The sequence below is a fragment of the Heptranchias perlo genome, chromosome 2, assembly GCF_035084215.1.
Source record: "Heptranchias perlo isolate sHepPer1 chromosome 2, sHepPer1.hap1, whole genome shotgun sequence".
NCBI classification, from domain to species: domain Eukaryota; kingdom Metazoa; phylum Chordata; class Chondrichthyes; order Hexanchiformes; family Hexanchidae; genus Heptranchias; species Heptranchias perlo.
In genome coordinates, this window is record NC_090326.1 from 70,183,014 (window position 1) to 70,327,192 (window position 144,179).

At 43.4% G+C, this 144,179-nt stretch overlaps 1 protein-coding gene across 2 annotated transcripts; it reads right to left on the reverse strand.

Moving 5' to 3' along the window:
* Nucleotides 1–8,296: 8,296 nt before the first annotated feature.
* Nucleotides 8,297–103,664, reverse strand: colq (collagen-like tail subunit (single strand of homotrimer) of asymmetric acetylcholinesterase). Of its 2 annotated transcripts, XM_068002687.1 has the most exons (18): nt 103,421–103,664; nt 100,559–100,700; nt 87,806–87,915; nt 79,688–79,792; nt 66,289–66,333; nt 66,107–66,133; nt 65,179–65,250; nt 63,143–63,205; nt 57,769–57,795; nt 57,178–57,222; nt 56,956–56,991; nt 46,245–46,325; nt 23,950–24,046; nt 18,189–18,328; nt 17,555–17,674; nt 12,026–12,152; nt 10,392–10,494; nt 8,297–9,837 (listed from the first exon to the last, which is right to left on the reverse strand). In XM_068002687.1, exons 2-18 carry the CDS (start codon nt 100,653–100,655, stop codon nt 9,768–9,770), a joined length of 1,365 nt encoding a protein of 454 aa, XP_067858788.1. In that variant the 5' UTR covers nt 100,656–100,700; nt 103,421–103,664; the 3' UTR covers nt 8,297–9,767. The 2 variants fall into 2 exon arrangements, with proteins under 2 accessions (XP_067858788.1, XP_067858780.1); XM_068002679.1 differs by lacking the exon at nt 103,421–103,664 and having other exon boundaries at nt 100,559–100,900.
* Between the last annotated feature and the right edge of the window lie 40,515 nt (nt 103,665–144,179).

A 144,179-nucleotide genomic window follows, 5' to 3' on the forward strand; every position in this document is an offset into this window, starting at 1 on the left:
TTTTCATTCAGGTTTGTTACTTGTCCTGCTTTGTTATCCAAAATTAAATCTAGCATTACATCTTCCTCATTGGACAAGTCACATACTGTTTAATGTGATGGATGCATTCTTCCCCATTCTTCCCCATTTTTACCAACCTTGCTGTCTGGATGCATTTATGAAAAATGGCCACTTGGGCAAGGGACCAAAGACCTGCTAGTGTCTGTAGATCTGTACCTGAGCTTGAGTCACTACCGGGAGGGCTGGGAAGAAAAGTGGAGAAAGTTAGGGGGAGAGAGGGAAATGGAACTGCAGCTTTGTTCTAGCCCCTTAATTCATGTATCACTTACACAGCAGGCTCTCACTAATTTATTTGTGTTGACCATGTACTTTTAATCCATATTTTAAGGGCAGTTACCAGCAATATTGAGCACAAAAGATAAGGGGCTATGAACATAAGATCACATTGTAATAAAGATGTTTGTAGTTTGCTCACAAAATGTAATCAGGTTTAAGACACTGTGCTGTTCATTTTATGGTATGGCTGCTTATTCAAGAAATTATTTAGAAATAAGTTTCCCTAACCTAACTTACTATTTAGATGCATTTACTGAGACTATGGACCTTGTGGTATGTTGGAACGCTTCCCTTTCATTGCTTAGGTCAACCTTATCATCCCATTAGTCCAAATTCAAAACCAGCCCAGACTGGTGAGATGAAACTCTCCTCTCTCTGCTGGTTGGAAGGTATCCTAAGTGAAATGAGCTCAGATATCATTTATCCAATCCACAAAATAAAACTGCCCATTATTTGGAATTAAATTGGCAACCTCCTTCAGCAAAAAGCCAAAAGCTTTCTATTGAAATGCAAGATGCAATGCCAAATGGTCTATACCGTTGTTGCATTTTAGCACATGGAAATCGTGACTGGTATTGCATCAGACGTCTTGAACAGTTGATTGTAAATATTTCATCTTGCATAGATGCAAACCTAAAAAACTCAGTAAAGCTGATGAACAGCTTCAAAATAACTGACACAATGCCCTCAAAAAACAATGTGCAACTGAAAAACAGCCCTGAATAAAGGCCTATGGCCAAGGCCACTGCCTCAAGGCATCTATAATTGTAAACAATTTTACAACACCAAGTTATAGTCCAGCAATTTTATTTTAAATTCACAAGCTTTCGGAGACTTCCTCCTTCCTCAGGTAAATGTTCAGGAGCTCCTCGAAGCCTACGCATTTATACATATAGAACAATACATGGTGTTTACAGAATGCCCCTGCAACTGCCCGTTGCCAAGGCAATCACCGTGTTCAGACAGAGAGGTGTCACCTGCAGAAGGTGACACCTCTCTGTCTGAACACGGTGATTGCCTTGGCAACGGGCAGTTGCAGGGGCATTCTGTAAACACCATGTATTGTTCTATATGTATAAATGCGTAGGCTTCGAGGAGCTCCTGAACATTTACCTGAGGAAGGAGGAAGTCTCCGAAAGCTTGTGAATTTAAAATAAAATTGCTGGACTATAACTTGGTGTTGTAAAATTGTTTACAATTGTCAACCCCAGTCCATCACCGGCATCTCCACATCAAGGCATCTAAATGTTAAAACCCTTTTTCATTTAATTGGATCTCAGGATTTTTATTTGTTTTTTTGGGATTGTTTTCCGCAATTCATTTGTTTGTTCTGTGAAAACTGAAACCAAGTAACTTCACCTGTGACATATGAAAAGAAATAATGATAATGGGAATACATTGAGACATTTGTCATGATTTCAGATGCAACTTTCAGATGCAATACTCCATCAGTTGTATTGTGGGTGGCAACTGGAGGGGGGGGGGAGTGGGGGGAACTGAGGTATATGAAAGTGCAATTTATGCAGTGGTAGATTTAGAAAGATTGAAAGGGGGAAATGAGCTTTGGTGGTGCAAAACTATTTTCTGGGGGTCTGGGGGCATGCCCCACAGGAAAGTTTGACTTTAAACACCTGTCCTTGGTGCATAATTCCAGCTTCTTAAAGTGTACTGTGATTCAGCATTAAAAAGAGAGAGAAACCCAGAGAACGCTCAAGGACACTGAGGAAAGGGAGATCCAAAGAGAGCTCAGCTACACTGTGGAGTGATACTGGGACCTATTTGGTGTGGCCTCATGTCTATGGAGTTTGTACCTGTGGGCTCTCATGTCCCTGGAGTCTAAGTCGTATGTAGATCTGAACTCAAAATAGCAAATCTACAGTAACTGGGAGCTCAAGGGGAAATGAAAAATAAGTGTTGTGCCATGACTGCACTTCACAAAAGTGGCTTTTTTAACACAGCCCCTGACTGCTATCAGTGATTCTGCGAGTTCTTCTTTGTGAACTTTTTCAAAGAGTTCAGCGAGATTGGTTTACCCAGGATTGAAAAGAAGGGAAGCAAGGCTTTGCAAAATTTAGTAGAGTAAAAATTGGATAAGGGCTGTTTTTGGGCGCGGGTAGTGTGATGCGCTTTTACCCTGATGCACAGGCAGGACGCGAGTTTCGGCTGGCCTGAGTACTAACCTGCAATCAGCGTTCTATTCCGAGCCTTGCACATGGAACCAATGCAATTCGCACTTTCCACCAGCAGGGGGAGCCCAATCTCTTAAAGGGAGGATGTTTCTTCGAACTCTCTTAAAGGTAGCTGGTACCTGTTATTTGCTGAAAATAACAGTCCACTGTCTGCACGGAGTCTGAACGGACATCAGACATCGCACACGTAAAACACAGATTCAGGTCCCATCCCTATGTTTGCACACTGATGAGTTATGTTAAAACATTGAATAAAGATTGCGCACTGCTAAATCCCACATCCTCCAATCTGCACGCCAGACCTCACCAATCTGCCGATCTGAGTTGGTACCAGGCCTGCGAGAGTGCGTGCACCAAGGTTCTCTGCTGATGCACTAGAGGCCTTGGTGCAAGAGGTGGACAGAAGGAGGGACATCCTATATCCGCGGGGAGGGAGGGGGTGGAAGAGGGCCTCCAGACATATATCCAAAAGGCAGTGGGAGGCAGCGGGGAGCGAAGTCAATGCTAGGCGCACAGCATCATGAACATGGATGCAGTGCAGGAAGAAGTTCAATGCTTTGACATGAGTGGTCACGGTGAGTGAGGTCAACTGTCAAGTGGCGTCTCCTACCATCTGCACCACTAGCTGCGTTCACTGTTCCACACACCACACCCCCCCATCACCCACATACCAATAAACTCTTTCCATCAGTACTCAACTTTTCCAAACAGATCCTTCCTCTCACCCTTACACATTACCACTGTTTCAAGCTGCCTACCCACAACTCACAGGACACACACACTGGCAGCTATTCAACCATGATAGGCACATCATCCGGAAACACGACCTACTTTCTTGCAGGAGAAGGTGGCGCATAGCAGGAGGCAGCAAGTGGCAGTGGCATTTATCCCCTCGAGCCTGTTCCAACATTCAATGAGATCAAGGTGGACCTATGACCTAACTCCATATACCTGCTTTAGCCCCATATCCCTTGATACCCTTGGTTCACAGAAATCTATCAATCTATGATTTAACATTCGCAAGTGAGCAAGCATTAACTGCCGTCTGCAGAAGAGCGTTCCAAACGTCTCCCACCCTTTGCGTTTAGAAGCATTTCCTAACTTTACTCCTTCACATTTTGGCTCTAAATGTTAGGCTATGTTCCCAAGTCCTCGTATTCACGTCTTGGAGACCTCCAAAAACAGTTACAAATGTCTCAGCAGCCGGAAGCAATAATCCAGCCACTAACCTGTAAATCCTGCATGGTCCCTTTAAATAGCGCTGGTGGGGGTGGGGGTGGAGGGGGGGTCCTCCAGGCACTCTATGACACGTTCAGATGGTCGGGGTTAAGAATGTGCGTTGAGTTGAGCATTAAGTCCCAAAATGGTGTCTATCACTTTAAATCAGCGTTGCTCACTGATTGTATCCATTTTCTCCCTACTTTACATGATTCCAGCGTTTGTTACCTGCACCTGCGCTAACTCCTATATCAAGATGGCGTGCGGCGCACGTCACGGAAACGTGCGTGCGCATCCAAGAGGCTTTCTTGGATGTCAGAGAGGCTGTGTAGCGTCGAAAAAATGGTCACTACACGGCCCAATTTAGCACCCAGTGATTTCATATCCGAGCAGGATACAAAAGCATGAATAGAGCCAGCAGGAGTTCTTGATCGGTATATCCCCTCATCTGTCTCTGATTTGTCACATTGCTTGTCCGACTGGATGAGCAAAAATTTCCTTCAACTAAATATTGGGAAGACTGAAGCCATTGTCTTCAGTCCCCGCCACAAATTCCGTTCCCTAGCCACCAACTTCATCCCTCTCCCTGGCCACTGTCTGAGGCTGAATCAGACCGTTCGCAACCTTGGCGTCCTATTTCACCCTGAGATGAACTTCCAACCCCATATCCGCTTCATCACCAAGACCGCCTACTTCCACCTCCATATCATCGCCCGTCTCCGCTCCTGCCGCAGCTCATCTGCTGCTGAAACCCTCATCCATGCCTTTCTTACCTCTAAACTTGACTATTCCAATGCTCTCCTGGCCAGCCTCCCATCTTCCACCCTCCATAAACTTGAGCTCATCCAAAACTCTGCTGCCCGTAACCTAACTCTCATCAAGTCCCGTTCACCTATCACCCCCGTGCTCACTGACCTACATTGGCTCCCAATCAGGGAATGCCTCAATTTTAAAATTCTCATCCTTGTTTTCAAATCCTTCCATAGCCTCACCCCTCCCTATCTCTGTAACCTCCTCCAGCCCTACTTCCCTCCGAGAACTCTGCGCTCCTCCAACTCTTGCCATCTGCACATCCCAATTTTAATCACTTCATCATTGGTGGCCGTGCCTTCAACTGCCTAGGCCCTAAGCTCTGGCATTCCCTCCTTAAACCTCTCAGCCTCTCTAACCCTCTCTCCTCCTTTAAGATGCTCCTTTAAACCTACCTCTTTAACCAAGCTTTTGGTCACCTGCCCTAATAGCTCCTTATGTGGCTCGGTGTCAATTTTGATTGATAACGCTCCTATGAAGCGCCTTGGGACATTTTATTACGTTAAAGGCACTATATAAATGCAAGTTGTTGATGTTGAATAGTGCCAAATTCTATTATAAGGCATGAAACGGTACTCAGCCAGACAGCAATAAACAACAGGTATTTGAAAGATTGTGAGATATCATTTAAAGTGCAGCTATGCTCTCATCCCACAATCAATGCTAGCACTGTCCTTGAAAATTGTTGGACTATAACTTGGTGTTGTAAAATTGTTTACGTGAGTGGTAATACAAATCATGTTTCAAAATAAATGATAGGATACCTTTGCAGAGCATAATATGTTGAGGCATAGTAAACTGAGAGTGAAGCAAGAAAATTGGTGTTTTCCATTTCTCCTTGTGGAATTTTAAATGATTAATAGTTGATATCTTGTGGCATTGCACACGAGTAGTCAATACGAAATGCTATCTTCAGGTCAAGCAGGTTAAAGGGCAGGGAGATAATTGGAGCATGGCAGAGGAAGGGGGATGGAGGGGGATGAAGGGGATGGCCAGTTCACTGCTTGAGATGCTCAACTATATTTACAAGGAAAATTTGTTGGGTCTCTATCCACACCTTAGCTTTGTATTCCCTCTCCTATTAACTGTGCCTGTAATTGTGGCATCAGGAGAGAGAAGCTTTTTAACCTTTGAAGTTAATCAAGAACTATTTGCATTCAACAATGCCACAAGAATGTCTGAATAGTCTGGCTAAGATATCCATTATGATGTTTGGCGCAAGTTGGACTTCCCTAAAATAATTGAGGACTTTGGCTCCGCAAAAGCATGAAATATCAGGTCAGAAATCATGCAGAGCAGCGTGACAACGCTCACTGCAACTCCTGCGAATTTAATTAACAAAAATACTTACTGCGGGCTCCAATTGCTAGAATTTGAAGTTTAAACAAAATGTATGCCATCAACCCAGCCTCTGCGCAAGGAGGTGCCCTGCAGCTGGAAACGTCAATGAGGAGAAGACACGCCCACAAAATCTGTCAGGACGGGAAGTCACGACCACAAATTCAAGCTGCATTGCCTAAGCAGACTTCATTCATTTAAAATTAGTATTCTGGATGTCATTGTAAATAAAAATTTTAAGTTTTTTTATAAAGCACCAAAGAAATAATTGAATTAAATTAAAGAGACAGAAGAGAAAAATAATTTTTTTAAAAACATTTTTTTATTTTAATTTTTTTTTGATGACCAAAAGCTATTAAAATAAGGAGTAATATGAGACTCCACATGTTTAAAAGTTAATTTTTAGTTGTTTGGCAGTCATTAAGGCTAACTGCACTGTTAAAGCTTAGTTTAGAACTGGTATTTTTAAGCGTACCTATTTGGTGGCGGTTAGTTAATTTCCAGCTGGGCAGATAAGCAAGTTGGCGATTTTTCAATGATTTCTCTGATTGCAGCACACGATGGCCCTTTAATTCATATCGCCAGCAAACCACTAGGAGCAAGGTCCCGATTTCCGCATTTTACTGCACATCTGCAAATGCGGGAATTTGCTCCTTCAATTCACCACTAAAAACTGAGAGTGCTGTGAGCTCCTCCCTTATTTCGGGAGCGATTTCTGGCCCATCAATTTCGAACTGACTTGGATGTTTGTCACGTTTCAGTCGCTAAAGAATGTATTCTGAATTTTTTAGTGATTTGTTTATTTTTTACATGAAAATCCTTTTCCAAGCAAAGTAGTAGTGGAAGACAAAGTGCGGGCAGGAGGCGAGAGGGGAGGGATCCACACCTTAGCCTCTGCCTGGAGTGTCCACGAGTCTAATGCTGGTGCTGGACTTTAGTCAGCTTATTTGAGGGTGGAAGGACTGGGAGAGATGTTGGACATGACTGTTAATGCAGGCTGAGCAAAGATTGTTCAAGTGAAGCACTCTTCAATGAGCTGTTGCCAAAGAGTTCTGGCTGCAGGCAACTGTTGGACTGCTCCTGCTTCCTGGCCATTCTCTATGTCATCAGTACCCTTTCGCTCTTCATACTGAAAGCTCTCATCCAATGATGGCTCCATGCATTGTCTCTGTTGCAGAGCAAAATTATGCAGCATACAGCAAACCACTATTATGCAGGACATTCTTTATGTATTGCAGGAACCCACCTCATCTGTCCAGGCAGCAGAATCATTGCTTGACGACTCCAATGGTCTGCTTGATGAGGGCTTTGGTTCATCCAATAATGTGGCTGTAGAAACACAGGAACAAGAGTAGGCCATTTAGCCCCTCGTGCCTGTTCTGCCATTCAATTAGATCATGACTGATCTGTATCCTCCATTTACCTGCCTTGGTTCTGTAACCCTTAATACCCTTACCTAACAAAAATCTATCAATCTCAGTTTTGACATTTTCAATTGACTCCTAGCCTCAACAACTTTTTGGAGGGAAGAGAGTTCTAGACTTTCACTACCCTTTGTGTGAAGACGTGCTTCCTGACATTGCATTTTAAGGTTATGCCCCCTTGTTCTGGACTCTCCCTTTACTGGAAATAGTTTCTCTCTAGATACCCTATGAATTCTTTAATCATCTTAAACACAAACATTGTGGTGCAGTTCAGCCACTGTGCATGGGTTCCTGAGAGAAGTCATGAGCCAAATGTGCAGGTGATCTCCCTTGTTTCCAAGCAGCCAGCCTCTCACTTACCGTGCAGGGGTAAAGGGGGCCATTTTAATTTTTATCGCCGGGCGAAGAACGGGTGATAGCAAATTGGCAGCTCATTTTACACCTCACCCGATTTTTTCTCCCATTGACTGCAATCAGCTGTGTAAAACAGACAGAAGGCCTCTTGTTTACCTATGTAAGGAGGCGCGCGACTGTTTAAAGACCTCTCGCTGAAAATGGTTGCCAATCAGTGGAGCAGGTGCCAGGCCGGCTCTGCTTAGGATTCTTCAGCAGCCCCTCACAGCCACCAACGAAATGTAAATCAATCAGAAATCATTGCAGTGGAGTCAGGAGGAGCAGGAGTGGTCTCCCGACTCCACAGCACTCGTGATCGCACCTCCCCCACCACCCGTTGCTGCTCCACGCCTCCTCCAGCTAGACAGGCGGCCCAAAATTCATCTTCAAAGGGGCGCCCTGCCAATGGAGGCATGACAGGAGCTGGCAATTCACCCAAATAACGTCAATGAGGCCTGAGGCACAATTTCATGCTGGCCTCGGGCCTCCCGATTTGGGGCTCGGTAAATCCTATTTTGCACAGTAATCTTTATAAGAATTCTTTCATGGACTCCATGGACTTGTTGAAAGAACATACAAAGCAGCAACTTAATTGAGCTCTTTTTATTTACACTGATTATAAATTCCAGTATCATGGACATGCGAAGGTACATGTAATGCAACAACATTTTCTGTGAAGGCTAGAAAAAAAAAGTCATACTTCAACTACAATGTCCATCTTACTATATACATTTCCAGCGGCAGACTGCTATCTAACTATTGCCAGCTTATTGCTTGTGACATACGCAGCTCATGCATTTTATCTATTCATCTCATTTATGTACTGCCACAGTGGGGTCAGATCCAGCTCCGAGTGCAAGGCATTCACATTCTAACATGTAACATTCCAAATGTAATGCGGATTCATTAACAATCTTTACCCTAGGAAGAATGAAAATGCGAGCGAAGGGAGGAAGCGGATGTTTGTACATCATTTTTCCTGTACCTGCAGCCGACGCTCTAAATATCCCACTGCACATTCACCCTTCAAACAGTGTGAGAAGATATAAATACAAGGTGAAGGGGGATGGTAGTCAATGTTTGACTCCGGCATGGGACATTTTACGAAAGAAATTATACATTCAGGTATCACATTCATACACTTTATTTATATTCAGAATTAAAAGTTCTCAGGGAAGCAGAAAGAAGCCATGTGTCCTTTCCGATATCTGACACTACCTATATTCATCCAAACATCTGACCTCTTCTATGTATCATATGTCACAGTCCACACACAGCTGTGAGCTATCATCCGTTTGGTTTATTTGGTAAATTTCTAGCATTAATAGTCGTTAGTGAGAAGAGGCATTCAAATATTAGACAAAATTGGGATGTTATATATGTCTCTTAAGAACATGACACCCTGTAGGGTAGTAGCTGATCCTATTGAGCCTACAGCAATCAAGGCATGGAAGAGTGTTTTTGTAGTTGACGTCTTTGTGCATAATATTCATGCAAATGCTGTAAGTAGCGCTTCACATTTCGGTAACTGAATTCTTGGCATTTTCATCTTTTCACTGTATGAACACAGCAACAAGGATCCAGTCAGTTTTTCCCTTGAGTAAGCCTAGATATAAAACTACAGTAGTCTGTAACAGTGGACAGTCGAGGTATGGCAAGACTGACTCCGGTCTCTTGTGGAACAATATCACATCTTTTATTATTTCTGCCTGAGAATTGTCAATCAACAAGGATGAGCAGTCTTCAGACATGACCATCCAAAAATATATATATATATATATGTATATGTGTATACTTTAAACGTCTCAGTGGAAAGCAAACGTCATCCTTTTTGTAGCTTTGTTGTTGGTGTTGATTTTATTTTAAGACAAAATGCAATGGTCCTAATTCTCATCCAGATAATCACCTGAAATAAATCCCGGCTATCTAAGAGCCTTCCAGCCGCTGGTTATGGTTATATTGAACGGAGGTTGAGTATGTGCAGCCCAGTCCTGTTGGTTCTGTGATAGCACCAGATGAATGTGTTAGTGAGAAGTATCCCAGCAGCCATCTCTTAGATTCATGTGAAATACCGACAGCTCGTGGAGTCAATGTAACAATATGAAGTGCACTTCAGTTCTCCGTAAGACCTAAAACAGGACACAAAGAGGGAACCAGAATCCTTTAATACTCTTTCGGAAAGGGCTGCACACAAAAAGCTCAATTGGATAATACAGCTGCTATCCAGAAGCAAACGGGAAACAAAAATGGGAAGGATCAAAAGAAAACCCGCAAATGCAAGAAATGAGAATTAATAGAAGGTGCTGGAAATGCACAATTGATCAGTCAATACACAAAAGGTGAAGATATAGGCTAATGTTTTGGCTGTGACCCTTCATTAAAGGAGTGGTGAACTGATGGGCCATTCATTCACCTGGACCACACTATAAGATGTTTACAGAGTGCTATTGGCAGAAACCTGGTTGCAGGCCTCCTGATTGAAGATGGTCCATGTCACCGGTTCTCATAAAAGGGGAAGAGTAGAAAGATAGGGATTTATTAAAAATACTCTTTTGAAGTCTTTTTAAAAAATTGCTAAGCATTCACACTCCTTATCAGAGCTTGCAGGGGTGCTCTGTTCACACTCGTTTCAGGAAGTTGGTCCATGGAGGGGGGCTAACATGTGATCTTTAGGTGAACTTACCCGGGAAGATAGGTTTTACAGGTTTGGTAACCAAAATCTTTGTCATCACATTCTTCAAGTCCCTTCCATAGGTATCCATCCCCACAGAAGGCTTGCTTACAATCTGCAACAAAGCAACAACAGAGCAAGTGTATTATCAGAAGTTTATGACACAGATCAGCATCACTGAAGGATACTAAAAACATTTCTAATGGATTGTATTTAAAAGTCCACTTCTTTTTAATTCATAAAACCTACATAGCAATTTTATATTATTAAACAAAATATGCATATACATTTATAACTTTCCAAAGGAAAGCATGGTATGTAATGCACGAATCTTCACTGGGTGTACAATCTTCACTGGGTCTACAATCCTTACTGGATGTAAGCAGTGCTAGCAAATAATTATCGATGGATGTGGAATATTACTTTTTGCCCGCAATTATTACGAAACATGTTGTGCTTTGGCTTCAAGATTTTGGAGGTATCTGTTTAAGGCACTAATGACATGTTAGCTTATTTTTTTGCCAATCTGGGGTGACTTTTAACAGAATTACCTCTTTAAATCCATAAGAACAAGGGAATGATTTTACTGACTACTGCAGTCCTCTGGCATGACCATCACCATCACACGTGGATGAGATTTGGTTGCTCAACTCAATGCTCTTAGGGTTATGTTATTCCTCTGACTGCTAATGTCTTTCTGCCTGTGGAGCTGATTGTTATGGAGTCACTCGGCCAAGGGTAACCTTAAGTTAGCTTGATTTGGTTCAAATGTTTGGTTTGAATGTAGTAAGGCTTATTTTCTTAACACTTCCCCCGGAAAACATTCAGTTTTTTTTTTATTCGTTCACGGGATGTGGGCGTCGCTGGCGAGGCCAGCATTTATTGCCCATCCCTAATTGCCCTCGAGAAGTTCTCTGGGAGCAAAGGTCAGGAAAAAGGTGCAGAGTCCTGCATCACCCGTCCAATGTTGCCCCAGGATTTCCAGGGCTTTACTGACAAGGGGACGGAGCCTAGCCTGTGCCTGGAAAAGGTACAGGCCAGACAGGGCAATTATAATAACGTAGAAGGCTGTGTTCCCAGACCTTATTTCCCCAGTGTACTGCTTGCTAGATGCTGAAGTGCAGAGGTGTCCAAAGAAGGTGGCACTGTGGGTTGCCCCAAACCCCCGATGGCTCTGATTTGACAGAGGTCGTGAGGACAGACTGACAATTGCAGGTACGCCTCTTTTTTCATTTTTAGGACCCCCACCTCCACATCAGGATCAAATTAGGAACTTCTGGCTGCTGATGGTCCTGATCCTATGGCCACACTTGCAGCTGCAGCTGACTTTCCTGCCTCTACCTCCAGTGCTAAGCCTTGATAGGGGATGGGCCTACACCAAGGCTGTCCCTGGACCATTTAAATGGACTGGGACAGGAAATCCAGACAATCCCAGGACTGGACAGGATCAGCCCTCTTCAGATTCGTTGCTACTGTCCAGTGACCAGGCAGGGTAGTTTCAGGAAAATCAGCCTTATCGAGTTTGATTTTTCCTAAACTAATCTGAGCTGAGTTGTCCACAAATAAAAATAGTAATGTGCAGGTCTACATTTCTAATGAAAGATTTAAGAAATAACTTTCTTTAAATATGATATTTGCTAACTTACTTATACAGCTATCAGTGACAATCTTATTTCCGTCATCACATTCTTCTCCATTTTCCTCCTGAACTATTCCATCTCCACAGAACCCTGCTGGATGTGAAGGAGAAGCTGCCTGCTGGATAGGGGAGATCTATACGAAAGTAAAATACACAAAGCAGAATCATTATGTACTGTGACAGTCTCACTATTGGTAATTTTCCAAAATGGTTTGCCTGGCTCCAAGAATATGGAGTGGGGTCAATGTAGCCCATACTATCGCTAGCAGCAAGTCAGTAAACATGGACATAGCATCTCTTTTTAAACCTAAAACAAACCTAAACCTAAACAAAAATTGACACCGAGCCATAGGAGATATTGGGACAGGTGACCAAACGCTTGGTCAAAGTTGTAGGTTTTAAGCAGTTTCTTAAAAGGAGGAGAGGTGGAGAGGCGATGAGGTTTGGGGAGGTAATTTTAGAGCTTAAGACCTTGACGGCTGAAGGCATGGCAGCCAATGGTGGGGCGAAAGAAGTGAGGGATGCACAAGAGGCCAGAGTTGGAGGAACGCATTGCTCTTGGAGGGTTGTAGGGCTGGAGGAGGTTACAGAGATGGAGAGGGGCAAGGCCATAGAGGGATTTGAACATGAGGATAAGAATTTTAAAATTGATGCTTTGGTGGACCGGGAGCCAATGTAGGTCAGCGAGCAAAGGGGTGATGGGTGAATGGGACTTGGTGTGAATGAGGATATGGGCAGCAGAGTTTTGGATGAGCTCAAGTTTATGGAGGGTAGAAGATGGGAGGCCGGCTAGGACAGCATTGGAATAGTTGAGTCTGGAGCATTGACAAAATAAACTTTTTTGTTGAAAATTTTTAGTAATTTATTTATCTAGTTCAGGAATTTTGACAAATGGCAATAAATCCCTCTGATCTTGGTGAATAGATATCAGATAAACTGCCCTTTGTTGATGTATCCTTTAAGTGAAGTAAATGTTAGAATCAAACAGCTGGTCAGAAAACTGGTCAATTTTACATCGGTCAATTTTCAACAACTTTATGTAACCTTGCAATGGCTTACACAAACTCCACTATTATTCGTCTCTAGAGTTAGCTTGTTTGTTTTCAGATGGGCAGGCTCAGAGCTTACTGCAGCCTCTTTCCCGGTTATGCTGCCAAAAAAAGCTTGATACAGAATGAAGGATGAATGTAGTTATTTGTTTTCTGAAAACGCAAACCTTGATCCCTGCCCTATCACTTCATTTACTGGTCTTAATGTAGGTTGGAATGAATATCTTTTGGGGGGAAAATTTCTATTATCCCATTTCTTCATTCCCCTTGGCTTGATGCCTGAAGCCCAGAAGGTCAGGGCATGACATGCTTCTAGGCAGCCAGCAATTTCCTCTGTTACTTAGAGTCAGGAAACATCAGTGATTGCCCAGGCAATATCTCATTCCTTTTCTTTTCCCTCATGACCACAAAGATGCTACAACTTCCAATTAGCACTTCCCCATTTGCGATGGCTGTAGCTCAGATCAACAAATGGAAGGGAGAAGAATTTGAACCCCTATCTATCCCTAGATCCATGGCATCCCAAAAACCTCCTTTAAGATGGGAGACTTTTAATTGCAGCATTTAAAAGAAGCAGCACAAGGGGAGGATTTCAAGTCCTCACTGCAGAGTTTCATACAACAATAAAACATACTGGGAATTTGGACAGAAAATCAGCGGGATTTTCCATTTCTTATTTTCCATTTCCATTATGGATGGGAAATCCTGCAGGTCCCGCTGACTTCCTTGCCCAAATTCCTGATATACGTTCCCGATGGTTCAAGGCCCATACTGGGAGTGCAAATTTGTAATACTAACCCTACAAGCTGCTCCTTTTATTCACTCTACATTTTCTTTTAAGTGTACTTTCAAATTAAATACCAATCATTGTAAAAGTGCCGCTAATACTTATGGATGATAAAAGTCTACCTGCAATCTCAAATCTTCACTGTGCCATCTGGGAGTTTGTGCAGTTTCTTTGTACAACTGTTGACAGATCATTCGGAAGGAGTAAACTTAAAGGAACATTGCTCTAATGCTCTCCATTCTCCTTTTTATTACTAGGGGTTACTTCAACTTATACTGCAATCCAGTGTCCCAGTGGGAAAATGACAGTACTCCCCCAACTGAATTTGAAGGAAAGACAGCCCAGGGACATAAAGTTATGACTTTCTGGCTAACAGCCAAGCAACTGAACTGCTTATGCTCTCAGGTCTCACAAGTTCGGCTGACAGTTGAAGAAGATTAATTCTCCTCAATGATTGTTAAGACTTGCAAGAACTAAGTTCTGGTATTGTCAGAAGTAAAAATTCTCTTTGAGCAAAACTAAAAAAATAACAATAAATCTTAAATGCCCTAGACGTTTTGCCTCTCCATATAACACTACCCACCCACTAATTTTTAAAGCAGATATTGGATGGGCAGAGCTGAAAGTTGCTCAGGGACGCAGTCTGCTGCTTCCCTGCATGTCCCCGCCATCTCCTGAGGATTGGTCCTGTTGACATATGGGGGGCTTGGGGAGGGGCTTATATAACCAGCAATTCAATGCAGAAAAAATGGCCTCCACTGCATTTCCCGCCCTTAAAACTGCTTCAAAGCTGAATGCAGGGGATGTTTGGAAGGGGAACAAAAAAAATTGCCGGCCAGCACTCACAGACCTTACACAGACCAAAGAGGGTGGAGGAAGAAGTTTGTAAAGAAAGAGGCAGCCTGCATTCTGATCTGCTGCCGCACAATTACTCTGCCCTCTTTCTGCCAGGACTTCCCGCTGGAGGCTGGGAGCCCACCGCCGGTTTGCTAATGATCACGAGGCCAGAAAGGCCTCTGCAATTTGGGGTTCATTTGCATGGTGGCTGGAAATCCCATTTTCCCTCCCACCCAATCAACGAGAGGGACTGAATGTCTATCACAAATATATGCAAACATCATTGTCAGCGGTTGTAGGAAGTGCAATCTGTGAAAAGCGATTCCAACTCACTTATTAATAGTTGAGGTTAAAAATTAGACATTAGCATTTGCATTTCTCTGTGTTTTTGGTGTGATATTTTCAGAGTGTCAGATCGAACCTTTGCCTCTCCTTGCATTTACAAATCTGATTGGTTTGAAGCCAAGGACAGCTTGGCATTGTTCTGACTAATATTTCTCAGCCTGGCCAATAAGTCACGTGACCCGTGACAGCAGATGGTCTCACTGCATTATGAGGGAGGAGGGAAGAGATCTGAAAAATGAACACAGTGTATCTGCCTCCATCCCGTTCTCTCCACCCATAAGGAGAATGGTGGGAATTAAAAGGACATAGGCTCACATGGAGAAATGCAGGGACTGTTGCAAAAAGAAAAGTGTTATCTATAATTATCATAATGCCCTTTTACTTCTGGCATCTTAAACTCAACTTTTCATCTTAATATTTGCACAGTCCAGCAGATGGCATTCTGCTTACAACCAGAAAACCAGATGCATTTCCAGCAATGCTGAGGATAGGAGGAGCGAAGTGGAGACCTATCTTTAACTGTTGCTCTTCATATTACATCCAACTGACAAAGAAATGTGTGAATAAAAATCATAACAAGTCAGAGTGGGGAGGAGAAACACTTTCCAACATAAGAAGTTACATTGGGCCAGATTTTGCTGGAGTGGGGAATCTCGCATCATGCCCCATTAGTTAGACTTGTTTGTGCACATTTAGGATTTAAAAATTTTTGCCCACAAAGTTGCTGGAAGTTCGAGCTGAAAACGGAGCGGTGAGAGCAACAGGGCATCTGGGACCTTGGTGAACAACGGGACAAATAATGTATCTCCTTAACCAACTAAACTAAAGGATTGAGAAATAAACAGAGGAAGGACTGAGCAGGACGATGAATTGGACTGGGTGAATTCAAAGTTAAATCAGGTACGGAAAGAGAAATCAAGAAAGATTGGATTAAGAAATAGAGAAAAAAAGACAGAAGGTGAAAGTAAGAAAATAAATTAAATTTGACATAATTAAAATCTCCTAAAACAATTCACAACCTGAAGAAATGGGACTCCACATTTTAATTGCTCACTTTCTTGGCTGGAGAGGTTGATTGGCAGTCATTAACAATTATCATGTTGTTAAAAGGGTACTTATGCTATTAATTACCAGACTAGTTGTGGGATTGTGAGTTGCGAGAAGGATGCAAAGAGGCTTCAAGGTGATTTAGACAAGTTGAGTGAGTGGGCAAATACATGGCAGATGCAGTATAATGTGGATAAATGTGAAGTTATCCACTTCGGAAGGAAAAACAGAAAGGCAAAATATTATTTAAATGGTGATAGATTGGGGAATGTTGATGTACAAAGGGATCTGGGTGTCCTTGTACACCAGTCACTGAAAGCAAACATGCAGGTGCAGCAAGCAGTTAGGAAGGCAAATGGCATGTCGGCCTTCATTGCAAGAAGATTTGAGCACAGGAGCAAGGATGTCTTACTGCAGTTATACAGGGCCTTGTTGAGACCACACCTGGAGTACTGTGTGCAGTTTTGGTCTCCTTATCTAAGAAAGGATGTACTTGCCATAGAGGGAGTGCAGCGAAGGTTCACCAGACTGATTCCTGGGATGGCAGGTCTGTCATATGAGGAGAAATTGGGTCGACTCGGCCTGTATTCACTCGAGTTTAGAAGAATGAGAGGGGATTTCATTGAAACATATAAAATTCTGACAGGGCTAGACAGACTGGATGCAGGGAGGATGTTTCCCCTAGCTGGGGGGTCTAGAACGAGGGGTCACAGTCTTAGGATACGGGGTAGTACATTTAGGACTGAGATGTGGAGAAATTTCTTCACTCAGAGGCTGGTGAACCTGTGGAATTCTCTACCACAGAAGGCTGTGGAGGCCAAGTCACTGAATATATTTAAGAAGGAGCTAGATAGATTTCTAGACACAAAAGGCATCAAGGGGTATGGGGGGAGAGCGGGAATATGGATTGAGATAGAGGATCAGCCATGATCAAATTGAATGGCGGAGCAGGCTCGAAGGGCCGAATGGCCTACTCTGCTCCTATTTTCTCGGTTTCTATGTTTCTATGAGTTTAATGGGCAATTAATGTGCAAATTTTAGGGGTTACGGGGAGCAGGCAGGAAATTGGACATGAATTTAGATTTGAGGTTAGGATCAGATCAGCCATGATCTTATTGAATGGCGGAGCAGGCTCGAGGGGCCGATTGGCCAACTCCTGCTCCTATTTCTTATGTTTTTATGTTCTTAAATGCAGCAACTTCAGGAAAATCACGGGAAGGTTAAGATTGAGATGCTGTTTTGGCGAAGCTAACGGCAGTGCAGCTCAAATCGTCCAGCAACTTGTGGCAATTTACAATTCACGGGGTATCTCTTCCTTGCCACAATTTGCTGACTGATTTGCTCATTAATAACGGTGTGCGTCGTTCAGATGCCATTATCTTTTCAGCAAAATCTGGCCCATTGTTACTCTCACCCTTTAAATTCCAAAATAAAAGTTTAAGGGAGCTCGCAACAGTTACAATTTCACTACCTGAATCGGCAGCCATCCCACAGTGTCTTTGAAGTACAATGACCTCTGATCTTTTCTGAAGGCTAATGCATTTTCAGTGTTCAGCTGTTCCAGCTCTTCTTCGCTGTCTACAACAAATATCTAAAAAGAAAAAGGAAATCTTTCTCATTTTATTAAATATTATTTCGATGTTACAAAATTTTCAAGAAAGCCAGGATGGATGCAATATGATTAACTGAAGTAGTAAAAGAACTTAAGAACTATATTGACAATTTGGCCTCTCTGACTGCAGTGTTTTTATGAGCAGGCTCCAATCTAATATATTGGATATGTAGTGTTTGTGCACAGCATGGTTTGTTCCAATACACCAATCTATACAACCAGATGTAACATTCCTTTTTAAAGACTATTTATGGACCTACAATAAATAAAACTAGCTACTATTCCAGTTTTGTTTTCTGTTATGAATTCCACTAGGAAAAACTTCTTAACTTCCCCCTTCACCCACATCCAATCATGTGCACATACACATCCACACACACACAAAATTAGCTAAGTTAAATTCAGAATTGGAATTCAAGGCTTGGATCTGGGTGCAATAAGTCAAATATTTTTGCAATATAAAGTAGGGTCTCCCACTAAAATGTATACTTACTACTGGTACTTGTGGAAAGTTGATCAAAGATGGGAGTTCACTATCTGATGGGTTGCTTACGGTCTGAGGAAGATTACAGTAACATCTTCCCGCTGGCCCTGGGAGTCCTCTTTCACCCTTTGGTCCAACCATTAAGCGGCCTTTTAAATGAAAACAAGTAGGTTAATATTTAATAATGGCCAATCAGGAGTACAGCCTTTTAATCAAACCGTTTAACCTCAGTTTCACCCTTCTTGATACAAGTTAGTGCATTACTATTGTGAAATCAGACAGTACAGTACGTCTCTTTAAAGACTCTTTGCTAGCCATATGGAAAAGATATTGCGGGGCGAAGAGGATCTTAGCTTGGTATATCAGACAGCATTCAGAAAGGACATTAATACAGTTCTGAGTCATTTTGCATTTGAAAGTCATATTGCTGCTCATGCCTGGTGAACACTGGGGCAATGCCCAGTTGTACGGTACCAGATGTGAATAAATAGTTACCTCTACCTAGTGTATTATAACTCAAGCAATCTTTTTTCAAACCAGACACATGCCCACTGTAGATTTCCACACTATGTTGCAGGATTTGCTTCAGTTCAAAGAACAGAGTGTTCGCCTGGTGTCCTGGCCAACATGCCTTCCTCAACCAACACTACCAGAAAGAGATTAGCTGGCCATTCATCTCATTATTATTGTGGGATCATGCTGTGTGAAAAATGGCTGGTGCATTTACTTACATAGCAACAGTCACTGCAAAGTAATTCATTATATGTTTGTGAAGCACTTTGAGACATTTGTGAGAGTCGTGATGAGGGGCTTTATGCATGGAAGTCTTTATTTTTCTTTCTCAATTCCTTAGTCCTTCCTCCATGTTGAGCACCACTTGGAGGAAGCACTGAGGGTAGCGAGGACACAGAATGTACTCTGGGTGGGGGACTTCAATGTCCATCACCAAGAGTGGCTCGGTAGCACCACTACTGACCGAGCTTGCCGAGTCCTGAAGGACATAACTGCTAGACTGGGCCTGCGGCAGGTGGTGAGGGAACCAACACGAGGGAATAACCTACTTGACCTCGTCCTCATCAATCTACCTGTCGCAGAGGCATCTGTTCATGAGAGTATTGGTAGGAGTGACCACCGCACAGTCCTCGTGGAGATGAAGTCACGTCTTTGCACTGAGGACACCATCCAACGTGTTGTGTGGCTCTACCACCGTGCTAAATGGGATAGATTCAGAACAGATCTAGCAGCTCAAAACTGGGCATCCATGAGGTGCTGTGGGCCATCAGCAGCAGAATTGTATTCCAGCACAATTAGTAACCTCATGGCCCGGCACATTCCTCACTCTACCATTACCAACAAGCCAGGGGATCAACCCTAGTTCAATGAGGAGTGTAGAAGAGCATGCCAGGAGCAGCACCAGGCGTACCTAAAAATGAGGTGCCAACCTGGAGAAATTACAACTCAGGACTACACGTATGCTAAACAGCGGAAGCAACATGCTATAGACAGAGCTAAGCGATTCCACAGCCAACGAATCAGATCAAAGATCTGCAGTCCTGCCACATCCAGTCGTTAATGGTGGTGGACAATTAAACAACTAACGGGAGGAGGAGGCTCTGCAAACATCCCCATCTTCAAAGATGGCGGAGTCCAGCACGTGAGTGCAAAAGACAAAGCTGAAGAGTTTGCAACCATCTTCAGCCAGAAGTGCCGAGTGGATCATCCATCTCGGCCTCCTCCCGATATCCCCACCATCACAGAAGCCAGTCTTCAGCCAATTCGATTCACTCCACGTGATATCAAGAAACGGCTGAGTGCACTGGATACAGCAAAGGCTATGGGCCCCGACAACATCCCAGCTGTAGTGCTGAAGACTTGTGCTCCAGAACTAGCCGCGCCTCTAGCCAAACTGTTCCAGTTCAGCTACAACACTGGCATCTACCCGACAATGTGGAAAATTGCCCAGGTATGTCCTGTCCACAAAAAGCAGGACAAATCCAATCCGGCCAATGACCGCCCCATCAGTCTATTCTCAATCATCAGCAAAGTGATGGAAGATGTCGTCGACAGTGCTATCAAGCGGCACTTACTCACCAATAACCTGCTCACCGATGCTCAGTTTGGGATCCGCCAGGACCACTCTGCTCCAGTCCTCATTACAGCCTTGGTCCAAACATGGACAAAAGAGCTGAATTCCAGAGGTGAGATGAGAATGACTGCACTTGACATCAAGGCAGCATTTGACCGAGTGTGGCACCAAGGAGCCCTAGTAAAATTGAAGTCAATGGGAATCAGTGGATGGAGTCATACCTAGCACAAAGGAAGATGATAGTGGTAGTTGAAGGCCAATCATCTCAGCCCCAGGACATTGCTGCAGGAGTTCTTCAGGGCAGTGTCCTCGGCCCAACCATCTTCAGCTGCTTCATCAATGACCTTCCCTCCATCATAAGGTCAGAAATGGGGATGTTCGCTGATGATTGCACAGTGTTCAGTTCCATTCGCAACCCCTCAGATAATGAAACAGTCCGAGCCCGCATGCAGCAAGACCTGGACAACATCCAGGCTTGGGCTGATAAGTGGCAAGTAACATTCGTGCCAGACAACTGCCAGGCAATGACCATCTCCAACAAGAGAGAGTCTAACCACCTCCCCTTGACATTCAACGGCATTACCATCGCCAAATCCCCCAACGTCAACATCCTGGGGGTCACCATTGACTTAACTGGACCAGCCATATAAATACTGTGGCTATGAGAGCAGGTCAGAGGCTGGGTATTCTGCGGCGAGTGACTCACCTCCTGACCCTTCAAAGCCTTTCCACAAGGCACAAGTCAGGAGTGTGACAGAATACTCTCCACTTGCTTGGATGAGTGCAGCTCCAACAACACTCACTCAAGAAGCTCGACACCATCCAGGACAAAGCAGCCCGCTTGATTGGCACCCCATCCACCACCCTAAACGTTCACTCCCTTCACCACCGGCGCACTGTGGCTGCAGTGTGTACCATCCACAGGATACACTGCAGTAACTCGCCAAGCTTCTTCGACAGCACCTCCCAAACCCACGACCTCTATCACCTAGAAGGACAAGAGCAGCAGGCACATGGGAACAACACCACCTGCACGTTCACCTCCAAGTCACACACCATCCCGACTTGGAAATATATCGCCGTTCCTTCATTGTCGCTGGGTCAAAATCCTGGAACTCCCTTCCTAACAGCACTGTGGGAGAACCTTCACCACACGGACTGCAGCAGTTCAAGAAGGCGGCTCACCACCACCTTCTCAAGGGCAATTAGGGATGGGCAATAAATGCTGGCCTTGCCAGCGATGCCCACATCCCATGAACGAATAAAATAAAAACAACGGCTGTTGGAGGCCATTACCTGGAGGCTGGGCATAATCTTATATCCAGGGCTCAGTGCACTGTGAAAGAGGCAAGGAGCTCCGCTGAAGCTCGGCACCCCAAACTGGTGAAACACCCATTCAGTAGGGTCATGTGCGTCCTTGTGTGGATGATAGCAATGCCCTCACTCATTTTATGGTGAGTTTTGCTGCTCACCCTACCACTTGTAAAGATCTCCTGGTACACGATGTGTATCTAGCCAAGGCTACAATCTGCAATTGTTAGTTGTCTGAAGGCTGAGTAACTATTCTCCTTTCGGGGGGAAGGGGGGGGTGCGGAGGTGAAAGTTGTCTCTTTAGGGGCAAGGGGCTGTCAAGATGACACACCTGCCAATGAAAGTCAATCTTCTGTGGCAGACTGGGTAATCTGACACCTGTGTCAGGCAGGTCTGTCATACTCCAGGGCACTGTTGATTGACCAGCCAGCCTGACCCACTAATGCAACCTGGAGGAATGGACCTGTCACTCAGATTCTACCCACTTCGCTCCAGGTATAAGTTTGTGCCCTAAAAGGTAAGGGGGTCCTGGGAGGACAAGCAGCAGAAGTCCTGGCAGTGTCTTATGCTGGTAGGCCATGTAGTTTTAGCTGGTTAAACTCCAGCTATATACTGCATACACCTAGGCCTTGGCTGTGCCAACCTGAACCTCAGCTATGTGGACTAAGGTAAGTGGGATGTATCTCTAAAGGTAGTGTCCATTCCACGTCTGGCGAACAGAAATGCTACCTGTGTGAATTGATCAACAGCAACTGCTCTCGCACTGAATGTGTGAACAGATCATTTTAATAGTCAGTTTGATGGTAATTCCATTCAAATTCCTCATTTTGTGACAGGATGTTGCCATGCACATAGCCCGTCCATAAAGAATTGTACTCACAGGGCATGGAACTGGAGTCATGTTTAGGTTGGATCAGGTAGGAGAGGCCAGTTCCTTTCCATGAAGGACATTAGTGAACCAGTTGGGTTTTTATGATAATTCATGGTCATTTTTCTGATGCCAGTCCATTAATTACCAGATTTAATTCATTTCATTCACAACTGTTGGAATTTGAACTCATGACCTCTGGGTTGTTAATCCAGTACATTATTGTACCCTACACTACCATACTCATAAACTGCATCCTCTATCCCTACACATTGAGAAAATATTCATTAGGTAATTCAATTATTTTCCCCTCATCTTCAATTACTCCACCATTGCTATATTTTAAAGATCTACCTTCCCCCTCTAAAAACTCTGCGGCTGAAATCCTGTGGGGATTCCATTGGTTTCCCACTCGAAGACCTGTGGGAGACCAGCAGAACCCCATGGAAAATTCTTTATCTATTGTGGTGCCAGTGGCAAATTGGGCACGATTTTAAAAGAGAAAAATGGGTGGGTTGGGGGCGGGAGGGGCATTCAAAATCGCAACCATTTTGGACCCGCCCCCCAACCTGCCCACCCCGCCCACTTCCGGTTTTCACTAGGGCGGGAGACCATCCCGCTCCCAGGAGTCGGGTTAGTGATTAAAACCTTTCAAGGAGGCTGCGGGCCTTCATTTCTCCAGAGTTTCCAATTTCAATCCCTGGGGGCCGGGATCCCCGGGCCTTCTCTTTTATGCCACGCGAAAGGAGGCGAGAAGGTATGTGCCTTTCTGGCACAGGTTGTGGGTCTGAAGGAGCAGGAGTGCTTCCCCCAAGCCCAACAAGCTTACCTCCAACTCCCCCCAATGATCGCAGACCCTAGCGATGACCCCCGACCCCGACACCTCCCCCCGTGACTGACCCCCGTTCCTGCCCCCCATGATCCTCATGCCCACTGGTGCCTCATGTGCCAACCCATGCCCTGTGCCAACCAATGCCCCCACATCCGTACAAACAAAGACTTACCTGAAGACTTACTTGAACCAATCAGGCCTGTCAGTTGAACGACAAACCGACAAACAAAAAAGATGTCCTTACGTCAAAAAGGTAAGGATGTCTGGAAAACCCGTATTTCCGGGTTTCCCATCCGCAATTTGATCCCCCCGCCCTCTTCCCGGCTCGGGGTCAAAATCATGCCCATTTTGTTACTGTTGTGAAACACCACTGATATCAGATTACAAAGCATTCATGCTAACACTTGCCAACGTTGCTAAAATGAACACAATCACCTGGAAATTTATGTCACCAATATTAGAGGGTGAATATTCAACACATTTGACATTGTTTTGTCTGCTATTTTAAAGGAAACATTTATTTAAATAGGTTAATGCTTCCACTAAAATAGTGGAGGACGGTCATACAAACACATGTCCATTATTATTGGCAACAGTAATATCGTCTCATACCTTAAAACCATTGTACTTTTCCTCATACATTAACATTCAGTCCCTGGAATGTGTTTCTCACCTGATGTAGAGATCCCAGGTGGGCCAGGAAGACCAGATGGTCCCGGTGGACCTGAAGGTCCAATAATTCCAGCTGGACCAATTTCCCCTTTTAGTCCCTTACAAAGAAAAACAGGTTATCTTAATGCAGCTGCAACAGACTTTTTGGAAAAAACTGATAAAGTAAGTAGGTTTCAAATATATATAATATCCTGGGGATCACCAATGACCAGAAACATAACTGGACCAGCCACATAAATACTGTGGTTACAAGAGGTGGTCAGAGGCTGGGTATTCTGCAGCGAGTGACCCACCTCCTGACTCCCCAAAGCCTTTCCACCATCTGCAAGGCACAAGTCAGGAGTGTGATGGAATAATCTCTACTTGCCTGGATGAGTGCAGCTCCAACAAAACTCAAGAAGCTCGACACCATCCAAGACAAAGCAGCCCGCTTGATTGGCACCCCATCCACCATCTTGAACATTCACTCCCTCCACCACCGGCGCACTGTGGCTGCAGTATGTACTACTTACAAGATGCACTGCAGCAACTTGCCAAGGCTTCTTCGACAGCACCTCCCAAACCTGTGACCTCTACCACCTAGAAGGGCAAGGGCAGCAGGCACATGGGAACAACACCACCTGCACGTTCCCCTCCAAGTCACACACCATCCTGAGTTGGAAATATATCGCCGTTTCCTCATCGTCGCTGGGTCAAAATCCTGGAACTCCCTTCCTAACAGCACTGTGGGAGAACCTTCACCACACGGACTGCAACGGTTCAAGAAGGCGGCTCACCATCACCTTCTCAAGGGCAATTAGGGATGGGCAATAAATGCTGGCCTTGCCAGCGACGCCCACATCCCATGAATGAATAAAATAAAATCTTCTTGAAATAAAAGTCAACATTACATTTCTAGTCAATGAATAGAATCAATGGCTGTTGTTTTTTAACCTTGCTTCATTACCATCATGGTCACTGCAAATATTATAGGTAAGATTTTGCAAGACTCCACTGCATGCTGGTATGGGTTGGAAATAAACATGTAACCCTATAATCTCCAATTCCCCAAACCACACTTGGTGCTAGTGAGAATGATCCCACAACTGCTGTGCAGGCTTTGGGGTCCAAACGCAAAATTGTAGAATCATAGAAAATAGGAGCAAGAGTAGGCCATTCGGCCCTTCGGGCCTGCTCAGCCATTCAAAATGATCATGGCTGATCGTCTAACTCAGTACCCTGTTCCTGCTTTTTCCCCATATCCCTTGATCCCTTTAGCATTAAGAAATATATTTATCTCCTTCTTCAATACATCTAATGACTTGGCCTCCACTGCCTTCTGTGGTAGAGAATTCCACAGGTTCACCACCCTCTGAGTGAAGAAATTTCTCCTCATCTCGGTTCTAAATGGCATACCCTGTATCCTGAGACTGTGACCCCTGGTTATGGATTCCCCATCCATTGGGAACATCCTCCCTCCATCTCGTCTGTCTAGTCCTGTTAGAATTTTATATGTTTCGATGAGATCACCTCTCAGTCTTCTAAACTCTAGTGAATATAGGCCTAGTCGACCCAATCTCTCCTCATACGTCAGTCCTGCCATCCCAGAAATCAGTCTGGTGAACCTTCGTTGCTCTCCCTCCATGGCAGGGACATCCTTCCTCAGATAAGGAGACCAAAACTGCACACAATACTCCAGATATGGTCTAGGTATATAGCTATGGCTGGTTTCAACTAGTTTGGGGATTCGTCAAACATAATCATAAGGGAGATGATCATTTATGTTCACACAAATCATTAAGCACTGTGAGGATATTTCATCCGCCATTGACATAGAACATGAGTAGACCATTCAGCCCCTCAAGCCTGTTCCGCTATTCAATGAGATCATGGCTGATCTGTATCCTCACTCCATCCACCCGCCTTGGCTCCATATCCCATAATACTCGTAAACAATTTTACAACACCAAGTTATAGTCCAGCAATTTTATTTTAAATTCACAAGCTTTCGGAGGCTTCCCCCTTCGTCAGGGGGAAGCCTCCGAAAGCTTGTGAATTTAAAATAAAATTGCTGGACTATAACTTGGTGTTGTAAAATTGTTTACAATTGTCAACTCCAGTCCATCACCGGCATCTCCACATCATAATACTCTTGGCTAGCAAAAATCTATCGATCTCAGATTTAAAATGATTGATTGAGCCAGCAACTGCTGTTTTTTGTGCGATAGAGAGTTCCACACTTCTACCACCCTTTGCATGATGAAGTGTTTCCTAACTTCTCTCCTGAATGGCCTGGCTCTGATTTTAAGGTTATGTCTCCTTGTCCTAGACTCCCTCACCAGTGGAAAAAGTTTCTCTCTATCTACCCTATGAATAGCCTAAAAGCCTCAATCAAATCACCTCTTAACCTTCTGTATTCCATGGAATACAAGACTAGTTTATGTAATCTCGCCTCATAATCTAACCCTTAGAGCCCTGGTAACATTCTGGTGAATCTGCACTCCTTCCAAGGCCAATGTATCCCAGAACTATACACGGTACTCCTTATGTGGTCTAACGAAGGTTTTGTATAGCTGTAGCAAAACTTCCTTCCCTTTATATTCTAGCCCTTTAGTTATAAAGGTTAACATTCCATTATCCATTTTGATTATTTTTGTGCCTGACTATGACATTTTAGTGATCTGCGTACATGGACCCCTAACTCTCTTTGAATCTCCATAGTTCCTAGCTTTTCACTATTTACAAAATACTCGGATCTATCCTTTTTTGGTCCAAAATGGATGACCTCACACTTGCCTGCGTTGAAATCCATCTGGCACAGTTTTGCCCATTCATTTAATCTATCAATGTCTCTTTGTAATATTATGCTCCCGTCTACATTACTTACTATGCCATCAATCTTTGCGTCATGGTAAACTTGGATATATCGCTCTCTATTGTGTTATCTAAGTCATTAATAAATATATTGAATAGTTGGGGCCCGAGCACAGACTAAGGAAAGAGTAGGGCCTGTTAGAAACCAAAGAAGTAACCTATGTGTGGAGGTGGAAGATGTGGGTACAGTTCTAAATGAATACTTTGCGTCTGTCTTCACAAAAGAGGGGGACGATGCAGACATTGTAGTTAAAGAGGAGGAGTGTGAAACATAGGATGGGATAAACATAGTGAGAGAGGAAGTATTAAAGGGTTTAGCATCTTTGAAAGTGCATAAATCACCAGGCCCGGATGAAATGTATCCCAGGCTGTTAAGAGAAGCAAGAGTGGAAATAACAGAGGCTCTGGTCATCATTTTCCAATCCTCCCTGGCTACAGGCGTGGTGCCAAAGGATTGGAGGACTGCTAACATTGTACCGTTGTTTAAAAAGGGAAAAAGAAATAGACTGAGTAATTAGAGGCCAGTCAGTCTAACCTCGGTGATGGGCAAATTATTGGAATCAATTCTGAGGGACACGATAAATCGTCATTTAGAAAGGCACGGATTAATCAAGGACAGTCAGCATGGATTTGCTAAGGGAAGGTCGTACCTGACTAACTTGATTGAATTTTTTGAGGATGTAACAAGGACAGTTGATGAGGGTATCACATTTGATGTAGTCTACATGGATTTGACAAGGTCCCATATGACAGACTGGTCAAAAAAGTAAAAGCCCATGGGATCCAAAGGAAAGTAGCAAGTTGGATCCAAAATTGGCTCAGTGGCAGGAAGCAAAGGGTAATGGTTGATGAGTGCTTGTGTGACTGGAAGGCTGTTTCCAGTGGGGTTCTGCAAGGCTCAGTGCTAGTTCCCTTGCTTTTTGAGGTATATATTAATGATTTAGAATTGAATGTGGGGGACTTGATCAAGAAGTTTGCAGATGATACAAAAATTGGCCGTGTGCTTGATAGTGAGGAGGAAAGCTGTAGACTGCAGGAGGATATCAATGGACTGGTCAAGTGGGAAGAAAAGTGGTAAATGGAATTCAATCCAGAGCAGTGTGAGGTAATGCATTTGGGGAAGGCAAACAAGGCAAGGGAGTACACAATAAATGATAGGATACTGAGAGTTGTAGAGGAACAAAGGGACCTTGGAGTGCATGTCCACAGATCCCTGAAGGTAGCAGGACAGGTAGATAAGGTGGTTAAAAAGGTATACGGGATATTTTCCTTTATTAGCCGAGGCATAGAATATAAGAGCGGGGAGGTTATGTTAGAACTGTATAAAACATTAGTTAGGCCACAGCTTGAGTCCTGCATATCGTTCTGGTCACCACATTACAGGAAAGATGTGATTGCACTAGAGAGGGTACAAAGGAGATTTATGAGGTAGTTGCCAGGGCTGGAGAATTTTAGCTATGAGGAAAGATTGGATAGGCTGGGGTTGTTTTCTTTGGAAGAAAAGGAGGATATGAGGAGATTTAATTGAGGTATTTAAAATTATGTCTGGACTAGACAGTGTGGATAGGGAGGACCTATTTCCCTTAGCAGAATGGTCAGTGACCAGGGGCATATATTTAAAGTAATTGGTAGAAGGATTAGAGGGGAGCTGAGGAGAAATCTTTTCACCAGAGGGTGGTGGGGGTCTGGGACTCACTGCCTGAAAGGGTGGTAGAGGTAGAAACCCTCAACTCATTTAAAAAGTACTTGGATGTGCACCTAAAGTGCCATAACCTACAGGGCTACGGACCAAGTGCTGGAAAGTGGGATTAAGCTGGATAGCTCTTTTTCGGCCGGCATGGACACAATGGGCTGAATGGCCTCCTTCTGTGCCATAACTTTCTATGATTCTTGTGGGACACCCACTAGTCACTGCCTTCCAAATCAAGTACATACCCATTATCCCTACTCTCTGTCTTCCAACGCCTAACCAATCTCCTAACCAGGTCAATAATTTGCCTTCAATTCCAAAAGCTTTAATTTTAGCTAAGTCTTTTATGTGGAACCTTATCGAATGCCTTCTGGAAGTCCATATAAACTAGATCCATAGACATTCTCCTGTCTATTACTTTAGTTACTTCCTCAAAAAGTTCAATTAGGACCTACCCTTTACAAATCCATGTTGGCTCTCTCTAATCAGCTCAAATTTCTCTAAGTGCTCAATCACTCATTCCTTAATTATAGACATATGTGGAACAGCACAGAAACAATTGGTTGGCTCTCATATCTATTGCCTTTCTATGCCATTGCATAGCACTATACAATGGATAATAGATCTTGGTTCTGCAAGCAATTCCAGCAAAGACATCTTGGCCTAATGCGGGTATATCAGGGTTAGCCCCACATATAGGTAGCAACAACTCGCAAGGGGCAATCCACCAGTAAAACACATTAAACACCTACACATAAAACACATGCACCATGAGGACTGAAATACTTAAAATTAATTCACTTCTACTTTACACTGTCCCCTGAAATTCTTTCATTGGCCAGAAAAGAAAACATCACCTCTCCAAAAGGCAAACAAAGTAGCTGATTCTTGAAGTATCACCAGTCGGTGCCTGGAAGGTCCCTGTGGCATAAATGTTAATGGCAACGGTTACCTTTACTGCCACTGGTAGTCCATTACAGACTATCCCGACAGGTTTTCATGAATCAGGGGTACATCTCAGTCACAACCTCCAGTTGACCCTGAGACTCTTCACACACTGCTCCATCACCATGCCAAGCCAGCTGTTGTGAGAGATCTATTGCCTTGTACACTCCCTGCTGTGAGCTGTGTGCTTCCTTTGTCCTCTGATCCATCCTCCCCACCTCCTGTTCTGCTGTTGTGCACCCACTACTAGCTGCCACACCATTGTTCTGTGACAGTAAGCCCATCTGTACTATTCACTTTTTGAACTGCTGTGGTGATACTTTTGAACTTTATTAAATTCACTAATACCGGGTCTGACCTGAAATTAAATATTCCCCTTTCAATTTGACGCAGAATGAGCCACAACTTCCTTACTGTCGACCTCAATGATCAAGGAATAGACTTTTAATTCAGTCTTCAGGTGATGTTTGTTAATCCATTTCTGGATGGTGTAAGAATCCGCAATCAACACTAAGTAATAATCCTTTAGTATTTTCTACTGATGTTACACTATTTGTTACTTTTTTGCTAAAAATAGTAAAGAAAGAAAAAGGATCTCTATTTATAATTCAATTTAACTTTTCAAAACATTCAAAAATGACTGTCTTCAAAAGCCACTCTCATTTTCACTGCTACCCACTTGGCCTGTTGGTGTGCCACAATTTTTGATTTAAATTAAGGACATTGAAAAAAATCTCACTTAACGCCCCTTTAAAATATATATAGTACAATCCTTAAAATATCCTTTACTGTCTCCCTGTCTTAATTCTTTTTTGTTTATGCCTAAAGGGAAAAAACAAGAAATAAAATACAGTGCCAAGGAAACATATCAGGATATGACATCACAAACCTTGTTAGGACAAAACTCTGACTCCAGACAGTTGGAGAATAAATCATGCCAACAAGTTATTTATGTATACAAATATGTCAAAAAACTGCTTGTGTTACAAATAAGCTGTGGAAATAGAAATTCAGTGACCTTTTTTGAACAGGAATTATAGAATTAAACCATGGCAAGGGTCTAAGAGGAATGCAAAGGAATGCTAAGTCCAGAACATGCCCCCATGGATGGTCATTAGCTTGGGGTTTAAAATGGAAATGGATAGTTCCCTTTTACTGAATTAGTGAAAGCTTTTAGTGAAGCATGCAAGCATCGTGCTCCTATATTAAGACCTCAACTAAAATACGAAGACTCAGACAGGAAATAGACTGGACTTTGACATGATATAGTTGTCTCCTTATAACATCAAGGAATTTACTTTTCATGACCTTTTTAGCTCATCAGAGCTGAATCCAAATGGCAGTGACTAATGGCCACAGCCCAAAAAAAAATGGTGGATAAGGTCACTCAACTGATGTTCAAACAGGCAGCACCTCCAAGAAAAATGATTTATCCAGTGAGATCTGGATTTAAATCAGTTTGCAACCATCAGCTAATAATATCAGCCAATTTACCATTATTCACAGAATCCGTATTGCATGTAAATTCTGAAGTATCACCATATTATTTTTAATAGGAATGAAAAGTCACATTTAGAATTAAAGAAAGGAATTGTGTAATCCCAAAAATGGGGATTCTGAATGGACAATATACAAAAGGCAAACAGGAAAAGTAAAATTAAACTCATTATATCAATCATTTCCTGGTAAAATAATGTACTATGTTGTCTCAAAATAGGAGAAAATAGCATAACAGCAAAACCCTGTAAACGTCTGTCTAAAGACAAGTAGAACATAGAACCATAGAGGATTGCAGCACAAAATAATATCATTTGATCCACTGTGTCAGTGCCAGCTCTTTGCTAGAGCAACCCAAAACTATTGCCAGTGCCCCACTCTCTCCTCCTAACCCTGTATCTTCCTCTGTTTCAAATGTTTATCCTACCCTCTCTCCTCACTCTCTTAAGGATCATTTTAAATTGATATTCGCTTGCCGTTGACTCCCCAACCAAAGGAAATAATCTTTCCCTATTCACCCTTAAAAGATCCTCCATCATTTTAAAAACATTGAATAAATCTCCTCTTAGTTTTTTCTGCTTCGGTGTAAATAGTCTCAGTTTCTGAATTCTCTTCTCATTACCATAGTTTCTCATTCCTGGCATCATCATGGTGATTTTTTGCTGTACGCAATCTATGGCTTTAATGTCCTTTCTATAATAGGGTACCAAAAGCTGCCCACAGTACTCTAACTGTGATCTTCAGACAGAGTCTAATAGATCAATAAGCTTTTAGCTAGTAATAGAAGATTAGAATAATTCAAAGCATGTCCTAAATCAGGTCCCTGAGGGGGGGTATCCCCATGACCCAGGTGAGGATTGCCTATTTATGTGTGCTGCGAGTCCCCTTCATCGATTAAAACGTGCTACCGGCTGCAGTGATGACTCATGTAAATGCAGTGTACTTGTGTGCATAAGATCCTAACTCCACAGCCTAGGCTGCCTATGAGAGGTGCCTCTCTTAGTGAAAGTGCACACCTAGGGCATGGCCTCAAAAGGAGGAATGCAGCAGAGCCTGAGCTGGAGCATTCAGTGAGTCCGGGAGGAAGCAGAATTTTAAATTGGATAAAAAGTTTGGGATGGAGGTAGGGGAATAGGGAACTATCATGGTAACCAAAAAGGACTTGGATTATTTTCCCTCAAGGATTTAATTAGCCAGCGATGTCAGATAGTTGTAATGGACCAATCAGAAACATTAGAGGCATCCTGCAATAATTAAAATCATACGCACAGCGGTGTGATTTTTGATAACATATTGGCCTGGGAATTACACAGTGTGATATTATCATGTCAGAGTTTAACATGTCCAATCAAATTCCTTTGTTCAATTTTTAACCACTTAAATGGGTTAACAACTCCATTAAAAAAGCAGACAAAGGAATTTGATACAAATGTATTAAGTGTCCATACAATAATATCACACCAAGCAATTTTCATCCAAAGATACAAATTATACAATATGCTAAAAGTAATTTACATGACAAGGAGAGATTTTATGCCAAAAATAATTATTGCAAAAAATATAAAAACCATTGTAATATGTTTGTAAGCAGTGTAGATGAAAACATAAAATTACAAAGCGATATTGATAGATTAGGTGAATGGGCAAAACTGTGGCAAATGGAATTCAATGCAGACAAATGTGACGTCATCCACTTTGGATCAAAAAAGGATAGAACAGGGTACTTTCTAAATGGTAAAAAGTTAAAAACAGTGGATGTCCAAAGGGACCTAGGGGTTCAGGTGAGAATCCCTACGTGGTCAGTTTTCGGTAAAATATTAAAATGTCTACGTGGCAAAGAAGCAGAATGCAAAATGGTTAGAAAGGGTTAATTAGTTAGTAACTGAGATTGGTACAAGTGGCCTGGCCCTCCTGCTGGGCCATATGTTTGCTTAGTCAGCAGGCCTGCATTGTCTTATCAATGATAGGTCTTTGATGTGAGTCAAGGACTGGTCTGAATGTCTCCATGTTTATGGCAGATCAATATAGGGAACGAGCTTAGCCAAAGTTGAAAGACATTCCAGGTTGGGAGATAAGGAACAAAAGGAACAGGGAAGAACATTCCAAGTTGGAAAGTGAGGAAGTTATCCCCTTTGATGTCTAACAGCAGCATGACCAGCACATGGACGATTTATGATTGGCCGGAAATAATGTAACCTCACATGGCAACCTATGCCCGGCTTATGATTGGTGTTGACCCTCGTTAAGTATGTTCCAACCCTATTCATTTGTATAAAAACGTGTGGATTTCTGTATGTCTTTGTTCTTGCTCTGCCAGCATAGAGGGACTCTATCAGGAGTCCAAATCAATGCTGCAGACCAAGAACCCTGCTATTAAAGTTGTGCTGAACTTTAAAATGTATTCGACGTCAGTTATTACTGAACCAGACTGAGGGGAAAGAATCCGGATCGTCACAGGTACATAGATCATTGAAGTGTCATGAACAGGTGCAGAAAATAATCAATAAGGCTAATGGAATGCTGGCCTTTATATCCAGAGGACTAGAGTACAAGGGGGCAGAAGTTATGCTGCAGCTATACAAAACCCTGGTTAGACCGCACCTGGAGTACTGTGAGCAGTTCTGGGCACCGCACCTTTGGAAGGACATACTGGCCTTGGAGGGAGTGCAGCGTAGGTTTACTAGAATGATACCCGGACTTCAAGAGTTAAGTTACGAGGAGAGATTACAAAAATTGGGGTTGTATTCTCTAGAGTTTTGAAGGTTAAGGGGTGATCTGATTGAAGTTTATAAGATATTAAGGGGAACAGATAGGGTGGATAGAGAAAAACTATTTCCGCTGGTTGGGGATTCTAGGTGTGGGGGGCACAGTCTAAAAATTAGAGCCAGACCTTTCAGGAGTGAGATTAGAAAACATTTCTACACACAAAGGGTGGTAGAAGTTTGGAACTCTCTTCCGCAAACGGCAATTGATACTAGCTCAATTGCTAAATTTAAATCTGAGCTAGATAGCTTTTTGGCAATCAAAGGTATTAAGGGATATGGGCCAAAGGCAGGTATATGGAGTTAGATCACAGATCAGCCATGATCTTATCAAATGGCAGAGCAGGCAAGAGGGGCTGAATGGCCTACTCCTGTTCCTGTGTTCCTAGGTGTTACTGCTTACTTGGAGTTATATGAGAATAAACTGCTATTTATTTGAAGACTGCTTATAATAGCATCATTGTTGAGATATAAAGCACTCTTATCAATAAAGCCAGGAAAACGTAATACCTGCCAGCTGTTATTCATAAATGATGTGAAAGAAGGTATTTCTAGTGAAATCATAACATTTTCTATGTGGCCAGGTGATTGGGACAGGGAAGATTGATATTAGGACATGAGCAAATTCAGTAGATGAGCTGAGAAATAGCAGATCAATTTAAATGTGGATATATGTAAAGCAATGTGCAATGGAACATGAAACACAGGTACACCATTATTGGGAATCCAGTAGCAAAGATAGAAAAGAAAAAAAAATTCAGATGTGGCTATTGACCATTCATTAACAGTATCCAGTCAATGTGAAACTTATCAATGAGACTAATCAGATACTTGGATGTATCTTAAAAGGATTTGATTATAAGTTAAACCAAGTACCTTTAATCCTGTATGTCATTGGTGAGAACATGCCCTATCTTCAAAAGGGCATTGGTGAATGTTCATAAAAGAGCATCAAGAATGATTGGAGGACTTAAACCCTTAACTCAGTAAATTTGCTTTCATTAATGAATAGTAAGAAAAATGTGCTAACTGGTGGCATAAGAGACTCCTATAGCCAGGTGGGCAATGAAGAGGGAAGAAAAAAAGAGATATTAAAGAGAGAGAAAAAGGAGAAAGGCAGGTCAAAGGTAGAAAAAGAGAGAAAAAGAGGAAGACAGGAAAGACAGTAAAATAGTATATTAATGCCACTTTCATGCTGCACTTAGGATGCAGTGTCAGCTCTGTTTTCACAGTGATGTGAACAGGGAGCAATGTTTCATTGCCAGTGCTACAAGTGAAACTTTGCATAGATAGTTTATTTTGTAATACATGCTGAGTGATTGGGGATGGTTAAATCTCTTATTTATTTGTAGCTGACAGAGAACTCAACAGAAAAACAATAAAGGGTTAACTTAAGGGAAGGACAGCCTGAAGGACTGTACCAACTTTCATGTAAGGAGGGGCTATCTAAATTAAAAATCCTTAGACATGGAGGACGATTTTTAACTGCTAGCTGTCCATTTCTTATCTGAAAAACGGAATGAAAATCGGGGAGGGAATCTCGACCACCTCTTGGATGCCCAAGACCCACCTGATGCAGTTTTAAAGTAAAAAATTTAATGGTTTTTACCAGCATGGGCTCGATGGGCCGAATTGCCTTCTTCTGCGCCGGAACCATTCTATGATTCTAAGTGGGCAGAGTGTGCGCTGCGCATGCTCCGCCCATTTGTACTAGGTGGTGAGCAGCCTAACCAGTGGTCCTTGAAGGGAATGCTGGTGTCCACTCCACAACTTTGTCCTTTATTCTGGCTTCACAAAAATACTGCGGCCTGCTACTGGCCTGTGCTCGTCTCCCTCTGGGGTCAGTCAGATTGTCATGGAAAGTTAAAGTGCCTTCCTCCTAGCTCATACCGCTGTGAAGTTAGAGATGGCAGAGCTCCTTGCAAAGATGCTCAAACACATACTTGAGATCATCAGCCACTGACCAGCAGTGTCATTTTTAATGACCGAAAAGAACTGACAGAAAGCAAGCAACCAAAGATTGTTTGACTTTAAAAGCTTTCCTGTTCTTGTGACATGTTGCATCAGCTGCTGTTATACTGCAGCCAATATCCATTCTTCCCATGTGAGACCGCCTCTTACAGATATCTTCACTAAAAATGCACTGATGCCTATTTCATACTTCTAGTATTGCATCTGCCCTCAAAGGGCAATCCATCTACATCAAATGTGCAGTATAGAAGCAAGATAATTTATACAATATAAAAGTCAAAGCCCTTGGAGAAGCTGTGGTTTAAGAAACCAGTCACTATGGTGCAAAAGCATGGTAGAGCTAGGAGGTGGTAAGTGGAATCAAAACAGGTACCCCTCAATTTGATCAATGGTCCCTGATCTTTGCAGGTAATCTCCCTGAGTGTTAGTTCAGAGGATGAGACATATGTTTCGAAGAAATGTATTTTTGCACGTGCACTGTACTCTTTATTACATTTTATTGTGTCAAGTTGCCTATTTGCATCACGATGAAAGTTCGAAGTAACTCAGATGATATGGTCTGTAAAGTTTTATAGTTTTATACAGTGCTGCCATTTCATTTGAACGTTTGAATCAGACTAGTAAGCAAGGTCAGACAATGGTTACATAATCGGTCAGCTGCATTCTTCTTATTTATAATTGATGAGATAGTAAAACTGGCAGGAAGTTCAGAGGCTGTTCACACCAAGTCAATATTGTGCTTTGAAGTCCCCAACTGATCAGGTAAACATAAAAAGTAGATTTGCACAGGAAAATCTGTAGCCTTTGTAGTAAGAAGAATTGGATCCACACTTTCTGGGGGCGGTAGGATAAATAAAGTATCTGTCTGTGGGGAAATTGAAAGGCATTCTGCAGTATGGGAGAAAAGGACATTAGACAGGACTCAATATTACTGTAAGCACATGCCCTTCAGGAAAATGCTCAACAAGTTTTACATACCTAAATGCCTGCCTTATCTTCCTGAATATCAAATGTCAACACCATTGACTATTTTTCATTTTTTCCAGGTTCAAACAGAGCCTTTTATTGCAGTGACATCTTGAGTTACAGATACACTGAAGTTCTCCAAAACACATAAAATCACAAGCCCATAAAGGATGTGGTGAGGTATCTCACACAGTATGAGGGTTGGGAACCCTACAGAGCGTGAGTGCTTATTGGAAAAACAAAAACCTCAGGCAGTGGGCCTGTGATTTTCCTATGCATGCCTCAACAATGCCTGAGGGCTCAGAAAAAGCTACTCTCAGAGGTCCATGTAGTCCACTATCCTGTTCTCCTAGCAGTTGTAAGCAATAATATGTTTCTCTTCAAGGTACTTGCCCAATTTCACCTTGAAGAGATCTAAACTACTTGTCCCTACAATCTTCCTTTGTACACCATTCCAACCTCTCACTGAAATCATGTTTCTTTACATCCTGCCTGAATCTTCACTTTGTACTCATGCCCCTTGATCTGCTGCTTCATATCAAATCCTCCACATTCCTGAGCCTCATGAATTTGAAAACCTCAGTCATGTTCTCTCTCAGTCTTCTCTTCTCCAATGAGAAGAGTCTCAATTCTATGAGTCTATTTACATATATTTTATTCTCTAGTCACCACTCCTTTAAGTAGCTCTAATTTGCAACCTTTTGAGCTCAGCTACATTTTTCCTGTGGTGAAGGTTCCAGGATTGCACAGAATACTCCAGGTGTAGCCTGACCATTCGTAGGATAATTTCCTATTCCTCTTTTTATACAATCTAACATCCCATTTTCTTTTTTGATACCAGCCAAACTTTGCTGTCATGAGAGTTCTATTTACTATTACTGCTGGAAAGCTTTCCTGATTGATCTATGTCAGTATTTTTCCAATAATCCTGTAACCGCATTGCTTATTTGGTACCCCTAATTGAATGGCTTTCCACTTATTTACACTAAACTATATCTGCCAATTGTCTGCCCACTTTCCCCCGTAGCTTGTCCCCATCTTTTACTTTATTAACCACAACTTATTTCAATGTCATCTGTAAACATTTCCCTTTCCCATATCATTTACAAAAATGTTGGGAATATTGATCCCAACATTGGTCTGCAGGACTCCATTCGCCACACACAGAATACTTTCTATTTACACAGACCCTCTATTATGCACTGCTGAGCTAAGATTTGGTCCATCTCAGCATGCTGCCATCAATACCATGCCCGCTAACTTGCCCAACTACATTTCCATGAGACACTTTACTATAAACTTCACTAAAAGCCAAGTAAACCACATCCGCATTCTTACCCCTATCTATGTCCAACTTGTTTTATCAAAAAAGTCCATTAAATTGTTCTGTCAGAACTTCCTTTTTGTAAATTCATGCTGACTTTTACAAATTTATTAAATATACTTGAAGCAGAAGAAAATTGCAGGGCTATGGGGAAAGAGCAGGGGAGTGGGACTAACTGGATAGCTCTTTCAAGCAAAGGCACGATGGGCTGAATGGCCTCCTTCTGTGCTGTAAGAGTCTATGATATTCCAAATCCATCTATCTCATTTATTAGTTGTCACTGCTCCCTCTACTTCTCTCTCAGTGGCAAAGGTTGGGGAATGCTGAGCCAGAGTTATGAAAGCATTTACATCATGTAAGAGAGCCCGACTACTATCAGAAAAATGGAGACAACAGATGTATGAAGTCACCCGAGGGGCGTGAGAAATGGAAGGAGATAAACATGCATTGAACTTTGGCTGAATGGAAAATGAATAGAAACAGGCAAAGCAGGGTGAATAGAAAATAAACTGTCTTTGCCATCAAACTAGTCCTTTAAGCACCCAAACTGTCTCATACCCAGGACACACACATTGCTACTAACATTGAGCTCTGCATTCAAGTGCTGATCTTATGTACAACACACAGAGTAGAATAAAGACACTGCAGCTACAGTGTTAGTAGCAATATGATGGTGGCGCAAAACATCAAGACTTGCAGCCTAAAAGCCATGGTGTATGCTCATAAAATCCAGAGTTCTCAGAATACATTGCACATAATCTTGCATGGGAAGTTAGAAATAACATAAATTATAGCAATGCTGCAAAAGCACCCTACAACTCTTAACACTGAATGGAAGTGTTAGTTTACTTTGACAGACACGCAGAGCATGCGGAGGCTCCTCTTCCCAAATGACGTTGACCAGATGACACCACTAGATATGTGAATGCCTGACTCACCATACCTGGAAATATATCGCCATTCCTTCATCGTCGCTGGGTCAAAATCCTGGAACTCCCTACCTAACAGCACTGTGGGAGAACCTTCACCAAACCGACTGCAGTGGTTCAAGAAGGCGGCTCACCACCACCTTCTGAAGGGCAATTAGGGATGGGCAATAAATGCTGGCCTTGCCAGCGACGCCCACATCTCATGAATGAATTAAAAAAAATACTACCAGATCCTTACCCCCTTTTTTACCAAACATATTTTCTGGCATCATTTTCATCAGATGCTGGAAGCACCTAACAAACTGAAGGTGGACACAATGAAATGAGGCAGCAATGTGTACTCATCAGAAGGCATCTTGAATTAGTACCTGGTTTACTAGTATCACTTGCTGCGTTGCCGGTTTGACACTTCTATTTCTTGGTGGCGTTTTCACACTCTTACTCTGCCACGGCTTTGACGTCCCAGTCATCGACCTGCATGCTAAGGCCTCTATGGGGGCAAAGTTACGGAATATGCAATCATTATTCTGGAAATCCTGGAGGGCAGGGTGAGGTTGTACTGTATGGTTCCCTGACAACTGAGATATCTAATGCATCATTTCAAGATCCCAATGGTGTGTTTGACGATAATTCTGGATGTAGTATGTGTTTTGTTGTACGTGCGCTCCGCTTCTGTCAGTGGTTGATGTGAAGGTGTCATGGTTCAGAGGGCAGCCTCGCTGTTCCAGGAGCTATTTTTCCCATTCCAATGAGGGTGGCACAGAGAACTGCTTTAAAATGAAGGTGTCCTAAGAGCCCTTGGGAATGCAGGCATTTAGCTGCATGGTTCTCCTCTGGTGGCCACATAGCAGCTGGATATGGAAAGAATAAAATCCCTTTCAGTTCACTTAGGCACAGCATTGTGCACAGGGGCCCAAATGGCAAGATCGGTGACCCTCTGGACTATGGAAAAGCCAGCAGTTCTGTAGAATTCTGTCGCTTTCTCACATTGCTGCTGTTGGTCAGTAGTGACAGTGATTAAGCCGTTGGCCCTGCTACATCTGTAACTGCCTCGATAGATCTATGGGCAGCAAACCGGCCAACACTGGAAATGTCCCCAGATCTTGCCTGGAAGGAGCAGGCATATAGAAATTGCCAGGGTGATTTGCCAATGGCAAAGCTGAATGGATATTAGTTGCTGATCGTCCCTGAAAGAGATGGCACAACTCTATCACAGCATCCTTGCTAAACCTCAGCCTCCTTGTGTGTACCTCATGTCATTCCCAGGGGCAAATAGTATTCTCTGAGTATTAACTGTCTGTTCCAATCTTGCACTCTTTCAGTACAAACTGGACAGACCACCCGGCGTCAGACCACTAGGCACCGGACACGACAAGGGCAAACCAAGCCCAATCGACCCTGCAAAGTCCTCCTCACTAACATCTGGGGACTTGTGCCAAAATTGGGAGAGCTGTCCCACAGACTAGTCAAGCAACAGCCTGACATAGCCAAAGTCACAGAATCATACCTTTCAGTCAATGTCCCAGACTCTTCCACCACCATCCCTGGGTATGTCCTGTCCCACCGGCAGGACAGACCCACCAGAGGTGGCGGTACAGTGATATACAGTCAGGAGGGAGTGGTCCAGGGAGTCCTCCACATTGACTCTGGACCACATGAAATCTCATGGCATCAGATCAAACATGGGCAAGGAAATCTCCTGGTGATTACCACCTACCGTCCTCCCTCAGCTGATGAATCAATCCTCCTCCACGTTGAACACTACTTGGAGGAAGCACTGAGGGTAGCAAGGGCACAGAATGTACTCTGGGTGGGGGACTTCTATGTCCATCACCAAGAGTGGATCGGTAGCACCACTACTGACCGAGCTGGCCGAGTCCTGAAGGACATGCTGCTAGACTGGGCCTGCGGCAGGTGGCGAGCGAACCAACACGAGGGAAAAACTTACTTGACCTCGTCCTCACCAATCTACCTGTCGCAAATGCATCTGTCCATGACAGCATTGGTAGCAGTGACCACCGCACGGTCCTCGTGGAGACGAAGTCCCGTCTTCGCAGTGAGGACACCATCCAACGTGTTGTGTGGCACTATCAACGTGCTAAATGGGATAGATTCAGAACAGATCTAGCAGCTCAAAACTGGGCATCCATGAGGCGCTGTGGGCCATCAGCAGCAGCAGAATTGTATTCCAGCACAATCTGTAACCTCATGGCCCGGCATATTCCTCACTCTACCATTACCAACAAGCCAGGGGATCAACCCTGGTTCAATGAGGAGTGTAGAAGAGCGTGCCAGGAGCAGCACCAGGCGTACCTAAAAATGAGGTGCAAACCTGGTGAAGCTACAACTCAGGACTACATGCATGTTAAACAGTGGAAGCAACATGCTATAGACAGAGCTAAGCGATTCCACAACCAACGGATCAGATCAAAGCTCTGCAGTCCTGCCACATCCAGTCGTGAATGGTGGTGGACAATTAAACAACTTACGGGAGGAGGAGGCTCTGTAAGCATCCCCATCCTCAATGATGGCGGAGTCCAGCACGTGAGTGCAAAAGACAAAGCTGAAGCGTTTGCAACCATCTTCAGCCAGAAGTGGCGAGTGGATCATCCATCTCGGCCTCCTCCCGATATCGTCACCATCACAGAAGCCAGTCTTCAGCCAATTCGATTCACTCCACGTGATATCAAGAAACGGCTGAGTGCACTGGATACAGCAAAGGCTATGGGCCCCGACAACATCCCAGCTGTAGTGCTGAAGGCTTGTGCTCCAGAACTAGCTGCGCCTCTAGCCAAGCTGTTCCAGTACAGTTACAACACTGGCATCTACACGACAATGTGGGAAATTGCCCAGGTATGTCCTGTCCACAAAAAGTAGGACAAATCCAATCCGGCCAATTACCGCCCCATCAGTCTACTCTCAATCATCAGCAAAGTGATGGAAGGTGTCGTCGACAGTGCTATCAAGCGGCACTTACTCACCAATAAATAACCTGCTCACCGATGCTCAGTTTGGGTTCCACCAGGACCACTCGGCTCCAGTCCTCATTACAGCCTTGGTCCAAACATGGACAAAAGAGCTGAATTCCAGAGGTGAGGTGAGAGTGACTGCCCTTGACATCAAGGCAGCATTTGACAGAGTGTGGCACCAAGGAGCCCTAGTAAAATTGAAGTCAATGGGAATCAGGGGGAAAATTCTCCAGTGGCTGGAGTCATACCTAGCACAAAGGAAGATGGTAGCAGTTGTTGGAGGCCAATCATCTCAGCCACAGGACACTGCTGCAGGAGTTCCTCAAGGCAGTGTCCTCGGCCCAACTATCTTCAGCTGCTTCATCAATGACCTTCCCTCCATCATAAGGTCAAAAATGGGGATGTTCGCTGATGATTGCACAGTGTTCAGTTCCATTCGCAACCCCTCAGATAATGAAACAGTCCGAGCCCGCATGCAGCAAGACCTGGACAACATCCAGGCTTGGGCTGATAAGTGGCAAGTAACATTCGCGCCAGACAAGTGCCAGGCAATGACCATCTCCAACAAGAGAGAGTCTAACCACCTCCCCTTGACATTCAATGGCATTACCATCGCCGAATCCCCCACCATCAACATCCTGGGGGTCACCATTGACCAGAAACTGAACTGGACCAGCCATATAAATACTGTGGCTACAAGAGCAGGTCAGAGGCTGGGTATTCTGCAGCGAGTGACTCACCTCCTGACTCCCCAAAGCCTTTCCACCATCTACAAGGCATAAGTCAGGAGTGTGATGGAATACTCTCCACTCGCCTGGATGAGTGCAGCTCCAACAACACTCAAGAAGCTCGACACCATCCAGGACAAAGCAGCCTGCTTGATTGGCATCCCATCCACCTCCCTAAACATTCACTCCCTTCACCACCGGCGCACAGTGGCTGCAGTGTGTACCATCCACAGGATGCACTGCAGCAACTCGCCAAGGCTTCTTCGACAGCACCTCCCAAACCCGCGAACTCTACCACCTAGAAGGTCAAGAGCAGCAGGTACATGGGAACAACACCACCTGCACGTTCCCCTTCAAGTCACACACCATCCCAACTTGGAAATATATCGCCGTTCCTTCATCGTCGCTGGGTCAAAACCTTGGAACTCCCTTCCTAACAGCACTGTGGGAGAACCGTCACCATACGGACTGCAGCGGTTCAAGAAGGCGGCTCACCACCACCTTCTCAAGGGCAATTAGGGATGGGTAATAAATGCCAGCCTCGCCAGCGATGCCCATATCCCACGAACGAATAAAAAAAAAGCATGGATTTCTAAAAATGTCACAAAATGGTCTTCAGCTGTCCACTGATTGCAAGAATAAGTGGCTAATGATAAAACTTTTGGTCAGTGTTGGGCGAAACAAAAAATTAAAAGGATTGTTCATAAATTACAATTTTAAAACATTTATTTTGTTATAGTCAAGCATACATTTATAAACCCTCCCTCTGCCTGGGTCCACTTTTAAAATGCTTTAATGACCCTATAGTGCAGCAAATGTAAACCACAGTTACAAATTTGGGTCTACCATCGATACTCTCACACGTTCAATGACTCATGTTGCTCCTTTAGCAGACCTTGCACCTATTACTTTCAGGAGTTAACTTGCACTCATCAATATCTACCTTTCCAACAGCCTAACTTTGGGGAATGGTACAATGCATCCCCCATGACAAATGAACCGGCTACCATACCTTTCGCATGTGCCCCTACATTCCCTTCTTGAATCTTTCAATAGGCGAAACTGACTAGGCCAAAGACAAATCAAGACATTGGTTTATTTTTTAGAATACATGTAATTGAACAAATGGCAAAATTCCATTTTTAAAAGTTCCTCCTACAATGGTACCCATAAAAACACAAAGCAACAAAAACATACTCTGCTATCCTGAATTGAGAAGGGAATATTCACTTTTTGTTAAATTTCCTTTTGGGTAAGCTTCCAGCTGGGGAAAAAACAATCTGCTGAATCTAATTCCCAGCTCAGGCCCAGATCTGCCTTCTTGCAGCTTTTGTTGGACCTGACTGACCCTAAACATGGGTTTTTCTCTCCTTTTTGTTAATTCTGAGCTCAGGGAGTGGAATCCTACCAGACTACCCTGGTAACTAGCCATGCTGAGCTCAAATCAATTGGGTAATCTCAATCACGAAAATATGTAAATCACTGAAATGTCCAAACTAACTTTCATTGTCTGAAGCACATTGGATCAAACACCCCTTCTGAATCTTAATATACATCTCCCAGCCCTGCTGGCCTGTGAATTTAACCCCTTGAGAGCAAAGTTTAGCACAATAATTACATATTTAACATATATTATGTCTAGGTCCTCCCATGGTGGCATAGTCAGATATCCCAAAACGTGATAATCACATTGCCTCCTAACTGTGAGTATTGTAAAGACAAAATCTAGTCGCAAAACCCTGAGGCTTAACTCATGAAAGAGGGTGGCCATAATTTTATTTCTGTATCAAATCATGATTTATACCTAGGATTTTAAGATGTGAAATTGCTCTCAGTGAGATTTGTAAATGGGTTTACGCAAAGGAATTTCATATTGATATTGAAAGCATTCATTGTAAACATCAGAGAGCAATGTCACTCCCTAATTCATTATTTATAGCAAGTTGGGTTGCCACATTCAGTCATATATTAACAGCATTATATCTCGCATTAAGATTTCCATTACTCAAACATATATCTGTGCTGTTCTGTGGACACAAACACGTTTCTTACTATTCTGCATCACCAGACTGCTCTGTATGCAATTAATTGTTTTCGGGTTCTCAATTAGCTGTTTGCTGGTGGACCCCTCCAGTATTTAAAAGGCATGAACCCACTCACAGAAACCAAACAATGTACCCAAAGAAATAAGAGCTATCTGGTACCAACCAGCCTTGCTGCCATATATTGAGGATTTGTTTAGTATTTTCATGATTAAGTCTGTGTCAAAGATAAGTGTTATTTGGTGGATGAATTGCGTATGTCATCTTCAATCCTTTATTCTTGTACAGGATAGAGCTTAACCTGTTCTACATGCTTATCCCATCTTTCACACTCTTCCTCCTCCTTGATTCCTCACTAAGTTGAAATCAAGGCTGATCAATGTCTACTCAAATCGTGGCCTCAAAACTCTGGAACTCCTTATCACCCTCAGTCTTCCCTTTTTACTACAACCTACATGATTTTAAAACATCATATAACCACGACTTCCTGATTTATCTGGTCTTCCTTACTACTCTTTTCAAAGTTGGTGATTTCTATACCATGGTCCTTGGCTCTTGATATTTCTCAATAACAAAGCTATGCACGAGAAATGTTTTTCTTGTTAATGGCAAGTATAATTGTGGAGCTCATTTTTATTGTTTCTTTTCCATTTTTTTCTGCTCTTCTGAATTCACTGACACTTGGTGGGGCACAATTCCACAAGCACTAACTGCTTTCCAGTACCTTATCTAAGTGCCCATTATTCATGTGTGAGCCAACACAGTGAGATCTGCATGATTTTTGACTGTAGAATGTGGCACACCCAAGCCTGGTCGTATTCTTGTCCAACTCTGTGGGTAGCACTCATGCCTCTGAGTCAGTTGTGGGTTCAAGTCCGACTCCAGAGACTTAAGCACAAAATCTAGGCTGACACTCCCAATGCAGTACTGTCAGAGGAGCCATCTTTTGGATGAGACATTAAACTGAGGCTCGGTCTGCCCTCTCAGGTGGATGTAAAAGGTACCACAGACACTATTTCGAAGAAGAGCAGGGGAGTTCATCTTGGTGTCCTGGCCAATATTTATCCCACAACTAACATCACTAAAAACAGATGATCTGGTCATTACCTCATTGCTGTTTGAGAGATCTTGTTGTATGCAAATTGGCTGCCGTGTTTCCTGCATTACAACAATGATAACCCTTCAAAAGTGCTTCATTGGCTGTAAAGTGCTTTGGGACATCATGAGGTTGTGAAAGGCACTATATATATGCAAGTTCTTTCTTTAATATCCAAAGACATAGCAGAGGATTCTCATCTCCAGGGTGGACTTCTGTCAGAACAGGACGTCTGCATGTCCCCCTGTATCTCTGACCCATTTTCCTAGGTTGGGTTTATTATGAATGCACACAGGCTACCCGGTGGGATTCCCGGCATCAGGTGGAAATCTGCCAATGTGAGGGATGAAAGTCCCAGCGCTGCTGCAGTGGGGATGCCAGAAGAGCCAAAAGAACTTGATGATATCTGTTTGTATACTGGCATTTGTTAACTACTCACACAACAATGAACCCTGAACCATCATGCAAAATCTAACAGGAAAATAGAAAAGAATATATTAGATAGAAGGGAAAAATACTCTTACAGGTTTTCCTCTCTTTCCAGGTCTACCGACAGGTCCTCTGTGTCCAGGAGCTCCAGATTCTCCCTTTGGACCCATTTCACCCTTTAAGAAAGATATTATTTAAAAAGTTAGGTTCTTGATGAATCATTGTTAGCCTTCACAGTTTTGTATACATTTGTAAAACTCCAATTCTTGTTTGTCCCTTTTACCATAACACTGAAGTAGTCCATAGATTCATATTTTGAGCAGCACTTAAAATCTATGATTTTGAATTTTACATCCATCTTACTGGTAATTTCAAAATCACTAGTACTTAAATAAGTTGCACTGTCCATCACTTGTAAGACAAGCAACTGTACAGTGCAGTGAACAGCTATCATACTGGAGTGATACCACCGAGTACACATCATTGCAGGTCACTCTGAGCTAACTGATAAAATGGGGTGCTACAATTAGTTTCAGTGCCCTGGGGTATGGAGAGGAAAATTGCCAGATACTCTGCTGTGCTTTATTTTTCTGCATTGGCACTAGCTCCGCTTTTCACTCAAGGGCCATAGTGCAAGTTAGAAGCAGTATTTTCCATCCATCCTCACACTTAGTCCTGCAAGTTAACATAATGTGAGATCCATCACTAATAATTAAACAACACATACCAGAGGATGATTTCAAGGCTAAAATATTAGAGTTCAGATGATGGTTATACCTTACTATCTTGGTTTATGATATCAACTGAACACAATGGCTTGTTACCACTCCCATATTCAGTTGACTTTGGACATGGGTATAGCAAACAATCAATTAATTTGGACAAATCTTCAAAATCCAGACCATTGTTGCAGCATTAAATCTTTTGTTTTCAATGCATGTTGCAATTGTATTTAGTGGACAAAAAAGAGCCAACTTTAATCAGAAAGCAGATTACTGTACCTACTGCGTGACTGTACCACCTGCCTGCTGAAATGCGCTCCTGTGCTTGTGAGTGTACTGCATATTGAATACAGATCTGTTGTAGTTGCACTCCAGGACTTGAGGGCATAAACTAGACCGATACTCCAGTGCAGCACCGAGGAGGTGTTCCATTGCAAGGGATGCCGTCCTTTGGATGAGTTATTAAACTAAGGCCTTGTCTACCTGTTCTGGTGGCTTAAATATATATTGAAAGTTCCATAACACTTTCAAGGAAATACATAAAAACAAATAGAAGTTACAACACTGAAACAATCCATTTAGCCCAACCAGTCTGTGTCTAGACAGACTAGATGCAGGGAGGACGTTCCTGATAGCTGGGGAGTCCAGAACCAGGGGTCACAGTCTCAGGATACAGGGTATGCCATTTAGAACTGAGATGAAGAGAAATTTCTTCACTCAGAGGGTGGTGAACCTGTGGAATTCTCTACCACAGAAGGCAGTGGAGGCCAAGTCATTAGATGTATTCAAGAAGGAGATAGATATATTTCTTAATGCTAAAGGGATCAAGGGATATGGGGAAAAAGCGGGAACAGGGTACTGAGTTAGACGATCAGCCAAGATCATTTTGAATGGCGAAGCAGGCCCGAAGGGCCGAATGGCCTACTCTTGCTCTTATTTTCTATGTTTCTATGTGTTGGCATTTACCCTCAATGTGAGCAAATTGTCCTAATAACATTTACCCAACCTGTCCCTTCATCCCTTTTTCCTTCATTCACCTGTTAATTGTTTGATTATATCAATTAGTGTTAATTGTATTCAGGTGATGGGTATCAATTGGGGACTCTATTGTATCCTTTTTATAGGAGAGCTTAGCTGGGGTGTGGTGTTCGTGTGTTAGGGGAATCTCTGTGAATAAAGGCTTGGAAGCAACTGAAGACCAGGCTCAAGTATTCTATCCTTCACCACATGGCGATCCAATGTTAACACCATCCAATCTAATATTGACAGTTTCTGCCTCAACCATTAACCCTGGATGTGAATTGCACAGCCTCACAACTCTCTGTGCAAAGAAATTTGTCTTGCTGTCTGTTCTAAATCTCTTCTAGATCTCTCAGCTACTGGAAACAATCCGCTTCTGACAACGCTGTCCCATTATTTCATAAACTTAATCACTTCTATCACATCACCTGTAATCTGTGTTAAACCCTGCCCCAACCTTCTCCTGCTTGTCACAGGGAGGTTACTATTGAGGCCATGGTCATATCATTCTTTGATACTCCAAAATTTTCCCTACCACAGATGTTAAACTAACTATCTTGTAATTAATCAGATTAGCTCAGTCTCCCTTTTTATAATTGGATACTTCATTGGCCATTCTCCAGTCCTCTGGCTCACACCCACGCTCGATACAGCCATGAAATATAATTACTAGGGCATTGGCAATTTCCTCCTTCACCTCCCTCAGGATTTATCCCATTGGGCCTGATGCTTTGTCTTCCTTTAGCCTAACTAATTTATCTGAAATTTTCCTTTTACCCATCTTTCTCTCAGGCACTTCAAGATTCACCTTCAATATCCTTCTCTTTAATGGACCAATGCGAGGTACTTACTAAATATCTACCATTTTTTGATCATCATTTAAAAATTGACAATCCTCTACTCTCACAGATCCCACATCACTTCAACAACTCTCTTTTTAAAGATGTACTTGTAAAATACTCTACTGTTCATTTTGATGTTTTCTGAAATGTTTTCCTCATACTGCCCCTTAGCTTTCCTTATCCCACTCTAAACCTCTATCCTTATTTTCTCATATTCTCCCAATGTCTTGGACAACATTTCTCCTTCAACTAACATCACCAAAAACAAATTAAATGGTCATTCATATTGCTGTTGTTTATAGAGCTTGGATAAAATGGCTGCCATTTTTGCCTATGTAACAACAGATATTGCAGTTCAAAGTAATTAATTATCCCTTACAATGCTGGACAAAGTACATGAATACAAGAAAAACATATTATCTGATCGGCAATTCCTCCCTCACCTATAGTCTCTAACGTCTATTTCAACCTTTCTCTATCTCTCTCTCTTGTCTCTATGTTCTCAATATTACAACAGTCAGTGTTTCACTGAAATTTCCTGTCTTATTCTTCCTAAACAATAAATATGCCATCCTACATTCCTCTTCCCTCCACCCTCACTGTGCTGAAATCACATCTCCCATTTTAATTCATTCCTTTTCAAAAATTGGTAGAATTTTTTTTTCCTTAAAATGGTGTATATTCTTACCTCCCTTCCTCCCATAAACAGTAGGCATTTAAAACTCAAGCTTTATGTCACCTAACCACTTCAAATTCTCTCTTATTCTTTCAAGCTGCACTACGGACCTTGGTCCATTACCTGTGTTTCTCAATAAAAACTTAACTGTACCAAACCTGTACCAGCATGAGGTGTGTATGTGTATGGAGGGTGGGGGTGGTGGAGAGAGGGACTAGGTATGTATGTGTATGGAGGGTGGGGGTGGTGGAGAGAGGGACTAGGTGTGTATGTGTATGGAGGGTGGGGGTGGTGGAGAGAGGGACTAGGTATGTATGTGTATGGAGGGTGGGGGTGGTGGAGAGAGGGACTAGGTGTGTATGTGTATGGAGGGTGGGGGTGGTGGAGAGAGGGACTAGGTGTGTATGTGTATGGAGGGTGGGGGTGGTGGAGAGAGGGACTAGGTATGTATGTGTATGGAGGGTGGGGGTGGTGGAGAGAGGGACTAGGTATGTATGTGTATGGAGGGTGGGGGTGGTGGAGAGAGGCACTAGGTATGTATGTGTATGGAGGGTGGGGGTGGTGGAGAGAGGCACTAGGTGTGTATGTGTATGGAGGGTGGGGGTGGTGGAGAGAGGCACTAGGTATGTATGTGTATGGAGGGTGGGGGTGGTGGAGAGAGGCACTAGGTGTGTATGTGTATGGAGGGTGGGGGTGGTGGAGAGAGGCACTAGGTGTGTATGTGTATGGAGGGTGGGGGTGGTGGAGAGAGGGACTAGGTATGTATGTGTATGGAGGGTGGGGGTGGTGGAGAGAGGGACTAGGTGTGTATGTGTATGGAGGGTGGGGGTGGTGGAGAGAGGGACTAGGTATGTATGTGTATGGAGGGTGGGGGTGGTGGAGAGAGGGACTAGGTATGTATGTGTATGGAGGGTGGGGGTGGTGGAGAGAGGCACTAGGTATGTATGTGTATGGAGGGTGGGGGTGGTGGAGAGAGGGACTAGGTATGTATGTGTATGGAGGGTGGGGGTGGTGGAGAGAGGGACTAGGTATGTATGTGTATGGAGGGTGGGGGTGGTGGAGAGAGGCACTAGGTATGTATGTGTATGGAGGGTGGGGGTGGTGGAGAGAGGCACTAGGTATGTATGTGTATGGAGGGTGGGGGTGGTGGAGAGAGGCACTAGGTATGTATGTGTATGGAGGGTGGGGGTGGTGGAGAGAGGGACTAGGTATGTATGTGTATGGAGGGTGGGGGTGGTGGAGAGAGGCACTAGGTATGTATGTGTATGGAGGGTGGGGGTGGTGGAGAGAGGCACTAGGTATGTATGTGTATGGAGGGTGGGGGTGGTGGAGAGAGGGACTAGGTATGTATGTGTATGGAGGGTGGGGGTGGTGGAGAGAGGGACTAGGTATGTATGTGTATGGAGGGTGGGGGTGGTGGAGAGAGGCACTAGGTATGTATGTGTATGGAGGGTGGGGGTGGTGGAGAGAGGCACTAGGTGTGTATGTGTATGGAGGGTGGGGGTGGTGGAGAGAGGGACTAGGTATGTATGTGTATGGAGGGTGGGGGTGGTGGAGAGAGGCACTAGGTATGTATGTGTATGGAGGGTGGGGGTGGTGGAGAGAGGGACTAGGTATGTATGTGTATGGAGGGTGGGGGTGGTGGAGAGAGGCACTAGGTATGTATGTGTATGGAGGGTGGGGGTGGTGGAGAGAGGCACTAGGTATGTATGTGTATGGAGGGTGGGGGTGGTGGAGAGAGGCACTAGGTGTGTATGTGTATGGAGGGTGGGGGTGGTGGAGAGAGGGACTAGGTATGTATGTGTATGGAGGGTGGGGGTGGTGGAGAGAGGCACTAGGTATGTATGTGTATGGAGGGTGGGGGTGGTGGAGAGAGGCACTAGGTATGTATGTGTATGGAGGGTGGGGGTGGTGGAGAGAGGCACTAGGTGTGTATGTGTATGGAGGGTGGGGGTGGTGGAGAGAGGGACTAGGTATGTATGTGTATGGAGGGTGGGGGTGGTGGAGAGAGGCACTAGGTATGTATGTGTATGGAGGGTGGGGGTGGTGGAGAGAGGCACTAGGTATGTATGTGTATGGAGGGTGGGGGTGGTGGAGAGAGGCACTAGGTGTGTATGTGTATGGAGGGTGGGGGTGGTGGAGAGAGGGACTAGGTGTGTATGTGTATGGAGGGTGGGGGTGGTGGAGAGAGGGACTAGGTATGTATGTGTATGGAGGGTGGGGGTGGTGGAGAGAGGCACTAGGTGTGTATGTGTATGGAGGGTGGGGGTGGTGGAGAGAGGCACTAGGTATGTATGTGTATGGAGGGTGGGGGTGGTGGAGAGAGGGACTAGGTATGTATGTGTATGGAGGGTGGGGGTGGTGGAGAGAGGGACTAGGTATGTATGTGTATGGAGGGTGGGGGTGGTGGAGAGAGGCACTAGGTGTGTATGTGTATGGAGGGTGGGGGTGGTGGAGAGAGGGACTAGGTATGTATGTGTATGGAGGGTGGGGGTGGTGGAGAGAGGCACTAGGTGTGTATGTGTATGGAGGGTGGGGGTGGTGGAGAGAGGCACTAGGTGTGTATGTGTATGGAGGGTGGGGGTGGTGGAGAGAGGCACTAGGTGTGTATGTGTATGGAGGGTGGGGGTGGTGGAGAGAGGGACTAGGTATGTATGTGTATGGAGGGTGGGGGTGGTGGAGAGAGGGACTAGGTGTGTATGTGTATGGAGGGTGGGGGTGGTGGAGAGAGGGACTAGGTGTGTATGTGTATGGAGGGTGGGGGTGGTGGAGAGAGGCACTAGGTATGTATGTGTATGGAGGGTGGGGGTGGTGGAGAGAGGCACTAGGTGTGTATGTGTATGGAGGGTGGGGGTGGTGGAGAGAGGGACTAGGTATGTATGTGTATGGAGGGTGGGGGTGGTGGAGAGAGGGATTAGGTATGTATGTGTATGGAGGGTGGGGGTGGTGGAGAGAGGCACTAGGTATGTATGTGTATGGAGGGTGGGGGTGGTGGAGAGAGGCACTAGGTGTGTATGTGTATGGAGGGTGGGGGTGGTGGAGAGAGGCACTAGGTATGTATGTGTATGGAGGGTGGGGGTGGTGGAGAGAGGGACTAGGTATGTATGTGTATGGAGGGTGGGGGTGGTGGAGAGAGGCACTAGGTGTGTATGTGTATGGAGGGTGGGGGTGGTGGAGAGAGGGACTAGGTATGTATGTGTATGGAGGGTGGGGGTGGTGGAGAGAGGGACTAGGTATGTATGTGTATGGAGGGTGGGGGTGGTGGAGAGAGGCACTAGGTATGTATGTGTATGGAGGGTGGGGGTGGTGGAGAGAGGCACTAGGTGTGTATGTGTATGGAGGGTGGGGGTGGTGGAGAGAGGGACTAGGTATGTATGTGTATGGAGGGTGGGGGTGGTGGAGAGAGGGACTAGGTGTGTATGTGTATGGAGGGTGGGGGTGGTGGAGAGAGGCACTAGGTGTGTATGTGTATGGAGGGTGGGGGTGGTGGAGAGAGGGACTAGGTGTGTATGTGTATGGAGGGTGGGGGTGGTGGAGAGAGGGACTAGGTGTGTATGTGTATGGAGGGTGGGGGTGGTGGAGAGAGGGACTAGGTATGTATGTGTATGGAGGGTGGGGGTGGTGGAGAGAGGGACTAGGTATGTATGTGTATGGAGGGTGGGGGTGGTGGAGAGAGGGACTAGGTATGTATGTGTATGGAGGGTGGGGGTGGTGGAGAGAGGGACTAGGTATGTATGTGTATGGAGGGTGGGGGTGGTGGAGAGAGGCACTAGGTATGTATGTGTATGGAGGGTGGGGGTGGTGGAGAGAGGGACTAGGTATGTATGTGTATGGAGGGTGGGGGTGGTGGAGAGAGGCACTAGGTGTGTATGTGTATGGAGGGTGGGGGTGGTGGAGAGAGGCACTAGGTATGTATGTGTATGGAGGGTGGGGGTGGTGGAGAGAGGGACTAGGTATGTATGTGTATGGAGGGTGGGGGTGGTGGAGAGAGGGACTAGGTATGTATGTGTATGGAGGGTGGGGGTGGTGGAGAGAGGGACTAGGTGTGTATGTGTATGGAGGGTGGGGGTGGTGGAGAGAGGGACTAGGTATGTATGTGTATGGAGGGTGGGGGTGGTGGAGAGAGGCACTAGGTATGTATGTGTATGGAGGGTGGGGGTGGTGGAGAGAGGCACTAGGTATGTATGTGTATGGAGGGTGGGGGTGGTGGAGAGAGGGACTAGGTGTGTATGTGTATGGAGGGTGGGGGTGGTGGAGAGAGGCACTAGGTGTGTATGTGTATGGAGGGTGGGGGTGGTGGAGAGAGGCACTAGGTATGTATGTGTATGGAGGGTGGGGGTGGTGGAGAGAGGCACTAGGTATGTATGTGTATGGAGGGTGGGGGTGGTGGAGAGAGGCACTAGGTATGTATGTGTATGGAGGGTGGGGGTGGTGGAGAGAGGGACTAGGTATGTATGTGTATGGAGGGTGGGGGTGGTGGAGAGAGGGACTAGGTATGTATGTGTATGGAGGGTGGGGGTGGTGGAGAGAGGCACTAGGTGTGTATGTGTATGGAGGGTGGGGGTGGTGGAGAGAGGGACTAGGTATGTATGTGTATGGAGGGTGGGGGTGGTGGAGAGAGGCACTAGGTATGTATGTGTATGGAGGGTGGGGGTGGTGGAGAGAGGGACTAGGTATGTATGTGTATGGAGGGTGGGGGTGGTGGAGAGAGGGACTAGGTATGTATGTGTATGGAGGGTGGGGGTGGTGGAGAGAGGCACTAGGTGTGTATGTGTATGGAGGGTGGGGGTGGTGGAGAGAGGCACTAGGTATGTATGTGTATGGAGGGTGGGGGTGGTGGAGAGAGGCACTAGGTGTGTATGTGTATGGAGGGTGGGGGTGGTGGAGAGAGGCACTAGGTGTGTATGTGTATGGAGGGTGGGGGTGGTGGAGAGAGGCACTAGGTGTGTATGTGTATGGAGGGTGGGGGTGGTGGAGAGAGGGACTAGGTATGTATGTGTATGGAGGGTGGGGGTGGTGGAGAGAGGGACTAGGTGTGTATGTGTATGGAGGGTGGGGGTGGTGGAGAGAGGCACTAGGTATGTATGTGTATGGAGGGTGGGGGTGGTGGAGAGAGGGACTAGGTGTGTATGTGTATGGAGGGTGGGGGTGGTGGAGAGAGGCACTAGGTGTGTATGTGTATGGAGGGTGGGGGTGGTGGAGAGAGGCACTAGGTGTGTATGTGTATGGAGGGTGGGGGTGGTGGAGAGAGGCACTAGGTGTGTATGTGTATGGAGGGTGGGGGTGGTGGAGAGAGGGACTAGGTATGTATGTGTATGGAGGGTGGGGGTGGTGGAGAGAGGGACTAGGTATGTATGTGTATGGAGGGTGGGGGTGGTGGAGAGAGGGACTAGGTATGTATGTGTATGGAGGGTGGGGGTGGTGGAGAGAGGCACTAGGTATGTATGTGTATGGAGGGTGGGGGTGGTGGAGAGAGGCACTAGGTGTGTATGTGTATGGAGGGTGGGGGTGGTGGAGAGAGGCACTAGGTGTGTATGTGTATGGAGGGTGGGGGTGGTGGAGAGAGGCACTAGGTGTGTATGTGTATGGAGGGTGGGGGTGGTGGAGAGAGGCACTAGGTGTGTATGTGTATGGAGGGTGGGGGTGGTGGAGAGAGGGACTAGGTGTGTATGTGTATGGAGGGTGGGGGTGGTGGAGAGAGGGACTAGGTATGTATGTGTATGGAGGGTGGGGGTGGTGGAGAGAGGCACTAGGTATGTATGTGTATGGAGGGTGGGGGTGGTGGAGAGAGGGACTAGGTATGTATGTGTATGGAGGGTGGGGGTGGTGGAGAGAGGGACTAGGTATGTATGTGTATGGAGGGTAGGAATGGGGGGGGGGGTAAGAGTCACTAGGTGTGTATGTGTATGAAGGGTGGGTTGGGGGCAGAGGGGGAGGAGGGGGAGATTTTAACATTTAAATCACCATCGTGTGCCAACTAAAGCCTTTCATTGCCGAGAAGGTACAGGAGACACCCACAGGTGTCTATTAAGGCATAAGCTTAGAAATGGCTATTTCAATACTGTTGAGGGGTTAACTGAACTTTGCTTAATTTTCTGAGAGCTACCAATCTTGATAGTTAATTCCCCATTTTACTTTTTTCCTGGAGCAACACTAAAATGCCCACACAGCAGGCCATCTAATAAAGCAGAATCAATAATCTAGACTATCTGCATGAACTTCAATAATGAGCCATTTGAACAGCTGCAATTGTGCTGGAAGCCAGGGGCAGTTAAGACTCAGCAATATTCATGAAGGATTGATTATTGCAGGTAAAGGAAAACCACGTTTACTGACAAAATGGTGAAAGCTCTGCAGGAAGGAATTAGGGAGAAGAAGAACACACTTTGTGGGTTTGATGGGCACCCGGCTTACTAAGAAGCACCAAGTGTCTGGTGCAGCTGGCATAGGAGGAAGGAGGTAAAAGAATAAACGCTGTGTCCAGGAAAATATATCAGGCCTGAAGAAATCTGCTAAGGTGGTTACACATCACAAGCACCTGCCACAAGTAGATATGCAAGAAAATCATCTCTGCCAGCATTTTAATCCTTTCATCCTCGAAGAGATGAAGCAGTAAGAGGAGGTTGCCCAGATGCAGTACTGGCACAATAGTACCTGGGCATAGAATACTTTGCATGAATGGAGAAACTTAGATATAGAGTATAGTTACAATTAGGAAGGATATATGGCAACCTGTGTGCACAGCAATAATTTTAAGGGCCTTCACACAAGGAATATATATCTTTAATTTATAGCATGCAGTATGCCCCTGACGCTGTGGAGACCTATAACATTGTCACTGCTCTATGTGCAATATATTCACACAATATTTTCACTTGCAAGGTGGCCCTTGCTGCTGTGAACATACAGGAGGTGGCCCCTGCACAATTCAGATTCTTGTCTACTCTTCACATCATTGGCTGGAACAGCATTAAAAGAGTGAGGGATGATGAAGCCAGTTTCATATGGGGACCAGCAATGCACCGCACATGCAAGTTATTAACTTGCAAAATGATCACTTTCTACGCCAATTATTATTACGCTGGCAATAATAAACTCAATTACCCTAACAAAAATAACACATAGAAGCATGTCCTCTGACCTGCAATTTGGCAACTTTCATTAAATAGGTGGTAACTGTGCGATATACAGCACCCCAAAATTACTGCACTATAACACAGGCATGACAACTAATGCTGACAGTCATTTTCAGTCTATAAAGTAGGCTACTATTATTATTTAAAATTACTCATTCTCATTGTCTTCTGTACTGGGTAGTAAATAGTCAGGCTGAGAAAACATTGGATTCATTGTATTCTCCTTTTACTTTATTCATTTTCTACTTCCAATTGTCACTTTTCCTATTTTCAATCTTATCTCTATCACCTTCTCCGTCTTTGATTTCTTGCGGTTGCTCTATTGGCAGGATATGATGCATTGAGCCAATTATAACCAGCTTTAACTCTTCTATTTTTAATGTAATATGTAAATCATGATAGGAACTCACTTTCTGTCCCAGCATTCCAGGAAGACCCATGACACCCTGAAATTTAAAGAGAGATTCTGGGGATCAGACATCTTGTCAGAGAAGCTTTTCGCATTTACTGTTCTATTTCTCAAGTCACAATACATTCCATACTGTATAACGTCAGCATAACAAAATAGGACAAATAATAAATATAATATATGCCATAATCTACACTACAGACTATATGACAATGGCTCTTACCATTTCTCCTTTGATTCCTTGTTGACCCCTTTCACCTATTATCCCCTGCAAAAAGCACATTTTGTTAGAATGCATTATTTTTAAAATTGTTAGCCTGTCCTTTGCAGAGAACAAATAAATATAATTAGAAATAATATTTGAATGTGATGAACAATTATTTTTTTTCATTTTCCTCCGTGGTTTTCTCTCCGCCTGTCCAGAAGGTGCTGGTACAGTTACCCTAGAGGATGCACTGGGCATTCTCCAAAACAGCCATTATATATGCTTGAGCCGACTTGGTGAGTGTTAACAGGCTATTTGATCCTGTTCTAACCTGACATCCACTTCCAGGTAGTTGGATAACAATCAGGACTAAAAACCCAAATCAATCATCCCGTCCTTAATACAGGGACATTGAAGCCAATAGTAGCAGCCTGCTCATGCCATAGCAGAAATCAGCACAGACCAGGGATTGAACCTGGCACCTTCCTGCTCTGATTGATTCAGCTACTCTCTGTCTTAACCCCATTGAGCCATTGGGAAGTTGAAGGTAGATTTCAAAAATAAGGTATTATAAAAGATTAGTTAATGTCTTTTTAATGATTTACTGACCTTTTCACCTTTTTGTCCAATTAAACCCTAGAAAAAAAAATGAATAAAAATGCAATTAATTATCTCTTATCTTCAGTCAAGGGATTAACATTCCTCTATAATATGGACACGAATCATTATAATTTCTTATGGTTCCTTTCTCCCAATGTGCATTGATATGCACAGTCAGATTTTCCCGATACCCTTACCTAAAAAAAATCTATCAATCTCAGTCTTGAAAATTTCAATTGAACCAGCATCCACAGCATTTTGGGGGAGAGTTTTCCAGATTTCCGTTTGTGTGAAGAAATGCTTCTTGATTTCACTCCTAGCTCTAATTTTAAGATTATGCTCTTTTGTTCTGAGTTCTTCCACCAGAGAAAATCATTTCTCTGTATCGAATCCTTTTATCATTTTAAACACCTTGATTAGATCATCTCTTAACCTTCTAAACTCAAGGGAATGCAAATTACATTTATGCAATCAGTCGTCATAAGTTAATGTTTAATTCCTGGTATCATTCTGGTGAATCTATGCTGTACCCCTTCCAAGGCCGATAAATCATTCCTGAGGTTTGGTGACCAAAACTGGACGCAGTACTCCAGATGGAGTTTGACCAAGGCTCCATACAACTGAAGCATCACTTCCTCACTTTTGTATTCCAACCCCCTTGAGATAAAGGCCAATATTTAATTAGCCATTTTGATTACTTTCTGTCCCTGTGTGATTTGTGTACATGGACACCTAAATCCCTTTGCTCCTCCACAGCTCCTAGTCTCTCACCATTAAGAAAATATTTTGATTTGTCTTTCTTGGGTCCAGAACCTTACTTTTCCCCACACTGAACTCCATCTGCCATAGTTTGCCTACTCACTTAATCTGTCTAAAGGCATGACGGTGGATAGGCAATGGCTAACATTTAAGGAACGAATGCATGAATTGCAACAATTATATATTCCTTTCTGGCGCAAAAACACAAAAGGAAATGTGGCCTAACCATGGCTAACAAAAGAAATTAAGGATAGTATTAGATCCTAAGAGGAGTCATATAAAGTTGCCAGAAAAAGTAGCAAGCCTGAGGATTGGGAGCAGTTTAGAATTCAGCACAAAAGGACCAAGAGATTGATTAAAATGGGAAAAATAGAGTATGAGAGTAAACTTGCAAGGAACATAAAAGTGGACAGTAAAAGCTTCTACAAGTATGTAAAAAGAAAAAGATTAGTGAAGACAAATGTAGGTCCCTTACAGTCAGAAACGGGAGAATTTATAATGGGGAACAAGGAAATGGCAGAGTAATTAAACAAATACTTTGGTTCTGTCTTCACAGAAGAGGATACAAATAACTTCCCAGAAATGGCAGGGAACCAAGGGACTAGTGAGAAGGAGGAATAAAAGGAAATTAGTAATAGTAAAAAAAAGTGCAGAAGAAATTAGTGGGACTGAAAGCCGATAAATCCCCAGGACCTGATAATCTGCATCCCAGAGTACTAAAAGAGGTAGCCATGGAAATAGTGGATGCATTAGTTGTCATCTTCCAAAAGTCTATAGATTATGCAACAGTTCCTGCAGATTGGAGGGTGGCAAATGTAACCCCACTATTTAAAAAAGGAGGGAGAGAGAAAACAGGGAACTACAGACCAGTTAGCCTAACATCAGTAGAAGGGAAAACGCTAGAGTCTATTATGAAGGATGTGATAACAGGACACCTAGAAAATATCAACTGGATTAGACAAAGTCAACATGGATTTATGAAAGGGAAATCATGTTTGACAAACCTACTGGAGTTTTTTGAGGATGTAACTGGTAGAATAGATAAGGGATGTGGTTTATTTAGATTTTCAGAAGGCCTTTGACAAAGTCCCACATAAGAGGTTAGCGTGCAAGATTAAAGCAGATGGGATTGGGGATAATATACTGGCATGGATTGAAAATTGCTTAACAGAGAGTAGGAATAAATGGATCTTTTTCAGGGTGGCAGGCAGTGACTAGTGGGGTACCGCAGGGATCAGTACTTGGGCCCCAGCTATTCACAATATATATCAATGATTTGGATGAGGGATCCAAATGTAATATTTCCAAGTTTGCTGATGACACAAAACTAGGTGGGATCGTGAGTTGTGAGGAGAATGCAAAGAAGCTTCAAGGCGATTTAGACAAGTTGATTGAGTGGGCAAATACATGGCAGATGCAGTATAATGTGGATAAATGTGACATTATCCACTTCGGAAGGAAAAGCAGAAAGGCACAGTATTATTTAAATGGTGACAGTTTGGGGAATGTTGATGTACAAAGGGACCTGGGTGTCCTTGTACACCAGTCACTGAAAGCAAACATGCAAGTGCAGCAAGCAGTTAGGAAGGCAAATGGTAGGTTGGCCTTCATTGCAAGAGGATTTGAGTACAGGAGCAAGGATGTCTTACTGCAGTTATACAGGGCCTTGGAGAGACCACACCTGGAGTATTGTGTGCAGTTTTGGTCTCGTTACCTGAGAAAGGATATACTTGCCATAGAGGGAGTGCAGCGAAGGTTCACCAGACTGATTCCTGGGATGGCAGGACTGTCATATGAGGAGAGATTGGGTCGACTCGGACTGTATTCACTCGAGTTTAGAAGAATGAGAGGGGATCTCATTGAAATATACAAAATTCTGACAGGGCTGGACAGACTGGATGCAGGGAGGATGTTTACCCTGGCTGGGGGGTCCAGAACGAGGGGTCACAGTCTCAGGATATAGGGTAGGACACTTAGGACTAAGATGAGGATAAATTTCTTCACTCAGAGGGTGGTGAACCTGTGGAATTCTTGACCACAGAAGGTTGTGGAGGCCAAGTCACTGAATATATTTAAGAAGGAGCTAGATAGATTTCTAGACACAAATGGCATCAAGGGGTATGGGGAGAGAGCGGGAATAATGGTGTTGAGATAGAGGATCAGCCATGATTATATTGAATGGTGGAGCAGGCTCGAAGGGCCGAGTGGCCTACTCCTGGCCTGCTATTGTCTACGTTTCTATGTCTATGTCCATTTGCAATTTCCTGCTCCCATCGACACAATTTACTGTGCCTATTAACTTAGTGTCATCTGCAAACATGGATATACAACTCTCTATTCCTTCATCCAAGTCATAAATATATAATGGTGAAAAGCTCAGGCCCCAGTACAGATCCCTGGGGAATACCACTTGTCACATCCCACCAATCAGAGATTGTTCCCTTTATCCCTACTGTCTGCCTCGTACCCTCCCAATTATCAACCCATGTCACGAGGTTACCTCCAATTCTGTGCATGTTGATCTTTGCTAATAATCTCTTACCAAATGTCTTGTACAAGGAAGTGATTAAACAATCAAGTGTAATTTGTTAGTGATGGTGAAATACTTTCACAATCCTTGGAAAATCATATTCATTTCATAAATGAATGAGATTATTTTCTCTTCAGATTTTGAAAATACTAATATAACCTACAAATAGAGTAATGCAGATTGATAGTTTATAAATCAGCAGTAATGATGTTACAGGACAGAACTTTACCCCGCTGAGTGAAAATTCCAGCCGCACTCGTAAATCCTCTTGTATGAGCCTCATTGTGTTTCAAGGACACGGAGCACACTGACAATTGGCATCTGCACTGACGGCCACTGGTAGCACAAAAATGGACTAAAACCAAAATACCCAACCCCTTCCCCCACATGTTAAATTGAAACTGTATGTTATAAATGGTAAGACATCAGGGAGTCATTTGAAAACTGTAAGCCAATCTCAGGGTTCAGGTTTTGGTCATAGACGACTTGAATATCTCTCTCACAATTCATGACGTCATCTGAACTCCATGATTGGATTACAGCCATGTGATCACTCCTAAGTACTTTTGAAAAATATTAATTATTTTTAATAATTCTTTACACGCCTAGATTAGCTTTATAATATTTTGAGACCAAATGATGTCTCCCTTATAATCCTAGACTGTCAATTGTGACAATAACAAAGATGTTTTTGGCTGATTACAAAGCCATTGTTTGGTCTCATCAAGGATGTGACTTTTAGTTGTTCCTATTAGATGCAATAGCTGTGCTCTGACCAATCCAATCTACAATTCCTGTGTAGTTGTGACGACACATTTTAATCAGCGTGCATCTGTTTTTGCATATACATTACAAAAACAACTTGATCTCCATTTTGACTGTAGGAACAAGCTGCCTTTTTCCATTGAGAGTGCACTATAGATAGCTTTCCGCAGCATGTAGATGCCATTCAGATGCGTTACAAGTAAATTTAGTGAGAGCTGCTATACCTGTCTCAAAAGAACAGCTGATTGTTGCTGTACATCAGCTTCACTGGCTCTGACTAAATGGCACATTAGTTGCAATATATAGAGTAAACTTCATTCCTCGATGAGTTATATAGGGATCTGACAAGACTTTCAGTAAGTCTGTTGAGGGCCTGGCAAAAATACAACAGTATAATAGGCAACTGGGGAAATGCCCTAGAGTGTTTTGATCATTCGTGCATGTTCAAGCCCAAATCTAAGAGGTACTCATGTCATATCACCTATCTCTCAGCTATTTTCATGGAAAGCAGATTTTCTGTCTTCATGGATCTTGCGTCTTAAACATTGACGAGTCTTGTTTCATGGACTAAAGAACTGAGCAGAGAGCTTGAAATTAAAGCAACTAAATTAGGTTGGCGTTAGGTGCGAAGTATTAGGTTTGCTCTAGTCCCTATTCTAATGTCAGATTATTCTGTGATTTGAGTACATAACGTATGCAGTCTTCAATGCAATACTGAGGGAATGTTGCATTGTCAAAGATGCTGTCCTTTGAATGAGATTTTAAGCCTGTTCCAGTGGTTGATGGTAAAAATGTTAACAATCACATGGCACTATTTGAAGAGCCGGGAGATCCCTTAGTGTCCTGGCCAACATTCCTCCCTTAAGCAACACCCAACATCAAATTAACTGATTGTGCAATTAGCGGGATCTTGGAATGCACAAATGGATGTTCCATTTATGTATGTAACATCAGTCAGTGCAGTTCAAAGTAATTTTTCCCAGAGATGTGATAAGGTGATATATAAATGCGTCATTCTTTCTTTTGTTCTGATAGTATAAGATACAAGCTTATTTTGTGTGTATAAAGACACACTCTGGTTCATAGGGAGCAAGGGCTTGCCAACGGGAGTGGTCTTTGGCATTGAAAATGAGAGAAATATCTGAGTAATAATCACATAGGCAACATCTCACCTGACATCAAAATGAAGCTAATGTGTCTGATCCTGTACAACCACATTTAGTTCCAAAATGTTGCAGGCTCTGGAGGCACTTGCTTTCTTTCAATTACTGGATACTATGCTAAGCATTTCTGGTATTAAGAGAAATACAGGAAGTGGAAATTACAAACCTTAGGGCCCATTGGTCCTCTTGCACCTGGCAATCCCATTAATCCTAGATCACCCATTTCACCCTTAAAGTAGGAAGCAGAAATGAGTCATTATAGTTAGCACTAACTATTTGCATTGTAATGGCACAAACAGAGCCCGGACAACAGTTCAAGATGACAGCATGTGGCAAGCCAGATATTACTAGGTTCTAAGCTCGGAATGTCACAAATATCACTGAGTGCAACAAAATAATTATCTGCAATTCCATATAAATGATTTTTCCTTTGGAACAATGAAAGGGACAGTGTCTTTAGGGAAAAGTAATTGACAAACATTTTCTTATTTGTTTTCAAGCACAGTGTGTAATTATGTAAGCAGCAATGAAACACTTAGGGATAAATTTTCATGGGGGTGATTTTAAACCCCAAGAACGGGTGGGTTGGGGTTTAAAATTGGGAATGCAAAGTTGGAAAATTTTGCGGTTGTGAGCCAAAATAACAACTATTTTCAACTCCCACCACCCCCAACCCACCCGTTCTTGGGGTTTAAAATCATCCCCCATGTGTCTGATTCCATGGGGTGGGATATGGACATTACGAGCCCACCGCTTGCCCAATGGAATCAATAAGTGGCTCAACCAATTTTTGTAGCCGGGCCTCATTACAATAATTTTGGAGAGCTGGCAGTGCTGAATGAGCGCTGACACACAGCGCACTGATCGCAGCATGGGGGTGGGAACGCAGCAGCTCCTCCGCACCACTGAGATGGAAGCGGGATCTTAAAGGGGAAGAGGCAATCCCGGGAAGGAAACAGGTTTTTGTGAGGCCAGGTGGATTATTCATGCTCCTCCTGGCCCCACAAGACTCAATGTCACAGTGGTTTTTTAGTGTTTACGGAGCGCCTGCAGCAGTCCCTTTAACGATTGCTGGTTAGGCTGTTCTACACCCAGTTCCAATGGTACCTGACATGGGGGTCCTATGTATGTCACAGGACCCAATTTGCATATCTTAATGAAGTACTTGCTTGAAAGGGGCGGGTGCCCTGGCCACCTATTATCAAGACTGGATGGAAATGGCAGTGGGAACTGGGTTGTAAGCAGTGCACTGCCATTTTTCCTGCATTATCACCCTGTTCCCATCTGAAAATGGGGAGGAAATTCAGCCCCATTGTATCAGTTGTTCGTGATCTTTTGATACACAGTTCTGCTGGCTCATCTGCCTCGACCTAAATAACAAAAGGTGTGCCGAAACATTTTTTCCGCAAATATAATGCCCATTTAAAGCAATCTCCCTAAAATATGTTTGGAAACAATAGTGCTGCATTTTATCTGACATTTGTTTTATAATAGTTAATAAATGGTTTGCTTATTGGTCATGCAATTTCTCCCCTCCCCCAACAAATGTAAATTATCATGCCACTGTTTGATGATTAGCATTGCTACTCTATCAGGTAGATGATTGTACACCAGGGACTCAATCACCCTCTGCACTCACCACACCACAGTAAGAAAAATAGCAACAATATTTGTTCAGAATACAGTGCACATTACCTGCAACAACAAATAGCTGCCACTGATTCAATCCCACGCTGTCATGGTTTATGATGTTATCAAACCCTTTGGATTGAATTACAGTTTTATAAACCACCTATTGTCTATAGGTCAATATTTAAGAGACAGCATGAATTTGAAAAGTGGCATTGCAGTTGTATTACACTGCCTCTGAAAATAAAGAGGTCACAGCCACTGAAAAGGTCACTAACTGAACAGTAAACTTGAAAAAGGTTCCCACACAGTCCAAATTTAAATTTTATTTTTAAACTTTTCCATGTCAGCTATTTGCTAAAATGTAAAAGTGATTGGAGTTGGTCATATTGGCTAAACAATTTTTATTGTTATTGTCCAGTACACTAATTAGTTTCTAGGATTAACCAGGTTGGTAACTTGATCTCAACATTTTGTCTGGCATTCCTAAATTTGAAACCATTGGACCTGATTAAGAGGAAGGCAGTCTACCTCTGTGTGGAGTGCATCTACATGAATCCAGGAAGTCCTTACCTTAGGCCCAATTGGTCCTGGCGATCCAGCTGGCCCTGGCATTCCATGGGGGCCAGATAAACCTGCTCTACCCTTCAAAATAAATATCAAAGAAATCGTGAGATTTCTATATTTGAAAAAAAGTCATGAAAGCAATCACATCAAAAGCTTTGAGATCACACCTTCTGCTTTGAATAAATAACTATCAACAGATAATAGTTGACCCTACCAATGTGTGTGTTTACAGGCAATACACCATACTACTATTTTTAAAAGAAGTGCAATACCACTATAGACTCAGTGTTTTGTCTCCATTTGCTGTGAAGCTGAATGCTGAATTATATTGCTCATTCACTAAAGCACAAGTCAGAAGATGTCATGATAAAACTGTACAATGCTCTGCTGGACTGCAGCTTGAATACTATATCCTGTTTTGGTCATTGAGACACAGGGAAGTCATTCAAACTCAGAAAAAAGCCACAAGACTGGCCCATAGACTGATCCTATGGGCATTTTTAAAGAGGTAATTGATCCCTGGGATCGATTATCTTTTCTTAGTGCAGTCTTGAGGCCTTTATTAAACCCTGAAGAGAACTCTCACCAGCTCTCTGCTCACTTGACTCACCCGCTTCACACTGACCAGAATTTCAGGGGCGTTTTACTGATTACAATTTTTATTCAAAGAGTTAACAATCAAAATAATGCCCTAAATGTAACTGATTCTCAAAATAAGGGTTATAAGGAAAATTAAAAAGGAGCAATATCAATAATTGAGAGTCCTGGGTACCGCACTTTATTTTATAATGTAGGAGGCGGATGGGGGAGTAACTTTAGTATCGTTAGGTGATATCAGCAGTGCAATATCGAGTATATTTTATGTCAGATCATTTTTAAACTCCATTGGTAGAAGCTGATGAAAAGTATTGTTGTCAGCCTTGGCCTTACTTACTTTTCTTCCTGGCCTTCCGATTTCTCCCTGAAAGGGGCAGAAACAGAATCGGTTGATACCTGTTTCTTGCTCTGAGTTTGCAAAGTAATGACTGTAATTAGGCTTTGTCAGTTACAGTATAAACACTGGAATTACTGAACATAGCAAAGTCAGACTGGAAAACCACACACAAACATACTTACATTCTCTCCTTTTGGTCCCGTAATCCCTTGAATTCCTTGTGGACCCTGTAGGTAAAAAAGTCATTATTTCAGTTTCAGAAATTCCTAGAAAAAAAGGTAAATGTCAAACGTCAAATACAACTACTGTGTGCTCAACCTTTCTGGACAATTGATTTCACTTAATTAAATAGCTTAGTAACTATATCAGCAGCTAATTTTTTTACCAGAAAGGAATATGAACTGATAGGAGTGTGAAGACCTACATTTTGTGACAACTGAATATAGCAATGGACTAGTAATAGGGTCAGGTTTATTGTTCTTAATGGTGCCAACATTTTGGGAATCCTGATCTGCAGCAGAGCGGAACACTCATCCTGCCCATGCAGCCCGGTGTAGATCCCGTCGTCCCTAATTCTGGGGATGGGGATCATTTGCATGATCGAGTCGGACAGCCTGCGTCTGTATAAGCACATCAGAAGGAGCTGCCTCGATAGAGGGCATGGAATTAAGAGTGATGCCATGCCACTTCAAGGGCAGTCCTGAGGCCCAGAAAGAGTTGAAGACAAACATCTCTTAAATTAGTAAAACACTCCTAAGGGATCCTATGGACATTTTTAAAGAGGTAATTGATCCCACCCCCGCCTCTCTTCCTAGTGCAGTCTTGAGGCCTTTATTAGGCCCTGAACAGAACTCTCACCAGCTCTCTGCTCACTTGACTCGCCCACTTCCCACTGTCCGGAATTTCAGGAGCTTCTTACACGGGGCAAAATCCCAATGGAACTGGGTTCTGCTTCAAATCCAGCCCCCGTCCGGCAATGGACCCTCTCTGGCCTCTGAAATTTTGGGGCCAATGTGAATATCTTGGTGTTTATTCTGTATTAATAACCTACAAATTGCATATCTGTGGGTGGTTTGGGTGGGGTGTTTAAGATTTGCAGCTTTTCCAAGTTATTTTCTGCCTTTTCCACAGTCTTGCCCTCTCATGCAGCATCCACAGGCAAGGGGGCAGTTGGAGTATTTGCTGTCAGCTCTCTGTCAATGCTGTTTTAAAACCAGCTGCTATCGGGTGCGAAAGAACGGCCCAGCGGACTCACTCTCCACTCATTTTTATTCCTTTCTTGTGGGCACACATTCGACTTCCTCCCCTTGGCACTTCCTTACAGCAGTATGGGCGAGTACAGGAATCAAGTACAGTGAGAGGTTAGGGCAATAAACTTGTGTCCACTGTGACAGAGCACGACTGTGCGCCAACATGTTATGTAAATTCACGGTGCTTTTCGTTGTGTAACAAATTAAAATTCCAATACACAGATGCCTAAAAATTTTATATATATTATATATATATATATATGTGTGTGTGTGAAATATACTGGACCACACTCAACGGTAATCACTGTTGTTGATCCTGGTGGGGAATGTGGAATCTCTTCAAGGCTCCAGGCCACAGTCCAGGCCTGGACCACTGATGGGCCTCAATTCTACCAGGGAAAAGACTCAGAAGATGTGCCCAACCACTGAAAGGCTGAGGTCGCAGAGACTCCCACTATTGGGGAGGGGGATAACTTTAACTTTCAGCGATAATGTAAAATGGGTGTATCTGATCAGCCGCCCGTTATACACCTGCCCAACTTTCCTTTACTTTGATGTCAACAGAAAGGAAAATCAGACATTTGTGTAAAATTCGATATCACCCATTTTACACCTTCGATCGCCCAAAGTTAAAACTATCCCTCATCCCCCAGCCCTGCTCCCACCATGTCACTGGCTTGTAAGGGGCAAGAAGAGATACTGTTTCTTACAAGGGATCACCCAGTACAAAGCAGGATACATCATATCCAAGTCCTGGCCTATTTTCTGGGCTATTCCTTGGCACTCCTTCAGGGGTTAAGACGAGAAAGTGCTGGAACATAAGAAGTAGGAGCAGGAGTAAGCCATATGGCCCCCTCGCACCTGCTCTGCCATTCAATAAGATCATGGCTGATCGTCGGTCTCAACTCTACTTACCCGCCCTATCCCCATATCTTTGATTTCCTTAGTGTCCAAAAATCTATCAATTTCAGTTTTGAATATACTCAACGACTGAGTATCCACAGCCCTATGGGATAGAGAATTCCAAAGATTCACAACCCTCTGAGTGAAGAAATATTTCCTCATCTCGGTCCTAAATGGTCGACTCCTCACTCTGAGACTATGACCCCTAGTTCTAGATTCTCCCGCCAGGGGAAACCGCCTCTCGGCATCCACCCTCTAAGAATTTTATACATTTCAATGAGATCACCTCTCATTCTTCTAAATTCCAGAGACTATAGGCCCACTCTACTCAATCTCCCCTCAAAAACAACCCTCTCATCCCAGGAATCAATCTAGTGAACCTTCGTTGCACCCCCTCTAAGGCAAGTATATCCTTCCTTAGGTAAGGAGACCAAAACTGTACACAGTACTCCAGGTGTGGTCTCACCAAAGCCCTATATAATTGCAGCAAGACTTCCTTACTCTTATATTCCAACCCCCTTGCAATAAAAGGCAGAGGAATATTTAGCCTCTATATATCTTTCTACGGAAAAGTAGTAATTCCAATGAAATCTCACTTCTACAAAGTCTTAGGGATAAGCAAATTAATCCTTATCAGCGTTAAATTTTATGAAGTTTTGAGTTCTTTCACTGACCATAATGAAACTTCAGTTGGGACCAAAGAAAGAGATATTTTATAATTAATCTTTTTAATTACAGAATTCATAATATTGAGATTCCACTGCACTATTAATAATAATATCTGCATTTATTCACATCGCATTAAGACATCACAGAGCACTTCAAAAACAATTAATTACTTTTGGAATGCAGCAACTATTGTTACGTGGACTGTTACTATAATAAACCATTGTCTTGGCTAAGGCTCCATTATAATCAGTGGAGGAGCTGAAAGTTTGATTGTAGGAACTACTGTTTAAACTATCTTGGTCCCCGTGAGCTTTTAAGAATGAGATTTGGATGTTTGTTCTTGGGCAAGTTTCCTACTTGGCACTAACTAATATATTCACTCATTTACACTCTCAGAAACTTATTATCATCAGTCCAGTTAATTTACACTCTACAGAACTTTATTGTTTACGAGCCAAGTCCATCCTATAAAATTCTTCTTTTTCCATCCATTTTAATCTCTTTGAGACTTGGACTGATAAAGCAATTAACTGAATGAGTTCAATTACACCCTGACTAGCAAACAGAATCTACATGTAATGTTAATTATATCCTAGAGATCTCTATTGGCGCTATTAGCAGATTAATGCTCAATACTTTCCAATGATCGTCCTCTGTCCTCTTTTTAACGTTATCCCGTTTGTAATGTCTCCATTAAAGAAACGGACAGAGGAAAGCTGTACAAATATGTTACATGTCCGTCCAATAATATTATCAACAGTGATTTCTAGCCTTACTGGTTTAAATATTTTTTTTTAATTTGATCTTGATTATATCCTTGAAATTTCAAAACTTGGCAATTGTTACAGAAACTAATTAATCTCCTGTGGTGTTAAGGAGAAAAATAAAAATGATTTTTAATATGAGATGACGCTGCTGTTTATTCAATCTTTCATTACATCATCTTTTTTCATTTGGCCTCATGTTTTAACATTTGCAATTTTTCATTATTATATTTTTGTTCACATTTACTTACGCTTATTTTACATTTAAAAGTTTGCCAGTTAGTTTTTGCTGTTTGTGTTACAATTTGTTTTGCGCTTTTTTTTAAAGAAGGAAAGATCATGTAAAATAAGTACAGATGAGAGAGGGCATTCTTGCATTCTTGTTAGCGGAGCCTCTTCTGTGGTTGAAAAGGTGTGAACATTTAGACTTGTCGTATCTATGATGTCACCATGCTTGTCTTCAACATCTGGCATTTCTACTGGCCGAGAAAACTGACCTTGAAGCTAATCTACAACCAATGAATGCCCAGTTTTGAAACTTACTTCCACCTTCAAAATAGTTGGTGAATGCCAGAAAGGGGAAAACGTGGTAAGTAAAAGATTTAAAAGCAAGCTTTAAAGTTAGAAAAGGGTTACAAATAGATTAGATTTGAGATTATGAAGAATAAAATAAAATTAAAGCTAAATAAGAGATAAAGAGAAAATAGAGGAAAAGGAACAGGACAGTCAGAATTAATATTTGAACTTTTTATTTTTAATTGAAATTATTTTTGAGGGTTTATGTTGTAGATTAGTGTTAATATTATAGTAATAAAAATAGTAGATAAACTTTATTATACAATAAATCTAGAAAATGTGTCTTAACATGCTGGAAATAAAGATACACTGGATTTTTAGTAGCTATATTGCTGTAATGTTAGTGTTTACTTCATTATCGCAGTTATGGAAGTATATAAACCAGTCAGTCCAGGTAGACCAACAATTTCCCTGGTCCTGCAAGTACTTTGATTTAAATAGATCTTAAAAGTGACATTCTGGGCTCGAATTTCCTCCACTGCATCCAGTGAAATCAGGCAGTGAGGTCTACTCTTCCTTCTCTGACCCTACCACTATCGACCTGGATTTCCCTCCCTCATCTGCCATAAGTAGGTAGGCCACCTGTGCCCAGAGTGCCCTGCTGCATGTAAATGACAGCGAGGTCACGGATCCGGGGCACCTATCTCATTTCCCTCCCTCCCGTCACTGCCAGAGCCAATCCAGGAGACTCCAGGAATAGGAAATGGGTGGTGATGTACTGTGGGGCAGTGCCAGCAATCTTGCTCGGAAGAATGTTGGGTAGTGGGCTCCTCTCCCTCTCTTAAGGCCCATTAGCTCATGTCAAACTTCAACAAAAAAAATCCTTGGGGCTCTTCTGCCCTTTAACAGTGCCTCCTCCACCTTTTGGTGCTGCAGCTGTCACAAATTGTCTGTAAAGTACCATCCATCTATAGCTACAGTGCAAAGCAGAATGATCACACATGTGGTCTGAGGCAGTTAGAAACTAATCCTTCTGAATTATCAATTATGAACCAATTGAATATGAAGATTTCAGTGACCAAAGGCCAGAATCTCAAAACATTAGCCTTGTGAATTTTGTAGATGGGATGGATATGTATTCGTGGATGATTATGTATTTGTGAAGTATTTATAGTCATTCAAACAGTGGGACATCAATATATGGGTCCTGAATTTCCTGGCCTGGATCTTAGGTGAATACCACATTCGCCATGGAAGCAGCTAGTATGTTTGCTTTCTGCATAGGTCCCTTTAAGGGCCGAAGTTGCAGGAACTTCCAATGTAGAGAATCCCTGCCCAACTCTCACACCCTCCCTTCCCTTACATCGATGGCCTTGTTTGGGGTAGGCATCTGGAAATTGGAGTGCAAGGCCAGGATCCAGCGTATTGAGACCTGGCTTAATTTCTGGCTGTTCTGGCAGACTCTTGCCACTGGTGGCATTAATTACTTCTTTCAGGGGGAAGGAGAGAAGAGGAGGTGGAAGGGAGAGGAGAGGGGAAGTGGGGAGGAGGAGACGAGGCATAAGGGGAGAGAAGTACAACATGGGAAAGGGGACAAGGGGAGGTAGATGGGAAAATGGGTAAAGAGGAGGGGCAAGAGGGAGACAAGGAAGGAGGTGTGTTGAAGGAGAGGGGAAATAGAATCAGTCAGAACGATGCTTGGAGGAGAGGGTTGGTCTCATTAATGATTTTGGGATGCTGCATTGGCCTACCTAATTCCAGGGTTGGAGAACCTGCAGACTGTTAAGCCACAAGATTAACACAGTGAGTTTAAAAAAGGACGTTGGTTTGGAAAAGTAGGCAGGTTCTGCAATGGCCATTTTCAAAGGTTAGAGGAGGAAAATAAGGAGATTGGGTTAGTCGAACATGAATGGAATGCTAAAACCGTAACTCACATTTATTACCTTGATCCCAACATTTCACTTTGAAACAATAGGATAGATTTTCATTCTCGGGCGGTCAGCCAGTGGTGTGCGTGAGCTGGCTGCCTATTCCTGCTGGCAGGAGGCCCGGTCTATTTTGAGGGTCAGGACTCATTACGTGCTGCTGGCAAGCTGGCTGACACCAGCACCGGGCTGGCCCAATATTGCGTGGCCTCTGCGGAGACTGATCAAGCTGGCAAGAAGATAAACCTGGGGAGGGGCAATTGTGGAGGGGAGAGCCCATTGTGGCAGCAGCCCACATTATTCTTGTGGAGCACTCTTACTCCTTCTGGCCTCACAAAAATAATTTTTCACTTACCTTTTTGGGACCTTTTCCTCTTCATCGCCCGGTATCACTGGGCGGAGCATACTATGTTGCATGCTCCGCCCGGTTGACCCTCGAAATTGCATCGGGGTCCTGTGGACGTTATAGGACCCCAATTTACATACAGTAATGAGGCTTCCGCCTGATTCAGGCGGTACCTGGGTCATCCAATGGAAGGGCCCAGTAAATATGGCAGCGGAGTAGAAACGTTCACCACAGTAAGTTCACCACAGCTATTTTAACTTCACTACTGCCCCATTACCACCACGTGGGCCGAGTTAAAATCAGCCCTCGTATTTGAGAGAACGCCGCCTGGAGGTCAAGGTGTGGAACTGCACGATGACTCCCAACCACCAGATTACAGTACCACCCCCTGCTTTTCAACCTAACATCAAGTGCCATATTTAACACAGAAATGGTCTACTGCAGAACCACTTACAGGTGTAGTTGGTACTGCAGGTACACGTGGGCATTTTTGTCATGGATTTTCCCATATAGGATGCCCGACAGAGGAGTTTTCAATGCATTTTGAAATGGAATGTTTTGAACCACTCAGCAATTTTAATATATAATAGATATATATAATATATATATAGGTTTTATTTCATTGTAGTTAAATAGTAAAAGTTACAGTAATTTGACAAGCAGAGAAGCAGAGTTAGTTGGTGCAGAGGAGTTTCTCTACAATAAAGGCTGAGGAGCTAGGAGATATAAAACTACGGTGCTACAGCACTGCTACTGACAGGAGAGTTTAATTACAGTGTGACATGTTTACATTGGTAATTTCTATTATAAATATTGACATAGCAGATAAATTCACATAGGAAGTGTGCACAGACATGTGATTTTTAATATATTATAGGTGATTTTATATTCACATGGTCTTTACTCTCCATGAGCAACGCTACATGAAATTGTAGTCAGATTTTTATAAAAATCCACCGCAAAACAAAGGTTGGACTATTGTCAGAGTAATTCATCCTTCATTCAGTAACCCATGATTACATAATGAGGCCCTCACCCTACAGACATCAGCACTAAACAAAACCAGGTCTCTCGTGTGTCCCATCACACAGCAGGAGCTCTGTTCTCCAAAGATAGAGGCACAAAACTAGTTTGCTTTACACAAATGAATCAGGCACACATGCGAAAAATTAACTAAAGGTCGGAATTTGCTGGAGCAGGACATTTCATGGCATGCTCGGTTAGTTAGACTTTTCCCTGCTCCCTTCAACTCAAATTTTTTGCTGACAAAGTTGTTGGATGTTTGAGCTAATAAATTCGTGGCAATATGATATCTGGGACCTTGGTGAATGATGGGACAAACAGTGTATCTCCTTAACCAATAAGATTAAGAAATAAACAGAGGAAGGACTGAGAAGGATGGTGAATTAGAGTGGGTGAATTCAAAGTCAGATCAGGTACAAAAAGAGAAATAAAGAAAGGGAAAGAAAGATTGGATTAAGAGAGAGGAAGAAATGAGACAAAGGAAACGTGAGAAAAAAGTTAAAATTTAAAATGTGGCTTTTTGTAAAATCTCCAACGACAATTCACTACCTGAAGGAATGAGACGCCACAATTATAACTGTTCACTTTCTGGGCCAAAGAGATTGATTGGCAGTCATTAACAATTATCACATTGTTAAAAGGGTACTTACGCTATTAATTACTAAACTTAACTTTCTGTAGTGAGTTTAATGGGCAATTAATGTTCAAATGCAGCAACTTGATGAAACTCATTGTGGGGGAGGGGTTTGAGGGCGAGATGCTGTTTTCGCGAAGCTAACGGCGGAACAGCGCAAATCGTCCAACAACTTGTGGCGATTCACAATTCACGGGGTATCTCTTCCTCGCCACAATCTGCTGGCTGATTTGCATGTCAATAACGGCGTGCGTTGTTCAGATGCCATTATTTTTTCATTAAATTCTGGGTCAATGTCTTTTAACATAGCTATAGTGTATGGAGAAATTACCATATTAGGAACTCTGCTCTGGGAAATACTTCATGCATTTCTTGCATATGACCTTACTCACCGCAGAAATACTATTAGTACCCTGTTCTTTTATTCCTTCAGGTCAAAGTCTTTTCATTGGATTCCCCATGCATGCTTATAACCCTAACCCTAACCCTAATGCACCATTTACTGTCAGTTCTTGTTCATGCTGATATTTTCACAGTGCTTCTGCACATCTCATTTTTATTTTACTGTTAATAACAGCCAGATGCAAATATTTGCACAGGACATCAAAGTCTTTTCCAAATGGTAATTGCAGCTCCTGCAAAAAGTGATCGACTTATAGGAGTCCAAGAGGTGAGCACAGTGTGAAAGGAGAGTCCGAGAGCGAGAGGAGAGTCCGAGAGGTGAGCGCAGTGTAAAAGGAGAGTCCGAGAGTGGGAAGAGAGTCCGAGAGTGGGAAGAAAGTCTGAGAGGTAAGTGTGATGTAAAAGGAGAGTCCCGAGAGCGGGAAGAGAGTCCGAGAGGTGAACGCAGTGTAAATCTGAGGCAAGTCATGGCAGCAGAGCTCGCACCCGTGAAATGTTCCTCCTGCATTATGTGGGAAGTCATGGACACAACAGGTGTCCCTGGCGATCATGTGTGCAGGAAGTGTGTCCAGCTGCAGCTACTGGCTAACCACATTTCGGAGCTGGAGCTGCGGGTGGATTCACTGTGGAGCATCCGCAATGCTGAGATTATCGTGGATAGCACATTCAGTGAGGTGGTCACACCGCAGGTAAAGATTACACAGGCAGAAAGGAAATGGGTGACCGCCAGGCAGAGTAAAAGGACTAGGCAGGTAGAGCAGGAGTCCCCTGGGCCCATCTCCCTCTCAAACAGATATACCGCTTTGGATACTGTTGGGGGAGATGGCTTAGCAGGGGAATGCAGCAAGAGCCAAGTTTGGGGCACCACGGGTGGCTCTGCTGCACAGGAGGGGAGGAATAAGAGTGGCAGGTCTATATTGATAGGGGATTCAATTGTAAGGGGAACAGATAGGCGTTTCTGCAGCTGTAAACGTGACTCCAGGATGGTATGCTGCCTCCCTGGTGCTAGGGTCAAGGATGTCACTGAGCGGCTGCATGGCATTATGGAGGGGGAGGGTGAACAGGCAGTAGTCGTGGTCCATATCGGTACCAACGACATAGGTAAAAAAAGGGATGAGGTCCTACAAGGTGAATTTAAGGAGTAAGGAGATAAATTAAAAAGCAGGACCTCAAAGGAAGTGATCTCAGGATTACTACCAGTGTCACGTGCTAGTGAGTATAGGAACAGGAGAATAGACCAGATGAATGCGTGGCTGCAGGGATGGTGTAGGAAGGAGGGATTTAGATTCCTGGGACATTGGGACCGGTTCTGGGGAAGGTGGGACCTGTACAAGTGGGACGGGTTACACCCGAGCAGGACTGGGACCGATGTCCTCGCGGGGGTGTCTGCTTGTGCTGTTGGGGAAGGTTTAAACACGAATGGCAGGGGGGTGGGAACCTGAGCAGGAAGACAGAGGAGGGGGAAACAAGGATAGAAACAAAAGACAGAAAGGGAAGAAGCAATAGTGGAAGGCAGAGAAAACAAGGGTGAAAAACAAATAGGGCCATAGTGCAAAATAAAACTAAGGTGACTAGCAATCTTAAAAAGACAAGTCTAAAGGAATTGTGTCTTAATGCGCGGAGCATTCGCAATAAGGTAGATGAATTAACAGCGCAGATAGATATTAACGGTCATGATATAGTTGCGATTACGGAGACATGGCTGCAGGGTGACCAAGGATGGGAACTGAACATCCAGGAGTATTCAATATTTAGGAAGGACAGGCAAAAAGGAAAAGCATTGTTAGTAAAGGAGGAAATCAATGCAATCGTGAGGAAGAATAATGGCTCGGAAAATCACGATGTGGAATCTGTATGGGTGAAGCTAAGAAACACCAAGGGGCAGAAAACGTTGGTGGAGGTTGTCCAGAGGCCCCCAAACAGTAGTGGAGATGTGAGGGAGGGCATTAAACAGGAAATTAGAGCAGTCTGCAAGAATGGTACAACTATAATCATGGGTGACTTTAATCTACATATAGATTGGTCAAACCAAATTACCAATAATACTGTGGGGGAGGAATTCCTGGAGTGTGTACATGATGGTTTTCTAGACCAATACATTGAGGAACTAACGAGAGAACAGGCAATCCTAGATTGTTTATTGTGCAATGAGAAAGGATTAATTAACAATCTTGTTGTACGGGGTCCCTTAGGGAAGAGCGACCATAACATGATAGAATTCCTCATTAAGATGGAGAGTGAAGTAGTTGAATCTGAAACTAGGGTCCTGAATCTAAATAAAGGAAATTGCGAAAGTATGAGGTGCGAGTTGGCTATGATAGATTGGGGAACTTTACTAAAAGGGATGACGGTGGATAGGCAATGACAAATATTTAAAGAACGTGTGCAGGAATTACAACAATTATTCATTCCTGTCTGGCGCAAAAATAAAACAGGAAAGGTGGCTTAACCGTGGCTTACAAAAGAAGTTAGGGATAGTATTAGATCCAAAGAAGAGACATATAAAATTGCCAGAAAAAGTGACAAGCCTGAAGATTGTGAGCAGTTCAGAATTCAACAAAGGAGGACATAGAGATTGATTAAGAGGGGAAAAATAGAGTATGAGAGTAAACTAGCAGGGAACATAAAAACTGACTGTAAAAGCTTCTATAAATATGTCAAGAGAAAAAGATTAGTGAAGACAAATGTAGGTCCCTTACAGTCAGAAATGGAGGAAATTATAATGGGGAACAAAGAAATGGCAGAACAATTAAACACATACTTTGGTTTGTCTTTACAAAGGAGGACACAAATAACCTGCCAGAAATGTTAGGGAACCAAGAGTCTAATGAGAGGGAGGAACTGAAGGAAGCCAGTATTAGTAAAATAATAGTGCTTGGGAAATTAATGGGGCTAAAGGCTGACAAATCCCCAGGGCCTGATAATCTACATCCCAGAGTACTAAAGGAAGTGGCCCTGGAAATAGTGGATGCATTGGTGGTCATCATCTTCCAAAATTCTATTGACTCTGGAACTGTTCCTACAGATTGGAGGGTGGCAAATGTAACCCCACTATTTAAAAAAGGAGGGAGAGAAAAAACAGGGAATTATAGACCAGTTAGCCTAACATCAGTAGTGGGGAAAATGCTAGAGTCCATTATAAAAGATGTGATAACAGAACACTTGGAGGGCATTAACGGGATTGGACAAAGTCAGCATAGGTTTATGAAAGGGAAATCATGCTTAACAAATCTACTGGAGTTTTTTGAGGATGTAACTAGTAGGATAGGGGAGAACCAGCGGATGTGGTGTATTTGGATTTTCAGAAGGCTTTTGATAAGGTCCCACACAAGAGGTTAGTGTGCAAAATTAAAGCACATGAGGTTGGGGGGGAATGTACTGGCGTGGATTGAGAATTGGTTGACAGACAGGAAACAGAGAGTAGGAATAAACGGGTCTTTTTCCGGGTGGCAGGCAGTGACTAGTGGGGTACCACAGGGATCAGTGCTTGGGCCCCAGCTATTCACAATATATATCAATGATTTGGATGAGGCAACTAAATGTAACATTTCCAAATTTGCAGACAACACAAAGCTGGGGTGGAATGTGAGCTGTGAGGAGGATGCAAAGAGGCTCCAATGTGATTTAGACAAGTTGAGTGAGTGGGCAAGAACATGGCAGATGCAGTATAACGTGGATAAATGTGAGGTTATGCACTTTGGTTGTAAAAACAGAAAGGCAGATTATTATCTGAATGGTGATAGATTGGGAAAAGGAGATGTGCAACAAGACCTGGGTGTCCTTGTACACCAGTCGCTGAAAGCGAACATTCAGGTGCAGCAAGCAGTTAGGAAGGCGAATGGTATGTTGACCTTCATTGCAAGAGGATTTGAGTACAGGAGCAGGGATGTCTTACTGCAGTTATACAGGGCCTTGGTGAGACCTGGAGTATTGTGTGCAGTTTTGGTCTCCTTATCTGAGGAAGGATGTCCTTGCCATGGAGGGAGTGCAACGAAGGTTTACCAGACTGATTCCTGGTTTGGCAGGACTGACGCATGAGGAGAGATTGGGTCGACTAGGCCTATATTCACTACAGTTTAGAAGAATGAGAGGTGATCTCATCGAAACATATAAAATTCTAACAGGACTAGACAGACTAGATGCAGGGAGGATGTTCCCGATGGCTGGGGAGTCCAGAACCAGGGGTCACAGTCTCAGGATAAGGGGTATGCCATTTAGAACCAAGATGAGGAGAAATTTCTTCACTCAGAGGGTGCTGAACCTGTGGAATTCTCTACCGCAGAAGGCAGTGGAGGCCAAGTCATTAGATGTATTCAAGGAGATAGATATATTTCTTAATGCTAAAGGGATATGGGGAAAAAGCGAGAACAGGGTATTGAGTTAGACGATCAGCCATGATCATTTTGAATGGCGGAGCAGGCCCAAAGGGCCGAATGGCCTACTCTTGCTCCTATTTTCTATGTTTCTATGTCGTCGTCATGTGTTATTGTAAAATGGTTCATCTTAAGTGTTTCCTTGAGGAGAACTGTATAATGTTGGCATGACAATCATTTACTTGTGATTAGAAACCATGTTAAGTTAGTTTTGAGCTCAACTCAAATTTACTGGCTTTGACACTTGGGTAACTCTAAAGGCAAAGTAAAAATAATTTTAAAACCATGTTGCATACGTCAAAGGGTACCAGTTCCTAGTGATACGTCCATGATGTGGGGCAGTGTAGGGAAGTTCACTCACCGACCTCCGATCAGCTTACAAATTCCAAAACCAAAAAACTCAAACACCTAACACTATTCTTGGATAGCCCACTTTAGTATTGTATCCAAAAATATGAATTAAACCTTCCTCCTTTTTAAGCAACAACCCCAAATATAACTGACCTCTCCATTGCACAAATGCATGTGCACCTATTACAGTTGTCTGACAATGTGTAGTTTATTCAATAATATCAATCCGAGACAGACAAAAAGATTAGAGTCTTCACTCCCTTTAAAGGAGAGTGGCTGGGACCGGGGAAAAGAATGGGAGATGGCTGAGAGAGGCTTAAACTGAACATCTGGAATCTGCATTACTTTTAAATAGCAAATTCTAGGTTAAAAGAGAGTGAAGATTCAGATCATTTTGCTCATCTCAAACTGTCTACTAATCTTACCTGGGGGCCTGGAGGCCCAGGAGGACCAATTGTACATGATACTTTACATGAAGATTCAGTAGTCTTTATTTCCAAAGGTAAATTCTTCAAATCTACTTCTTCTTGCTAAGAAACAAAAATATTACAGAAAAAATGTCATGCATAAATGATTGCCATTCCTAATAAATGAGCTCATTCAAAAGATGTTCCGGCTGTAAAAAGGATTCATGCTTCTCAGTTGCAACCAGTCCATTGATCAATCTGGTGCCATGCATTAAAATAATTGCTTATAAACACCATGGCAGACTCTCAAAAAAGACCCTTGCTGAGATTTTGCTGTTATTGTACCAGAGTATATTGGATCGCCTGGGCAAAGTGCACAGAGTAAAATCAAATGGGAAGAGTGAGGCTCAGAAGAAGCACCCATCCAATTTGAATTAATGGACAGAAATTTGGGTGGGGTCCATGAGCGGACGATTCTTCCTGTGCTTCACCCAAGCAAGTCAAAATGCCCAAGCACAATAACTGGAAAACCTGACTCACTGTTTTTTAAATTGAGAACCCAAGGTAAAGGGTTAAAGTCTGTGGTACTGGACATCACCGTGGTTGAAAAGAGTAGGAGAATGGTTAGATGGTCAGTCATTGATTTGTGGCCCATGGGGCTGAATGGTGCGTGACTAAATTGTCCACAGAAACAAAAAGTTCAGACATCCCTGTTCAATCGTAACTATCAAAAAGAGAATGGCTAAGATAAACTCTGTCTGACACGGGCTACCTTTCTGAGTGTACAGACTTGTTCCAAAGCAATCCCTTCCTGGGTAACAAATATAACGGAATCCTAAATAGGAAGTCCAAATATAACAAAATGGAGAAATCAAAAAACAGTCCACACTTTGCAGATAATTCAATTGGTAAATACACTGTCCACCTTGGAAGTGAGTCATACAGGTCTGGAAGGTCAAATGCTAATCTGTGCTGAGTTATCTCTCTCCTGGGTCAAATGTCCTTCTAACAGCAATATCTAGGCACATACATGAAAACAAACTATTTACATGATATGCCCATTGAACCATATCCCAGGAAAGAAGGGCAAGAAATTGGAAATGGGGGGGAACGGGAGAAAGATGATCATAGCAGTATTTCTGGCAAGATAAAATACAGATCTCAATGGCCAGTACAGGCTTCAGTTTTTCCTCTGTGGCAACAGCCTCCAATAATAAAACATTTAAGAAACATGTTTTAAGTGAGGCAGCTTTTTTTGGAGTTTATAGACATTCTGCAAATATTTTAAATCCCTATAATACACTACTTAACATAATAATTGTGCTAAACTTGACTTGTATGAAATATTTCTCAGTCTGTCTCAGGAAGCATTGCAATCTCTTGCAAAATAATGGTTACTGTTGTGTTAAAGGGGTTCATACAGGTGGTTTATATAACATTACAGTATATTATTATTAAGTATACTGATGTTTCCTCTGTCAAAGTAGATATTGTAGTATAGGTACCAACAAAGTATGTTAAAGAAAATCAAAGCAGAATAATTCTGGGTAAGGGTGGATAATTTGTTGACTTACTGATCTGTTTTATAGTCTGCAAATACTTCAATATACTGTCAGAAACTGTGTTTTATGAAGCGTTTATATACTTCACCTGAGGAAAGCAATACAGGTAATAGCTGCCTTGATAAAGTCTACCTGGTTATTCATATATTTTGAGGTTATGTAATCCTTTAATTACATCACCCCACCTTTTATCCTTTTCTAGTCTCCAGAGGCATGTGCCTCCTGTGAAGGAAAGGACAACTTTCTCCCATTTCTTGGCCAAGGCCTGCTCTGAAGCCTACAGATGACTCTTGCCTAGAATTTTCCAAGCTGATCTCTGATTACCATCTTCCCACAGTGGCACCATTGAGATATTTAGCTCAGTTGGTGCAGTGAGTGTGGGGTTTAAGATGAGAAATCAAACCTATTCCATGGTATTTTATATTGATGCTTAGGGTTGCCAACTCTGGTTGAAGACATTCCTGGAGGTTTGATCATGTGACATTCTGACCACCTGGTATCTGACCATATGATGCCAGATCACATGACATCTGACCATGATGCCTGATCACATGACATCTGGTCACGTGATTTCTATAAATGTATTGCATTTACCCTAAAAAGTTTGGGTCCCCGATAGTTGAGTATTTTTGCTCGTTGTTTCGTGCCAGCTGCTATAGTGGCGAGAAGTTCCGAGAACCAGGAGGCCACCTGTGAGCGGGGAAACTGGGGGCGGGGAACGAGGGGAAACCGAGGAACCTCTATTTCAGAGATCCCCCATTTCAGATCCCTCATCGATTGCAGAGACTCCCCGGTTGCCAAGACCCCCAAATGCTGACACCCCTGATTCCCGAGTTTTCATCCGATTCCCAACTCTTTAGCCACCTCCTGACTGCGCTCCATGTGGTCACGGATGATGTCACCAAGCCGCAGGCTTCTCCAACAGCAGCCAGTGACGTCACGGAGCGGGGGGTGGGGGGGGAGAGGAGGTGGGTGGAGGTGGTGGTGGACTGCGGCGGGACATTTAAATCCCTGATCTCCCGTACTGCTGGGGCAGCGCTCGGGGGAGGAACCCCCATTCCAGGAAACTCCCGGTCATTCCAGCAGGGTTGGGAACCCTAATCGGTGCTTGAAGGCACTTCAACAGAATGTTGCCCACTCTCGATAATTCTTTATTTTAGTTACAGTACTTGTTAATTATAGCCTTGAGTTCCAATAGTCTACGCCAGATCATATAAAGCCAAGTATAGTCAGCCTAATGTGTGCCACTAACATCGTAGAGAGTTGTTCTTCCTCTTTGATCAAAGTCACAGTACAACACAAAGCCTTTCCCAGACAGAGGACCATGTAGTTTTATCGCGGTAAGCAGTAAGTTAGTAGCAGCTAATGGCAAATGTTTCCATTCGAGTGTAAACTTGAGGGCAGATTTTAGGAATTCATACTCCAGGCCCAGAGCAATACCAGCATTTGGTACTGGCAATCCAGGTGCAGAGATCAGCAGGCCCCACAGGATTTCCAATGCATAATGGATGGGAAATCCTCCAGGGCCTACTGAGCTCCATATCCAAATTACTAATATGCACAAAGCTTTGTGTCGAATGCACAAATTTGTAAAATCTACCCTTTGGTATTTTACATTGTGTACCATCACTTCAGTCTTTATCAGGCTATTTAAATATTTACACTTACAGGTTATCCTGACACACTCCTCTCATCATTTATTTTCTTTACTTTTGTGGGGGTATTCAAGTAAATTTCCCCTTATGTTTTCATCTCTATTTTTCATTTCACTAGCTTGTTGCTTGGAGCCAAGAGGGGAGGGTGCATGGCTTACTCCCAGGACACTGTCAATGCTCTCTGTAATTGGCTGCCAGAAATCACCTACATATGATACTCCCCTCCAACTTTTGGGAAAGTGGCACAGATCGGGAAATGGGGGTGCATTTACATTATAAGCTTAGCATTGGTACCAAGTTGTTCTCCGACACTGAACTTGTATAGTATAAATCTGGAGCTAGGATCAAGCTGACTCCAAGGCAACATAGAGTGAAGCTGTCTTATTCGAATGTCATATTAGGCCCAGACTCTAGACTTAGGCTTCATTTACAATGCAATCTGTAGTGCCAGTGCAAGGCAAAATGCTACAGTTGTGTAAATATCAAGCTCCCTAAGTAAGCTAGCACTCAAATTGTGTCCACTCCATCTTCGTGGTATTGAGCAATAGCCACTGTTCAACATCACTGAGCTACCTCAAGTCTCCCGTCGCTTGTATTAAGTTTCTGAATCCAGGTCATTGATATAAATTAGAAACATTAATGTTCCCAGCACCAAGCCCTGAAGTACCACACTCAGTACTTTACCCCTGCTCTGACATAACTCCTCTAACAAGTACCCATTGTTTCCTACCCCATAAAAATGGATAAGAAAAACTTAAAGGAGTCCAATTAAACCCTTTGCACTATAAGCAGAGATTAGGGAACATCTCCAAACTACAGAAACTATTTCAAAAACTGGGCACAATCATTAATATTAATATAATACAAACATTGAATAGCAATAAGGAGCCAAAGGTACTGTATTTAAAGATATAGAGATTAAAATTGTGTTTGACAAACTTGATTGAGCTCTTTGATGAAGTAAGGAGAGGGTTGATGAGGGTAGTGCGGTTGATGTTGTGTATATAGACTTTCAAAAGGTATTTGATAAAGTACCACATAATAGACTTGTTAGCAAAATTAAAATCCATGGGATTAAAGGGACAGTGGCAGAGTGAATACAAAATTGGCTAGGGGACAGAAAGTAGAGAGTACTGGTGAACGGTTGTTTTTCAGACTGGAGGAAAGTCTGATGGGAGGGAAGTATACTGTGGTGTTCCTCAGGGGTCAGTATTAGGACCACTGCTCTTTTTGATATAAATTAATGACCCGGACTTAGGTATAGAGGGTATAATTTCAAAGTTTGCAGATGAAATGAAACTCGGAAATGTAGGAAACAATGTGGAGGATAGCAATAGACTTCAGGAGGACATAGACAGACTGGTGAAATGGGCAGATACATGGCAGATGAAATTTAACACAGAGAAGTGTGAAGTAATGCATTTTAGTAGGAAGAATGAGGAGAGGCAATATAAATTAAATGGTACAATTTTAAAGAGAGACCTGGCGGTGCACATACACAAATCTTTGAAGGCGGCAGGACAAGTTGAGAAGGCTGTTAATAAAGCCCAGGATCCCATATGCTTTTTTAATAGAGGCATAAAATACAAAAGCAAGGAAGTTATAAAACACGAGTTAGGCCTCAGCTGGAGTATTGGGCTCGATTTTAGGGTCGGGTTTCCGGCGGGTTACCAGCGGGGTGGCCCCGAAAATCCCGATCTCCGGTCACGTGACCGGATCGCGACGAAATCCCGGCCACTTCCGGGTACCGCGCTGACGTGCTGGTTGGAATCCTGCAGGCAATTAAAGCCAGCGGGGTTCCACTTGAGTGTACTTAACTTGCTCGTTGTGATCAGTTAATGAGCTGAAGCAGCTGTCAAAAGAGGAAGTGTGGGGGAAACAGTACCATTTAAACCAGGCGTGTTGCAGCCAGCAGCCTGTGGCAGGTGCCAAGGTGCGCTCCACGGGGGAGAGCCCTCACCCACGCAGGAGGCCACCGCGTCACATAGGGCAACCCCTGCCCCCCACCACCCCCCGCCAAGCCAGAGGACAGACCGACACGAAACCGCAGCCCCAGTCCGAGGACCCACACACCTACCCTACACAACCCCTCAGACCAACACCTGCCAGTTGGGTGGTGTGTGGACACCCTCGGAGGACGAAGAGCATGACCAGCACCAGCAGCCTCGCAGTCCACGCCGTCCGCCGCAGAGACGTGGATCCCCCCAACACGGTGTTGTTGCACGCCCACCTGCACAGCAGGAGGGAGGGCTACCGCAGAGAGAGACGCGTCGCAGAGGGCACTACCCTCGCCACAGGGTCCACAGACCGAGGCGCAGCTCCCCGGACCTCTCCGAGCAGCAGTGCACAGGGAGGCGCAGATTCGCTCGACATGTAGTCGTGGAGATCTGCAGCCTCTTTCATGCCGAGCTGCTCCTGGCTGGCCCCAGCACCAACTGCTTACCTGTCGCTGGCAAAGTCACCACTGCCCTCCACACCTTCTCCTCCGCATCCTTCCAGGGTGCAGCCGGCTACACCGCCGATGTCTCTCAGTCGTCTGCGCGGACGAGCCCTGCAAATACACCTGCACCTACTCTGCAGTAACACGATGGGTGGCATCAGTGGTGGGTCCTCATAGTGATACCCAGGAGCGGGCATTATTGGACACAACGGACAGGATTCGCGGAGACATGGCAGTGGTGGTGCCAATATAATGTGTGCTGTTTGTTGCTCTGAAATTCAATATGGGTAACACCCATGACAAACCCTCAGACACCCTTGTGCACCCCCTTCATGCTGACGAGACGTTTGCCTTACGCTGCCTACTGCACATATGTGATGCATGCCCTGTGGCTGCAGCACAGGTGGTGGCAGGTTGAGTGAGGCTGGCCGTGAGGGAGATGCACGAGAGGGTGAGTATGGGATGGAGCCATGAGATTGTATGAGGATTGGGTCGCGTGTTAGTGGCAGGATGAGTACTGGCGAGGTGAGTAGGTGGAGGTAAGATGAGGATGGGGTGTGAGTGGGTATGAAGGGTGATGTGACAGAATAGTGTTGGCGGTGCCGAAGGAGATTTGGGGTGGGGGCAGTGTTGTGGCAGACGGAGTGTAGGGGAAAGACTTCGTGTTCTCACTGTGGCTGACCTACTGAGGTCATTGCAGCGCCTCCTGCACTGTATGCAGGTGGGCGATATGTTGGTGGCGCAGGTGACCCCCTCTGCCACCTCGAGCCAGGCCTTCCTGGTGGCAGAGGCAGGCCGCTTCCTCCCGCCCGCCGGGGGGAAGATCTGTGTCCTCCAGCTGACAGATCGTACTGCGCATGCGCAGCCCGACCGACGCGCAGGCCAGCGCCGTGGACCCCGGAGGAGCAGGTAATTGATTCCTATTAGTGGGTTGCCTGCTACGATCGCGTGGGCAACCCACTAATTTCGCCGTTCGCGTTTTCGACGCTCCCGGAGGACCACCCGCTGGGAACCCGCAGGCCTGCTAAATTCGAGCCCATTGTGTTCAATTCCGAGCACCACACTAGGAAGGATGTGAAGGCCTTAGAGAGGCTGCAGAGGAGATTAACTAGAATGGTACCAGGGATGAGGGGCTTCAGTTATGTGGAGATACTGGAGAAGCTGGGATTGTTCTCCTTAGAGCAGAGAAGATTAACAGGAGATTTGATAGAGGTGTTCAAAATCATGAATGTTTTTGATAGAGTAAATAAGGAGAAACTGTTTCCAGTGGCAGAAGGGTCAGTAACCAGAGAACACAGATTTAAGGTGATCAGCAAAAGAGCCAGAGGTGACATGAGGAAACCTTCAGTCAGTTCAAGTACTATGTCTCAACAAAGCCTCAATAGCAGTTAGTAGATGGATTGGTTCAAATTGAAATATTGTTCTTAGAATGTGACGCTGGGGATTACTCCCTTCTGCTCAGCCAGTTAGAACACCTAAAATGCAATTTGCTAATATGAAATGAACAAGTCCTTGATTCCATATATTTCCCTAGACAGCAATAAACAACAGAGTGACTGTACCACGAATGAGGTTTTATCAGATAAGGATGTAACTTGGCACGAGGTGTTAAAACAATTGCTGACAAGGTAAAAACCCTGATGTACACATGCCTTGTTTTCCTTCCGATTTTATTTGCTTCTCTCCTGAAGGTGCTGACTCTTGTTGAGGTATGGTTTAATAGGCACCAGCAGCCCCCTGGTATTTTTCCTGTGTGGCTTTTCTTTATGCTTAACCAGACTGTAGCTGTTTGGAGGCTATTTGATTACAGCGGCATCACAGCTCCGTCTAACCCTGTCATTCCCTTTTTCCCCCTCCCCCCCCAAACAGACACATTTACTTTCCAGCAGAGGTCACTCAATTTGGACCAGGAGACCAGGAGTAAGAATCCCAGCTGATTTTTTTCCCCTCCAGGAGTGTAGACAATCTGCTGCTGCTGGCTGAGATCAGCTAATTCAGCACAAAGCACAGAGAAAACCTGGGACCTTCCCAGCCTATATTGCTCATCAGGATCCACATCCGTTCAGTTCATTAATATCATTAAATCATGAGTTCATCATTTTATATATAAGCTACATAGTATGCATTGTATATATACATGTAAGACATTAAAACAATTGAAATCAGCTGAACAGCTGCAAGGAAAGGCACATGGAGGGATCACTGGAATTTGTCCTGAATGTTCAAAACAAACAGGAGTTTAACAACCAACTGCAGCAATTTTATTTTTTCGGAAGTTGTCTATTTTTTAATATTAGTCATTGAAATCTGTCACAGGTCATTTCTGCAGCTGTTATTTTGACAGAACACATGGACATTTCAAAGCTTAAAAAAATCAGAAACTGAAGAGATCAGTGCAGCTGGGGGCAGTCATCCAACATGCAGTAAGTAACAATGATAGCAGATTGGGTATGGCACTAAGGAACTTGGTGATACTCACAAGACTTTTGCTTTCCCCGAAGATGGGTGGTGGAAACATCGGGGGTGGTGGAGGGGTCAGAAGACAACATTTGTTAATGCTTCTCTTTTTATCTTCCACAGGCACCAGTGCTGCATCACAAAGGAAATACAATCAGGCACCACCTTCCTGTTGTTAACATTACAGCTCAGCACGCTTCACTTTAAGGAGAAAGCATCTCAAGAATTGGAGCAAAGCAAAGCATTGATCTTAAAGGGAAATTTCTACTCAAATGTCTTGCTTTTAGACAGAGTATCTTAAGATTGCAATATAAATCTTAAAGCTGATCTTGTATTAGGAGTTTAAATTGTATACTAAGCAGAAAGAAAATTCTACTGATTAGTATTAATTCATGCAAAATCATGGATTTTTCCATGTTATTCAAAATGTTCAATTTCATTTATCAGTAAAATTTACTTATATTTTAAATTAGCTGATAATGAAGTTTTTCATTTTGAATATTAAGAGTTAACATTATTCTTGTTAAACTTGTGGCATCCTTTAAAAACATGAAGCAGAGATAAGGGGCAGTGACAGGTTATCATGGATATCCACTTAATGTAACTGCAGGGATCATTAGCTGCAGAAATTTAACCCTTTGATTCTCACTTTGCACATTTCAATGCTACTGTTAACACTGCATTAAAGGGTTCTATTTTCACAGCAGTGCAAGCTGTAAAATACTTTTATGTATTTTCTCCATTATTAATTATGGTTTCTTGGTTCCTGTCACACACCCTTTACTGAATATTGGAATAGCAATTGTTTCCCTTAAACCCTCGAGTACAGCTCCTATATTTATGGAACTCCTATAAATCTTAATACAGTCCCATCTATTTCCTCTTTCATTTTCATTAGAATTTTATGGTGTGTCCCATCTGGTCATTCTTTGAGTTTCTTCATAACACATGCTTTACTGACCTTTCCATATGCCATAAATTCCTGAACTAAAATGATTGGGACTGGGAATTGTCTGGAGTTTTCATTTGTGAAGAATTAATTTAACATACCTATCATTTCTTAATCCTCCAAAAAATGTCTACTCGACTTAACCTTTGAAGGTCTAATGTGGTCTTCATACTTCATTTACCATTTATATAACAAACTGCTGCTGTGTAAAATCCAGTAAAAATTGCCCTATTACCATACCTGGTCAAATGCTCATTCTTGTATCCTCAATTGTGTGATTCACAGTCCTCACTTCTATTTGTTTCAGTTTTTAAAAAAAATTCTCTGGGCATTTAAGTCATTTTTCAATTCCTTATCCAGCCACTGGGGTCTGGGTCTTACTTTAATTCTTCTTTTTCTTGAAAGGATATACTTCTAAGCTCCTTAAAGTAATCTTTAAAGAAAATTCTGTGGAGCTGATTTTTCTGTACTTTACCCCCGGGGAATATTCATTTCCCAGATTCAAATGTCAGGAAAAGGAGGGTGGATATCTGTTCCAACAAATCTCTGCCGCCTTTACATTGCTCCGAGATTTCCAGAGGGGGCAGAACCAGGTCTACACCTGCAAAAAGTGCACGCCCAACGTGCCGATGCAAATGAGGTATGAGGAGGCATTCCCTGTTAGTGTGGGCCAGGGGGAGCCAGATACAGGGATGCTTTAAGAAACTGGCAGTGGGCTTGCGATGGGATTCCACCTCATAACTGGTGGCAGTCCAGAGAGCACCCTAAAGGTAAGTTTAAAAATGTTTAAAACTTCCCAATGGATCTTCAGACATTGAAGTCTTCCTCTCCAACAGCAACCAGAAGGCTCTGACCAGCAGCCAGCTGCACTCCAGTTTACTGCCCTGCTTTCTGGTGCGAGGCTTAGCTATTTTATGGCCCAGAACAAAAACTGAACTTTGCCAGGCACAGCACCCCTTGACTATGCTGCCGGGGCAGAGGGGAGTCAAGAAAATCAACCCTGTTGTTTTATTACCTAATTAATTCATCCTTGCTGGAGCACTTCTCATCTCCAAAGTTCACTCTATGGTTATTTGTGATTTTACCCTTCACTATTATGCAGAGTACTATAAACAATTACACAGTGATCACTAATACCCATGTTTTTCATTACTTCCAGGTTACTAATTAATTGAGTGAACTGATAAACACCAAAATTAATTTAGCATCTCTCCTCGTGCTTTGGTTCACATTTTGAGCTGAGAAGTCATTTTGACCTCAATGAAATAGCTTGTATTTTCACCCTTCTCTTTTGGTTATTCCTGTCTGTTCATTTTGCCTTTGAAATATTGAAACAGACCCATGATTATTATTACATTAAGATTACATGCAGCCTCTCTCACTTCACTAAACAGTTCCCCGTCAATCTATTCATCTTGAGCTGGAAATCAATGACAGTTACTAATTATTACTTTGCTGCCGTTATCGTTGCTATCACATTTTCTGCTACTATATATATATATCATTTCAATAGGTGTTATATAATTTCTTATCCATTATACCACTCTTCCACCTAGCTTCCCACGTTTATCTCATTGTGAAATAACATGTACCCTCTTAGCTCCTGAACACATGCAAGGTAAATGCTAATGCCACAAGGTTTGGTTGAAGAAAGCCCTTCAGCCCATTTGATCTCATTCTTCCAGAATCCTACTATTTTCCCATTACTGTTTTAATATCCACCTTAAGAGACAGGCAGAGCCTCAGTTTAACGTCTCTTCCAAAGGACAGTTCATCTGGCTACCTCAGTACTGCACCAAAATGTCAATCTAGATTATGCACTGATGTGACATTTTAGCCCCTGGCCTCCTGAGCCAAGCTAACAGAACATTAGAAATAGGACAGTTAATATTATCTATGTTAAAAATCTTACATCGTGTGTATTTCCTGTTGTCACTTCTTTAGTCACACCTTTGTGTCATCTTTTTGCATTATAAATTCCGATGTATAAATTTCCCATGTTAACTGGTTCCTGTTGGTGTAATTCCAGGCTCTGGCCATGAGCTGTGCTATATTATCTTTTCCTCACAATTCATTCAAAATGCTTTCTAAAAAAATTTCATCTGCCTTTATTATCCTCACAGAAATTGAAATTTCTAATGTCCAAGATAAGTTTTTAAACAATTTTTAAAAAAATACCTAGTTCACAATAACATGATTACATTTATTTATTTAATTGACTTTTTTGTCTTTTAATTCCTTTATTAAAGTCTTTCCTTGAAGGCCTCAACCTTTCCCAAAAGCTTGGACTTAGACTTTATGTTCTTGCCCATGCTGTGACTCTGTTAGCTGATTGCACATGTGTAGACTGCACAATGTAACCAATTTCTCAGAGTACATCAGTACCGATTAGTCAACTAAACTGCTGGAATATTTTCCATTAGTTTCTGGCAATTTCTGATCAGCTGTTCTTTCAATATTATTTGAAGAGCTAGAGGACAAATTTCAAAAGCTTCATTCAGGTAAAGTTTATATTGAGTGCTTTTTTTCAAAAAAGAGAGGCTGTCTGAGAAAGAGAGATAACGGACTCTTTTTACTGATTACACACCTGTTGTAGATCTTATTTAATGCTCTAAAAACCTCAAAGCACATTAAGTTGAGAGAGAGAGATATATAGGAATACATTTTCATCTTCACTGCCTGGGTGGTATTCTGGTAGAGTAGATCACCCACCCATTGTAGAATTCAGACAACCTTTATTCCATTGTTATCAATATAATGGGAATTAGGCGGGTTATACAATTGGCAGATGATCCGCGTCTCAAAATACTGCCCAGGCAGTGAAGATGAAAGTCTATCCCAGAGTGTCTTTCCTCATTTATGAGTCAATTTTTCAAAAGACAGGCCAGTTACTGTAAGTCAGTAGCCTAAATGTTATGCCCCTCCCCTAGCGTTATAAAACAGCGGAACCTCAGACCCACCACGAGCATTGCAATAGGAGATCTACTAGTATTGTTGAAAATGTAAAAGTGATGTATGTTGGGAACATATTGAAGGCACAATGCCCTGTGCCACGGTTTGAGTGATGGGTTACACTTCTCATCTTTCTCATTATGGTTAGGCGCTGAGCACAGACTTGCCACTTCCTCATATGAATGGAGGGAAAACTAGAAGTAATCACTCTGTGCTCCTCTTGTGCACCTTTTAGTATTCAGCTTCAGAGTCGCATTGGCAAAAGCTGGACAGCAAGTCATCAAGCTTCTGGCAGAGATTGTGCATGGTGCATGGAGACCTAAGAAAAACTCCTGTACAAGACGACATTTCAGAGTTCTTTACAATAACAACAACAGCAACTTGCATTTATATAGCGCCTTTAACATAGTAAAATGTCTCAAGGCCCTTCACGGGAGCGTTATCAAACAAAGTCTGACACTGAACCACATAAGGAGATATTAGGATGGGCGACCAAAAGCTTGGTCAAAGATGTAGGTTTTAAGGAGCGTCATGAAGGAGGAGAGAGAGGTAGAGAAGCAGAGAGGTTTAGGGAGGGAATTCCAGAGCTTAGGGCCTAGGCAGCTGAATACACAGTTGCCATGGTGGAGCGATTAAAATCGGGGATGTGCCAGAGGCAAGAATTGGAGGAGCGCAGAGATCTCAGACGACTGTAGGGCTGGAGGAAGTTACAGAGATAGGAAGGGGCGAGGCCATGGAGGGATTTGAAAACAAGGATGACAATTTTAAAATCCAGGCATTCCTGGATCGGGAGCCAAAGATATGGTGGACACCAAGCATGAAGAAAAGGAAAGAAAATGAGCAGCTTAGGATGGGGAACCAAAGGCATAGTTGAAAAAGAGGGTTTTAAAAGCAGAGAGGGAGGTGGGAAGGTGGAGGGAACTGGGTACAGAGTTCCAGAGGGCAGGAGCATAGTGGTTGAATGAACAAACATCACGAGTGCAACATAGGGAGCGTGAAAAGATACGGCTGATGTTAGAAAATCGGAAGGTACGTGGAGGGGTGTATGGCAGTAGGAGACCGCTAAGGTAGGGTAGGGCAAGTACATAGAGAGGTCTGAAAACATGGATGAGAATTTTGGAATTATCACACCAGGGCACAGAGGCCCAGTAGAGCTTGGAGAGGATGGAAATAATGGGAGTGTGGAGCATTGCACGGATGAGGACTTGGAAAAAGAGGAAGGAAATACTTAAAAAAACTAAATAAATAAAATCTACCTCAAAACGAAAGAATAAGGATGCCATTGACTGAATCCCAAGTACTCTAATTTAATGTACTAATGTGCTGAGTTGTATAGGTTTACCCGTAAGTAGAACGTTTGCTGTACGTTAGTGAAGTGTATGTTTGTTAAATGTAACGGTTACGATTTTTGTTTTTTTGTAACCATCTTCTCTCTCAATGGTTCGACACCAGTTGCCAAAAGCAGACCTTGCCTATTCCAATCTGAAAGCTGGACCTTTTCCATGTTCTCTTTTCAGAGAAATGCACATCTGGGTGATTAACAATTGCACCACTTGCACTAATCTGCTTACTGAAGTTAATGTAGTTCTGCACGGTAACAAACTCTCTTTGAATCAGCTAACAATGCAGGCAGACTAGCGATTTATAAACTAAAGCAACAAAGATCTTTCTTTACAATGAAATAGTAATATGAAAAACAAAAAATTGACAAATACTAGGAGTGGAACATAGGAACAGGAGTAGGCCATTCAGCCCCTCAAGCCTGTTCTGTCATTCAATTAGATCATTGACTTGTACCTCAACTCCATTTACCCACCATTGATCCATATCCCTTGATACCCTTCAAACAAAAAATCTATTGATCTCAGTCTTGAAAATTTTCATTGACCCAGCATCCACAGCCTTTTGAGGGAACAAATTCCAGATTTTCACTACTGCGAAAGTGCTTCCTGATTTCACTCCTAAATGGCCTAGCTCTAGTTTTAAGGTTATGCCCTATAGAGCACGAAGGGGTAAATTTTCTGAGTTTGTGCCAGCAAAGTACATCGACCTGCCACGAGCATGCATTTGAACATTTTCCAGTTTGAGCTGAAGGTGGGTGTGGTCCCTCTCCACCAGCACAAACTCAGAAAATTTAGACTTGTGTTTAAACACTCATACAACAAGAAAGTCTGTAAAGTGTCAATTACTCTGCCTGAGAATGTCTTTAGGTGGAGTATAAAGTCTCTCATGAATACGGAATAAATCCTGGTTCTGAATGATAACTTCAATTGGTCTCATCTTCTTGCAAAACTTTATGTAACAGCATATCGTAACAACTGGGTAAAATAGAGCCTTTCATCTAACCAATCAGCAGAACTCAGTGGAATCCAACCTTTTTCAAACACCAGTATTTAATATCTTCAGTGTCAAATCCCACACATCTTTTAATTCCTTCAGTAGCAGCAGTAATGAACACAGCCAATTTACTTACAACACAATGCATACCCTTCTAATTATTCTACAGTGCTCATAATAAACAGTTACATCCAAATCCAACAACTACGCCCTACCTACATGGTGTAGATATAGTTTTCAGACAACCTTAGCAATGTAGTATCTATGTGTACGATTAAATACATTTTGCAAGTGTGCGCCTCGGCAGAATTCACACCAGGTAGAATGAATCATACAAACCTATCTGATAAGATAAAAACACAATTCAGGTGTGCCCAAATGGATTTGTTTGCTAAATGTATCAAGATCTTCATGGGGTACTACAATTTAGTTCAGTAATGTTACAATGAGTCTCTGTTAATTGAAGCATTGAAATAAACAATGTTGATCTTTGAAGTAAATTAAACCATCAACTCACACTTTGTGACAGTAATCCTAGCATTTGGAATATATTGAAGGTCTTGATGTCAACAATAATTCAATGTTTTAATAAAAACTCAAATCTAAACACCACAGTAGTTGAGGGAAGCTGAGGGTATAGAGCAAGCTCTCACCTCTGTCTGTCTGTCGCTGCTCCTTTTTCCTTGATTGTGCTCTTGTGCAGGCAAAACCTGAGTTCAGAGAGCCATAAACCGACATATTTAAGGGAACGCACTGCAAGGATCAAGTATACGGGATTCTTACACAAGTTTGCTCACCATTTTAAAAATTCCTCACTCCACTACTAATCAGCACATATTACATGAAACAAGGTCACAACGCTTTAAGACTACAATCTGATCACAGGAGTATATTGGTATTCTGAGTGCATGTAGGTAGGGCATAGTTGTTGGATTTGGATGTAACTGTTTATTATGAGCACTGCAGAATAATTAGAAGGGCATGCATCGTGTTGTAAGTAAATTGGCTGTGTTCATTACTGCTGCTTTTGATTCCATTTATCATTTGGTCCTCAATGTAACCTGACTCTGCTATACTGTCCAGAGAGCAGCAAGGTTACAGGAGGAGCATGGGTAAGAGATACCATCATGCTGGCTTTTAGACCAAGTGTATCTTTCTCCATTAAGGCCAAGACCAATTTTACATAGTACAGGGTGGGCTGCAAAAGATAAAATCACAGACCATGCCAGGTCAGGCTGGGTATGAACAAATTGTAAATGTGCAACTTATTTCAGGACTCTGGTGAACTCTTATTATGCCCTGACTTTAAATACACTGGGCCGGAATTTGCTGAAAAATAATGACATGTGAATAACTCACGCTGTTATTAATGAGCAAATTGGCCAGCAACTTGTGATGAGGAAGAGATACCCCATGAATTGTGAATCACCATAAGTTGCTGGACAATTTGCATTGCCCTGCCGTTAGCATCGCAAATCCAGCATCTCGTCCTTACCCTCCCCATGAGTTTCATGAAGTTGCTGTATTTGCACATTAATTACCTATTAAACGCACCACAGAAAGTTAAGTCTAGTAATTAATAGCCTAAGTACCCTTTTAACAAAATGCTAATTGTTAATGACTGCCAATCAACCTCTCTGGCCCAGAAAATGAACAATTAAAAGTGTGGAATCTTATTCCTTCAGGTAGTGAATTGTTGTTGGAGATTTTAAAAATGTCAAATTTAAATTTTAAAAAATCTTACTTTTTCTTTGTCTCTTTTTTCTCTCTCTTTTAATCCAATCTTTCTTTCCCTCTCTTTATTTCTCTTCCTGTACCTGATTAAACATTAAATTCACCCACTCTAATTCACCTTCCTTCTCAGTCCTTTCTCTGTTTATTTCTCAATTCTTAATCTCATTGGTTAAGGAGATATACTATTGGTCCTGTTGTTCACCAAGGTCCCAGATGCCCTGTTGCTTTCGCTGCACCATTATCAGCTCGAACTTCCAGGGCAAGAGATTTTTGAGTTGAAGTGTGCAAGAAAAAATCTAACTAACTGGGCATGTCGCAAGATGCCTGATCCAGCAAATTCTGGCCCAAAACACAACATTTTGGGTTTATTTTCAGTGCTTCATTTATTGTAGGAGCTGCTGCAAAATGATTTATTAATTCCACTAAAACAAGTGATAAACCACGTGAATAGCAATGACAAATTATATAGTCCCAGTCTCACTCAGTGGTACCAAATAGATAAATCAATGCGGAACATTAATTACCACAGAACTCTATTACTATGGTTCTTCAGCCCTTGGGTATATTCTAAAATGGCACAGACTAAACACCCTTTTGCAATGAGGCTGTGCAGTGGTTGGTTAAACATATAGCTTCGGGAACACAAGGATTCTCTGATACCATAACACTGTGTAAAGGCCAAGACCTGTATTGGCACTACAAACAGGACAAAATCAATGAAATTGTGACCATTGGAAGAAATACATTCTTCTCAAGCTAGAGCCCCCAGTGACATCACAAACCATAAAAGCTTATCTTAGACCAGTTATGGAACATATGCTGAACCCTGATACTGAGCATAAACCTGAATCCCTGCCAGGTACCTGTTGTTATCTATAATGCATTCTGTCCTCGTTACGACATGATCCATGGAAGACAAACACTTTGCACATAAAAATGAGATGCACTATATAGTGAACGCCCTAAAGAGCGGTATACAATTTAACGTGGAACAATTAGGAGGCAAGATCCAGCAGCTTTATAGCAAAGGTAAGGAATCTTACAACACCAGGTTATAGTCCAACAGTTTTATTTGAAAATCACAAGCTTTCAGAGGCTTTCTCCTTCGTCAGGTGAAGTGAGGGATTCCTTGAAGGTTACCGCATTTATAGTCAGAGAACAATGCCTGGTGATTACAGATAATCTTTCCAACTGCCCGTTGTCAAGGCAATCAAAGCGTTCAGACAGAAAGACATTATATACAGGACCACCGAATATACAAACGGTCAGAACAAAAGACAGAGAGAGAGAGAGAAACATCCGAAAGGAAGAGAGAGAGAATGACCCGTTGTATTAAAAACAGATAACTTTTTTTCGCTGGTGGGGTTACGTGTAGCGTGACATGAACCCAAGATCCCGGTTGAGGCCATCCTCATGGGTGTGGAACTTGGCTATCAATTTCTGCTCGACGATTTTGCGTTGTCGTGTGTCTTGAAGGCCGCCTTGGAGAACGCTTACCCGAAGATCAGTGGCTCGCAGTTGGGGAACACTTCAGCAGTCAAGGACATTCAGCCACCGATCTTCGGGTAAGCGTTCTCCAAGGCGGCCTTCGAGACACACGACAATGCAAAATCGTCGAGCAGAAATTGATGGCCAAGTTCCGCACCCATGAGGATGGCCTCAACCGTGATCTTGGGTTCATGTCACGCTACACGTAACCCCATCAGCGAAAAAAAGTTATCTGTTTTTAATACGACGGGTCATTCTCTCTCTTTCTCTTCCTTTTGGATGTTTCTCTCTCTCTCTCTCTCTGTCTTTTGTTCTGGCCGTTTGTGTATTCGGTGGTCCTGTATGTAATGTCTCTCTGTCTGAACACTTTGATTGCCTTGACAACGGGCAGTTGGAAAGATTATCTGTAATCACCAGGCATTGTTCTCTGACTATAAATGCGGTAACCTTCAAGGAATCCCACACTTCACCTGACGAAGGAGAAAGCCTCTGAAAGCTTGTGATTTTCAAATAAAACTGTTGGACTATAACCTGGTGTTGTAAGATTCTTTACATTTGTCAAGCCCAGTCCATCACCGGCATCTCCACATCATTATAACAAAGGCACAGTTAAGTACTCCATTTATTGGTGCTAATGTTACTTGCAGTGGGATACAATGGTTTAAATTAGTCCTGGGGAAGCTAACTCACTGTCCGCCTTTCAGTTCCCCTCCACTCTATGCCAAGGCAACCAGCGCCAGGTGTCATTTCTAATGAATTTAAATGATGATCGACGTGGAAAGAGACAGAAAAAGTGATTGTTTGTGTTGGCGAAAAATGTAGTTGCATCACAAAATGCAACAAAAACATGTTTTTGCTGTGACAGAGAGGAACAATTTGACTAATAAGTTGTACCTTTGTGCACAATTTTTTGGACTGCTAAGCTGTAGGGTTATACTGTAGATACAGTAGTGTTTAAAGTAGTGTGAGCAGACAGTACGGAGTTCTACTGCCTCATTGGCACCACTCTCTATTCAGGCCAAGCAGAACTTTCTGTTTATGTGCATTTAAATGTATGCATACAGCTCCGATTCTTGATCTCTAGTAAAACGTCTGAATATCACCTGTGTTTCCCTCCCCACCCCTCATTTCCCTTCTCTCCTCCTTCCCTCAAGACCCTACCTCCTGGCTGGGGTGTGGTTCCATAAGTACCAGGCGACCTCCAGCACTTCCCCAAGTGACCATTCTTTATTTGTGAACCTAGACAGTGTCTACGCAAGAAATGGGAACAGGAGTAGGCCAAATGGCCCCTCAAGCCTGCTCCGCCATTCAATAAGATCATGGCTAATCTTCTACCTCAACTCCACTTTCCCGCCCTATTCCAATAGCCCTTGATTCCCTTAGTGTCCAAAAGTCCATCGCTCTCAATCATGAATATACTCAGCGACTGAGCTCTGGAGTAGAGAATTCCAGAGATTCACAAACTTCTGAGTGAAGAAATTTTTCCTTAGCTCAGTCCTAAATGGCTGACCTCTTATCTTGAGACTATGACCCCCAGTTCTAGACTCTCCAGGCAGGGGAAACAGCATCTCAGCATCTACCCTCTCAAGCCCTCAGTGGGCTATTCACCAGTGGTGAACCTGATCTGGTCCTATCTGGTATTCCACATACACAAACTTCCAGCAGGGAGTCAGGAGATTGTGACCAGGAGCAGGAATCCTGGTTGTTTTTTTCCTCCCAGGATTGAAGCCAGTTGTTGCACCACTGCTCTGGCTAAGATTAACCAACTCAAGTGCAGTCCAGTGATCAAAATCGGAGCCTTATTACTCTGCAATTCACTGGCTTAATCAAGGAGTATCCTCAGCTCTCTTTAATCAACAGAGCCTCAAATTTAATAAAGGTTCTTCAGCTGGTTACCTGAAGAGTTTCAAAAGACTAGCTAGGCATAGGTTATAGTCATACTACAGCTAGTGTAAAGATGCAGTTGTGCAATACTACTTCCTCTAGATGGTCCCTTGGCACTGTAATACTGCAGTTATACTGCTCATCTTGCACCACGCAGTGTGAAAATCTCCTGGCACCAAAGCGGATGTGCATTATAACAGCCCCATTGTATAGCTGCAACCAATAATCTGGAATTATGGCAATATTTTAGAACTCACTTTTATATGGTATATGACTTCTCTGACACTGAAATTCTAAAGCACTTATTTTCACTGCAGTATTTTTTTCTTAGCCGCTGTAATAAATAATCATTGTCAGTGAGCTCAAGAGTTATTGCAGACACTGGGTACATGGCTTAAATGAATAATACAGCGCACGACATTGAAAGTAAATTGTACATTACTGGTAATTCTAATTTATTATCACTCTGTACACATGCTAAAAAAATCACATATATTACTGCAGTATTAAAGTTGTTGTGTTTGTATTCTTTGATGTAAACTTCTCTCCTTATATCTCCATTTGTGTTCGGTGCACGTTCTTCGGAAGTAGCGACTGGCCAAGAACAACGCCTTTGATACGTTTTAATATTATTTTCTGGATTAAACTTTACATGGAGTGATACCTGGTGTTAAACAAAAGACACCACAAAACCCTGCATGGGATAAATGCTTAATAATCTCTTACAGCAAATTCTAGCTTTAAAATAAAATAGACTCCACACTCTGAAGCGTTAAAGGGGATAAGTATTATAAGTATTGTGCAGAACATCTGTTGCACAACACTTGCTTCCTAAATGGTGTTCTAACTAAGTGGATCCTTTGGCAGATAACTTTCTAGGTTGCTGTGCTCAGTAACTCGAACTAAACATGCTCATTACTGTCTGACTTTGGTGTTCCCAAGGCAACATCCCCAAACAATTAGAAATAGTTTCCCATAAATTCTTGCTGGCTGAACAAGTTATTTCAGGAGAGCTGAATGAATATGTGATATGTACGGAACCAACTGATGTTTACCCTCTCACATCCGATTGGAGTCCTATGGCAATAAGGAAGAGACCCGTTGTATTTTTAGAAACAAGATTTACGTCTGGACCCTGTTCTCTCTCCTGGTGAACCGACCGAAATAGAATGAACGTGAAGACATGCGGCCAGTTTACAACATTAGAAATCTAACACTGGACCAAGAAAATCTTTTAACATCCTGATCCAGGTCAGGTCGTTAATCCGGTGGGATACGATTTCCCCGCATTAATAAGAACAATCTGCAACCGAATCCGCAATGTCGGTTTCACTCGGTTACACACACTGTCGATCACATGCATTTTATACTGAGCTGCGGCAAGGGGGAAAGGGGAGAAAAAGGGGGATTCTATCCCTTAATCTGTTATACCTGCTTGTAATGGGAAAGCGTTGTCCAAGAAGGCGGATTCAGCCAACACATGGCAGAAAAAGAGCTGGAGGAAAAGTCCTAAGGCGATCGGGAACATCCCGGCTCGGCTACAATTCAAACTTGACGCTGGCGTCGCTGTTGCCTTTTGGAGAAGAATGCCAAGCATTTCCCATTAAATCTTCTCTTTACCGCACACCGGCTATATTTAACCAGAAAGTACATCAGCTGCTTTTACAACACAAGCCCCATCGCGGACATTAGACATCGCACATTACTGCTAGAACGTGATCAATATACCGAACGATCAAGCAGTATGAAAATTTAAACACACACACACACACACAAACAAGCACAGTGCATTCGTGGGCCGGCTTCACCACTTAGGACATTGCTTATATCAAACTCGGAAGGCACCTTTGAAACTACAAACGGCACTAGTTTTATTTTCAGTTTGTGCCTTCCAATAATATCACCCCCCGCTCATCATCTTAAGGTTTCGATGAATTATTTTAACATGCTTGTATAAAATTATATCATGGTCGTCTACTAACAAGGTTTAATTTTGCATATTGTCAATTCCTTTAAATTAAATGTGAATAATCTCATGTTTAGAAGGGAAATCGCGAATTTGAAACAAGAAGCAATTTTATTTTTAAAAACCACCAGTCACATGCAAGGAAAGTAACTCAGACCAAACACGGGTCTAATTTACACATTTGAGTTCTTATTGCTGTTTGTGTGATCTTCATGCAGCCTGGAAATTTGGACATTGTTAAAATAGTGATGTGGTTGGTTAAAAAGGATATGTTAATAGGGTTAGATGAAGAAGATGGGAGAAAGCGCGTGTGGGGCGTAAACACCGGCATGGACTTATTGGGCGGAATGGCCCGTTTCTGTGCTGTATATTCTATGTAAAAGCTAATTGTAACATTACAAGACTGTCATTTCTGATTATTCTCGCCCCTGTAACCATAATAAATACACCACTCCTCTTAATCCTAACCCCAATAAAGATACTGCCCCTCTTAATCCTAAACCCAATAAAGATTCTACCCTATTAATCCTAACCCCAATAAAGATACTGCCCCTATTGATGCTAACCCCAATAAAGATACTGCCCCTCTTAATCCTAACCCCAATAAAGATACAGCCCCTATTAATGCTAACCCCAATAAAGATACTGCCCCTATTAATCCTAACCCCAATAAAGATACTGCCCATTAATGCTAACCCTAATAAAGATACTGCCCCATTATTGCTAACCCCAATAAAGATACCGCCCCATTAATGCTAACCCCAATAAAGATACTGCCCCTCTTAATCCTAACCCCAATAGATACTGCCCCTATTAATCCTAACCCCAATAGATACTGCCCCTATTAATCCTAACCCCAATAAAGATACTGTCCCTATTAATGCTAACCCCAATAAAGATACTTCCCCTATTAATCCTAACCCCAATAAAGATACTGCCCCATTAATGCTAACCCCAATAAAGATACTGCCTTTATTAATGTTAACCCCAATAAAGATACTGCCCCTATTAATGTTAACCCCAACAAAGATACTGCCCCTATTAATGTTAACCCCAATAAAGATACCGCCCCTATTAATGTTAACCCCAATAAAGATACCACTTTTATTAATCCTAACCCCAATAAAGACTATTCCACAGCTAATCTTTACCCTAGAGGGAAAAAACTACCACCCTTGCTAATCTCGACTCCCCAAAACCACAGCTCCTGCTAGTTAGGGCTCAATAATAAAACATAAGGGGTAGAGTTTCCACTTTGGGTGCAATCGGCAAATTGGGTGCAAATTGTACTTGAAATTGCACTGGTTAGGTTACAGTTCAAGTTTCCGCTAAAATTAATTTGCATAATCACAAACATGAAATCTTCCATGAACCAGTGCAATCAGGCAGCGTAATAGAATGTAATCATTTCTTTTTCTTTGCATTAAAAAGTATTCATTGATGTATTTGAGATAGGTAACCTGGTGTAGTTTCATTAATACAGCTGAAAATGGGTTTATCACCAAAAATAAGCATTTTTAATGGGAGTGTCTAGACCTCCACCTCTAACCTGATTTTAAATCACTGAAAATGTCTTCAAAAAGCTATACTGAACTATTTACCACTTTCATTGGTGTACACTCGTCATTTTCTTAGTACATTAAATATTCTTTATATATAAAAACATTTAAAATATGTCCACTAGTGCCTTTGAGCCTAAGAAAATGAGCTTAATTTGAAGACCCTCCTCAAACAGGCACAATTGACAGAAACTCGCCATCCTCCTTATTTCAATCTGGGGGCATGGCCAGTTTTGTGGGCGGGGCTTGCTTCCGGTGCAATGATTTTTGAACCAGCGTTGAAGAGTGTGGAAACTCGATTTAGGCTGGACTTAATTTACACTTAATTTTCCGCGATCTTTTGCGCTGGTTCGGGTGGATTGCATTGATAAAACCAGCGCAATCTAGCGGAAAATCAACCCCTAGTTTTTTGTGTCCAGTCTGAAGAGATGCACAGCCCTAATACCCTTTTCTTTGTTGGTTCTGAAATTGATCAAAATAGGAAACATTTGTGTGTCGCTGGAGCAGTCTAATCCCTTTCAGAATCATTCTGCACTTGTTCAGAATTAGACATTTCTAATCACTTCGGACAATTTCTGGAATTGTAATATTATATAACATTTGCGAAGTTACAAGGATGGAGCGAATTGAGTATAGGGGCGCTGAGGGGGTTGGTGAGACACAAACGTAAAATGAAAAGTGTGATTTAAATTAGAATTATCTAACTACTGAGAAGTTTAACAAAAAACCTAAGCCAATTGTTTAGTGGAACGTAACTTTCTGACTTACCTTTTTAGATCATTTAATTCTGTAAGGTCAAACCTAAAGTCGCTCTTTGTCGTGCTCCCATTGCTCGAACCATAAACTCAAAGTCAATGCAATCGAATCCCTGATGCCTCTAGCCGAGACAGGTTTCAATTAATACGGAATTATTCCGCTTTCCAGGTGATCGGTACAATACCCAATGCGTTTCTCATATATTTGTTATCTATTTTTACTGTAACACGTGAGCTTTTTTGAATTCCTATTTTCTTGCAGCCAAAGAAAGGAATGCGATGTTAAAATGCCCAAGTCGACTGGAGCCCCTCGAGAAGCTGCCACATACCTGAGAGCGGTCAGCGGTACCGAGGAGGCGGTCAGGGCAAAGTGTCTCAGCACCTTCGGCAGATCACGTTGCATCTCGCTCACTGCGATTGGAATCAGCCATTCCCACTAATGCACCTCACATACAAATCACATGGGTTGCTTTAAACCAAATACAGCCGATCTAGCAACAACAACAAAATCTTTCATCTGGGACCCTGCCTCTGGTCTGAAGTCAGGCTGATGTCCGGTTCGTATGAGCTTCTTGAGACTAACAGGGCAAGGCCATTGCTTGGTTCTCTCTCTCGAGCAAGTCGAACAAGTAGTGACAGATTAAAATGACAGATTAAATCTTCAACGAAAATTAAAACACTCACGTTTTGAATAACACCCATCAAAAGTCTAAGGAAGATAACACTCCGCTCTCTAAAAATCTACCTTCTGCACACGCAGCGGTTATAAATATATGCTTGTTACATTACTCTGTTTAAAATGCCGGTATGTGTTTGTTATACTGCTCTGCCTATTTAAAATAAATGTATCAAAGTTAGTTATTAATATGTATCTTTTTCCAAGCTACAGTTTCTACCATTTATCTATCAGCATATCTCTATTTAAATATGCTTCTATACATCCAATTTTCAACAATCTGTATATCGGCCTATTGCTAGAACTATATATTCAACAATATAACATCTCTTTAAATGAAAGCTAATTCGTTTGTTTATATATATTCTCCGTTAATTCTATGTATATTCCCGCTCTGTATACCCCACAACCCAACCTGTACCAAATGGACCTGAATTGTATTTCAGCCCAACTCAGCTGAGGAAAGTTGAACACTGGGTTTAACTAGTGAAATAACAAATAAACCCTGAATATTCACGTATCCGAGGGACACATCCCTCTGCTTGTATCACGCAGGGTTTTTTGTTAAGTTTCTATAAAATTAAGTCAGTTGTGCCTGTAAATCCTTAAACTGGGATTTGCAACGAAACAGTGAGTAAAGATCAAGAAATGTAGAGAGTTCTTACCGCCCGATGAACGCTGATCAGTCTCCCAGGGATGGATCCGCACTGTAACACAGCATGAGGTTATTGATCTGTTCCATCACGTAAATCTGATTTATTAAAACCTCCCTATTTTATTCTAGAATTAATGGCAATGCAATTAAGGAGAGAGCCATTCCACAGCATGGTATTGCTTTCACTAATACTTTTTTTTAGACAAACAGAAGTTAAATCAATCTTGTTCTCTTTCATTAAAGCCTGCCGTCAATTAATGAAAAGCTCCAGACAGAACCGTTGATGTAGTCCGAGAAGCTTTAATGGATAAAGCAGAAAAAAGATGCAGCAATACCAATTGTAGAGAGGGCAAGCAGGCACTAAGTCTTCACAGTACTACTGCAGCAGCCTCACAATGCAAACTTGCATTTACTCAATCGTCAGCAACTAAAGTTTATAAAATCCCGAACGTTTTGTACAGATTTTGATATATTGGGATCTCCATTTAAAGATAGCGAATAGGGATTCGGTTTCCAACATGACATGCATCTTTAGAGGGCGAGGATGACGATTTAAAGTAAACAAAGTAATAATTTTATTTTACAGAAAACATTGTTGTCGCAAATTGAACACGCAAAACTGAGACTTAGGAGGAAAATATGGAGCTAAATTTACAAAAACTTTTTTCCTTGTTTTCTGCAATTTATTGGTGTGATTGACATAAATTCTAACGAAGATTTTCTCAGGAAACTTCTCTGCTGCATTGATCAACATGTTTAACTATGGAGGACATAGCTTACAAACTTTTCGGTATCAACAACAGATTGACAAAACTGTTCGAAAATACCAATTAGCTCATTGATTAGGAGGGAATGGGACGGTTGATCCAATTAAGTGGGCCACCCTGCAGTTGCTACACACTTAAGAGATATTCAGGCCTGTCGCCTTTATGACCAGGTCAGAGCTGATGATAAGGAAACAAAGGGGGTTAAATTGGATAACTCCCGAAATCGGGCGCTGGAATCACGGTACGCGATTAACCCGTAACATTCATGCTGCCTGCTGTTTTAAACGATTTCTGCGTGCAGCCAGCGCTACCTGCACTATTGATTGGCTGCATGCATCAACAGGGGGCCCTGATATCGGGAGTGGCTTGCCCTTCTTAAAGGCAGCCTGTACCTCTTAAAGGGGAGGTGCACTGTGGCTGCAAAGAGTGGTGGGAGTCGTTTGAGAAGTGATTCAGTGTTCTAATACTTTGAAGAATGGCTGCAAGAGAGTGTGCACCAAGATTCTCTGATGGAGGCCTTGGTGCAAGAGGTGGAGAGAAGGAGGGCATCCTATATCTGCAGGGGGTCAAGAGGCCGTGCACACATATGCTCAAGAAGCAGTGGGAGGAAGTAGTGGATGAGGTAAATGCCAGGAGCATGGGGCCAAGAAGATGGATGTAGTGCAAGATGAAGTTCAATAATTTAACGCGAGTTGTCAAATTGAGTGAGTTCAAGTTTCAAGTGGCATATTGTACCAACTGCACCACTAGCCTCATCCACTGCTCAATTCACTACACCCCCCATCACCCACCTACCAGCAATCTCTTTCAATCAGTACTCAACCATTCCAATCAGATGCTTCATCTCACCCTCACACATTACCATCATTGCAAGCCACACAAGCCACAACTCACAGTTCACACACACGGGCAGCTATTCAACCATAACAGCCACATCACCCAAACATCTTGCAGGACACTCACTGACACACGTTCCGCTTTCTTGCAGGAGAAGGTGGTGCACATCAGTAGGCAGCAAGAAAGAACTGGGGAAGGACAAGCACACCTACACATCCTAACTCCCATGGAAGCGACAGTGCTGGTCATCTTTGGAAGGGCTATCATTGGAAGGGCCATTGCTGAGGCCATGGCCACTGGCGGTGCTGGAGGGATCGATGATGAGGGTCGCTGCACACCTAATCCTCCTTCTTGCTTCCCACTTCTCCCTCATCCCATAATCTTTTCAGACTCATGTGCTGCAGATGGTGTAAGCACACACATCTTACTTTCTTCTCTCCCATCACCACAACTCAACCCTCAACTTCTCTGTGACTGTCTGCCATTTGCTGTACTATCTTGCTGATTACCGTCTATTGATGGTGGACAACAAGGAAAGCGTTATTATAAATAATATCCTTTATGTACATTTAGGATAATCTAAGCCATGTTATAATTTTTTGAAATAGTACCCGTATATTATGGTCCTACTAGAGTGTAAAAGATATACAGTCAGTTCCAATATTGAGAAACATGAAGAAACAATATTGCTGTGTGAAATATTTTTCATATTGTGTGCATGCAAACATGGCAGTCTGGAGACAGTTAGAGTCTGCAACCTTCTGATCCCAGTGAGGAAAGTGCACCCACAAATAGTGCAGATTAGAATTAGGGTTCCAATATTGTAGCCTCAAACCGCCAACCCACACTTCTTGCAAGCACAGCTCATTGCTGGGAGTTTGGGGATTGTAGAATAGTCCCATTGTGTTTATTGTTGTGACACATCCATTTTTGCTGATGACAACAATCACGGCACAATGGGTTTTTCCACTGGAATCGTCCTGTACTTTTGTTTTTTGGAGGATGAAGAAGAGGACCAACAAAATTGTGCCAGGTGCAGGCTGCACCAGAGGTGTTTAGCACCCCTCCCCCCACCAGGTATTCTCACAGCCATATCTGCAGACAGAGGTGCATACGCCTTGCTTTATCAAAGGATTGGTGCATGCGAAGACTCCAAATCTCAAAGGAGGCCATGTCACCTTCCTGATCCTATGAATATAATATGTGAACATTAGGATAATAATTTATAATTTTTTGAAATGGTACCTGTATATTATGGTCCTACTAGAGCATTAATATTAATAACGCTCTGTAAGTTAGAAAAAGCTCATGCATACATCTACAGATAGTATAGCAAAAGTTTTACATCTGATTCGCAGCAGACTGGATTTTGTGAACAGCACTTCTGGTGGGCAAGAGCAGGCTGCAGTACTAGTAAGTATTGGCTTCATTTCCATAGAGTAATTTCTAAATTAGGTCTTATGCCAAATTTAATGACATTTGTCCAAGTTCTGCCTCCAGAATTTATCACTCTGATATAAAATGGGTACATTATTGGTCCATGGTCTTAATCTTTTTAGCTGTCCTCTTAAAACTAGGCTGCAGATTACATAATTGGGCTTGAATATCATTCTTTGTGTGACTTAACATTTCAGTACTGGTGGATTTTGTAGTTATCATTTTTTTTTACTGATCCCTTCTGCCATTTTTACAAAACTCATTGTTTAGCAACCAAATAATTTTCTTTTTTATTTCTGTTGCTTTGTAACTTGTAGCTTACAAAATGCTGAGAATGGGAGTCTCTAAGTCTACTCATTGTTAGTGCATGATTTAGATGAGGAGCAAAATTTTATGAGGGAATCATCACATGCAATCGCAGCGACACCTAATGACAGACCTGTCAGTACTCCTTGGACCGTATTTATCTATCATACCTGGGCACTTTTGAGGATACCTCTTTTCATTGCTTCTGTCTCGCTAGAGGAATTGTGACAAAGCTATGCCACCTGCTCCAGATTAATCCGCAGACAACTGCAAGAACTGGTAGCTGTAATGATCACTCTGCAATAAACTTCTGTGCTACAGGATCCATCCAGGCCACTTGTAAGGGAGAACTGCCAAATCAATCACTGCGCTGTCCTTAGATGCATAAAGCAAATGACAGGTGCTATGTTTGCCAAGGGAAACTCCTTTGTAACTTCTCCTGTGGAAAGGAAGCAACAGCTGGAGAGGGCGTAGAACTTTTTTCTATGTGGCAGACTTCCCAAGATGAGAGTATAGATAACACCCTTGTGATTGGTCCACATCCCTCCTTATGGAAAAGCATTGCAAAGCATGCATGCTGTTTCTGCTGACAGTATTAGTCCAGAGCACAACTTTCTGTGCAAACTATTAGTGTGCCCCACTAGATGTGTGCTCTACACCTCTTATGCAATGTGAGTCGGGAAAAAAAGGGGAAAAGGGTATCTACATGGTTTACATGCTATGTCGCAGAGGGTGCAGCAGCTTACCATTTACATTTGTAAAATAATTTCCTGCCTCAATAATAAGAATTATGTATGCAAAGGTAGACACACTGGGCAGAATTCTCCTTTTGGATTGGAGTAGTGACGGGATAGGAATACTCTCGGCCCCTCTGACTCTGCCCCCACCCCCAGCTCCAGGTTTGCTCTTCTGGTAAAATTGGGGGTTTTGTCTTCCAAAAAACTTGTAAGCTTTGATATATATGACACGCTCAGACGAGGAGGAACGCGATGGACACCTACAGACGCTGAAAGACGCCCTCGTAAGAACGGGATATGACGCTCGACTTGTCGATCGACAGTTCCAACGGGCCACAGCGAAGAATCGCATAGACCTCCTCAGAAGACAAACACGGGACGCAACCAACAGAGTACCCTTCATCGTCCAGTACTTCCCTGGAGCGGAGAAACTACACCATGTTCTCCGCAGCCTTCAACATGTCATCGATGACGATGAACACCTCGCTAAGGCCATCCCCACGCCTCCACTGCTCGCCTTTAAACAGCCACCCAACCTCAAACAGACCATCGTTCGCAGCAAGTTACCCAGTTTTCAGGAGAACAGCGTCCACGACACCACACAACCCTGCCACGGCAACCTCTGCAAGACATGCCAGATCATCGACACGGATACCACCATCACACGAGAGGACACCACCCACCAGGTACATGGTTCATACTCCTGTGACTCGGCCAACGTTGTTTACCTCATACGTTGCAGGAAAGGATGCCCCGGAGCATGGTACAATGGCGAGACCATGCAGACGCTGCGACAACGGATGAACGGACACCGCGCAACAATCGCGAAACAGGAGGGTTCCCTCCCAGTCGGGGAACACTTTAGCAGTCAAGGACATTCAGCCACCGATCTTCAGGTAAGCGTTCTCCAAGGCGGCCTTCGAGACACACGACAACGCAAAATCGTCGAGCAGAAGTTGATAGCCAAGTTCCGCACCCATGAGGACGGCCTCAACCGGGATCTTGGGTTCATGTCACGCTACACGTAACCCCACCAGCAAAAAGGGGGAAAAAATTTATATGTTTTTTAAAATTCTCTCTCTCTCTCTCTCTCTGCCATTTTGAGTTTCTTTCTGCCTGCCTGTGTAATAGACACAATGTATATCTAGTGTACTGGGACGTGCTGTTCTCCGTGACTGGCCTGTTTGAATAACAACGACACCTTTTGATTGGTGTGATGCTGTCCCAACATAATATAAGATATGCGATTTGAGAACCTTTTCATTCATTCATCTGACGAAGGAGATAATCTCCGAAAGCTTGTGATTTTAAAATAAATTTGTTGGACTATAACCTGGTGTTGTAAGATTCCTTACATTTGTCCACCCCAGTCCATCACCGGCATCTCCACATCATGGAAGTTCCAGACAGACTAAAAGGGCACTAAACAAATAAATCGCCATGGATAGGTGGTATTTATCCCAGAGGAATAAGGGAGACTCGGGAAGAAATTTATGAGGCATTAACAATCATTATGAGGGAGTCAGTGGACATGGGGAAGGTACCAATAGATTCTAAACAGGCTAATCTGGTACCCACATTCAAAAAGGGCAACAAAATAGACTAGCATCTAATTGAATTGATTATCAGGAGTAAATTTGAAAATTACCAGCACAATAACAACTTAGTAAATAACATTCAGAAGGGGAAAGTCCTGGCTGACTAATCTCCTTGACTTCTTTGAGGAAGTGGATTGTGGAAGTCCGATGATGTATTGGTATCTAGACTTCCAAAAGGCATTCAACCATGTTCCACATGAAAGGCTATTAGTTAATGACCATTAATAGGGTCAATGACCATCTCCAACAAGAGAGAATCTAACCACCTCCTCTTGACATTCAATGGCATTACCATCGCTGAATCCCCCACCATCAACATCCTGGGGGTCACCATTGACCAGAAACTTAACTGGACCAGCCACATAAATACCGTGGCTACAAGAACAGGTCAGAGGCTGGGTATTCTGTGGCGAGCGACTCACCTCCAGACTCCCCAAAGCCTTTCCACCATTACAATGCACAAGTCAGGAGTGTGATGGAATATTCTCCACTTGCTTGAATGAGTGTAGCTCCAACAACACTCAAGAAGCTCGACACCATCCAGGGCAAAGCAGCCCGCTTGATTGGCACCCCATCCAGCACCCGAAACATTCACTCCCTTCACCACCGGCGCACAGTGGCTGCAGTGTGTACCATCCACAGGATGCACTGCAGCAACTCGCCAAGGCTTCTTCGACAGCACCTCCCAAACCCGCAACCTCTACCACCTAGAAGGACAAGGGCAGCGGGCACATGGGAACAACACCACCTGCACGTTCCCCTCCAAGTCACACACCATCCTGACTTGGAAATATATCGCCGTTCCTTCATCGTCACTGGGTCAAAATCCTGGAACTCCCTTCCTAACAGCACTGTGGGAGAACCTTCACCACACGGACTGCAGCGGTTCAAGGCGGCAGCTCACCACCACCTTCTGAAGGGCAATTAGGGATGGGCAATAAATGCTGGCCTCGCCAACTACGCCCACATCCCATGAACGAATAAAAAACAAGTCATGGCAAATCTTGGGAACAGAAAAGAAATTGGCTAAAAAGTAGAAAACAATAGGTATTTGTTAAAAAATATTATGTTAGAGTGGCAGGAAGAATCGAGTGGAGTCTCCCAGGCATTGGTGCCGGGACCACTACTGTTTCTAATTTACACAAGTGACTTGGATTCAGAACCTCAATGTAAATTGGTTAAATTTACAGATGATACCAAACCAGGAGGCTCATAAACTGCAGAATGATTTGGAAAAATAAGTAAGTGGGCAGAACAACGGCTGATGAAAATGAATGTTGACAAGTGTAAAGTGCTACAAAGAGGAAGGAAAAATAGATGACACGTGTATTCCATGAATGGTGTTGAAATAGCTCAGGATGAAGTTGAAAGAGACCTCGGAGCTTTAGTCAATTCAATACTGAACATAGTAACAGTTTCAGGCAGGAATAAAACCTTTGGTCTATCTTGCCCAGTGTTGCCTAATACGTTAGTCGCTAGCCACATGTGGACAATTGGAAATCCAGATGTGGTTAATTGCATTTGTGATTAGTAAATAAAAAATGAGTAATAAACACAGTCATTGGGCACGTGGGCCTAGAGTTTCTGCTTCCGGCGCAATTGGGAAATTGTGCCCAAAATGCACTTTAAATTGCGCTTGTTAGGTTCCAGTTAAGTTGTTAAGTTTCATCTAAAATTAATTTGCATAATCACAAACGTAAAATCTTCCATGAACCAGCGCAATCGGGCAGCATAATAATGTAATTGTTTTTTTTCTTTCCATTAAAAACGATTTCTTGATGTATTTAAGAGTGGTAACCTGGCGCAGTTTTATTAATCCAGCTGAAGGTGGCTTTATCACCAAAAATAAGCATTTTCAATAAGAGTGTCCAGTCCTGCACCGTGAGTAATCTGATTTAAAATCACTGAAAATGACTTAAAAAGACTGTACAACCATTTAATAGTTTCATTGGTGTACACTAGTCAGTTAGTAAATTAAATATTTTTTGATATGAAAAAGCTTTTAATATGTTCCTACTAGTGACTGTGTGCCTAAGAAAATGAGAGCAATTTGAAGAGCCTTCCTGAACCAGTGCAATCAGTGGAATCCCGCAATTTCGACCAGGGGGCCTGGTCGGTTTTGTGGGCGGGGCCTGCTTCGGGAGAATTGAATCCTAAACCAGTGTAAAAGATCACGGAAAGCATGAACATAAGTGGTTTTGGGCGTAACTCACTTAAGTTTAAAATTCCCTGATCTTCTGCGCTGGTTTGGCCGATTCCGCCCAGATTGCGTAGATATTACTGGCGTAAAGGAGTGGAAACTTGACCCCGTGATCTCAATACTCATTTATACACGGCATATACTTATGTACTTTAACCTTTTTGTGCACTTGTTAGTAAAATGGTTAAGATGAAAAGCAGATTGTGCAAGTGTTTTTGATCATTGTGTGTTGTGTGGTTATTTCCTAAAATGGTGTGGAGCACGGGTGAAAAAGCCAAACTGCAGGACCATGGTAACACCAGCAACATTGTACGGAGAGCAGAGCTGTCATCATGGTCAGCTTGACCAATTGAAATAACCACTCCAGGCCAGCAGAAGAAAGCAAGCCCAACTAATAATGAGCATCTCCAACATGGCACGTCATGGCAAGGGCACGAGCATCCAACTGCCTTCTGGGTGGAGGGCAGGGGCAGGTCTAACATGTCTTGTGCGAGTCAACATACTCAGCAATCACTCTGATGAAGTTACGGTATCATTCACAACTGCTGAGTAAAAACTTAAAAGCTGCACTAAGATGTGCTGTGTCTGATAAACTCATGCCAGAATTCCAGACTTTGATGAAAGAGAAAGTTTTGCACTGAATAGTGGTGGATGCATGTTAAGTAAATATACATGCAAAGTACATTTACCCAATACATTTAACCGGTATTGTGTGTAAGTCATTTTCTACTAAAATTAGTGCATGTTGCTAAAATGATGTTGCCATAGCCACACCTGTGGCTAGTCAGCAATTTCTATTCGTGACAAAACTAATCTAGCCCACCAATCCAGAATATTTACCTTGGTGCATTTCTAATAACCCTGAATCCCATTTGTTGACAAGAACCTGTCTTGTTCCTTTTTAAAACCCATTAAGGTTTCTTGTTCCACCACCTGTGTCGATAATCTGTTCCACATACTTATCACCCTTTTAGTAAAAAAAAGTTCCTCCTGTATTTCCTATTTTCTTTTGTTGTCCTTAAGTCATAAATGCGACCTCTTGTGCTTAAATTCTGTACACTGCAGAAATATTTACTTGGATCAGATTTGTCCAGTTCTATCGAGTTCCCTCTCAGTCTTCTCTTTTCAAGAGACAAGAGACCCAGATTGGCAATGTTTTCAAGTTCTGGGATGAACAATGTAGCCCTTCTCTGTATCCCATCCAAAAATTGAATATCTTTTTGAAATAGGAAGACCAAAACTGCACATAATATGCCAGAAAAACTAGTATCAGTAATGGTGGTCATGAAACTACCGGATTGTTGTAAAAACCCATCTGGTTCACTAATGTCCTTTAGGGAAGGAAACCTGTCGTTCTTACCCGGTCTGGCCTATTTGTGACTCCAGACTCACAGCAATGTGGTCGATTTTTAATCGCCCTCTGAAATGGCTTACCAAGCCACTCAGTTGTCACCATCACCTTCTCAAGGGCAATTAGGGATGGGCAATAAATGCTGGCCTTGCCAGTGATGCCCACATCCCATGAACAAATAAAAAAAAAGATACTGTCTCACCAGGGCCAAATACAATTTTAAAATAACCTCTCTGGATTTATAAGTTAAATCCCTTCCTGTGCATCCCAACATTCTGTTTGCTTTTTAAACAGTCTGGGAGCATTATGTTGATGGTTTTAGTGACCTGTCGACTTCTCTCCTGCTCCAATACCTCAAGTAAATTCCCATTTAGCACATAATCCACATTAACCTTCTCTCTGCCAAATCTCCTAATCCTATATTTCCCTGTATTAAATGCATCTGCTATCTCTCCGCCCACTGATTGAGCTTGTAAAGATCCTTTTGAATTTGTGCACATTTGGACATAAATTTGGACACTTCGGATACAATTCCTTCCTCTAAATCATTTATATATTTTTTTAAATTCTGAACACAGCAGCCACATCACTAAACCTTGTGGCACTTTACTGGTAACTGGCTGACAACCAGATACCTGCCCATGCACTGCTACTCATTGTTGTCTACCAACCAACCATTTGCCAAACCATTTTAATACATTCCCATCTATCCCATAGGCTTGAACCTTATGTAGTAATCTATTATGTGGGACAGTGTCATATGCCTTCCTGAAATCCAGGAACATGTCTATCCAATGCAAAGCAGCACTCAACAAAGCCAATAGGATGCTGAACTACACAGCCAAAACAATAGAATACAAATCAGAGGTAGTTGCGATCGTCAGACCAAACCTTGAGTACTGGGTCCAGTTTAATCACCGAGATATAAGGGAAACATTCAAGCACTGGAAGCAACGCAGAGAAGAGCCAAGAGGTTGATCACCAGTGTCACAATTTGAGTTATGAGGAAACTTGGGCTTTTCAGCCTTGAAAAGAGGCATCAGAGAGGTGATCTTGTTGAGGTATATAAGATAGTTAAGGGTATGGAGAATGTAGATATGGAAAATTACTTTAAACTCAAAGTGTCAGAGTAGAACAAGGGGAATGCAGGTTCAAATTAATAAAAGGCAAATTTAGGACTGATATCAGGAAGTTTATCTTTACACAAATAGTGATCAGTACATGGAATAGACTTCAGGATTGAGTAGTGGAGGGAAAAAAACTGGAATCATTGAAGAAACAACTGGATCCTGCAATCTGGGGATGTTAAGGCCTTTCTGGATAGATGAACTAAAATGGGATGAATAGTCTTCCTTGTCCATAATTATCCTGTGAACTATGGACTCTTATATTAAAACAGCAAACCCAGTTTGTATGTAGCATTTTTGATTAATGTATAGTATATTATCCCACCTATGTCATTTTACTTTTATGTATCATTTTACAGGAAAGAAGAGTGAGCATGCACCCTCAAGACATTACTGCCCCCAAAGAATATACAGAGAACACAGGTCCTATGAAGACTTTAGTGAGGAATTTTGTGTTGAAAGAACGTGCCTCATGAAATGACGATAGGAAAACAGTGCCAGCTAAAACCTGTGGCCACCGTCATCTGCCCACACAGCTTTGTCTGTGGCAATGAAGGTCACGACTGCGCTCAACCTTTAAGCCATTGGGTCATTTGGGGCAGCTATGGGGGATATGTACAATATCAGCCAAGGGTGCCATCCGGGCATATATTTGTCAGTTAACTGACACACTTTTTCGAAGAGCTGGCAAATTCATCCAGTTTGGCATCACAGCGAGGCAGCAGTGAGATGGGCCAACCAGTGTTATGAGGTTGTTGCCTCCCCAAGGTGCAGAGTGCAACAGATGGTACTCACAAACAGCTCAATGAGGTGTTCACGTCCTTTTAATAGTTTACATTTATCACCACTGCCTTAACTGCTTCTCTCCCATCTTCAAATAAATTACAAAATCTTCAAACCAGTACCAAATCTAGAAGATTGCATCATATCAGATCTCTTTGGATCTACACGACCATACAAGTCTTAATCATACGATTGAATAAATCAGCATGAAATAAATGCTCCCTTTCCTGTATGACTCTAATCTCCATGAAAAACAAAGCACAACATAAGTGCGCATTCTCCTTTAACATAACAAATGCTAAAATAAACAGAAGCCAAATTATCCTTTCCTGATAACATATGTACCTTTCTTTATCCTATTTTAGTGCTTCTCCTACGTGCGACCTGAAGACTAGTATCGCGAGAGGTGGTTAGCTGCTCCTATGGTACAAAAGGGTCATAGGACTGAGGTGGCCCTCCTCTCTTGATAGCATGCTCCTGGAAGAGGGCAGTTGCTGGCTGCATCTCTGTAGCTTGTTCCTGGGCAGCCTTGTGTCACCTCATACAGGCCACAGGTGTGGTGCTCTGAGAGGGAAGGCCAGAGACGTGAGAAACAGCAGTCTCTGGCCTTCCCTCCAACACCATCCACTGGGCTCTGGATCTGTGTCCCTATAGATCAACAGGATGGTTGATCCACAGTATTGCTGAGGAGCCAGGAGAAGCATTCCTGCTCCTCCTGGGTCTATATTAATGTAAATATTTACTTACCTTTTCTTGGTGGCCTCCAGAGGTCTCTTTAAAGACCACTGGTTACGCGTTTGAAGACCCAGAAAAACGGAGTGGAGCATGCTCCACCCATTTTATGCCGAATTTAGTAATGGGGCTCTAAAACAGGCATTAGGCCTCTGATTAGCACATTCAAGAAGCCTGATGCTTGTTTCAGGTGGGCGTTCGGGACATTTAGAAGTCATCAATTTGGAAGCCACGCATTTCCAGGGAGATCGAGCGTGAGAGATTGCGCCCAGAAATTGGTCCTCCAACTCTAATCTTTTGCCTAAAAAATGGTTGCGATGGGGACTAATTTCTCCCCCAGATAGACAGACATAGATGTAATGATCTATTTTATTAATAATAATAAAATCAGATTGTAGTGCATTATCTATTTTGATTAATTGGAAATATTTTTAGCTGCAACATGGTCAAAATGTTTTTGAAGATGGAAGAAAATTGAAAGATTTGGGAAGAAAGGATTTGTACATTACAATTGGGGTGATGATAAAAGTAGAAAATAACCAAGTAGAAGGCAGAAAAAACACGAAAGTAATTTTACAAGTTTGCATTCTGTGTGCAGACCAGGATACTGTGCTATGTTCTACTGTCAACAGAAATTTGCACATTCTGTAAAAATCTCATTCTTGGCAAACTTTGAGAAGTTGCCATCTTTAGAAATCACTTGATTTGAGTGCTGCATAATGTGTGGTAAAGCCTGCCAATGCCATTTAAAGCTAAATACTAATTAACAGAGCTGAATATAAAACGATTTGTTTACCATTATTCTTAAATAATAATCAATACATCTTTGACACCCTAGGTAGTCACTTATCTAAATCCACCTTACTCCCTTCATCATCCAGCTAGAGTTGAAAACATTGACTAAGGATGAGAAATTGTCCATTGTCCTGTCTTTTCTACACAGGAAGATAATTCCCAGCTCCTCACAAGCACTAAAAATAAAGCCCAGCTTAAAGTTCCAATATCTGCTTAGAGCACCAGTGTTATTACCTTAGATCAGAACAAATCAAAGATATTTGAGGAAAATACGCTGAAAAAGGTAGAAGTAAGGTCGTCATCTCTGGTTGGAAGCATTCCTGGAGGTTTGATCGTGACGGTTATAGCAGCTGATCCCCGATAGTTCAACAGGGTCATGAGCAGATGCCATGGAAGTATTGGGATTCCCACTCTGTTGCATTTACAATGGTAAAGCACACCTAAGGAATTTCAATCCCAATAAGTCTTGCTTTATAAGTTTTATTGGTCTAGGATGTTTAAGATTGCTGGACAGAATTCCTCTGACAGCTTGTTTTTGAGCCTGTGTGACCCTTGAGTACCAACATATTGAGTATTTTGACTCACAGGATATCTTTTATGATTGGTGAGCATCACACAGAATGTTTTATTTTTTTCCCTGATTCCACCATTTGGATTTGATCTCGTTACTTTCTGTTAGTTTGCTTTGTTTAAAAAACTCTTTGGCTGGGCCATCCATCCCTGAAATTCTAATGGTGTCTCTCCCCTTTAAGGGGAAGCATTTCTGATGGAGTTGGGCTAAATCGGCCCATTGAAAATTAGGATCTTATCATGTCCGCTGGCCAGCTGCAAAATAGCAATCCTAGAGCATATGTGTTCTCAGTGACTAAGTGTTGGGTAGGTACACTCTTGAAAAAGCCAGAGGTTAGCAGCAGTTCAATTCCAAGTGTGTCCACAATTACTTTTCCTAAAAAGGACCCCCTCACTGTGTATATTACATATTTTTTGTTCCAATATACATTACCTTATATTTATAAACATTAAAATCCACCTATGGGACTCAGAAGTGAAGTAAAAAGAGTTAAAGTCCTCCCATGTGGTTAGTTCCATGTTTTGTTCAAAAACACTTTTTCACAATCTATCGCATATAGATTGCATTTACATCAAAGATAGAAAATGCTGGAAACATTCAACAGGACAAGCAGCATCGGTGGAGAGAGAAACGTAAGGTTAACGTTTCAGGCCGATGAACTTTCATCAGAAGAGATGGAAGATTTGCTAATAGTGACAAAGAGTGCAGAGGAGATTGGGACTGAATTGGTGTGTAAATCCATTTTCTCACAATTATATAATTAAAGGAATAAGTAACTCAATAGGTTAGTGCTACCAGTTATGCTTACCCAGAGTTTCTCACTACTGGTATATCATTTTGGTTTTTCAGTTTTCTCCTTAAATGCCTATTCTTTTGAAGTTGGTGACTCATGCCAGATATGGTTCTGTTGGCACTGGCAACCTTGCCTAAGGAACTATTCTTCATGTACGAACCTGGATACTTAGGGCGATATTTACTCTTTTTTTTAAAAAAGAAAGGGACAGTGGTAACTTGGGTATATAATTGGCTAAGGGATAGGAGGCAGAGAGCAGTGGTGAACATATGTTTTTCTGACTGGAAAGAAGTATGCAGTGGAGTCCCCCAGGGATCGGTAGTAGGACCATTGATTATTTTGTTTTATATAAATGACCTGGAGTTGGGTATAGTGAGTACAATTTCAAAGTTTGCAGATCATACAAAACTTGGCAACGTCGTAAATAATGAGGAGGATAGTAACAGACTTCAGGAGGACTCGTGAAATGGGCAGACACATGACAGATGCAATTTAATATAGATAAGTGTAAAGTGATGCATTTTGAGAGGAACAACATGGAGAGGCAGTATAATGTAAATGGTACTATTTTGAGAGGGGTGCAAGAGCAGAGGGACCTGGAGGTGCATATTCACAAATCTTTGAAGGTGGCAGGGCAAGTTGATAAGGCGGTTAAGAAAGCTTATGGGATACTTGACTTTGAAAATTAAGGCATTGAATACAAAAACAAGGAAGTTTTGCTAAACCTTTATAATTCACTGGTTAGGCCTCAGCTGGAATATTGTGTACAATTCTGGGCACCACACTTTAGGAAGGATGTCAAAGCCTTGGAAAGGGTGCACAGGAGGTTTACCAAGATGATACCAGGGATGAGGGACTTCAGTTATGTGGAGAGACTGGAGAAGCTGGGATTGCTCTCCTTAGAGCAGAGAAGGTTAAGGGACGACCTGTTAGAGTTATTCAAAATTATGAGGGGTTTTGATAGAGCAAATAGGGAGAAACTGTTTCCTCTGGCAAGTGCGTCAGTAACCAGAGGTCATAGATTTAAAATAATTGACAAAAGAACTAGAGGGGAAATGAGGAGAAATTTTTTCGCACCGAGGGCTGTTAAGATCTGGAACGCACGACCTGAAAGGGTGGTGAAAGCAGATTCCATAGGAACTTTCAAAAGGCAAATGTACTTGAAGAGGACTAATTCACAGGGTTATGGGGAAAAAGCTGGGATGTGGGATTAATTTGGACAGCTCTTTCAAAGAGCCGGTACAGGCATGATGGGCCGAATGGCTTCCTTCTGTGCTGTATGTTTCTATGATTCTATAATGCTATGTAATGCCTCTTTTCGATGGATTTTAATGACTTTCAATTAAAATGGTGGAAGCACATAATTTTGCTGAGGATGAATTCATGCCAACACAATTTCACTAGTGGGAGCAATAGAAAATGATCCAATCACTATGTACTTATAAGAGGATATTGATCCTTTAATGCTTTTCAAGTGCCTTATGAGTCTTTGAAACAGTATAACTTAGGAAAAGTTTGTTTATTCAGCTAGGGAATGTGCACAAATTTTGAGAAATGGCTCAGTGGAAAATTTGGAAGGTCCGTAGCACTGATCAGGCCACAAAGGTCCCTGTTAAAAGCATGATACAAAAACAGAACAATCTCTTTAGTTCATCAGGGCGACCCATAAGTGTGCTGCGTAGGCAAACTGTATGTAATGTGTCACAGATCAAGTGAACCTGCTTCGAGGAGTTGGAGGGAGGTCTGGAAGAAATTTCACAACTTGAAGTGAACCACTAAAGTAAAGCGGGAATATTGCGATAAAGAATATTGCATATGGAGGTGAAGTTAGGTGGTAATTATAAAATACATTATACATGTCATGATAACAAAGAGAATGTACTGCATGCAGAAATTTCCATAAGCTAGATCACCTTGCCCGGGAATTTATGCCACTGCCACATTTCCAGGAATTTCCGCCACATATCCGCTGAAGTTGCGGCAGGACCAGCACAGATTTGTTAAAGGCAAATCGTGTTTAACTAACTTGACTGAGCTTTTTGATAAGGTAACAGAGAGGGTTGATGAGGGCAATGCGTTTGATGTGTATACGGACTTTCAAAAAGTGTTTGATAAAGTGCCACATAATAGGCTTGTCAGAAAAATTGAAGCCCGTGGAATAAAAGGGGCAGTGGCAGCATGGATACGAAATTTGCTAAGTGACAGGAACCAAGGAGTAGTGGTAAATGGTTGTTTTTTAGACTGGAGGGAGGTATACAGTGGTGTTCCCCAGGAGTTGGTACTTGGACCACTGCTTTTTTTGATATATATTAATGACTTGAACTTGGATGAACAGGGCACAATTTCAAAATTTGCAGATGACACAAAACTTGGAAGGGTAGTAAACAGTGAGGAGGATAGTAATAGACTTCAAGAGGACACAGACAGGCTGGTGAAATGGGCGGACACAAGGCAGATGAAATTTAATGTAAAAGTGCGAAGTGATATATTTTGGCAATGAGGCGAGGCAATATAAACTAAATGGTACAATTCTAAAGGGGGTGCAGGAACAGAGAGACCTGTGGGGTATATATGCACAAATCTGTGAAGGTGGCAGGGCAGGTTGAGAATGTGGTTAAAAAAGCATATGGGATACTGGGCTATATAAATAGAGGCATAGAGTACAAAAGCAAGGAGGTTATGTTGAACCTTTATGAAACATTGGTTCAGCCACAACTGGAGTATTGTGTCCAATTCTGGACACTGCACTTTAGGAAGGATGTGAAGGCCTTAGAGAGGGTGCAGAAAAGATTCACTAGAATGGTTCCAGGGATGAGGGACCTCAGTTACGTGGATAGACTGGAGAAGCTGGGGTTGTTCTCCTTAGAGCAGGGAAGGTTGAGAGGAGATTTGATAGAAGTGTTCAAAATCATGAAGGGTTTAGATAAAGTAAATAAAGAGAAACTGTTCCCATTGGTGGAAGGGTCAAGAACCAGAGGACACAGATTTAAGGTGATTGACAAAAGAACCAAAGGCGACATGAGGAAAAACTTTTTTACGCAGCAAGTAGTTATGATCTGGAATGCGCTGCCTGAAAGGGTGGTGGAAGTAAAAGAGCGGAGGAATGGGACTAACTGGATTGCTCTTACAAAGAGCCAGCACGGGCTCAATGGGCCGAACGGCCTCCTTCTGTGCTGTAACCATTCTATGATTCTATGATCGGCTCCGAGGAAATTCACGGCTCCTGTTTTAATCTGCACTGCTGTTATGTTTAAAGGCAAAACTTGCAATTTTTTTGGGAGAGGGGGAGCAAGGATTGGAACAGGTATTTGACCCTCCCAGGAAAAACCTTCAACTGAATATGAGGTGAGACTGTTGAATGAATAGGGAGAAAGGTACTCAAAGTCTTGAGGAGCTTGGATATGTGTGCAGAGCACCTGGTATATACTACATTAATCATATATTCTATGATTTGCACCACAGGGACAATTAACCTGCGAGGAACCTTGCCCGCTGGAAATGCATATTGCGATTGCGAATTGGACGCTGACTGCTCATAAAAGATCCCATGACACTACTTGAAGAAGAATAGGCTGTTCTTCCCATGTCCTGCCCAACATTAATTCCCTCAACACCACCAAAACCAATTAACTGGTCATTTATCTCATTGCTGTTTGTGGGACTTTAGGTGAAAATTGGCTGCCATGTTTGCCTTTAAAACGACAGTGACTACCCATCAAAAGCACTTTGTTAGCTGTGAAGCCCTTTGGGACATCCCGAGGATGTGAAAGATGCTATAAAAATGAAAGTTCTTTATTAAGTTTCCTTTGCCACTTGTCAACCCAATTTGTAATTAATGTAAACCCTTCTGCAAATCATTAAATGCATCTTTTGTTGCTACTACTTTTCCCATTTTAGCATTCAGTGCAAATTTGAAAAGCTTACAGTGGATTTTGTAATTGAAGTCATTTTTGCAGTTTAGAAACAGTGGTCGAAGCAATGACCCCTGCAGTACTTCACTCAGCACCCAGCTAACACTATGCCTTCACTAGTACTTTGTTACCTATTTTAAAGATTAACTATGGAAACTATGGGGCTGATTTTTGGATGGCCAAGCGGGTGCGTTGGGGGCGGGGGCGCCGAAAATGGCGGAATCCCGGAGCGGGTTTGGAGTCCGGCTCCAATCCACTGACTTCCGGGTTCCCCGATGATGCATTCGGATGCGCGCGCAGCTCCCGCATGCGGGACTTCCACTGGCAATTAAAGGTGGCGGGTTGATAATTTCGATAATTATTTAGATAGTTGAGGTAGTTGACAGACCTCATTGACAGGAGATTTTGGCTGGGGTGCAATTTTGAAGGATCCTCAGCGTGTTTCCCGTGCTGTGGGAAACACTCCCTGTTGGAGCAGCCGTGTTTCAGCCAGCAGCCAGTGGGAGATACAAAGGATTATTTGACAGTTGGGGGGAATACCTCATTTATTGCAGCAGGGCACTCTGTCACTTCAGACAAAGTTTTGGCTGCAACACCTTTGTCTTTCCACTCAAAATTATTAATTTATACCCTAAACTCTGCTGTGCAAACACATTTATCTACTTTGCGGACCCCCTCAAACTCACACTGTCAGGATGGGGGGCGTCATGGCTGCATTCATCACTTCATCCGAGGACGAGCAACATCACCAGCCTCGCCAGGCACGCTGTCCACCTCCGCCACAGGCATCTGCACAAAATAGTCGTGCAACTACACATACACCACTGTAGGGTGACCCAGTGGGTGGCTTCAAGTGTGGGTGTTCATGGTGAACCTCATGAAAGGGATTTATTACACAAGCCAGTCAAGAATGGCCAAGACGTGGCAGTAGTGGTGACAATAATAATATTTAATGTGCCATTAACAAAAATCAAACATAAATAAAAAACATGACAAAACATCAAACACCCTTGTGCATCCCCTTTGTGCTCACAAAACCTTTGCCTTACGCTTACAAGTACTCCTACGTTGTGCCTCCCCTGTGGCTGCAGCAGAGGTAGTGGCAGGTTGCTCTTGTTCATGCCCTGACCAATTAGATGCTTTGTGCCTATGCCCTCTGGGTTTTGGAGCCCATGAGGGCCCCTCTAAAGACTGTTCCACTTGCACCTGTGCAGGGGCAGACTCGACCACCTGGAGAGGGGGCAGCATTGCGGGTAGTGGTTGAGACGTGGGAGTGCTTTGAGTGGCGTCCCCACTTCCATGTCCCCTTTTGCCATCATCCCTCTCCTGGACCAGGCCCACATCACTCCTACCACCCTGCTGGATGACAGTATGGAGGACATGTGTGAAGCCTTGTAAGGCCAGTGCTAGTGTATCTGCCTGCCTGTTTAAGGCGACTGACTGTTGCTCACCCTGAGTCCGAAGGGCCGTTGTTAGGGCCTCAATGGACTCATTGGTGAGCCGTGCTTGAAGCTCCATGGAGACTAGCCTTCCCTCCATCGCAGACATTCCTGCACTTACCTGCGACACTATCCCAGAGATTCCCTCCAGTCCCTGTGACAGTATCTCAGAGATTTCCTCCTGTACCTGTGCCACCATTCCACTCATGCAGGAGTTGGACTCCTCCATCCTCTGCGCGATTGTGGAGAGTGCGCGTGGCACCTGTTCCAGCACCTCGCAAATGTGCTGTTGCCCCTCGATCATTCTCCTTTTAAAGGATGGCCCCCAGGGTTCAGCATCTGTGTCCAGCTGAGCAGAGCCTGGAGAAGAGTGCTCCCACCGACGCGGACTCTCCACAGCTGCCCCTGCCACAGTGTCTGCTCATGCTCACATGTGTGTGGTGACTCACCATGTGCGACCCCAATTAAGTGAGGATGGGGACCCACAGAGGTGTGTGTATCTACGCTGGTGGATGGCTTGCTCAGATATCACTGTGCCCCCTCAGAGGCTGGCAGATCCTCTGAGGAATCGCCCTCCGCCGTCACGGCAATCGCTGAAGGCCCTGTAAGAGAACAGAAGGCAATATTAAGCACGATGACAGATGTTGAGGTACTGAAGATGGCAAGGCATGTTAACATCATTTGCTATTGTGAGTGCTGAATGTTAAAGTTCTGTCACCAGCCGTTTGTCGGATGGCAGTCTCAGCGTCCCCGACGGACAGGCACTTGAGGGTGCAGCTTAGTTCAAGAGCCTCCTGCTCCACGTCTGTGAGGATGACCAGATGTTGCGGCCCCCCTATGGTCTTCGCCTTTCCCGTGCATTCTGGGCTCTCTTCTCCTATAAGGGGAGAAAGTAGAGAGGCGTGAGTGATGGATGGTGATGTGGCTAACTGCTGAATGCATTGGTTTGGGTGAGGCTGACCGTGAAAGAGATGGATCAGAGGGTGAGTATGAGACAGAGCTATGACATTGTATGAGGATTGGGTTGAGTGGTAGTGGTGGGATGAGTACTGGGGAGGTGAGTAAGTGCAGGTAAGTTGAGGATGAGGTTTGAGTGGGTTTGAGGAGTGATGTGACAGAGTAGTGTTAACAGTGCAGAAGGAGTTGTAGGGTGAGGGCGGTGATGTGGAAGACGGAGTGTAGGGGAATGAGTAAGTGTACTCACTTTGGTTGACCTATTTAGGTCACTGAAGCGCTTCCTGCACTGGATCCATGTGCGGGAGACGTTGCTGCTGCTGGTGACCTCCTCTGTCACTTCGAGCCAGGCCTTCTTGGTGGCAGAGACAGGCCACTTCCTCCCGTCCGCCGGGTAGAAAATCTCCCTCCTCCTCCTCACCCCATCCAGTAGGACCTGGAGTGAGGTATCGTTAAATCTGGGAGCAGCCTTTCCCCTGGTCTGCTCCATGCTGTACTTTTGGTTGGTTGCTGCAGGAGCAGCATTGGAGGACTGCCCCTTTAAATAGGGCTCCTCCAGCTGACAGCCTGTGATGCGGGTGCGCAGTCTTTAATCTACCCGCGATCGCGTGGGGAAAGGAACGATTTCACTGGGTGGGTTACCAAAGTGCCCAGTCGCTGCCCCCCCCCCCCCCCCCGCCTGCCATCCTGCCTCCCTGGTAATATCGGGCCCATAGCTTTTAAAAACATTAACAGTGATACTGAGCACCAATGGTTCTAAAATTTTTTTTACTGATATTTTTAACAGTCATCTGATGTAAAAACAGGGAGAGCAAAATCCACCATGTTTGTCGCATTTGTTGGAGGTTTCGTTCTTCTCTTCTCCGAAAATGTCCTGTCAAATATTTCTAAAGTGCAGGAAGAAACTAAGAGAATAATCTCTCAAAATGGAGATAGGTTTCTCCAACAAACACTGTAAAGTTTCTATAAATCATGAGCATTATATTAGTAGCTATTTCTAATACCTTCTCTACTGTGGGGAGATTGGGTGATAAATGTAAGTCAAAGTGTTTAATGTGATTTCAGACACTTACTGCCACCTACTGGCATTGTTTTGAACAATGGGGAGGAAGGATGTGAAGTGCTCTATGCAAGAACCATGTATACTTGCACTCAACTTGTTTGTTAAGACCTTTCTTTTCCACACAATCCTGCAGGACGATGCAGTCACAAAGATTTCATCAAGCTTTGAATATGTTCCCCCCTTACTTCACAGTCTTCTATTGGGTAATTTCTTAGGAATAAATCAGTGGGAATCTGCAAGATATTTAGTGAAATCTGCAACATCATTTTTCAACACTTACTGTAAAAGTTGGTGTATAAATTACACCTTTACATGTTTCCCCATTCTCAAGTAAGGCGCGGATACTTGCATGGGAGAACCGTCACCACACGGACTGCAGCGGTTCAAGAAGGCAGCTCACCACCACCTTCTCAAGGGCAATTAGGGATGGGCAATAAATGCTGGCCTCGCCAGCGCGTCCACATCCCATGAACGAATAAAAAAAAACACATAGGCATTTTATGGATAACATAGGAGTAACCCATTCAAACCATCAAGTCTATTCCATCATTTTATTGAGCAAGCGGCTTTTTTTTAAATCCCTTTTCTCTGTCCTTTCTCCATTTCCCATTAGTTCCCTTACTTCCTAAGTATCTATTTCCCTTTTAAATACCAACACGGGTGGTAGAACAAGAAACCTTAATGGGTTTCAAGAAGGAACAAGATAGGTTCTTGTCATCAAATGAGATTCAGGGTTATTAGAACTGCACCAAGGGAATACTGTGGATAGGTGGGCTAGATGGGCCGAAGGTCTTCTCCTGCCTCAAACTGCACTATAGTCTTGATTTTAACCTGGGGCGGGTATCGCGGGTGTGGGGGCCGAAATGGGCAGAGATCTGATCGGCCCCTTGGAGCGTGAAGCCCAGTTGATTTCAACTTGTTTTAATATTACCTCACTGACTCCCGCCTGAAGCCGGCAGGCATGACGTAGAGGCTGGCGGGAAATTGTGTTACAGGCTGCCGCCAGGGTCCCATGGTAACTGCGGAGGTAGTGTCCGGGAAAGGGAGGGGGAAAGCCTGGGGCCGAGGAGGCTCAAGGTTTCCTTGTTGGGCCGGGGGGTGGGGGGCACTCCTGCTCCTCCTGGCCCAAAAGCAACCTCACAAAAATTCAGAAAATTCAAACTTACCTGGGCCTCTTCTGGCCCGATTCTGCTTCCCACCAGATTTTGTAAAATTTGCATTGGGGTCTGAATTATATCATTTTATCCCAACATTTCACTATTCATGAGTCTGCTTGCGGTGGGCGACCTCCACGCTCCCAAAAAACTGAATTAAAATCACGGGGTGCGGTTGGGAACGCAGTAGGTACTGCTGGCTGTCATCTTAACCCTTCCCTGCCCACACGGTTTCTGTCAGGTGGGCAGGGGTAAAACTGCACCTTATCTTATGTTATCTTAATTGATTGTGGGTCTATGGCATGTGGGACAGTAGGGCAGATGTTCATCTCCACTGCCTGGGGATAAAGCATCAGGTGAGGAAGATGGCACGCCACTGACAGACCTCATCCGATTTTCCTATCATTTAAATTAATGGAAAGAAAATCAGGCAGGCTCCATTACGAGTGTGGGATCCTCCTTGGTGGATCTTCCTCTCTGTGCTCTGATGCTTTCTCCCAGGCAGTAAAGACAACAATGTATTCTACCTTCTCATGCTCCATGTGTGAAGAGGTTTTTTTTATCCTGGATTCACTTTGAACTAACTTAGTTTGCATTTTAAAATTATATTCCTTTGTTCTGGAAAAAAAATTATACCCTATTTATGCCGTCAATTCCTTTCAATATTTTAAACATACAAGTGATTTTCTCCCATGCCTTCTGGATATAAAATACAAAATCTGCATTCTTTTCACAGAGAATTTCTAAGAGATGTGTGTTCTTCCTTTCTGGCAGGCATTATCGCTGCAATTTCTTTCTTTATTTTGTTAAGTAATTTGATATATGAAATATTGCTGTAAGACAGCACCAGTGGCTATAAATTCATTTAAGTGGAAAAAGCCAGCAACTGGGATATAATTAACATCAAAAAGGGGAAGATAATAAGCTTTTATATATGCAGTGGATTAGAGGAACCTTTCAGTGGTTATTTCACTTTTCATTATGAAGAAATTTTAATTCTCCTCTCAAATTGTCTTCATTGCTCTTTATCGTTTTTATTTTCCAAACTCCATTCCAGTTTTTCTCATACAGTAAATTGCAAGTTTCTCCACTCCTCCTATGCTGTTCATCAGCTTGTAAGAGGGGCAGGGATGAATGGGCAGAGTGTGAATGGGCAGAGGGTGAATGGGCAGAGGGTGAATGGGCAGAGGGTGAATGGGCAGAGGGTGAAAGGGCAGAGAGTGAAAGGGCAGGGGGCGATTGGGCAGGGGGCGATTGGGCAGGGGGCGAATGGGCAGGGGGCGATTGGGCAGGGGGCGATTGGGCAGGGGGTGATTGGGCAGGGGGTGATTGGGCAGGGGGTGAAAGGCATAGGTCAATGGGAAGAGGATGCTTCCACCAATATAAGGCAGGACAATTCCAACTTGACAGTTCAGTTACTCGCCTGCTTTGATGAGTTGAAAAACAATCAGTTTGTAAGCCATATTGATGAGATTATCCCTCTATCCCCAATCACTTTTACATCTTTTTTGCCACAGTCCCTCTCCCGGCTAACACTTCACCTTTGCCAAGGGTATATTTTATTCCTTCTTAGGACTCATTTTATTTGGTTAATTTTTAAGTAACAGTTTTGGATAAATGAGATGTTAACTTAGTTAAGTAAAAAGAAAAGTCCTACCCACCCAGCAGTGAGCAATGTTTAATCTAGCACTGTACCAGTGGCTGTTTTCCCTTCAAAACACCAGCAATTGAGATATGTAATATATAACGTGGAATAGCCAGAACATATAAATGTTATTGCAAATGCCACATACTAAATACAACAATATCTGTTGGATTTCCATTTTTTTCTTTTGAATACTGAATTGCACATCCATTTCTGCTAGATGCAAACATGTAGTTAACGAGATTTTTGCACCCAGCAGAAATTACATAGAATCATACAGCAGAGAAGGAGGCCATTAGTGTTAATTGTATTCAGGTGATGGGTATCAGTTGGGGACTCTCTTGTATCCTTTTTATAGAAGAGCTTATCTAGGGAGTGGTGTGTGTGTGTGTAAGGGGAATCTCTGTGAATTAAAGTTTGGAAGCAACTAAAGACCAGGCTCGAGTATTCTATCCTTCACCACATGGCGATCCAATGTTAACAATTCGGCCCATCCTTCCAATGCCAGCTCTTTGGACGAGCTATCCAATTAGTCTCACCCCCCCACCCCCGGGCACATTCCCCGTAGTCCTGCAAATTTTTTGTTTTCAAGTACGTGTGATACACAATTTGTTTTCCTACCATCCCATTCGCTTGAGCTGGAATGAGGGCATGTCACATTATATTACCACTGGTGGAGTGTGATTAAATATGGGAGTCTGCAATCCTCTGATTGCCTTTACCTGGAAAGGGGAAGCCCATGAGAACCCAGATACTAAGGGCCATGCAATTTAGCTGAAATTCTGCAAAGACTGAAGATTATGCTTAAACAGGGGGTGGGTGCCACACTGGGTTTAAATATTGTCCCTTTACCTTTGGGTCCTGTATATGAATCCAGTGCAGACTGATCAGAGGGAAATTTCTGCCATTATAGAGGTGCTTCAGCATTCTCAATGTTGCATATTTGAGTGTACAACATAAAATTGCTCAGAGTTTGTCACTACATTTATTTAGAGAAGCCACACAGATGACTTTTTGATATATATTAATGACCTGGACTTGGGTATACAGGGTATAATTTCAAAGTTTGCAGATGGCATGAAACTCGGAAATGTAGTAAACAATGTGGAGGATAGTAACAGACTTCAGGAGGACACAGACAGACTGGTGAAATGGGCAGATTAAATTTAACACTGAGAAGTGTGAAGTGATACATTTTGATAGGAAGAATGAGAAGAGGCAAAATAATCTAAATTGTACAATTTTAAAGGGGGTGCAGGAACAGAGAGACCCAGGGCTGCACATGCACAAATCTTTGAAGGTGGCAGGACAAGTTGAGAAGGCTGTTTAAATAGCATACAAGATCCTGGGCATAGAGTACAAAAGCAAGGAAGTTATGTTGAACCTTTATAAAACACTAGTTAGGTCTCAGCTGGAGTATTGTGTTCAATTCTGGGCACCACACTTTAGGAAGGATGTGAAGGCCTTAGAGAGGATGCAGAAGAGATTTACTGGAATGGTACCAGGGATGAGGGACTTCAGTTATGTGGAGAGACTAGAGAATCATAGAATCATAGAAAATTTACGGCACAGAAGGAGGCCATTTGGCCCATCGCGTCCATGCCGGCTGAGAAATGAGCCACTCAGCCTAATCCCACTTTCCCGCATTTGGTCCGTAGCCCTGCAGGTCACGGCTCTTCAAGTGCACATCCAGGTATTTTTTAAATGAGTTGAGGGTTTCTGCCTCTACCACCCTCTCAGGCAGTGAGTTCCAGACCCCCACCACCCTCTGGGTGAAAAAAAATTTCCTCATTTCCACTCTAATCCTTCTACCAATCACTTTAAATCTATGCCCCCTGGTTATTGATCCCTCCGCTAAGGGAAATAGGTCCTTCCTATCCACTCTATCTAGGCCCCTCATAATTTTGTACACCTCAATCAAATCACCCCTCAGCCTCCTCTGTTCCAAGGAAAACAAACCCGACCTATCCAATCTGTCATCATAGCTAAAATTCTCCAGTCCTGGCAACATCCTGGTGAATCTCCTCTGCATCCTCTCAAGTGAAATTACATCCTTCCTGTAATGTGGTGACCAGAACTGTGCGCAGTACTCAAGCTGTGGCCTAACTAGTGTTTTATACAGTTCCAGCATAACCTCCCTGCTTTTATATTCTATGCCTTGGCTAATAAAGGAAAGCATTCCATATGCCTTCTTAACCACCTTATCTACCTGTCCTGCTACTTTCAGGGATCTGTGGACATGAACTCCAAGGTCCCTCACTTCCTCTCCACCTCTCAGTATCCTCCCATTTATTGTGTATTTCCTTGCCATGTTTGCTCTCCCCAAATACATTACCTCACATTTCTCCAGATTGAATTCCATTTGCCACTTTTCTGCCCATCTGACCAGTCCATTGATATCTTTCTGCAGTCTACAGCTTTCCTCCTCGCTATCAACCACAAGGCCTATCTTTGTGTCATCCGCAAATTTCTTAATCATGCCCCCTACGTTTAAGTCCAAATCGTTAATGTATACCACAAAAAGCAAAGAGTAGCTGGGGTTGTTCTCCTTAGAACAGAGAAGGTTAAGGGGAGATGTGATAGAGGTATTCAAAATCATGAAGGGTTTTGATCAGAGTAAATAAGGAGAAACTGTTTCCAGTGGCAGAAGGGTCAGTAACCAGAGGACACAGATTTAAGGTGATTGGCAAAAGAACCAGAGGCGACATGAGGAAACATTTGGAAATAGATTCAATACTAACTTTCAAAAGGGAATTAGATAAATACTTGAAGGGAAAAGAATTACACGGTTATGGGGAAAGAGCAGGGGAATGGGACTAATTGGATAGCTCTTTCAAAGAGTTGGCACAGGAACGATGGGGCAGATGGCCTCCTCCTGTGTTGTACCTACTATGATACTATGATTGGAGTGGGATATGGCAATGTCGCAGCAGTATGGTAGTGATCCACAAGAGTTAGGATTTCTGCACATTGTAGGGGCGTGTTTTCAGTGCACGCACCAACATTTGCAGGATACAGTAGCCTTGTGGCAGTGGTACAGGACGAGCAGGCCAGATGTCATGGGTTCAAATGATGGCAAATTGAGAATCTGTATTCAATAAATCTGGTAACTTGTAGTACCCGAAAACATGACCACAAAAGCTACTGTGTTGTAAAAACCCAACTACTTCACTGATATCCTTCAGGGATGGGGCTCCAACTGAGTCTGGCCTAAATGTGACTCCAGTCCTACTCTATGTGGTCGACTCTTAATGGCCCCAGGTCCGAGTTTATACACATATATCTATATATCTATATATATATAGATAATTCCCTTTATATTAAATGTTCCCGTTAAGAAGATTCGGCCCATTTCCCAGTGCACCCTGCAATGAAAAGGAGAAGAAAAAGATTGACGCTGAGAACACTGACACTTTTTCTGCCACGATTTCTTTTTCTAATGGGCGAATCTCTATTTACCCTCACACCTTAAACAACCCTTTTTATACTTTTTCTAATGGGCGAATCTCTATTTACCCTCACACCTTAAACATCCCTTTTTATACTTTTTCTAATGGGCGAATCTCTATTTACCCTCACACCTTACACATCCCTTTTTATACTTTTTCTAATGGGCGAATCTCTATTTACCCTCACACCTTAAACAACCCTTTTTATACTTTTTCTAATGGGCGAATCTCTATTTACCCTCACACCTTAAACATCCCTTTTTATACTTTTTCTAATGGGCGAATCTCTATTTACCCTCACACCTTACACATCCCTTTTTATACTTTTTCTAATGGGCGAATCTCTATTTACCCTCACACCTTAAACATCCCTTTTTATACTTTTTCTAATGGGCGAATCTCTATTTACCCTCACACCTTAAACATCCCTTTTTATACTTTTGCTTTTAACATCAGGTATGACAAGCAGTCAGTGGAAGACAGGCAGTCAGCACAGATTTGTTTAGATTGTTGTTTTTTATTCGTTCATGGGATGTGGGCGTCGCTGGCGAGGCCAGCATTTATTGCCCATCCCTAATTGCCCTTGAGAAGGTGGTGGTGAGCCGCCTTCTTGAACCGCTGCAGTCCGTGTGGTGAAGGTTCTCCCACAGTGCTGTTAGGAAGGGAGTTCCAGGATTTTGACCCAGCGACGGTGAAGGAACGGCGATATATTTCCAAGTCGGGATGGTGTGTGACTTGGAGGGGAACGGGCAGGCGGTGTTGTTCCCATGTACCTGCTGCTCTTGTCCCTCTAGGTGGTAGAGGTCGCGGGTTTGGGAGGTACTTTCAAAGAAGCCTTGACAAGTTGCTGCAGTGCATCCTGTGGATGGTACACACTGCAGCCATGGTGCGCCGGTGGTGAAGGGAGTGAATGTTTAGGTTGGTGGGTGGGGTGCAAATCAGGTGGATTGCTTTGTCCTGGATGGTGTCAAGCTTCTTGAGTGTTGTGGGAGCTGCACTCATCCAGGCAAGTGGAGAGTATTCCATCACACTCCTGACTTGTGCCTTGTAGATGGTGGAAAGGCTCTCGGGAGTCAGGAGGTTAGTCACTCGCCACAGAATACCCAGCCTCTGACCTGCTCTTGTAGCCACAGTATTTATATGGCTGGTCCAGTTAAGTTTCTGGTCAATGGTGACCCCCAGGATGTTGATGGTGGGGGATTCGGCGATGGTAATGCCGTTGAATGTCAAGGGGAGATGGTTAGACACTCTCTTGTTGGAGATGGTCATTGCCTGGCACTTGTCAGGCGCGAATGTTACTTGCCACTTATCAGCCCAAGCCTGGATGTTGTCCAGGTCTTGCTGCATGCGGGCTCAGACTGCTTCATTATCAGAGGGGTTGCGAATGGAACTGAACACTGTGCAATCATCAGCAAACATCCCCATCTCTGACCTTATGATGGAGGGAAGGTCATTGATGAAGCAGCTGAAGATGGTTGGGCCTGGGACATTGCCTTGAGGATCTCCTGCAGCAATGTCCTGGGGCTGAGATGTTTGGCCTCCAAAACTACTACCATCTTCCTTTGTGCTAGGTATGACTCCAGCCACTGGAGAGTTTTCCCCCTGATTCCCATTGACTTCAATTTTACTAGGGCTCCTTGGTGCCACACTCGATCAAATGCTGCCTTGATGTCAAGTGCAGTCACTCTCACCTCACCTCTGGTATTCAGCTCTTTTGTCCATGTTTGGACCAAGGCTGTAATGAGGTCTGGAGCAGAGTGGTCCTGGCGGAACCCAAATTGAGCATCGGTGAGCAGGTTATTGGTGAGTAAGTGCCGCTTGATAGCACTGTCGACGACACCTTCCATCACTTTGCTGATGAATGAGAGTAGACTGATGGGACGGTAATTGGCCAGATTGGATTTGTCCTGCTTTTTGTGGACAGGACATACCTGTGCAATTTTCCACGTTGTCGGGTAGATGCCAGTGTTGTAGCTGTACTGGAACAACTTGGATAGAGGCGCGGATAGTTCTGGAGCACAAGTCTTCAGCACTACAGCTGGGATGTTGTCGGGGCCCACAGCCTTTGATCTATCCAGTGCACTCTGCCGTTTCTTGATATCACGTGGAGTGAATCGAATTGGATGAAGACTGGCTTCTGTGATGGTGGGGATATCGGGAGGAGGCCGAGATGGATGATCTACTCGGCACTTCTGACTGAAGATGCTTGTCTTTTGCACTCACGTGCTGGACTCTGCCATCATTGAGGATGGGGATGTTTACAGAGCCTCCTCCTCCCGTTAGTTGTTTAATTGTCCACCACCATTCACGACTGGATGTGGCAGGACTGCAGAGCTTTGATCTGATCCGTTGGTTGTGGAATCGCTTAGCTCTGTCTATAGCATGTTGCTTCCGCTGTTTAGCATGCATGTAGTCCTGAGTTGTAGCTTCACCAGGTTGGCACCTCATTTTTAGGTATGCCTGGTGCTGCTCCTGGCATGCTCTTCTACACTCCTCATTGAACCAGGGTTGATCCCCTGGCTTGTTGGTAATGGTAGAGTGAGGAATATGCCGGGCCATGAGGTTACAGATTTTGCTGGGATACAAATCTGCTGCTGCTGATGGCCCACAGCGCCTCATGGATGTCCAGTTTTGAGCTGCTAGATCTGTTCTGAATCTATCCCTTTTAGCACAGTGGTAGTGCCACACAACACACTGGATGGCGTCCTCAATGTGAAGACGGGACTTCGTCTCCACGAGGACTGTGCGGTGGTCACTCCTACCAATACTGTCATGGACAGATGCATCTGTGACAGGTAGATTGGTGGGGACGAGGTCAAGTAGGTTTTTCCCTCGTGTTGATTCGCTCACCACCTGCCGCAGGCCCAGTCTGGCAGCTATGTCCTTCAGGACTCGGCCAGCTTGGTCAGTAGTGGTGCTACCGAGCCACTCTTGGTGATGGACAGATGTAACTTAACATAAAATCTTTGACCCAGCATTAATGATCCAACTCTATATTGGAACTCAAATAGCAGGTCCACATGAACCCCACAACCTCCAAGTTCCCCTTCAAGTCACACACCATCCTGACTTGGAAATATATCCTCATTCCTTTATCGTCGCTGGGTCAAAATCCTGGAACTCCTTACCTAACAGCACTGTGGGAGAACCTTCACCACATGGACTGCAGCAGTTCAACTAGGGATGGGCAATAAATGCTGGCAAGAATGATTTTTTTTAAATTTAAAAAATAATTGTCATGCCTTAGAGTCATAGAGGTTTACAGCACACAATGAGGTCATTTGGCCCATTGTGTCTATGATAGCTCTTGCTAGAACAATGCAAAACTACTCCCACTATCCTTGTGTTCAAATCGCTCCCTGGCCTCGTTCCCTCCCTATCTCTGTGACCTCCTCCAGCCCTACAACACTCCGAGATCTCTGCGCTCCTCCAATTCTGGCCTCTTGATTTTCTTTGTCCCACCATTAGCGGCCGTGCCTTCAGCTGCCCAGACCCTAAGCTCTGGAATTCCCTCCCTAAACCTCTCCACCTCTCTTTTGTCCTTTAACACACTCCTTAAAACCTACCTCTTTGACCAAGCTTTTGGTCACCTGTCCCAATAGCTCCTTCTGTGGCTCAGTGTCAAATTTTGTCTGATTTATGCTCCCGTAAAGCGCCTTGGGATGTTTTCCTATGTTAAAGATGCTACATAAATGCAAGTTGTTGTTGAACCAGCTGACGGGGTCTCGGTGTAACGTCTCATCCAAAAGACGGGCACCGCCAACAGTTCACCACTCCCTGCGTACTGACCCTCCGACAGTGCACCACTCCCTGAGTACTGACCCTCCGACAGTTCACCACTCCCTCAGTACTGACCCTCCGACAGTTCACCACTCCCTCAGTACTGACCCTCCGACAGTTCACCACTCCCTCAGTACTGACCCTCCGACAGTGCACCACTCCCTCAGTACTGACCCTCCGACAGTTCACCACTCCCTGAGTACTGACCCTCCGACAGTGCACCACTCCCTCAGTACTGACACTCCGACAGTGCACCACTCCCTCAGTACTGACACTCCGACAGTTCACCACTCCCTCAGTACTGACCCTCCGACAGTTCACCACTCCCTGAGTACTGACCCTCCGACAGTGCACCACTCCCTCAGTACTGACCCTCCGACAGTGCACCACTCCCTCAGTACTGACACTCCGACAGTGCACCACTCCCTCAGTACTGACCCTCCGACAGTGCACCACTCCCTCAGTACTGACCCTCCGACAGTTCACCACTCCCTGAGTACTGACCCTCTGACAGTGCACCACTCCCTCAGTACTGACACTCCGACAGTGCACCACTCCCTCAGTACTGACACTCCGACAGTTCACCACTCCCTCAGTACTGACCCTCCGACAGTTCACCACTCCCTGAGTACTGACCCTCCGACAGTGCACCACTCCCTCAGTACTGACCCTCCGACAGTGCACCACTCCCTGAGTACTGACCCTCCGACAGTGCACCACTCCCTCAGTACTGACACTCCGACAGTGCACCACTCCCTCAGTACTGACCCTCCGACAGTGCACCACTCCCTCAGTACTGACCCTCCGACAGTGCACCACTCCCTCAGTACTGACCCTCCGACAGTTCACCACTCCCTCAGTACTGACCCTCCGACAGTGCACCACTCCCTCAGTGCTGACCCTCCGACAGTGCACCACTCCCTCAGTACTGACCCTCCGACAGTTCACCACTCCCTCAGTACTGACCCTCCGACAGTTCACCACTCCCTCAGTACTGACCCTCTGACAGTGCACCACTCCCTCAGTGCAGCCCCTCCAACAGTGCAGCGCTCCCTCAGTACTGGCCCTCTGACAATGCAGCACTCCCTCAGTACTGCCCCTCCGACAGTGCAGCACTCCCTCAGTACTGCCCCTCCGACAGTGCAGCACTCCCTCAGTACTACTCCTCCGACATTGCACCACTCCCTGAGTACTGACCCTCCGACAGTGCACCACTCCCTCAGTACTGACCCTCCGACAGTGCACCACTCCCTCAGTACTGACCCTCCGACAGTGCACCACTCCCTGAGTACTGACCCTCCGACAGTGCACCACTCCCTCAGTACTGACACTCCGACAGTGCACCACTCCCTCAGTACTGACCCTCCGACAGTGCACGACTCCCTCAGTACTGACCCTCCGACAGTGCACCACTCCCTCAGTACTGACCCTCCGACAGTTCACCACTCCCTCAGTACTGACCCTCCGACAGTGCACCACTCCCTCAGTGCTGACCCTCCGACAGTGCACCACTCCCTCAGTACTGACCCTCTGACAATGCAGCACTCCCTCAGTACTGCCCCTCCGACAGTGCAGCACTCCCTCAGTACTGCCCCTCCGACAGTGCAGCACTCCCTCAGTACTACTCCTCCGACATTGCAGCACTCCCTCAGTACTGCCCCTCTGACAGTGCAGCACTCCCTCAGTACAGACCCTCCAACAGTGCAGCACTCCCTCAGTACAGACCCTCCAACAGTGCAGCGCTCCCTCAGTACTGGCCCTCTGACAATGCAGCACTCTCTCAGGACTGCCCCTCCGACAGTGCAGCACTCCCTCAGTACTACTCCTCCGACATTGCAGCACTCCCTCAGTACTGCCCCTCCGACAGTGCAGCACTCCCTCAGTACTGCCCCTCCGACAGTGCAGCACTCCCTCAGTACTGCCCCTCCGACAGTGCAGCACTCCCTCAGTACTACTCCTCCGACATTGCAGCACTCCCTCAGTACTGCCCCTCTGACAGTGCAGCGCTCCCTCAGTACTGCCCCTCTGACAGTGCAGCGCTCCCTCAGTACTGCCCCTCTGACAGTACAGCACTCCCTCAGTACTGCCCCTCTGACAGTGCAGCGCTCCCTCAGTACTGCCCCTCTGACAGTGCAGCACTCCCTCAGTACTGACCCTCTGACAGTGCAGCACTCCCTCAGTACTGCCCCTCCGACAGTGCAGCACTCCCTCAGTACTGCCCCTCCGACAGTGCAGCACTCCCTCAGTACTGCTCTTCTGACAGTGCAGCACTCCCTCAGTACTACTCCTCCGACAGTGCAGCACTCCCTCAGTACTACTCCTCCGACATTGCAGCACTCCCTCAGTACTGCCCCTCTGACAGTGCAGCGCTCCCTCAGTACTGCCCCTCTGACAGTGCAGCGCTCCCTCAGTACTGCCCCTCTGACAGTACAGCACTCCCTCAGTACTGCCCCTCTGACAGTGCAGCGCTCCCTCAGTACTGCCCCTCTGACAGTGCAGCACTCCCTCAGTACTGACCCTCTGACAGTGCAGCACTCCCTCAGTACTGACCCTCTGACAGTGCAGCACTCCCTCAGTTCAGACCCTCCGATAGTGCAGCTCTCCCTCAATACTGCCCCTCTGATAGTGCAGCACTCCCTCAGTACTGCCCCTCTGACAGTGCAGCACTCCCTCAGTACTGCCCCTCTGACAGTGCAGCACTCCCTCAGTTCAGACCCTCCGACAGTGCAGCTCTCCCTCAATTCTGCCCCTCTGATAGTGCAGCACTCCCTCAATCCTGCACTGAAGTGTGGGCCTGGATTATGGGCTGAAGCCTGGGCCTCCCCCAACCATCGCAGCGCGGTGAATCCGGAGAGTTGACACCGGGCATCGGGTGATGCCGGCAGCAGCAACTTTCCCCCGGGTGGTGGAGGCAGATTCAACCATGGCCTTCAAAAGGGAACTGGATAAGTACTTGAAAGGAAAAAAATTGGAAAGGGCAGGGGAGTGGGATTAGCTGGATTGCTCTTGCATCGAGCCGGCGTGGACTCAATGGGCTGAATGGCCTCCTTCCATGCTGTAACCTTTCCGTGATTCTATGATTCTACCCTGCTCTCTCTCTATTCTCCTATATCTTCCTAGGCTTCAAATATTTCTCCAATATTCCCTTAAAAGATGCAATGGCCTCTGTCTCAATCGTTGTGACAAAACATTCTTTGCTCCTACAACCCTCTGTGTAAAGAAATTTCTCCTAACCTCGCTCTTCATTTTTTTGGTACTAATTTTAAATTGATGATCTCTCATCATTGACTCCCCAACCAGAGGAAATAGTCTTTCCCCGTTCACTCTATCAAAATTCTTCATGATTTAAAAAATCTTTATTTACTCTCCTCTAAGCCTTCTGTCCTCTAGCGGAAATAGTCCCAGTATCTAAAGTCTCTCCTTTCCCACCCCTGGCATCATCCTGGTGAATCTATGTCGTACACTTTATATGGCTTTAATGTCTTTTCCATAATGTGCTACCCAAAACTACACACAAGAAAAAGAAAGCAAGAACTTGCATTTTTGAGCGCCTTTCATGACTCCAGGATGTCTCAAGGCGCTTTACAGCCAATTTATTACTTTTGAAATGTAGTTACTGTTGTAATGTAGGGAAACGCGGCACCCACTTTGCACAGAACAAGGTTCTACAACAGCAATGAGATAAATGACCAGATAATCTGTTTGTTAGTAATGTTACTCTAACTGTGGCCTAACAATGCTTTGTGCAAATTCATCATTACTTCTTTACTCTTCCTGACTTTCTGCACATTTCATTCCTGACTTGCTGATTGCTGAACTCAATTACATGAATGTTGGCCAGCTCCCTCTGATTGTTCTTTCAGAAAAACTGAATGCTCTTCTCTTCGTTCTCTGATTATAGCAACATATAGTCACAGGGTCAATGACATTCTCTAGTAACTTATTCCAAATATCAATTACCTTTTGTGATGGTTATGCTTCAAGTACCTATTTACTTCTAGTTTCTGAATTTATAAACTTATCCACAGGTTTTTGCATCTTTCATCGGTATGAATAACTTATGCAGATCAACTATAAAACCAGTGCTTAATAAACTAACTTTACCTCTTTCAATTTACATCCTGTCCACTTGGTATTGCAAACCTAAACTTTGTTCATTGCAGTTATGCACTTAGCTGACCGTTTCAATGATTTTTCCATGGTAACCCCAAAACAGAAAGTTGATTGGTTCTTTCCACCCGACACTTGTAAATATATTTGGCCTAACTTTGTACAAATATTACTTTCACAAAAATGTACAGAGGCTTCTTTATAATGCTATATCTGGAAGTGTGGATGATTATACAGTATACGCCTCTTAATTCATTGTTCCTGAATTCAAATTATATAATAATTCATTTTTTTTACGACTGTAATTTATATTGCTTAATTCTAATTTTTGGATAATTCAATTTATTTTGTGCAAAAAAACCCAACAACTTTGAATTATCAGGAGCAGACTGTAGTAGCTTTTGTGGTTTCTCTGTCAATAAGAAAGCCAGAAACATCGGGCTATAATTTTCCCTTTTCAACTAGTCACATATTTGCAGCACGTGCCAGACACTTACTTCTCCAATATTGTCACGGGCTTCCTTATTTAAATAAATCATACATATGCAAATACACATCAAGCAGTCACTGTGTGCCATAGCACAAGCTTCACTGCTGGTGTTCAGTAGATATGTTTTATGGAAACGTTCAGATGCATTTTCCTGACACATTAACACCTCGATGTAGCTGTCTTTGAAAAAGCACATCCTTTGATATAACAAGCATTGCTTGTGGCTACCTCCCTAATAGGGAAACTACACTAAAAACCCTTCAGCACCATAACACTTTTAGTAGGGATTCCAAATACATATTCTGTGGAAGATATGCTGTCATTACTAGAGGTAAATTTTAGTAGAATCTGGTTCAACAGGCAAAACTGCAGGAGCCATAAGCTGTTCATACCGAATGTACAATAAGTATAGTTTTCTTGAATCATTTGAGGGGAGGATCATAAGAAACAGTAAGTGGCTTTTAACAGCAGTTCATTAGATCACTTCATTATACATCCTTGGGACTCTGTGGTGATCCTTCTCAATTGTTCTGTAATGACTATTTCAGAGAATCTTCTAAGCCGTTTTTTCCCCTTTTAGTTTGTCAGCGTGCAGGCTTTGAAATTGCTACTATAGTCTTTTCAGGATGGTTTCCTTTCATTTCTTATGAAAAGGCTGCCTTCAAACTGTGACCCATTCTGGCATCTCCCATCAGCAGCATGGCGCTGCTGACAAGATTGTTGATGATAATGGCCTCTTGGCATCCTGCAGTTAATTTCTTCGTAGAGCTCAGCAAAACCACAACAAACCTTCCCAGTTCCTAGCAAATCAATGCCCTCTCTATTTAAAATAGTTAAGGGTTAGATTTCAGAAACATCAGAATACTAGGGATAAGGAAGATTCTGAAATGGAATTATTGTGTCTTGGAATAATACGATTCCTGCCCCCATTCCCACCCAGTTGTTATAACTGTGCAGTTACTTTGTCATTAATCCTACTGTTGGTATAGTTACTGCAGCTTTGCACTTGCTGCCATTAATAAGAGTGGTAATGAATTATAATACAATAATTAAAGCATCAATTGAACCAATTATTAAGTAGTGGATCTACCTACTTCATTGTACAAATTGACACAACTTTCCCATATACTAAACGTGTATTATAAGCAACAGTTGAAGTTGAGTTTAATCTCTTCCTCCTCTGTTGCACAGATGCTGTCACTAAACCACCATTTATATCCTGCTATGTATGAAATTGCTGTGATTCATAGAACTATTAAGATTTATTGCCATTAACCATAATGTAATTACAAGAAACTTTAGCACTTTTAAACACTGAATCATATTTATTAAATTATACATTGTTTACTTAAAAGCCTATGGGGCCCAACTTCCTCGCTCACCCCCCAACCTGGTCAAAAATGAGGCAGAGTACACCTGAAGTGTGCTCCGCCTGACCTGATATGAACTTGACAATGTGGGCAGTTCAGGTGATTAGCCTTTGACCAACTTAACACAGGTGCAGGCCCAGCCCCTGGCAGTGCCTTGCACCTGGAAATGGCAATGGAAATCCATCCAGCACTGCTACTCTGAGAGGATTGCTGCAGCAGTAACAGCCACTGACCAAGGGGCTGTCTGGCTTCTATCCAAACACAACAACAGCATCAACAACAACTTGCATTTATATAGCACTTTTGACAGAGTAAAACATCCCAAGGCACTTCACAGGAGCGATTAGCAAACAAAACTTGACATCGAGCCACATAAAGAGTTATTAGGACAGGCGGAGGTGGGTTTGAAGCAGCATCTTAAAGGAAGAGAAAGAGGTAGAGATGCAGGGAGGTTTAAGGAGGGAATTCTAGATCTTAGGCCCTAGGCAGCTGAAGGCATGGCCGCCAATGGTGGAGCGATAAAAATCGGGGATGCGCAAGAGGCCAGAATTGGAGGAGTGCAGAGATCTCGGAGAGTTGTACGGCTGGAGGAGGTTACAGAGATAGGGAGGGGTGAGGCCATGGAGGGATTTGAAAACAAGGATGAGAACTAAAAAAATTAAACACAGCAGCCAGAGGCCTCCAACCCTGAGTGTGTCCCCGATGGCCCTGATAATAAGGTGGCATTTACCTTTATGGAATTCCATGGCCTTGCTGTCTGCTCCTTTCAGATCCTCCTATATTTTATTTCTTCTCAGCATCCTTCCTAATGAATGTCCGTCTGGCACTGGATGCAAAAGGAGACATGAAGCACCTTTATGTTTTTCCTTCCTCAGGGAGGCAGCTTTATGACCCTCCTGCCTTACTTGTAAGGGTTAGGATGCTTGCGCTTATCATAGAACCATAGAAAGGCTACAGCACGGAAGGAGGCCATTTGGCCCATTGAGTCCATGCCGGCTCTATGCACGAGCAATCCAACTAGTCCCACTGCCCTGCCCAACCCCCGTAGCCCTGCACATTTTTTCATTTCAAGTACTTATCCAGTTCCCTTTTGAAGGCCATGATTGAATCTACCTCCACCACTCCCTCGGGCAGTGCATTCCAGATCCTAACCACTTGCTATGTAAAAAAGTTTTTCCTCATATCACCTTTGGTTCTTTTGCCAATCACCTTAAATCTATGCCCTTTGGTTCTTGACTCTTCCGCCAATGGGAACAGTTTCTCTCTATCTACTCTGTCTAGACCCTTCATGACTTTGAATACCTCTATCAAATCTCCTCTCAACCTTCTCTGTTCCAAGGAGAACAATCCCAACTTCTCCAGTCTATCCACGTAACTAAAGTCCCTCATCCCTGGAATCATTCTAGTAAATCTGCTCTGCACCCTTTCTAAGGCGTTCACATCCTTCTTAAAGTGCGGTGCCCAGAACTGGACACAATACTCCAGTTGTGGCCAAACCAGTGTTTTATAAAGGTTCATCATGACTTACTCGCTTTTGTACTCTATGCCTCTATTTATAAAGCCCAGGACCCCATATGCTTTTTAACCGCTTTCTCAACCTGCCCTGCCATCTTCAACGATTTGTGCACATATACCCCCAGATCCCTCTTGCTCCATGTCCTTTCAGGGAAAGCACTCTGGAAGAAATCCGGTGCTCCCAGGGCAATGCAAAGGGTTGCAGCCCCAGCATCACAGGTCTCCATCACATTTTGAACTGAATGTCTCTGGGTCACAAAGTGGAAGGAAATTGGCCCCTGAACCAAATCTAACATAAATGGAAATTGCACACTAGTCAATTGCCTATAGTTTGCAGGCACAAGGTAAGCCACATTTTACATGGAGGATGGAAGTAAAACCCCATAGGATAATGGTGCAGCAAATCTGTCAGCTCACTGCAGAAGATGAAAATGTGGAATACAAAGCTATCTCTCAGCACTGATTCCACAAAGTTTATTTTTAAATTTTATTTTGAAATTAATCGGCTATCTGACATTCAATAAAAT

Coding starts and splice junctions, on each gene's coding strand:
- colq (XM_068002679.1), bottom strand. CDS start 100,724: ATGCTTGGCATTCTTCTCCAAAAGGCAACAGCGACGCCAGCGTCAAGT. Junction 63,206..65,178: donor CAGGACCAATTGGGCCTAAG/GTAAGGACTTCC, acceptor TCCTACTTTAAG/GGTGAAATGGGTGATCTAGG. Junction 24,047..46,244: donor CTGGAAAGAGAGGAAAACCT/GTAAGAGTATTT, acceptor TTTCTTTGTAAG/GGACTAAAAGGGGAAATTGG.